Raw genomic sequence first — 144179 nt, 5'->3', positions numbered from 1 at the left:
ATTCTCAAAAGTCTTCATGAACTTGTGATTGAATCAGAGTTTTTTGACTGGCGGATGTGTAAAGCATTATTTTAGCGTTAGAAATAAATTTGATTTCCTTCATTTCAATCATTTTTGAAGATATTAATTTGCCTTCCTACATGGGAACATGACGTAGTGTCTTTCACGTGACACACCAAGTTTGGTGTTGATATTTCAAAGATTTGCTGAGATTTGATCCAACTTCCTGTTTGGTTGCTTTGTTGACGATTTTGATTGGCTGTACCGGACAAACGGTTTTGAAATTCAAAAATCTGTTAAAGAATTCAGTGAGGGTTGCTCTGACGATGATACCTGCCAATTCTGGGGAAGATTGGACAAGAATTGTAGGAGAAGTAGCAAAAAAACGTGTTTCCTAAATCTTTATTGTACAAAAACATCCAATATGGCGGCCGTTATAGGTTAGTGAGGCTTTTTTGTTCCTCATGAGAAATAAGGCATATCTATTGAATTTCAGAATTTTGGGACAAATGGGATGCGAATGGCATCACTTTGTAAATGGAAAATTGGGGCTTGGCCGTAGCGCCACCTATGGATAATGGTGCGTCATTTGTGGTGTGGTAGTTACTCCTGGCCTATACTATCAATGTTTCAGGATTTTGAGAACTTTTTCTAAAATGCATTACCATCAAGATCCACAAGGGCCTTCACTTCAAGCCAAGGAATGAGTGGGGGCTTGGTCAGCCCACAATTGCCTGAAATGTTGTGTATGCGTCTCGCCAAGCCCGCGCGTGTGTCAAGGGAAAGGCTGAGTGTGTGAGAATGTGGAGCACGCGCGCGCTGAAGAGCAGGGGAGACATTTCATTGAAAATTTCGTTAGCAATTAGCCAAGCATGCATGTTTCAAATATTCACATAAAATCGACTTTTCATGTTACAGTCAACTTTTCCTCAGATTTGTGTACTAAACATTCTCAAGAGTCTTCATATGAACTTGTGATTGAATCAAAGTATCAGTTTTTGACCGGCGGATGTGTAAAGCATTATTTTAGCGTTAGCGATAAATTCGATTTGCTTTATATCAATCATCTTTTGAGATATGAAGTTGCCTTTGCACATGGTAACATGTTGTAGTGTCGTCCACCGATATACCAAGTTTAGTGTTGATATCTCAAAGATTTGCTGAGATTTGACCCAAGTTCCTGTTTGGTTACTTTTTTGCTGATTTTGATTGGTTGTGCCGGACAAACGGTTTAGAAAATCAAAACGCCATGGGATAACTTTTGTGAGGCTTGGTCTGAAGATCATCTATGGTCATTTTGAAGAAGATATGACAATAATTGTAGGAGGAGTAGGCTTTCAAAGGTTTTTGATACAACCGGAAATAGCGGAAAATCTATACAACCGGAAATTGACGTCATAGGGTGCGTTGAACTCGTCTTCATCCAGGGAATCCAATGGTACCTCATTTTTGTAAATCAGTCATACGGTTCAAAAGTTGCGTGTGTAAACACAAGTCCAACTTTGACCCATTGGTGGCGCTAGAGTGGTCTGATGGGATACATGAAACTTGGTGTAGGTATAGAAGGAACTGTCCTTAATGAGTGTGCCAAATTTAACAAAAAGTTATCCAAGGGTTCTAGGGGCTGCCATTGACTCCCATGGAACTAGAATAATAATAATAATAATAATAATAATCTAACAATAACAATAGGTTTCCTCCTTACGGAGGAATCCTAATAATAATAATAATAATAATAAAACTAACAATAACAATAGGTTTCCTCCTTACGGAGGAATCCTAAATATAACTGCAAGCAGCAATGGCGGATTCCTCCAAACATTGCAAACCACTGAAAAATTTATATTCTTCACAAATTGTCACTGTAAAAATCCATGCTGCAGACTTACCAATGGGATACCAAATCTGAAATGCAATACCATCAAGATCCACAAGGGCTTTTATTTCAAGCCAAGGAGTGAAGGGAGGGGGCTTGGTGAGCCTACCCATTCCAGAAAGCCTTGTATCTTTGTGTACCAGGGCGTGGCCTGTAGCGTCACTTATGGGTGATATTGGGCCATTTGTGGTGTGGTAGTTACTCTTGGCCTATACTATCAATGTTTCAGGATTTTGAGAACTTTTTACCATTGCATACAAAATCGGAAATGCAATACCATCAAGATCCACATGGTCCTTTGCTAAAGACCAAGCAATGAGTGGGGCTTGGTCAGCCCACAATTGCCTGAAATGTTGTGTATGCGTCTCGCCAAGCTTGTGCGTGTGTCAAGGGAAAGGCTGAGTGTGTGAGAATGTGGAGCGCGCGTGCTGAGGAGCAGGGGAGACATTTCATTGGAAATTTCCTTAACAATTAGCCAAGCATGCATTTTTCAAATATTCACCTAAATTCAACTTTTCATCTTACAGTCAACTTTTTCTGAGATTTGTGTACTAAACATTCTCAAAAGTCTTCATGAACTTGTGATTGAATCAGAGTTTTTTGACTGGCGGATGTGTAAAGCATTATTTTAGCGTTAGAAATAAATTTGATTTCCTTCATTTCAATCATTTTTGAAGATATTAATTTGCCTTCCTACATGGGAACATGACGTAGTGTCTTTCACGTGACACACCAAGTTTGGTGTTGATATTTCAAAGATTTGCTGAGATTTGATCCAACTTCCTGTTTGGTTGCTTTGTTGACGATTTTGATTGGCTGTACCGGACAAACGGTTTTGAAATTCAAAAATCTGTTAAAGAATTCAGTGAGGGTTGCTCTGACGATGATACCTGCCAATTCTGGGGAAGATTGGACAAGAATTGTAGGAGAAGTAGCAAAAAAACGTGTTTCCTAAATCTTTATTGTACAAAAACATCCAATATGGCGGCCGTTATAGGTTATTGAGGCTTTTTTGTTCCTCATGAGAAATAAGGCATATCTAATGAATTTCAGAATTTTGGGACAAATGGGATGCGAATGGCATCACTTTGTAAATGGAAAATTGGGGCTTGGCCGTAGCGCCACCTATGGATAATGGTGCGTCATTTGTGGTGTGGTAGTTACTCCTGGCCTATACTATCAATGTTTCAGGATTTTGAGAACTTTTTCTAAAATGCATTACCATCAAGATCCACAAGGGCCTTCACTTCAAGCCAAGGAATGAGTGGGGGCTTGGTCAGCCCACAATTGCCTGAAATGTTGTGTATGCGTCTCGCCAAGCCCGCGCGTGTGTCAAGGGAAAGGCTGAGTGTGTGAGAATGTGGAGCACGCGCGCGCTGAAGAGCAGGGGAGACATTTCATTGAAAATTTCGTTAGCAATTAGCCAAGCATGCATGTTTCAAATATTCACATAAAATCGACTTTTCATGTTACAGTCAACTTTTCCTCAGATTTGTGTACTAAACATTCTCAAGAGTCTTCATATGAACTTGTGATTGAATCAAAGTATCAGTTTTTGACCGGCGGATGTGTAAAGCATTATTTTAGCGTTAGCGATAAATTCGATTTGCTTTATATCAATCATCTTTTGAGATATGAAGTTGCCTTTGCACATGGTAACATGTTGTAGTGTCGTCCACCGATATACCAAGTTTAGTGTTGATATCTCAAAGATTTGCTGAGATTTGACCCAAGTTCCTGTTTGGTTACTTTTTTGCTGATTTTGATTGGTTGTGCCGGACAAACGGTTTAGAAAATCAAAACGCCATGGGATAACTTTTGTGAGGCTTGGTCTGAAGATCATCTATGGTCATTTTGAAGAAGATATGACAATAATTGTAGGAGGAGTAGGCTTTCAAAGGTTTTTGATACAACCGGAAATAGCGGAAAATCTATACAACCGGAAATTGACGTCATAGGGTGCGTTGAACTCGTCTTCATCCAGGGAATCCAATGGTACCTCATTTTTGTAAATCAGTCATACGGTTCAAAAGTTGCGTGTGTAAACACAAGTCCAACTTTGACCCATTGGTGGCGCTAGAGTGGTCTGATGGGATACATGAAACTTGGTGTAGGTATAGAAGGAACTGTCCTTAATGAGTGTGCCAAATTTAACAAAAAGTTATCCAAGGGTTCTAGGGGCTGCCATTGACTCCCATGGAACTAGAATAATAATAATAATAATAATAATAAAACTAACAATAACAATAGGTTTCCTCCTTACGGAGGAATCCTAATAATAATAATAAAACTAACAATAACAATAGGTTTCCTCCTTACGGAGGAATCCTAATAATAATAAAACTAACAATAACAATAGGTTTCCTCCTTACGGAGGAATCCTAATAATAATAAAACTAACAATAACAATAGGTTTCCTTCTTACGGAGGAATCCTAATAAAACTAACAATAACAATAGGTTTCCTCCTTACGGAGGAATCCTACTAATAATAAAACTAACAATAACAATAGGTTTCCTCCTTACGGAGGAATCCTAATAATAATAATAAAACTAACAATAACAATAGGTTTCCTCCTTACGGAGGAATCCTAACTAGAGAGGGTACAATTTCTGGGGAAATTGTAGGGTGTGCTTGCTTGCGTCGGTTGCACAGGGGTCCGTTTTTTAATGACATTTTTACAACTAATATTTCAGTATATTTTATATAAAAATGCATAGGGCCTACTTATTATTTATAAATATTACATAGATTTAAAAGCATCTTTTTTTTGCAAACATTACCATCTGCTAACTGAAAAATGCCCCCAAAAACGTAAATAAGCTTGACATTAATTTAGTGGAAAATCGCTCATTCATAAAAAGCTCACTGGTAGCGATCATTGTCAGTAAAAACACAAAATGCGATATAGCCCTGTGTGGAGAAGCTGCCCCGGTAAATTCTACTACGGTACAGTTCTAGACTACTGCTGTGTTCGTCTTGGTAGCGATTGCGTTGGTTGAATTCGATTTAACGTTCCGTTGTACGGTTTAGGCTGAAATTAATTATTTTCATGAACAGATTGACAAAGTTTAGGCTGTGGCAATGAAGTTCAGGTTAGTAGTTAGATAGTTTCACCTATTGAAAGACTTTTGATTTAAGTAAGGGGAGTGCGCAACAGCTGTTTGACTTCCTAAACAGCTGTGTAAGTTAAATGTTTTTGTCGTGTGTCTCGCGTAGGCTACAGCGTTGCAGTGAGCAACACTGGTTTGAAACCACAGGTAATGATAATTTCACCAACAAATCGTTTACTTGTAATGTAATGTCATAGTAAATCCTACAAAGAAAACAAATGTTTTTGTGAGGAAGGTTTTTTTTAACGATTGAAAACAGATGCATCATAGACCACTGTAGTATGTGTTGCCCGTGCAACACAGGCTAATGTCATGATAATGCTTCAGTGAAATAGTAGACTACCGTTTCCGAAAGTAGATGTGGGCCTACTTCCTTAATAATATCAGCCAATATTGTACATTACATTTCATAATTGTGTTTCACATCACAAAGTAAAATGAGTAAATAGTTATCACCCTGGCCTCTTTGCTTGTGGCGTTTCTGCAGCTGCCTTGCAGTAAAGCTATAGTTAGCCTAGCTATCCCCCAAGTTAACAGATGCGAAACGAATGTTCTGCCAAAGGTAGTCTCGCGTGTTTTCGTGACGTTAGTGACGTAGTGACGTTAGTAACGTCAGTGACTGTGGCTAGCAAATTAGCCACCGTTAGCTTAACTTTTCACTACAAAAACGCAATTTCTACTTAAACCATGCAACGGAACGTAAATAAAAATACAACCAACGCAATCGCTTAGAAGACGAACCTTTTGACACCGCCGTTGTGTATGTAGTCCAAATATTGACTGATCCTTAGGGGGGCGAAAATAAATAATAAAAATAAATAAATATATATGTGAGAGAACAAAGGTTGTGCCCTTGCCGAAGGCAAAGCACACCCAACTAGAGAGGGTACAATTTCTGGGGAAATTGTAGGGTGTGCTTGCTTGCGTCGGTTGCACAGGGGTCCGTTTTTGAATGACATTTTTACAACTGATTTCTGTATATTTTATATGAAAATGCATACCTATTATTTATAAAGATTAAATAGATTTAAAAGCATTTTTTTTTGCTGCTCATTTACAACTGAAAATACGAGTGAAGTGTAGAATGAAATAGATGTCTTCTCATTTCCCCTGCAAGAGGCAGCCTCATCGTTGAATCAAAACAAATAAATTTGGCAGACCGGTGTAAAAATGGACCTAATCTCTATGACTTAAACGTCATTTTAAGTTTTTCCCTTCTCGTGATATTTTCAGGCATGTAGCCTACTCATTGCATTCATTCATTAATAAAGAACCCCCTTTGAAGATTATTCTACGACGTTACCCGGCAGTAGAAGATGGAATTGCGATTCAGACAGTCCCATCTGCTAACTGAAAATATGCCCCCCAAAACGTAAATAAGCTTGACATTTATTTAGTGGAAAATCGCTAATTCATAAAAAGCTCACTGGTAGCGATCATTGTCAGTAACAACGCAAAATGTGATATAGCCCTGTGTGGAGAAGCTGCCCCGGTAAATTGTACTACTACGGTACAGTACTAGTAGACTACTGCTGTGTTCGTCTTGGTAGCGATTGCATTGGTTGAATTGGATTTAACGTTCCGTTGTACGGTTTAGGCTGAAATTAATTATTTTCATGAACAGATTGACAACGTTTAGGCTGTGGCAATGAAGTTCAGGTTAGTAGTTAGATAGACTTTTGATTTAAGTAAGGGGAGTGCCGAACATGTTCTGTCGCCGTTTGACTTCCTACAGCTGTGTAATGTTTTTGTTGTTGTTTGTCTCACGTAGGCTACAGCGTTTCAGTGAGCAACACTGGTTTGAAACCACAGGTAATGGTAATTTCACCCACAAATCGTTTACTTGTAATGTAATGTCATAATAAATCCTACAACGAAAATGTATTTGTGAGGAATGTTTATTTTAAAGATTGAAAACAGATGCATCATAGACCACTGTAGTATGTGTTGCCCGGGCAACAGAGGCTAAGGTCATGATGCTAATGCTTCAGTGAAATAGTAGACTACCGTTTCCAAAAGTAGATGTGGGCCTACTTCCTTAATAATATCAGCCAATATTGTACATTACATTTCATAATTGTGTTTCACATCACAAAGTAAAATGAGTAAATAGTTATCACCCTGGCCTCTTTGCTTGTGGCGTTCCTGCAGCTGCCTTGCAGTAAAGCTATAGTTAGCCTAGCTATCCCCCAAGTTAACAGATGTGAAACAAATGTTCTGCTACAGGTAGTCACGCGTGTTTTCGTGACGTTAGTGATGTAGTGACGTCAGTAACGTCAGTGACTGTGGCTAGCAAATTAGCCACCGTTAGCTTTACTTTTCACCACAAAGTCGCAATTTCTACTTAAACCATGCAACGGAACGTAAATAAAAATACAACCAACGCAATCGCTACCAAGACAAACCTTTTGACACCACCGTTGTGTATGTAGTCCAAATATTGACTGATCCTTAGGGGGGCGAAAATAAATAATAATAAATAAATATATATGTGAGAGAACAAAGGTTGTGCTCTCGCCGAAGGCTTGAGCACACCCAATAAGAGTGAATGCAATGAGGAGGATGTTGAAATGCAATAATCTGAGTTGGTGCATGTCAGTTTAGGCAGAGGTAGCCTTTTAAACCTCTACAGCCATGCCCCAATTTGCCTATATTCAAAGTGATGCCATTTGCATCCCATTTGTCCCAAAATTCTGAAATTCATTAGATATTCCTTATTTCTCATGAGGAACACAAAAGCCTCAAGAACCTATAACGGGCGCCATATTGGATTTTTCTGTACAATAAAGAGTAAGGAAACACGTTTTTTCGCTACTCCTCCTTCAATTCTGGTGCAATCTTCCCCAGAATTGGCACACATCATCGTCAGAGCAACCCTCACTCATGTGTTCAACAGATTTTTGATTTTCACAACCGTTTGTCTGGTACAGCTCCTCAGCGCGCGCGCGCCCCACATTCTCACACACTCAGCCTTTCCCTTGACACACGCGCAAGCTTGGCGAGACGCATACACAATATTTCAGGCAATTGTGGGCTGATCAAGCCCCCACTCATTGCTTGGTCTTTAGCAAAGGCCCATGTGGATCTTGATGGTATTCCATTTCCAATTTTGTATGCAATGGTAAAAAGTTCTCAAAATCCTGAAACATTGATAGTATAGGCCAAGAGTAACTAACACACCACAAATGGACCAATATCACCCATAGGTGACGCTACAGGCCACGCCCTGATACACAAAGATACAAGGCTTTCTGGAATGGGTAGGCTCACCAAGCCCCCTCCCTTCACTCCTTGGCTTGAAATAAAAGCCCTTGTGGATCTTGATGGTATTGCATTTCAGATTTGGTATCCCATTGGTAAGTCTACAGCATGGATGTTTCTATACAGTGACAATTTGTGAAGAATATACATTTTTCAATGGTTCACAATGTTAGGAGGAATCCGCCATTGCTGCTTGCAGCTATTTTTATTATTTATTTTTGCCCCCCTAAATCTTCGTCAATATTTGGTCTACATAGACAACCTAGGTGTCAAAAGTTTCATCTTGGTAGCGATTAGGTTGCTTGTATTTTTATTTACGTTCCGTTGCATGGTTTAGGCTCAAGTTAAGTTTTTGTGGCGAAAAGTGAAGCTAACGGTGGCTAATTTGCTACCCACAGTCACTGACGTTACTAACGTCACGAAAACACGCGTGACTACCTTTGGCAGAACATTCGTTTCGCATCTGTTAACTTGGGGGATAGCTAGGCTAACTATAGCTTTACTGCAAGGCAGCTGCAGAAACGCCACAAGCAAAGAGGCCAGGGTGATAACTATTTACTCATTTCACTTTTGATGTGAAACACAATTGTGAAATGTAATGTACAATATTAGCTGATATTATTAAGGAAGTAGGCCCACATCTACTTTCGGAAACGGTAGTCTACTATTTCACTGAAGCATTAGCATCATGACATTAGCCTCTGTTGCCCGGGCAACACATACTACAGTGGTCTATGATGCATCTTTTTTCAATCGTTAAAATAAACATTCCTCACAAATACATTTTCGTTGTAGGATTTATTACGACATTACATTACAAGTAAACGATTTGTTGGTGAAATCATCATTACCTGTGGTTTCAAACCAGTGTTGCTCACTGCAACGCTGTAGCCTAGGCGAGGCACACTACAAAAACATCTACACAGCTGTTTAGGAAGTCAAACGGCGACAGAACATGTTCGGCACTCCCTTACTTAAATCAAAAGTCTTTCAATAGGTGAAACTATCTGACTACTAACCTGAAGTTCATTGCCACAGCCTAAACTTTGTCAATCTGTTCATGAAAATAATTAATTTCAGCCTAAACCATACAACGGAACATTGAATCGAATTCAACCAACGCAATCGCTACCAAGACGAACACAGCAGTAGTCTAGTACTGTACTGTAGTAGAATTTACGGGGCAGCTTCTCCACACAGGGCTATATCGCATTTTGCGTTGTTACTGACAATGATCGCTACCAGTGAGCTTTTTATGAATGAGCGATTTTCCACTAAATAAATGTCAAGCTTATTTACGTTTTGGGGGGCATATTTTCAGTTAGCAGATGGTACTGTTTGAATCACGATTCCATCTTCTACTGCTGGTAACGTCGTAGAATAATCTTCAAAGGGGGTTCTTTATTAATGAATGAATGCAATATGAGTAGGCTAAATGCCTGAAAATATCACGAGAAGGCAAACTTAAAAGGACGTTTAAGTCATAGAGATTAGGTCAATTTTTACACCGGTCTGCCAAATTTATTCGTTTTGATTCAGCTATTTTTATTTTATTTATTTAACCTTTATTTAACCAGGAAGTCCCATTGAGATTAAAATGTCTTTTTCGAGGGAGACCTGGCCAAGACAGGTAGAAGCATAAAAAACACAGATTTACAGACAGAAAAACACAGAACAAGACAATTTAAAAGAAACTAAAAGCTAAGAGCTAAGAAACAGTGAAGTAGAGTTAATTTAAGAAACATTTACATATTAGGGAACCTGCCTCTATTTCTTTCATTCGAGATTTAAAAGTAGTCAGTGATATTAGTTCCCTGAGCTTTAAAACATTCTGCAACATATTCCATGATGAGGGGGCAGAGTACCCAAAAGCCCTTTTTCCCATTTCCGTTCTGGCATTTGGAACAGTGAGCATAAAAAAGTCCAGAGATCGCAAGGAATATTGTCCGACACTTCTCTGGTTGATGCAAACACACAGGTAGTTAGGGAGCAGACCAAGGATTGCCTTATAAATAATGGTGTACCAATGAGAGAGCCTACGGGTGGCCAAAGCAGGCCATCCTACCCGAGAGTATAACTCACAATGGTGAGTCAGAGCCTTACAGTTTGTAATGAACCGCAGCGAAGCATGGTAAGCTGCGTCCACCCTACGAAGACAGTTAGCAGAGGCATACATATAAAGAAGATCACCATAGTCCAACACAGGTAAAAAAGTAACAGCAACTAATCGCTTTTTTACATTACTGGAAAAGCACAGCTTATTTCGAAAATAAAAACCCAGTTTTAACCTCAACTTTTTCACCAGGTACTGTACATGTGGCTGAAAGGTGAGGGAGTCATCAATCAGAATACCCAGATATTTATAAGAGTCAACAACCTCTATTTCACTCCCTTCAAGAGTGACCACCGAAGGGATATTCTGCGGCCTACTCAGACTGTTTGAAAACAACATAAGTTTAGTCTTATCTGTATTTAAAACAAGTTTTCCCTGCAAGAGGCAGCTATGAGGCTGCCTCTTGCAGGGGAAATGAGAAGACATCATATTTCATTCTACACTTCACTCGTATTTTGAGTTTAAATGAGCAGCAAAAAAAATATTCTTTTAAATTTATGTAATCTTTATAAATAATAAGTAGGCCCTATGCATTTTTGTATAAAATATACAGACCCCTGTGCAACCGACGCAAGCAAGCACACCCAACAATTTCCCGAGAAATTGTACCCTCTCTAGTTATTTTTATTCTAGTTCAATGGGAGTCAATGGCAGCCCCTAGAACCCTTCGATAACTTTTTGTTAAATTTGGCACACTCATTAAGGACAGTTCCTTCTATACCTACACCAAGTTTCATGTATCCCATTAGACCACTCTAGCGCCACCAATGGGTCAAAGTTGGACCAGAATTGGCATACATCATGGTCAGAGCAACCCTCACTCAGGTATTACTTTTCTATTTGATTTTCAAAACCGTTTGTCCGGTACAGCCAATCAAAACAAAGCATCCAAACAGGAATTTGGATCAAATCTCAGCAAATCTTTGAAATATCAACACCAAACATGGTATGATGACTCGGAATCCTCATCTGAGGATGTCCAAACAATTTGGTGTCATGTGATCACTGGGCGTGGCCGCAGGATGCACAAATGTGTTTTGGCCAATAACTGTTGATTCGTTTGCCTTTATTAAGTGATTCCTTTGTCTCATGATATCTTTAGACATCCCGTGTGTGACACATGATAACTCTCGATAACAGCCGAATTGATGCGGCCGCCATTGTGAATTACTGAAAAAACGTTTTTTCTTTACTCCTCCTACAAATGTTTTCCAATATTTACCAAATTTGGCAGAGATCATCTTCAGACCAAGCCTCAAAAAAGCCATTGTATGTTTTTTGGATTTTCAAAACCGTTTGCCCGGTACGGCCAATCAAAATGTGCCGTTAAGCCAGCAAACAGGAAATTGGGTCGTATCTCAGCAAATCTTTGATGGATTCACACCAAACTTGTTGCGTGTACTCGTAACCCTCTTCTGAGGATGTCTAACATGTTTCATGGGTCATTCGACTGCTTGACCACCTCATTGCTGCTTGAAGCTATATTTATTATTACACTTCTTCTCCCATTGGAGTCTAAGGCAGCCCCTAGAACCGTATGGTAAAAAGTTGTGAAATTTGACACACTCTTTCAGGACAGCCCCCTCTTTATTCTCACCAAGTTTCATGTCTCCCAGAGCCGAATTGATGCGTCCGCCATTTTGAATTTCTGAAAATGTCCTCCTACAAATGTTGTCCAATCTTCACCAAATTTTTCAGAGATTATCTTCAGACCAAGCCTCACAACGCCCATAACATGGTTTTTTGATTTTCGAAACCTTTTTCCCGTTACAGCCAATCAAATTGTGAAGTTAAGCCATCAAACAGGAAGTTGGGTCGTATCTCAGCAAATCTTTGATGGATTCACACCAAACTTGGTATATGGACTCGGAACCCTGTTCTAAGGATGTCTAAAATAATTCTGTGTCATATGACTGCTTGGCCACCTCATTGCTGCTTGCAGCTATATTTATTTATTGTTTTTTTTCCCACCCTAAGCCTTTGTCAATATTTGGACTACATAGACAACGTCAATATCAAAGGTTTCGTCTTGGTAGCAATTGCGTTGGTTGTATTTTTATTTTTATGTTTTTGTGGTGAAAAGTGAAGCTAACGGTGGATAATTTGCTAGCCACAGTCACTGACAAAACTAAAAAACGACCATGAAGAAAACTAACAATGGTTCTCAGTTGCCCCTGCCCGGAAGCGGGTCACCGGGGCCCCCCCCTGGAGCCAGGCCCGGGGGTGGGGCTCGATGGCGAGCGCCTGGTGGCCGGGCCTTTTCCCATGGGGCCCGGTCGGGCACAGCCCGAAGAGACAACGTGGGACCCCCTTCCAGTGGGCTCACCATCCGCAGGAGGGGTCATGGGGGTCGGGTGCAGTGCGAGACGGGCGGCGGCTGAAGGCGGGGGCCTTGGCGGTCCGATCCTCGGCTGCAGAAGCTAGCTCTAGGGACGTGGAACGTCACCTCGCTTGCGGAAAAGGAGCCGGAGCTGGTGCGCGAGGTAGAGAAGTTCCAGCTAGATATAGTCGGCCTCGCCTCGACGCACAGCATCGGCTCCGGAACCAGTTTCCTTGAGAGGGGCTGGACTCTCTTCCACTCTGGAGTTGCCCTCGGTGAGAGGCGTCGAGCTGGGGTGGGAATACTTGTTTCCCCTCGGTTCGGCGCCTGTACGTTGGGGTTCACCCCGGTGGACGAGAGGGTAGCCTCCCTCCGCCTTCGGGTGGGGGAACGGGTCCTCACTGTTGTTTGTGCTTATGCACCAAATGGCAGTGCAGAGTACCCACCCTTTTTGGAGTCTCTGGGAGGGGTGCTGGAAAGCGCTCCTCCTGGAGATTCCCTCGTCCTCCTGGGGGACTTCAATGCTCATGTGGGCAATGACAGTGAGACCTGGAGGGGCGTGATTGGGAGGAACGGCCCCCCCAATCTGAACCCGAGCGGTGTTTTGTTGTTGGACTTCTGTGCTAGACACGGCTTGTCCATAACGAACACCATGTTCAAGCATAAGGGTGTCCATATGTGCACTTGGCACCAGGACACCCGAGGTCTCAGTTCGATGATAGACTTTGTAGTCGTGTCGTCGGATCTGAGGCCGAATGTCTTGGACACTCGGGTGAGGAGAGGGGCGGAGCTGTCAACTGATCACCACCTGGTGGTGAGTTGGCTACGATGGTGGGGGAAGACGCCGGTCAGGCCTGGCAGACCCAAACGTAATGTGAGGGTCTGCTGGCTGACCCTCACACTCTTTCGGGGACTTGCACCGAAAGAGCGCAAGCACCAGATAGCGAAAGATTAACTAAACAACAGATAGACTTTGTACGTTCACTGTGGATAAGTAAGGGTCTTTTGGGACCGAGGCAAACTGACATACGCTGATTAAGATCAATACATCTTCACAGACAGGGTCAAGGTACAAATTATGGGACTGCCTATCGACTGTATATAATGACTGTGAATTCATGTATTAGTTAGATCTTCTCAGGCGAAGAGATCTAACCGAATGTAATCGTTGTTCTTGTGACAATAAAGTCAATCTGCATTTGAACTCAGACTCAGCCTCCCCTCTCGACATTCTTGAGATAGCAACCTGATCAGCTAAAATCTGACCACTACAACCTCAAGTGGGAACTGAACATCAGCTCCTTCACCAAGAACAGAGGATGTACTTCCTGTGGCAGCTGAAGAAGTTCAACCTGCCAAAGACAATGATGGTGCACTTCTACAAAGCCATCATTGAGTCCATCCTCACCTCCTCCATCACCATCTGGTACACTGCTGCCACTGCCAAGGACAGGAGCGGATTGCAGTGTATCATCCGCACTACTGAGAAGGTGATCGGCTGCAATCTGCCATCTCTCAAGGAGCTACTCACCTCAAAGTCCCTGAGGCGAGCAAGTAAGATTGTGGCTGACTCCTCCCACCCTCGACACACACTGTTCCAGACCCTCCCCTCCGGGCAGGAGGCTACGGTCCATTAGGACCAAAACCACACGCCATAAGAACCGTTTCTTTCCGTCTGCAACTGGCCTCATCAACAAGGCCCAGAACTCCCAACTGACACTAACACTATAATAAAGTCCATCTGTCTTATTGTACTTATTGCACAAATTCTCACTGACACATCCAGGCACAAGCTTGGGAACATGCACACACATCCAAGGCTTTCTGGGAAGGGTGGGCTGACTATTAAGACTAGAAGCGCCAAACAGCTTTCCCTACTTATAGCGCGGTTAGAGTCTTTGGACAGGGACGTTGTTACTGACACGTAATGGAGTTAGATTTAACTGAATTTCGGGAGGAATACAGTGCACCAAGACTCCTCCTTCACTCCAATCAACTCATATGCATCAGTCCAGCCAAAGCACGGAGGAATGCGACCTGGAGGAGGAATGCCTGGTAACTATGCATGCACCCTTCACATCATCATTCATTCTAGTGCGTCCCAGTAATCACACTCTTGTCCTCCCAGGACCCCAGGCCCGGCTCTGCTACCGGTCTCCTCCATCCGCACCAGGCTCAGCTCTGCTACCAGCCTCCACCAACCGCATCAGGCTTGGCTCTGCTACCAGCCTTCTCCACTCAATCAGGCTTGGCTTGACTACCAACCCCATCTCAATAAAAAATATATCACTCATTCTATCGCTGGTGCGTTATTGAACTCGTGAAATGATTGCTAGATGGCGCTTAAGTGTTTCTACCTTTTCTTATTATTATTGGTGGCCAGCTGCGGAGCCACTTATGTGTTTCTACCTTTTCTTATTATTATTACGCATCTTCTTCCGCCATTGGAGTCTATGGCAGCCCCTAGAACCGTATGGTAAAAAATTGTGAAATTTGGAACACTTGTTAAGGACAGTCCCCTCTTTATCTTCACCAAGTTTCATTGGAGCACTCTAGGGCCACCAACGGGTCAAAGTTGGACGTGTGTTTACACAAATAACTTATATTAAGTGATTCCTTTGTCTGATAAATGACTAAATGAAATGATATCTAGGGACATCCATAATATGTATGATATACATATATGCATGATAAGCATATGTGACCCATGATAACTTGTGATAACAGCCGATTGCTAACGGACAACATTTTGAGTGATTGAAAAAATATTTTTTTCTCTACTCCTCTTACAAAGTGTGTCCAATCTTGATGGTTTTCAGAATTCCGAAATCGTTTGCCCGGTACATCCACTCAAAATGCGCAGCTAAGCCGCCAAACAGGAAGTTGAGTCGTATCTCAGCAAATCTTTGATGTATTCACACCAAACTTGCTGCGTGCACTCGGAAACCTCTTCTGAGGATGTCTAAAATTGTTTTCGTATATTTGACCTACTCCACCTCCACCTCATTGCTGCTTGCAGCTATATTGTATTAGAGAGTTTGTTGTCTAGCCCTTCAATCATTCAGCAAAATGTAGTTTATTGGCAGGTTGCGGGTTAGACTGCAGTTGGTCTATAGTAGACTGCAGTTGGTCTATGGTAGCCCGACATTATCAACATTTTATAGTCGACTGACAAGATCGTGTTGTCCCGAGTCAAAAGTATAAACACACAGGGACATCATAAACATTCAAGGGTCTAATTAGATCCAGTTATACTGGCAAAACATATAAACCCAATGTTCTTCATTTATTGTCAGGACACGGCCCAAGTATTGCAAAAATGGGTTTGGAAATTCTAGGCAATAGGCTTACTTGATGTTAGCCTACATCAGGGTTGCCAGGTCTGTGTGACAAAAACAGCCCAATGGCCAATCAAAACTAGCCCAAAACCAGCCCAATGGCCAATAAAACCAGCCCAAAAAACAGCTCAATATCAGAACTCAAAATATGCCCCTGCCAAACCATATACATTGCTTTTAAAGTCCAACAGCATTGCTATCATTGCCAAATGTATTGTAATATCTACAAAGTAACACCAAATGTTTAGTATGCCAGCATTAAAAGCAGTTTTCAGGAGGTTTTCTCAGGAGACTGAGAGCATTAGGCACATGTGCACAAGCACAGTGCGTGTGTGTATGAGGGCTTGTCCCATGTCAATGTGTGTACGTGCTGATCTGGAGTCAGTTTGGTAGGATTTGGGTACAAATAATTTCATTTAAAATATCGATTTTCATGATATTCATGTAATTTGCAGGCCAGTGTTGCCGCGGACCTGGCAACACTGGCCTACATGTTGATGCTAACTTTCGTAATGACAAGATAGAGAGTGCAGCCTATAATAGGCAGTGAATAATATCATACTGGTTGAGATAGTGTAATTTTGTTTTAATTAGGCTATTCTTCTCCAGAACTATAAAGACAGACTCTGTATGGTCAAGCATGGATGGAAGGAGCAACCAACTCTGACGTATACATAGTTATAAATAAAACTTAACATAAGTTTCAACACAAAACTCACTGATGGTTAATATAGCCGGAACAGTGTGTAGGTTGTTCTTTGAGGATACATTTCCAATATGCTTTCATCAGATTTGATCCAACATTACTATTTTGCAGATAATGCAGCAAAGTGCTGTCCCATTCTAATTTATAGCATTTTGAGCCCTTGCAGCCTTTTGCACTCAATCACTTACTAGGTGACGTCAAGAAAGTATCTGAGGGTTCATGGCTTAGGGTTTAAGGGGGACATTGGGATTGGGCATTAGTATCATAAGTATCTGCACAAATGTGTCCAAAACTGATACATTCAAGTAAAATATAATAATATTCATAGTTAAATACTTTCGGCAAATATAACAATGAGCCCAACATAATGTTTATACTACATAAATATGAATAGAAAAATTAATGCAAAAATTGCACACCCCGCATGCACGCATGGGAGATCTCTGACCTCATTCTCTCTCATCGCCCCACCTCCTGTCCCCTTGATCCAGTCCCCTCCCCTCTCTTTCAAACCATCTCTCTCTCCATCATAACTCCATCATAACTTTTCTTCTCCATGTCCTTAACTCTTCTCTTACTTGCGGCACTTTCCCCTCTGCCTTCAAACAGGCCAGAGTTAGCCCTCTACTCAAAAAACCCTCCCTTACTCCTCCAGAACTACAGACCGGTATCACTACTACCCTTCGTTTCTAAAACAATTGAACGCGCTGTATCTAACCAACTGTCAAACTTCCTCTCTCAGAACAACCTGCTTGACCCCAACCAATCAGGCTTCAAGACTGGCCACTTCACAGAAACTGCCCTCCTGTCAGTCACCACTGCCCTCCAGTCTGCCAGAGCGGCTTCGAGGTCATCCGTCATCATTCTGCTGGACCTTTCTGCAGCGTTTGATACGGTTAACCATCAAATCCTGCTGGCCAGACTTCCTGAGATGGGCATCACTGGCACTGCACTTCAGTGGATCTCATCCTACCTGTCGGGAAGATCCTACCAGGTCTCCTGGGGAGGCAAAGTGTCAGGCAGCTCTCCACTGGTGTCCCACAGGGCTCCGTCCTTGGACCCCTCCTCTTCTCCCTCTAAACCTTTTACATAATTAGGGCCATTGTCAGCTGCGCCTTTAGCATATTTAGGCGAGTAGCACTGCAGAGGCAGCCTCGTCTGGCAGCCTCGGTGCACGAAGACTCGGTCGAACAAAGACAGGGAGTCTACCTGCGGGAGTCCACCGAGGATGGCCGACGTGGTGGATCACCTCTTCTGATAAGTATCACCCTATTTGTATTCTAATCCACCTACAACATATTCATAGCTAGCATGTGTTTCTTCAGCATTCCCGTTCATTACACTACCCGTAGACGTAGATATATCACAAAGTATATACGGTCAACTTCTAACCTTCGCTACCTATCCAGATCTTCTCCACCTGCCCTCTCTCTTTCTATAGGGCTCTGGAACTGCCAGTCCGCTGTGAACAAGGCAGACTTCATCCCAGCGTTTGCATCTCATGCTTCTCTTCATGCCCTTGCGCTGACAGAGACATGGATCCGCCCTGAGAACACTGCAACTCCAGCTGCTCTCTCCGTCAACCACTCCTTCACTCACTCACCCCGCTCAACCGGGCGGGGTGGTGGGACAGGGTTGCTTCTTTCCCCACATATTAAATACACATCCACACCACTCCCTGTTACTGCCAAATCATTTGAACACCATTATGCGATGCTAACTGATCCTATCAAAGCATGCTTAATTGTTCTTTATCGCCCACCAGGCCCGCTAGCCGACTTTGTGGAGGAGCTGGACATGCTCCTCAGCGTCCTCCCGGATGATGGAACCCCCCTGATAGTCCTTGGGGACTTCAACATCCACCTCCAAGGAACTCAGGCCGTCGATTTCTTGTCTCTCCTGACCTCCTTCGACCTGACGCTGCTGAGCACACCGGCGACCCACAAGGCAGGCAAACAGCTAGACCTCATCCTGACACGTAACTGTATCACTGACTTAACCTCTGTAACCCCACTGCATATTTCTGATCACTACTTTATCCAATTCTCTATCTCTCTCCCTCCAACTCCTTCTACCTCCCCTCCCCTTGTAACTTTCCGGCGCAACCTCCGCTCCCTATCCCCCTCCCATTTCTCCTCTATTGTAACATCCTCCCTCCCCCCCATTGACGAGTTCTCGTCCCACCCCACTAACACTGCCACCGACACCTTGTTAACCACTTTAACTGCATCACTTGACTCTCTCTGTCCCCTGTCAACCAGGCCTGCACGATCTTCTCCCTCCTGCCCGTGGCTTACGGATGTTATTTGTGAAGAACGGTCCACCCTTCGGGCAGCCGAGAGGAGATGGCGCAAGTCCAAAGGCGGTCTGGACCTTGATAAGTATCACTCCCTCCTCAAATCCTTCTCTTCTCACATAACTGGTGCTAAAACCCTCTACTTTCTGAACAAAATTAACTCTGCTTCAAACCCCCACAAACTTTTCTCTACCTTCTCCACCCTTCTTAACCCACCTCCCCCACCCCTTCCCTCCACCCTGACAGCAGACGACTTCTCCTCCTTCTTTGAGAAAAAAGTCGCCGACATTAGCAGTCGGTTCCCTAAACCCACCTTTCCTACCCTCTCACCCTCCATGACTGACCCAACTAAATGTCTAAACTCTTTTTCTCCCCTGTCTGAGGCAGAGATCTCTGACCTCATTCTCTCTCATTGCCCCACCTCCTGTCCCCTTGATCCTATACCCTCCCCTCTCTTTCAAACCATCTCCCCCTCCATCATAACTTTTCTTCTCCATGTCCTAAACTCCTCTCTCACCTCTGGCGCCTTCCCCTCTGCCTTCAAACAGGCTAGAGTTACCCCTCTACTCAAAAAACCCTCCCTTAACCCTGCCGTTCTCCAGAACTACAGACCGGTATCACTGTTACCCTTCCTTTCAAAAACAATTGAACGTGCTGTATCTAACCAACTGTCTAACTTTCTCTCTCAGAACAACCTGCTTGACCCCAACCAATCGGGCTTCAAGACTGGCCACTCCACAGAGACTGCCCTCCTTTCAGTCACCACTGCCCTCCAGTCTGCCAGAGCGGCTTCCAGGTCATCCGTTATCATTCTGCTGGACCTTTCTGCAGCGTTTGATACGGTTAACCACCAGATCCTGCTCGCCAGACTTTCTGAGATGGGCATCACTGGCACTGCACTCCAGTGGATCTCATCCTACCTGTCGGGAAGATCCTACCAGGTTTCCTGGGGAGGCAAACTGTCGGGCCCTCGCCAGCTCTCCACTGGTGTCCCACAGGGCTCCGTCCTTGGACCCCTCCTCTTCTCTCTGTACACCACCTCACTTGGACCAATCATCACCTCCCATGGCTTCTCCTACCACTGCTATGCTGACGACACGCAGCTGTACCTGTCGTTCCTCCCGACTGATCCGGGGATATCAGCTAGAATCGAGGCCTGCCTCACAGACATCTCCGCCTGGATGACCGAGCACCACCTACAGCTGAACCTCGCCAAAACAGAACTCCTCATCATCCCGGCCAAACCCTCCATCTCCCACGATCTCTCAATCACCCTGGGATCGGTGACGGTGACCCCTTCATCCTCTGCCAGGAACCTTGGGGTTACCATGGACGACGAGCTCTCCCTCACGGCCCACATTGCTGCGGTCACCCGGTCGTGTAGATTCACCCTCTACAACATCCGGAAGATCAGGAGATACCTGTCTGAGCACTCCACCCAGCTGCTAGTCCAAGCACTCGTCCTCTCCAAGTTGAACTATTGCAACTCTCTGCTCGCTGGTCTCCCAGCATGTGCAACCCACCCTCTTCAGAGGATTCAGAACGCGGCGGCCCGCCTGGTCTACAATCTACCCAGACGCTCCCATGTTACCCCGCTCCTCATCTCTCTCCACTGGCTACCTATCATGGCCCGTATCAGATTCCCAGACCCTGGTATTGACCTTCCGAGCAGTGAACGGGACTGCACCCGTCTACATCAAGTCTCTCCTGCAGCCTTACACCCCCACCCGCCACCTACGGTCTTCTTCAGACAACCGCCTGGTGGTCCCACCGCTCAAGACCGCCCGGTCCCAACACAAGCTCTTCTCCTGTCTGGCCCCCCAGTGGTGGAATCAACTCCTCACCTCCATCAGAGACACTGACTGTCTCTCCACCTTCATGAAAAGGCTCAAGACGCACTTGTTCCGGGAGTACAACGGTACTTAGGAACGGTTCGCTTGACCCGATGTTAGTTTCCTCAAGGATCACAATGACTCTTGCTTAGAGACTTGTTGCTCTTGTTGGTTAGTGGTAACTGATTTAAATTTTTGGTTCTCGCTGTGATATATTGTTTTATTACTGTTGCTTGCTTTTTCCCACAGGTACACTTGCACTTATAGCTGTTCATGTTGTTTGGTTGTGACTTGTTTAACTACATGCTCTTATGGTTCTTCCCTTTGGCACTTACTTTGGTTGTTCACAATGTGTGCTTCATGTTTTGGCTACTCGCGATGTTTTTTGGCTATCTTGTTGTTATGATCAGTGACCTATGCACTTTGTAAAGCTCTCTCTTGGAAGTCGCTTTGGATAAAAGCGTCTGCTAAATGAATAAATGTAAATGTAAATGTAAACCACCTCGCTTGGACCAATCATCACCTCCCATGGCTTCTCCTACCACTGCTATGCTGACGACACGCAGCTGTACCTGTCGTTTCTCCCGACTGATCCGGGGATATCAGCTAGAATCGAGGCCTGCCTCACAGACATCTCCGCCTGGATGACCGAGCACCACCTACAGCTGAACCTCGCCAAAACAGAACTCCTCATCATCCCGGCCAAACCCTCCATCTCCCACGATCTCTCAATCACCCTGGGATCGGTGACGGTGACCCCTTCATCCTCTGCCAGGAACCTCGGTGTGACCATGGATGACGAGCTCTCCCTCACAGCCCACATTGCTGCGGTCTCCCGGTCGTGTAGATTCACCTTCTACAACATCCTTAAGATCAGGAGATACCTGTCTGAGCATTCCACCCAGCTGCTAGTCCAAGCACTTGTCCTGATCTGTTATTTGTCCAAGTTGGACTACTGCAACTCGCTGCTTGCCGGTCTCCCAGCATGCGCAACCCGCCCTCTCCAGAGGATTCAGAACGTGGCGGCCCGTCTGGTCTTCAATCTACCCAGACGCTCCCATGTTACCCCGCTCCTCATCTCCCTCCACTGGCTTCCCATCACGGCCCGTATCAGATTCAAGACTCTGGTACTGACCTTCCGAGCGGTGAACGGGACTGCACCCGACTACATCAAGTCTCTCCTCCAGCCTTACACCCCCACCCGCCACCTACGGTCTTCTTCTGACAACCGTCTGGTGGTCCCACCGCTCAAGAGCGCCCGGTCCCAACACAAGCTCTTCTCCTGTCTGGCCCCCCAATGGTGGAATCAACTCCCCACCTCCATCAGGGACACTGACTGTCTCCCCACCTTCAAGAAAAGGCTCAAGACGCACTTGTTCTGGGAGTACAACGGCACTTAGGAATGCTTGGCTGGACCTGATGTTAGTTTCCTCCAGGATCACAATGACTCGTATTGAGAGACTTGTTGCTCTTGTTGGTTAGTTGTAACGGTTTCAAATTCTTGTACTCGCTGTGAAATATTTTACTGTTTATTGGTTTTTTTTACAGGTACACTCTTGCACTATTGTGGGGAGTTTCATGTTGTTCAATTGTAACTTGTTTAACTGCATGCTCTTATGGTTCTTCCCTTTGGCACTTATTTGGTTTTCCACCATGTATGTTTCATGTTTTGGCTGCTCGCAATGTTTGGGGCTATCTCGTTGTTATGATCAGTGACCTATGCTCTTTTATAAAGCTCTCTCTTGGAAGTCGCTTTGGATAAAAGCGTCTGCTAAATGCATAAATGTAAATGTAATGTAATTACTTGTTGAGGTCTCTATTTACACTCACATCTAAAGATACTAGGACCTTGGTTTGGGCTAAGCCCTTATTGTTTACAACGTCTGGCTCCGCCCCTGCCTACCACCCCAAATAGAATCTAATTATGTGGGAAACACTGATAACACACATTTAGCTGAACGATCACAACAACAGATATCCCCCACACCACTTGTATCACTACACTATTTCCCACAACTAGGTTGCCTTTTTGGCATGCTGCACTGCATTCTGGGTACTCAAGGGCGCTAACGCTACAATGTCATTATATAGCTAGTTATTGTTTAAGATAATTCTGTTGGTCACCTTGATTGTGCATGTTGTGTAGTTTAATGGCTACTTGTACTGTCCAACATATGTGTGATCACATTCTATTTGCTTTAAACTGGTGTTGAGCAATATTCCTAGTCTGTACATTTAGTTGTTTAGCAGATGCTCTTATCCAGTGTGAGTCCAGTCTGTGACATTTTATAATTAGGCTGACACCACATTACATTGCTAGATAGGTGAATTTCGAATGGGGATTGGACTGTGAGGTTTGTCAGTTACAGCCAATCAAAGTTGGCAACAAAGCCGCCAAAAAGGAACTGATGTCATATCGCAGGGAATCTTTGCTGCATTGACATCAAACTATTTGGTTTCATGTGACCACTGGGAGGGGCCACAGGAAGCAGAAATGCATTTTGGCCAATAACTGTTGATTTCTTTAGTGAAACAGGAAGCCAGGTACACCACAGTAGCTGTCTAGCACTATAATCATAATGATAACGGTAATGTTTCATTCTGAGGGGATTTTTACACCAAAAATCGGAACTTGAAGATAAGATGCTGCTACATCTAGCCAGCGTATCGGATTTATTGCATCATGTGTTTAGAAAACCAAAATTGACATTATTAACGCGTTATTAACGGCGTTAACGCAAACCCATTTTAACGGCGTAAAATTGTTTATCGCAAGATTAACGTTCACCACGCGAGCCGGCTAAAGAGTAGCCTGGGTGCTGTGATGGCATTTTTTGCCATAGTTACTAAGAGTGTATTTTTAATAAACTGAGGTTGTGTTTAAACAAATGGTAAGCTAAGGTATTAGCTTATTAGGTATTAGCTTATTAGGTATTAGAACTACAAACCAGAAGGTTTGTAGTCCGATTCCCGGCTATGCCAACCAAAAGACGTTTGTGTCCTTGGGCAAGGCACTTCACCCTACTTGCCTCGGGGGGAATGTCCCTGTACTTACTGTAAGTCGCTCTGGATAAGAGCATCTGCTAAATGACTAAATTTAATTTAAACTTTTGTTGCCCTGAACCTTTTGGCCAAGGAGATTGTGTCCTGTGTCCTGTTTGTGTTTCATTAAGGGTATCTTTACTATCCTCATTTAGAGAAATAGTTGTGACATCAAAAGACTTTGGTCACTTGACCTGGGGGGTTATATTGTCTTAACTGTCACTGACCAGTGTTAGCCAATCACAGAGACCACTGCATTGATGAATTGATCATTTATTAGGACATCTGTTTTAAGTTTATGATTGTTCTTCATCACTCCTGCGAACGATCTGTGGCTAGCACGTCGTTCGTAATGACTGATAACAAAGTACTTTGTTAAATCTTATGCTATTGTACAAGCTAAATAAATTGTATTTGATAATATAGCTGCAAGCAGCAATGCGGTTTCCTCCACAAAATGGCAAAATATTACAAAAATGTACATTGTAGAAGGTCAAGAGTTCGACCACAAGAGAGCAAAACTACTTCATGTTTGGCCAACAACAATAGGCTGAATGGGGATTTGAACTCATGAACATGAGGTTACAAGTCAGTCTCTCTATCCTCTCTGCTACACACCAACTGTTGAGATTTTATGAATAGAAAGGGCAGAGTATTAGCTTTGGTCAGCTTTGGGACAAGGGTTAAGAAACGGTTGACATTTCAAGGTAAAATTGCATAAAATTGCGCATGGTACATCAGAATGATGTCACCTGAAGCCAATAAGGTTTGAAAAACCATCAGTCAAAATTATATTTGATTTATTGACACAAAGATATTGAGGCAATGTGGACACTTACATAAATACACCCCTTTCAGACATTTTGTATTGCATTTCTCATTCCATTTCACCCTATATAAAGACACATCTGCCCGCACACTATCCCCATCCATGATGTTTCCCTCTCTCCCAGCGCAGGTCAAAATGCCAAAAGCAGAAATGCTGCAGCAGCCGCATGAGGTTTAGATTCGTCCAAAAATTTCCTCCCACAATCAAAACAAATCAACCGTGACATTGTTTTCTAACTTTCTCAAAGATGGCTTGAAAACCATGGATACTAACTTTCTTCTTGAGGAGATCTCAAGAATAGCCTCATAGGCAACTGGCTAGGGTACAGCCCACATCCAGCTCCTTCCAAGTGTAGCCTCTGATAGTAAAGTAACCGACACTCTCTTCCCATTAAACTACACGACATGCACACTCAGGGTGACCAACAAGATTATATTAACTAACAAACAATAACATTACAAACATCTAACTGAACAAAGACAACAACTGAAATCCCTCGCATGGCCGTTGTAACCAAACTATTTTCCGCAAGTCTTTGCGTTTTTTGACATGCCGCACTGCATGCTGGGTACTCAAGAGCACTGACAGCTGATTATTTAGCTGTGCTCCGACTGCGTGATATGACGAGATGCTAGTGACGCGCTAAGGTCTCTGAGTCTCCTGCATTAACAAGTTCTGCTCGATTAGCAAGCTATTTTTATTGATGTTTTGTTAGCTTTTGAATGGTAATGCAAGCTAGCTAAAAACAATGTTAGTTAGCTTGGCTAAACTGGTCATCTAATATTTTCTGCCCATTCTGCACAGTTTTTGGGGACTTTCCACACCAGCACCCTTTGCCCAGTCCCTCTAATATGCTCTACTACATGTGTTTTCCAACACCAGTGACAATCAACCCTGGGCAGGGACGGTGCCAGAGAATTTTTTATACAGGTTCTGAGGAGGTGCTAGATCATTGACAGGGGGAGCTGTGCAATTATATATACATAAATACAATTAATAAAGAAGCAGTACTTCTTTTGAGTGGTTTTTATTCAGATGAATAATCATTGGATTCAGGTCAAAAGTCTATCACTTGAACTGGTTTCATCACTTAAGACACTCAAAGTCAGCAGCTTGGCATACTGGGATATGGAAAGGATTAAACATTTAGACTTTCATCAAAGCAAAAAATGCTGGTTTGTCCTTTTTCATCAATGTCCTCAAAAAAACAGTCTGCAGAGCTACTGTGTCTGTGGGGTGACTGTCTGTGTCTCTGGAGGGCGGGCAGGCAGGCAGGCAGCCAGCCAGGCGGCCAGGCCAGCTGAATGAAGCTCTCCAGCTAGAGAGGGATAGTCCAGCAAGGGGTCTGTGATGCTCTCAGCATTCTCTGTTGTTGCTCTCAGCATCCTCTATTGAACTCTGTTGAGCAGGCCTCTGCATGACCCTCCAGACCTGTAAAAGTGAATAAAGGATCCATTTCAGTTCAGTTACAGCCATCTACACTTGACATAAACTACAGTTTTGACTGTGGAATGCAGTGGCATTACTTGAACTTGAATCCAAATGTGTTGACCTGATGGAGACCCATGCAAAGTCACTCAAAACACAGGTTCGATTCCAGGCTCTGGCAAGAGTATTTAGCTCTAAACTTGTCAATATATACACATCTGACAAAAGACCAGCTCGACCCTGGCCTGTTGTAACGGTAGACTCGTTCAGGGTACCGTCACATAATGAGGGACAAGACACAAGATGTTTCAATTTCAGAACTAGTGTTTATTTGTACCAGTATTGTCGAACGATCATGTGGGGACTCGAGGGCGCTGACCAGGGTGCTGATCCCCCGCAAATATATATATATATATATGCTACGCCTCGCTACGCCACCCAACTCACGCCCGGGGTCTCACGAATTTGCATAGGCTACGTGTGCGGAGAACACACGCTTGGCTATGAGTTAGTCGGAGGCTCCCTCTCGGGAAGGAATCTCCGCACCCAACCAAACCACAATGTCACAGACGTTCACCGGGCCTCCAAACACAACCTCAAGAGATCTTTTATAGCAGCAAATGTTTATAGGCCCTTTTTTGGGCAACACATCATAGTTTATCGATCACTTATTCCTTGGCTACGTTTCCCTCCCGGTTAAACGCCCTTCCCACCCGATAACAAAAAACGTTCAAGGGCTCTCGCCCGCCCTTATTCCCCCCCGTTAGTTTATCTGTGAGACGCAACACCGCACCTATCGAGAGAGTACATGTGTCTGAACAGACAAACACTTCAAGACCCTGTTTCGCGTAAACACCAGCTGGGCAGTATTCGTGCCTAAATGACTGGTCGCGATTCCCGGGGAACTCACCTGAGTCTAGGCGTGGGGCGCTGAGTGGATCTCTTGGTCTCGAGCGAGGGGCGCACAAATGGGCGGTAGGGCAACAACTGTCTTTTCAAATTTTTATTGGCAGATTATAGGAACAGAAACAAAAGTGTAAAAATAAAATAAAAAAGGAAGCTAACCTCCTTTACCAAGGCCAACAAAGAAAATAAGAAAACGCGGACCCTGGGTCACTAGTAAAACAGCAAGTAACAGATGGTCAGTACAACTGACAAAAAGAAACTCAGGCACAGGTGGACACTCAACAAAAAACAGGCTCAGAAAAAAAAAAACTTTGACTGCTCGTCTCAAGAAGTACAGAGAGAGTGTTTCTTTTTTCACCCACAACTTTCATTCTTATATCTTTCAATATGGGATGGCCCTGTCTAGACTTTGGGCCATACATGACGCAGGTATCTGTCTATTACACACGTTTCCTGTATTCTCCAAAAAGTCAAATGTGGTTTTATCTATGCAAGCATTTCCTAACCACATCCTCTGCATCTGTCATACTGAAACATTCTGCCTTAAACTTCTACACATTAGCAATTCTACATATCTATTTTAAGATGCACATCTACAAAGTATTTAAAATTCAAAAAAGGTAAAAAAGGTTCCAAAACATTTGCAAGCTATTTCTTAACATTCTTTAAAACATATGCAAGCACTTTCTTAAAAAACATTTGCCAATGCACATTCTTTCTAATAAAACACATGCGTATGCTAGAGATCAAAACTTCTCTTGAAAACACCAAACTTGGTATATGTATTCACGGAAAAATGCAAAACCTTTATATATGTATGCAAGCATCTACAACTTTTTAATGCACAACTTGGATATACGTATGCACAAAGTCAAACACATTTGCCAAATGTACACTTTTCATTAATAAGCAGTATTCTTTTTTTTTCTTCAAAATTGTTTCTCCAAAGTCCATCAAAACGAAGGCTCCTTTAGGGGCGTTCAACAGTATCAATCAAATAAATAGGGGTATGAAAGAGGAATGTTCAAAGTCGTGCATGGATGCATTCACAGTGGGTGAATGGATGCATCTAGATAAAGTCAAAGCGCATGTCTGCGCTTTTGGGGAGTCAGGTGGCTGAGCGGTGAGGGAGTCGGGCTAGTAATCTGAAGGTTGCCGGTTCGATTCCCCGTCCGTGCACAATGATGTTGTGTCCTTGGGCAAGGCACTTCACCCTACTTGCTTCGGGGGGAATGTCCCTGTATTTACTGTAAGTCGCTCTGGATAAGAGCATCTGCTAAATGACTAAATGCAATGTGCGGGAGAACCTCAAGATATTCCCCCTGAGAGAGAGAGAAAAGCCCCTTTTATACTCCCACCCTGAATACAGGTGCAGACAATAAAGCACTTAGGCTCAGGTTCCGCCCCTGCCCGTGCACTGGCAGGGCGAAGCCTGAAGGGGCACAGGTGGGTGTCACACCTCCCTCCCTAAGAGGTCTGCTGTAGGTAAACCTCAAACAAACAAACAGAATCAAAAAGAAAGACACAAAAACACAAATAGTACACAGAGCATCCGTACCACAATGCATGACAACTAACCACAGCGAAGACAGGAAATAAAAACATTACTAAATCCTGGACAATGCATCTGCCACAATGTTGTCCTTGCCTTTGATATGCTTAATCCTCAAAGGGTACTGCTGAAGAATTAAGATCCAACGCATAATGCGTTGATTTTGGTTTCGCATACGATCAATAAAGACCAATGGGTTGTGGTCAGTGAAAAGGTCTATTGGACACGGAGAGGAGCCCAAGTAGACCTCAAAATGCTGTACTGCCAGGATTAAGGCTAGCGCCTCTCTCTCCACTGTGGAGTAGACTTGCTGATGGCGATTGAATTTCCTTGAAAAGTATGCTACTGGGTACTCTACTCCATCTGATCCTTCCTATAACAGAACCGCTCCAGCACCACTCTCACTGGCATCTACAGCAACACTGAAAGGACGGTCAAAGTCCGGAGCAGATAGCACAGGGGAAGAAGCAAGCAACAGCTTAACATTGTCAAATGCTTCTTGACATCCAGGAGACCATTGGATTTGAACCTTAGGACTTAAGGTTTGTTAAAGGCGTAACCACAGAAGAAAAGTTCTTACAAAAAGCCCTATAGTAACCGGCTATACCAAGAAACCTCCGGAGTTCCCGGCGGTTCTCAGGTGTGGTGAAGTTACATATGGCTTCAATCTTTGCTCTTACAGGCCGAACTTGTCCTCCACCAACTATCTTGCCAAGATAAGCAACACTAGCTTTACCGAACTCACACTTGGCAAGGTTTATAGTTAGGTTAGCGTTAGCCAAAGAGTTCGTAGATCTGCTGTAAGTGATGAGTCCAGTTGGTACTATAAAGAACCACATCATCAAGGTATGCATCACAACCCTTCATACCTGCCAAGACCAGGTTGACGAGCCTCTGAAAGGTCGCGGGAGCATTTCTGACCCCAAACAGCATAACACGGTACTGCAGGAAATTATCAGATGTTACAAATGCAGATAACTCCTTAGCCCTGGCTGTCAAAGGAACCTGCCAGTACCCTTTTAGAAGGTCAAACTTACTCACAAATTTGGCTGAGCCAACACGGTCTATGCAGTCATCACATCGGGGTAAAGGATAACAGTCTGGCTTGGTAACTGAATTCAGTCGACGATAGTCCGTGCAGAAACAAAAGGTCCCATCTGGTTTGTTCACTAGCAAACAGGGGGAACTCCATGCACTAAAACTAGGTTCAGCCACATTATGGACTAACAGATAGTCCACCTCTTTTTGCAGCAATTCCTTCTTCCTAGGATTGACACGATAGGCGTGTTGTTTAATCGGTAAAGCTCCCCCAACGTCAATATCATGTTCAATCACAGATGTACATGTAGGAACATCAGGAAACAGAGCAGGAAAAGACTCAATCAAACCAATGATATGTGTTCTCCATATCACTCAAATGGGAAAGATGTACAGGTAACTCTGCTAGGAACTCAGAATTACGCAGACGACCTTCCACAATCGCCTGTGATGGACCTTCCACGCCCTCACTGGACTCCTCACTGACAAGATCCTGACCTACAGAACCGTTACCCACCCAAGAGACCACACAGTCTGGATCACCAGAGCCCCCTAGAGGTGCAGTGGCGATTAATCCAACAGGGGCAGCTGGTAAAGGTGAAAAATAAGGTTTCAAAAGGTTAATATGACAGACCTGAACCTTTTTCCGACGATCTGGCGTACTGATGACATAATTGTGATCATTGTAGCATTTCACGATTTCGTACGGGCCACTGAATCTAGCCTGGAAGGGACTACTCAGAATAGGCAACAAAGCCAAGACTTTATCCCCAAGTTGAAAACTACGTTGTTTCGCCCTGCGGTTGTAAAGACGTTGCATCTTAGACTGGGCTTTACCCAGCTTACGTCTAGCAGCAGCTCTAGCTTCGTACAAACGGTAGCGAAACCCGCTAACATAATCCAACACGTTAACAGGTGTCTCAGCAGTACACCACTCATCAGCTAAGACAGCGGTTGGCCCTCTCAAAGCATGTCCAAAAACCAGTTAATTAGGGCTAAAGCCCGTGCTCTCCTGAATGACCTCCCTGATTGCTAGGAGAAGCCAAGGGAGACCCTCCTCCCAATCAGACCCAAGTTCTACACAGTAGGACTGTAACAGAGACTTGAGTGTCTGGTGGAAACGTTCAAGGGCACCCTGACTTTGGGGATGGTAAGCACTTGAGATGTTATGTTTGTTTTTAAGCTGACGTAAAGCCCTAGCAAACTGTTTTGACGTGAAATTTGTCCCTTGGTCACTTTGAAGGACTTTCAGAATACCAAAGGTTGACATGACATTGGTAAGAGCCTTCAACACAGACCTAGTTGTAATGGACCTAAGTGGATATGCCACAGGATAGCGCGTAGATTGACACATCACCGTCAATAGATACAGATGTCCAGCCTCAGAGCGAGGCAATGGACCCACACAATCCACTATGAGGTGTTCAAAAGGATTGGACACTGCAGGAATGGGCTGCAATGGCGCGACAGGAATATGTTGGTTAGGTTTGCCGGTTAACTGGCACACATGGCATGATTTCAGATAGGAGGAAACATCCTTCCTTAACTTAGGCCAACAAAACCGACGCGCAATCCTGTCATATGTCTTCCGCACCCCAGTGTGTCCCGCTACTTCGTTGTGAGCTAGGTCTAGCACCGCTTTCCTGAACCTACAAGGAACTACTACCTGTACAAAAGATTTGGTAAAGGTCTCCTTCCGGAACACGTACCTTCTACACAACAAGCCATCTTGTACAAAGTAGGAGGACTCATCCTCAGGTTTCTCCTGAGATGCCAAAACAAATAAGGGTTTAAGAGAAGAGTCAACCAATTGCTCTTTGATCAATTCCTCACGTGAAACTCAATCCTGGTCCGAAGTCGCTGAATTAACTTCTGTCAGGGGCACGCTTCGTGAAGCTTGTCTGTGACGAGTTCAGCGTTATCCAGTCGCCGCAAGGCTGGCACGTCTCAGAAGAGCTAGCTAGGTTAGTTAGCTTCTTTGGGGAGGTTAGGACGCCAGTGGAGTGCATCATTAGATACACCTTGTCAGTGGGACATAGCGCCGGCAATCACAACATTGGTAACAGACGATTCCACCTGGATGCATGGGAGTATTCTGGTTCGTGCTTGCGGTGGTGGTGAGTGTATGTTGCTTGTTTGAACTCTAACGTTCTTGGTGTTTAGCTAGTCCTAAATATTGCTAAACAGTTATTTGTTTGTGTGTACTTGGTTCTGGTTGTTGGTTACCAGTTCATTTGGGTGGTGCACTGCTTTGTGTATCACAGTGTTAGCCATTGAGTGTAGTTTACACGTGTGAAAGAGAACCAGTGGCTTAGTCTGTAATTTTCTTTGTGCCTCGAGTCCCGTTGCTGTGCATGGTAGCAGTGTGTGGACCTCAGCACCTAGCTATACGTTTGTTTGTGGCTTTGAGTGGGTTAAAATGGCAACTCCTGAGGGTTTTATTGCCGAGCCGTCTGAGGAAGTGTTGTCTAGTCTAACCAAGGTGCAACTCTGTGCAGTGGCTGACCATTATCAACTGGCTACAACTACTCCAGAGAAAAGCCTGAAGGAGACGTCGTTTACGTCTATAAAGAGCCAGCTTATACTCAAAGGAGTGTTGGAACCAGAGGCTGCTCCTTCAGACCAGTTTATGGTTCTTAGAGAGAAAGAGATGGACTCTAAAAGGGTCTTAAAGGTTCGCATACTCGAGTACGAGCTCGAGCTGAAGCAGATGGAGATGGACGAGCGTGAGCATGAGCGAGAGCATGCTTTGAAGAGGTTTGAGCTGGAATTGAAACAATTGCCACCTCTGTCCACTTCCCCTGCCCATCCACAACCCGGTTTTTATGTCACAAAGAATATTCGCCTTGTTCCACCCTTCATAGAGAAGGACGTCGAGAAATACTTCTCCCACTTCTCCACACTTGAATGGCCCGAGAATGTGTGGCCTTTGTTGCTTCAATCTGTTTTTACAGGAAAGGCACAGGAAGTGTTTTCTGCTCTAGGCTTGGAACAGGCTATGAGGTATGGGGATTTGAAAACGGCCATCCTTCAAGCTTACGAGCTTGTCCCTGAGGCTTATCGCCAAAAGTTTAGGAAGATCAGGGAGTCAGAACAGCAAACCTTTGTGGAATTCGCACGTGAGAAGGAGCGTCTGTTTGACAGGTCGTGCTGTTCACAGAACACAGATTCCAGGGAAGACCTACGACAACTTGTCCTCGTAGAGGATTTTATGAATTGTCTCCCTGAGGCTGTGGCTGTTCATCTGTCTGAACAGGGGGTGCAGAAGCTGAACGAGGCTGCTGTTCTTGCCGATAAGTTTGTGCTTACGCATAAGCGTGTACCTGGTAGCGGCTGGGTAAGCCATCAGGATGGAACACGACCCCATTTTAGGAGTCAACAACAGTATGGGGGTGGAAATAATGCTCCGCACTCATCTCCCCCTGCTAATGCTAGGCGTACTCCTTCTACCAACGCAGAAGTCACTTGCCACTATTGCAAGAAGGTGGGCCACATGAAATACGACTGTGTAGAACTTCGTAGAAGGAAGGGTGTGGAGAAGGCCAAGGGTTTTGGCCTAGTGGCTTCCTGTGGAAGTGCCCTGTATTCTTTGAATGATACCTTGAGTGTTGAACAAAAAGCCAAGGCCAACAGGACATAATGACTACAGACCCGTCGCCCTGACCTCTGTGGTAATGAAGTCTTTTGAGCGCCTTGTGCTGGCACACCTCAAAGCCATCACAGACCCTTTCCTGGACCCACTGCAATTTGCCTACAGAGCCAACAGATCTGTGGATGACGCTGTTAACATGGCCCTCCACTTCACCCTACAGCACCTGGACTCCCCAGCATCCTGTGCCAGGATCCTGTTTGTGGACTTCAGCTCTGCCTTCAACACCATCATCCCTGCCCTGCTTCAGGACAAGCTCTCCCAGCTGAACGTGCCTGACTCCACCTGCAGATGGATCACAGACTTCCTGTCTGACAGGAAGCAGTGCGTTAAGCTGGGAACACAAGTCTCTGACTCCCGGTCCATCAGCACCGGATCTCCTCAGGGCTGCGTCCTTTCCCCTCGCTCTTCTCCCTGTACACCAACAGCTGCACCTCCAGTCATCCGTCTGTCAAACTTCTGAAGTTTGCGGACGACACCACCCTCATTGGGCTCATCTCTGACGGGGATGAGTCTGACTATAGGTGGGAAGCTGACAACCTCGTGACCTGGTGCAGCCAGAACAACTTAGAGCTCAATGCTCTTAAGACAGTGGAGATGGTTGTGGACTTCAGGAAGAATACAGCCCCACTCACCCCCATCACCCTGTGCGACTCCCCAGTCAACACTGTTGAGTCCTTCCGCTTCCTGGGCACCATCCTCTCCCAGGACCTCAAGTGGGAACTGAACATCAGCTCCCTCACCAAAAAAACACAACAGAGGATGTACTTCCTACGGCAGCTGAAGAAATTCAACCTGCCAAAGACAATGATGGTGCACTTCTACACAGCCATCATTGAGTCCATCCTCACCTCTTCCATCACCATCTGGTACGCTGCTGCCTCTGCCAAGGACAAGAGCAGACTGCAGAGCCTGAGGCGTGCAAGGAAGATTGTGGCCAACCCCTCCCACCCTGGTCACTCCCTGTTCCAGCTACTCCCCTCTGGCAGAAGGCTGCGGTCCATCAGGACCAAAACCTCACACCATAAGAACAGTTTCTTTCCATCTGCTACTGGCCTCTTCAACAAGGCCAAGGACTCCCATTGACATTCATTCACTTATTTAACTATTGCAAGTCCATCTAAATGGCAATTACAGTATGCACAAGCCACCTTACCTCAGTATGTTATTTTTATATATATTTTATTTTATATTTAAATTGTTGTATTCTTAGATTGTTTAGTTCTTAGAAATAGTTAAACTTTTGTACTTTTACTTAATTTAAGATTTGTATATGTTTAGTGTTTTGCACCTCCCTGCCACAGTAAATTCTGTGTTTGTATAACATACATGGCGAATAAACCTCCACTGGAACACATGTTCTGGTCAGGGGTTTTGAAATGACTCCTGTCCAGGTGCCGTTGCATCGAGTTCGTCTCGCCTCGAAACTGGTCAAAGGTGATGTGGTGGTGGGAGTTCGTCAATGTCTCCCTGTGCCAGGTATTTCATTTATCTTGGGCAATGATTTGGCAGGGGGGAAGGTTTGGGGTAACACCAAGGTCGTCTCGCCACCTGTTGTCTCTGAGTCGGTGCCTGAGGTACCTCCAAGGCCTGATCAGTGCGCGCGGCGGCATCCTGATGTGTTTCCTAGCTGTGCTGTCACTCGTGCCATGGTAAAACGTGGCCTTGATTCTGAATTGGTGTCTCTAAACAACACTTTCCTTACTAAACCTGATGTTTCATGTAGTGGTTCTTTGCAATCACCTGTAGGGGAGCCAGAGGCTACCAACGCTACCCTGGATGGGTCCGCTGTAGGTGGTGATGACTCAGATGGTGAGAGTAGGTCTGTGGGGGCAAGCCCCCCTTTGGGGATGTTTAATGGTGATTCGGAAGTCACGAAGGCGGACGTCACGAATGAGCTTGAGCGCTGCTCTTTGCCTGACTTGTTTCGGGTTTCAAACAAACAAAGAGAAAACAATAACCAGTGCTCCGAAGGAAAGGCAAGGCCCAGCTGGAGCACTCTTCCTTAGCCAGAGACTGCACGCGATAATAGCGAATGCCAAGGCAACAACAGACGTTCTCACCAGGACGCACGGAAGTCTATGATCCGGATATTTCGACAGGAGATCCCCAAATTATGTAACGGTAGACTCGTTCAGGGTACCAGCACATAATGAGGGACAAGACACAAGATGTTTCAATTTCTGAAATAGTGTTTATTCGTACCAGTATCAATCAAACAAATAGGGGTATGAAAGAGGAATGTTCAAAGTCGTGCATGAGTGGGTGAATGGATGCATCTAGATAAAGTCAAAGCGCATGTGTGAGGGAGAACCTCAAGATAGTTCCCCTGAGAGAGAGAGAAAAGCCCCTTTTATAGTCCCACCCTGAATACAGGTGCAGACAATAAAGCACTTAGGCTCAGGTTCCGTCCCTGCCCGTGCACTGGCAGGGCGAAGCCTGAAGGGGCACAGGTGGGTGTCACACTGTAAACACTGATTCTGACTGTCAGAGACCTTTAAATAGCCTGACTTACTGAAATTGGCAAAACTAGCCTGGCTAACGTAGGTCGCTTTCTCAGGGCATATGACGAACGAAACAGGCTCGCCTTGAAAAATCAGATATACTGGCTATCTTTAGCAGGCCCTTGTCTACAAAAAGCAGTCCTCCCTGACGTTTTTTGAGTAGAATTGAGTGAAATACAAAATTGTTTACCCACTGACAGTGGGCGAACCAAGCCTGACTCTGAGGCTAACGTCAAAACAATGTACCCCCGGGACGCAGTATCACTCCAATTGCAAGTCCACAAATCACAAAAATAATCGGAGCATCTGGCTAAAGGCACAATTCCCACATCTCCTAAAAGCTGCCCTCCTCGACCTTTTTCGTGTAGACCTAACTGTAAAATGGTGTACTGTAAAACTGTAAAACTTATGAACATGACGCGACCAAAACATGGCTGCCGCCTAAGCCTATGCGGTCTCCCTGCCGCATAGGCTTAATACAAAGACTTTTAGCTTTTTCTCCTAAAGGCTGCCCTCCTCTACCTTTTTGATGAACAATTCGCCGAGATGCAAAATGGCTCACTAATTAAAAACACAGAGGAAAAAAGCTAGAGCTAGCTACTTTTCGAGTTCGGTTTACCGACACTTCAGACTCAAGATCTAAAACTTGATCTAAAACTTGAATCCAAATGTGTTGACCTCATGGAGACCCATGCAAAGTCACTCAAAACACGGGTTCGATTCCAGGCTCTGGCAAGAGTATTTAGCTCTAAACTGGTCAATATATACACATCTGACCAAAGACCAGCTCGACCTTTGCCTGTAATCAGTGATTCTGACTGCCAGAGACCTTTAAATAGGCTGACCGAGTGAAACTAGCCTGGCTAACGTAGGTCGCTTTCTCAGGCAAATGACGAAGGAAACAGGATTGCTTTGAAAAATCCTAGATACTGGCTATCTTCAACAGGCTCTTGTCTACTAAAAGCAGTCCTCCCTGACGTGGAGTAGAATTGAGTGAAATACAGTCACTGCCAGTGAGCGAACCAAGTCTAACTCTGAGGCTAACGTCAGAACAATGCACTCTCACTCAAATTTCAAGTTTTCCACAAATCACAAAAATAATAGGACTATCTGGCTAAAAGCACAATACCCACATCTCTTGAGGCTGCCCTGCCCTTTTCGGGGGTAGAATTTACCGAACTGTAAATAAAATGGTGAACATGATGCAACCAAAACATGGCTGCCGCCAAAGCCTATGCGGTCTCCCTCGCGTCCGAACTCACTCCAATTACAAAGACTTTCACGACCCAAATCAAAATTCTGAGCCTACAGGTCCGTGGGGAATCGCCTTTGCTCCGGAAGGCAACCTTTTGGTGGAAGAATTCGCCAAGATGCAAAATGATTCACTAATTAAAAACACTAAAAAAAGCTAGAGCTTCAGTAGCTACTTTTCGAGTTCGGTTTTCCGTCACTTAAAACTCACGATCTAAAGGTCTAAAAGTGCTCAGACCTTCACCATAATTCAAGGGTACTGTACTTTCACAAACCCAATCATTGATTCTATCTTAGAATGTGTAAAAATAGGACTTACCGAACGTGGCTGCCTCCAACACGGCTATCAGGCGACTCCAGTTGAAAACAACAATGGCCGCCGAAAAATAATTTATATTCGTAATGGCGAGCTGCGATTGGAAGCAAAATGAAACAGGAGCTAAAAACCGAGGGTGGGGGCTTGGTCAGCACACAATTATCAGAAAGCATGTGTGTGTGTGTATCGCCATGCTCGCTCGTGTGTCAAGGGGCAGGATGAGTGTGAGTGTGCGTGTGCTGTGGAGCCATTCAATTGAATTCAATCATATATTGACATATCATGGTGAAATTGCGTATGGTATTTCAGAATTATGTCAACTTGAAGGCACTAACGTTTGAAAAACCAGCAGTCAAAATGATATTTCATTTATTAACACAAAGATATTTTGGCAATGTGGACATTTACATAAATACACTTCTTTCAGCCATTTTGTATTGCATTCCTTATTCAATTTGACCCTATAGAAAGACATGTATTCTACAAATCTGTAACAAATTTCAAGTCGATTGGATCTTCATGAGGAGAAGGGTTTTGAAGGTTGTACCATATTTGGACAGTACAGCAAAATCTATCATGGTGGACCTTATGGGTCCTTGATGCTTTTTTGTTCCCCATGAGAAATAAGGCAAGTATACCAATTTTCAGCCATTTTGGAGTAATGGGGCGCTGGGGAAATCACGTAGACTTTGGGCGTGGCTTATAGCGCCACCTATGGGCGTACATGGGCCACTAGCCGTCTGGGAGTAGTGAGTGACCTGTTGTATCATTGGGCCAAATTTGAAAAAATCGGGTCAAGCTATTGAGCCATTTACATTTAGTCATTTAGCAGACGCTCTTATCCAGAGCGACTTACAGTAAGTACAGGGACATCCCCCCCGAGGCAAGTAGGGTGAATTTTGCACGGCCGGGAATCGAACTGGCAACCTTCAGATTACTAGCCCGATTCCCAAACCGCTCAGCCACCTGACTCCCAGTTAGCGGAGAAGAGGAAAAATAATAATAATAGGAATACTAACAAAAGCAATAGGTTCCCTCCTACCGGAGGAACCCTAATAATAAGAATACTAACAAAAACAATAGGTTTCCTCCTACCGGAGGAACCCTAACTACATCTTTTGACTATTCAAATCTACACAGTGCCACTTGAATTCTTCAATTACAGTGCCAGCCAAACTTAGCCCCACCCACAAAATCTTTTGGTCGAGAAGTTCGGTCTGGAGCCGCTTGATTGGGGAAAAACTAAACCCGAACAAGAGCTGTTCGGACCAATCAAATTGTCAGGGCAGGCTTTATACGATGATGGACAGATGATCAACAGTAACGTAATCAACCAGGTCACCAAAGAGCGCTTGGGTTGAATTTGTTTTCAACAAACATTGCTGCCGCTGGAGAGCTGAGATGTGTAGATTCTGCCATCGAGTCTGTTTTAGAAGACATCGACAGCGCATACATTTTGAAAGGAACAGAGAAACGCGATCAAGGCATTTGTCGATCAAAAATATGTTTTTGCTGTCCTTCCTACGGGATTCGTCACATACTACATTGCTCTCATTGGTTGTAGGTCTATCTAATTGAGCGAAGAGGCATTTTTTGTCCGGGTTTGGTTGAAACATGCCCCATACTCACAGCCCAACGGAGCGGTATCAGACTCATATTCTGACTAGAATTATGAGTATGACAACGTCATGCTAGCTAAAGAGTAGTAGGCCAACGTTACGTTTTGAGTGGATGGTGAGTGCGAGACGCCGAAATGGATGCCAAGAAGATTCTGAATGGAAAGTTTACTTTCAAAAAGTTGCCAAATGGTTCCATTGACAAGACCAAAGTGATCTGTGAGTTTTGTCGTTGTGAACTGAGCTATCATCGCAGCACATCCAGTCTGAAATACAACTTGATGGCCAAGCATACAGCTGATGCGAATTCTCCGCCCCCTCGTCAAAGCCAGGCGATTGCAATGTTTTTTTCAATTAAAAAAAACATTTGCACCAAGACTAAGCAATCCGATCCACTTTTCCATGTTGATAAGAGCATTAAAATGACAAAATAATTATGGGACAAAAATAAATTTTTAGGACATTTAGATTAGATAAAAATGTGCGATTAATTGCAATTAATCGCAAGTTAACTATGACATTAATGCAATTAATCTCAATTAAATATTTTAATCGTTTGACTGCACTAGTTATTAGTGGTGTAATGGATAAGATGCATGTATTCAAGTCAGAAAGTTGTAGGTTTGGTCCCTGGGTCTGCCATGTATTTTGTGTGTTTATACATTTATTAGAAATAAAATGTATACCTTTAAACATGCATACAAGAGCAACTGACAACTGTTTTGACAACAAAATCAATGTAATGTTAACTGTATGTACTTGGTATGTGCAACACTAAAAGAACACTACAGCAACAACACAGTAGCGGAGACACTTGGTTCCCAGTATGCCTTGCTGCAGGACTAAAAGGATACAATTGGGGGATTTATGTAGTTTGAAAAAGCATTCTTTAATTGTGTATTGCTGAGATTGTGTTTATTTAGATTTGTGTGTTGGTGGTAGCTGTTAGCTTGGGTAAAGTTAGTCACTCTAAAGATGTAAGCTAGCGAACTAAATGGATTGCAAAATTGTTTTCTAAAACCTCAAAAGCTGATGCTGTTGGTACATTTATAAGAGCAGCTTTGCTTCTGCTCTGCTGGTTGCACTACAACTTAACATGTAAAAGAGAAATGTCAGGTACACCTAGAGATGGCTTCTGCCTGAACTTCTATGTGCAGAATCATTTTGGTGTATCGAATGATATATTTGGCCAAAACTAAGAAGCTAATAAAGTTACTGCATGTTGTAACTGCAGGACACAAGTAACTCCCACGCCACAAATAGCCCATATTCAACCATAGGTGGCGCTAAAGGTCACAGCTAAATGTTTTTTTTTAATACTTTATTTTTTTATGATGGCATTTCCTGAACACAAATATATATATATTTCAACCAAACTTGGTGTGTTGCAAGAGTACAATAGTGCTGCCAAACAGGAAGTTGGGTTGTATGTCAGCAAATCTTTGATGGATTCACACCAAACTTAAATCTGACATACCCGATCAAATATTCACATATCCCTGTGATCACCCAGATGGTTAAACATTAAGTTGTTGGTAACTTTAAAGTGTACTAATGACTCATAATTGTATGCTAATTTAGTTACTTGGTGTTTGGTAAAGAAGGGCCTACTTTGCATCAGTGACAAAAAAGTAATTCATAAGAAGACAATTGATGGCAACTCGTATCTGGCATCTTATTCCCCGACTGTATAACGGGCACTGTGATTTTTTTACTCATCTTTCCTAGGGGTGACAATAGTTCCGGAGGTGACTGTATACACACATATACATGTGTTTTTGCCTCTTATTTGTGGAGTTAATCGGCCTGAACCTCTGGAGACCAAATATGATAACCTTTAATCCTTGAACTAGCACAGATGCAATGATCACTTACATACGTATTCTGTTTATATTGGACATTAAAGTGGCATGTATTAAAGTTCTACATCTAGCCTGTTAATATCAGATATTTAGGGTACATTGAAGAAGCAGGAACCCCTTTATTAATTACAATATAGACAGAGTACCTATCATGTCTGTTCACATGAGAAAACACAAACACAACTTTAGGAGATGATGTGGGAGTTGCTTTTGAATCCTTTGAATCTATTCATCCGGCTTTTCTTCTTCTCCTCCTTTCCTTGTTCTTCTCCCCTTACTTGCCTTGGCCCTGCAGAGCTCCCAGCAAGCCATTGGCTGTGGTGAAGAGGTTGATGGGGGAGGAGCCATCTGTGATCAGCGTGGACTGGAGTCCCAGTGATTGCAGGAGTTTGACCTTGTGGAAGGAGAGAAGGGAAAGAGGAGAGTGTTCTCTTCAGCCATGACAGTCTAGCAATGTTGTGGTTCAGTTTCATTATTTTGGTATAAGTAATAACATCAAGGTTACCACAATATTGGGGTGTGCTTTGCCTTCGGCAAGGGCACAACCTTTGTTCTCTCACATATATATTATTATTATTTATTTTCCCACCCCTAAATCTTCGTCAATATTTGGACTAAATAGACAACCTAGGTGTCAAAAGTTTCGTCTTGGTAGCGATTGAGTTGCTTGTATTTTTATTTACGTTCCGTTGCATGGTTTAGGCTCAAGTTAAGTTTTTGTGGTGAAAAGTGAAGCTAACAGTGGCTAATTTGCTAGCCACAGTCACTGACATTACTAACGTCACGAAAACACGCGTGACTACCTGTAGCAGAACATTTGTTTCACATCTGTTAACTTTGGGGATAGCTAGGCTATCTATAGCTTTACTGCAAGGCAACTGTAGAAACACTGGTTTCAAACCAGTGTTACTCACTGCAACGCTGTAGCCTACGAAAGAAACACTACAAAAACATCTACGCAGCTGATTAGGAAGTCAAACGGCGACAGAACATGTTCGGCACTCCCCTTACTTAAATCAAAAGTCTTTCAATAGGTGAAACTATCTGACTACTAACCTAATCTTCATTGCCACTGTGGCGAAATTTTTGGGCATTCATTTGAGCGCAAAATAGTTTTTTGAGCTCTATGTAAAATAAACCGCCGCCGTTTTCCAATTGGTAAAAACCTTGTCTATGAAGGTGATGTCTTTATCATTTCTGGCCCCAAATTGTCGACAGGGGAAGCAGAAACATGCATGTAGCTTGGCTGAGTTCTCTAACCAAGTTTGAGAGCGATGCCTAGGACCTTGGCTGAAAATGCGCATGGGGTACGTTTGCAGAACAGGCTGCATTGGATTGCTGTCATTCAAACCATGCTCGCCTTCACACACAGCAGCAGTAATGTTGGTACCGAGAGACAGGGAAGTGCTTCCACTAGGACCAGCACGCTCTGCCTGCTCTGGAGTATGAGTTTAATATCCCTTGTTGCAGGGGAAGTAGATGGTTTGGGGATCAGAAATCGATGCATGATAAAAGGTTTTTCTTTGTAGGTACAAACATGCACGCAAAGAACAATCGATGGCTAACGCTAAAAGACTACTGTTAACGTCTTTAACCCGTGTATCTTCTATGAAAACAAATAAAGATTACAACTGAAACAGAAGTATGAAATTCCAGGGTCTAACATTAAACACCAATGCTACACTTTACTATTCGTCAAAAGCCCTCCACAAAAGACCGATATACAATAACTTCGAGAACAAGTGCGTGAGTGGCAAGAGATTCGAGGTTGATTTCACTTTTATCGGTAAACGTGGATGCCGAGCTCTAACCTACGTTGTAGTGATGTGTCGTTCGTGAACGATTCGTTCATTTTGAACGAATCCTTACAAGGACTCGAGAGTAACGAGTCCTCTCAAAGAGTGATTCGTTCATTTTCTCGTGGCCGCGCATCCGGACTGTTGCATAGGCTCGTCCAAGTAAACATAAATGATTCGTTCATTTCCCGACTCGGTCTTCGGGTACGAGTATTTGGATCATTTTTCACGTGACCTGCATAGGCTCTGTAGTGGTAGCTAGAGGAAACGCTAGAGGGAACGATTCGTGAATTTCCCGACTCGGTCTTTCTACGAGTCTTTGGATCATTTTTCACGTGACCTGCATAGGCTCTGTAGTGGTAGCTAGAGGAAACGAACGATTCGTTAATTTCCCGACTCGGTCTTTCTACGAGTCTTTGGATCATTTTTCACGTGACCTGCATAGGCTCTGTAGTGGTAGCTAGAGGAAACGAACGATTCGTTAATTTCCCGACTCGGTCTTTCTACGAGTCTTTGGATCATTTTTCACATGACCTGCATAGGCTCTGTACTGGAGGAAACGAACGTTTCTTTCATTTCCCGACTCGGTCTTTCTACGAGTCTTTGGATCCTTTTTTCACGTGACCCGCATTGTATTTTTTAGTAGAGGAAACAGTTTCCTCATTCCCAGTGGCGGCTGGGACTTTGCAGAGGCCCCCGCAAAGTCGGAGCTCGAGGCCCCTCCCCTAAATCCACTCAAAATGTATCTCCATCTATTATCTTATACCACTGCCACTGTCAATATATTGATTGCTGTCTACCTTTAACTATAGCCTATATTCAGCAATGTGAGAAATAAAAAAATGAAAAAAGCACAATTGCGTCAGCACAACTGCATATTTGCCATCTGATAGTTCAGCACCAAGGATATTATCACCGCGAAGTAACACACAATCAATGGTGGGAAAGGAAAACATGTATTCTTGACAATAAGTAAGCAATTATATTTATTGTAGACAAAAAGAATAATGCTAGCAACTTATTGGTCCTTCACTCAGTGAACGTTGTAAAGGTTTAACGTGTCTGCTTAAAAGTAAGGGCGAAACGTGCCAAATTATAATAATGATATTAAATAAATAATAAATAAATAACAAAATTGGGTCATCTTGCTTAACAAAGCCCCAGTAATTACATTTGATTTGTTCATATTTGAAATTGGGCTAAAACAAACTAAAACTACTGCATCATTCCGGGAGTGTTATTTTAAAATGTTAAGCAATCGCCGTGCATTTTCTTGTGCAAACTGTTTAACCACACCTTTTAGATCGAGGTTGCGGGCCCGTCTGTTTTCGATGCTGAGTACTGCCAACCCTGACAGTCTTTCTTGAGACATATTGCTTCTTAGATAGTTCTTTATTATTTTCAGCTTAGAAAATGACCTCTCGGCAGAAGCCACCGTCACAGGTACGGTCAAAAAGATCTTTAGTGCTGTAACAACTTCGGGGAAACTAGAGAGAAGAGAGTGGTGTTTCACATAAAGCAACTGAGTGATATCTTTAATTGAGCTGCTCTCCTCAATTGCTGGCCTCAGCACGTTACGGAAAGAGAGTAACTGTAAAGGAAAGTCTGAGGACAGGTCATCTGAATATTGCACTGCCAATAAATTGGCCGATGAGTATAGATCATCATCTTTCACTAACAACAGTTCTTTAGGGCTCAGAAATTGAAAGCGGTTTGCAATTTCTTCCATTCCTCTAAACCGGCGTCCAAGTTGTGTGGTGGCAATGTCAACAGTAGCGTAGAACACAGACACCTTGAAGTATTCCTCTGCATTCTGAAGCCGTTGGTCTTCACTGAGTTCATCGAAGTGCTGGTGCCCCATGATGCTGCTAGGGTTTGCACTGTTGCCTTGATGTCTTCATACTCCCCCCTGAGCTTGGTCAGTGTGTCCATTGCGTTTCTTAACAGGCTTGCTGCATGAAGCAGGTCCATGTCTTGCTTCTGGAGAGCTTTTGAAGCAGCATTAACTGTCTCCAGTAATTTCGACTGTACTACTGTCATAAGCACAAATTCAAACGTCTCCATTGCCTTTTGTATGCCCGATGCCTCAGTGCGTTCTTCTGGTTTCTTAGACAGCATTATAATTTTACTCAGCGCCTGCATTACCTCTTTGTATCGGAAGCGTAATGATTTAATGGCATCGTATCTGGATGCCCAACGCGTAGGGCACAGTCTTTTAAGAGTAGGTTTGGAAAGATGGTTCTCCAATAGCTTCCACCGGTTGATGCTTTCACTAAAAAACACATAGATCCTCTGTACAGTGTCATAATAGGTCCTTATCTCTGGTATATTTTGACAAGCATCGTTTAAAACCAAGTTTAGGTTATGAGCAGTGGACATATACGGCATTTGGCGCTCGGTCTGAAATGCGCTTTTGGACACCGGAGTAAGCGCCACTCATTGTACTTGCGCCATCGTAGCCCTGGCCACGGCACTTGTTCACTGATATTCCAAGACTTTCTATCAGTCCAGTTATTTGTTTTTCAATACCTGAGGCACTTTGATCTTTCACGCTTTGAAATCCCAGAAAACTCTCGTTTATTTTAACCTCAGTCGGTTGTTCCTTTTCATCAGTCTCCACTGTAACATATCTAAACACTTGACTTGGTTGGTCAACCTTTGTGATATCTTGAGTCGTGTCCATGATAACTGAATAGAATTCAGCCTGCTTGATTTCAGTGACAATTTCTTCCTTTACTTTTTGGGACAGTAGTGCAATCAGTTCATTTTGAATTGTGTGGCTCAGATAATTCAATGTACTTTTCCTCTCGAGTAGATCTTTCAGTACAGGGTCATATCGCGCAATAAGCTCAATAACAGACAAGAAATTACCATTATTTATTTCACCTATTTTCTCCCGATGCCCCCTGAATGCCAAATTACAAGATGCCAGAGTCAATGTTACGTCTGTTATTCTCGTCAGTACCTCTGACCAAAAGTTTTCTTGTTTTTTTAGATTGGAGTCTAACTCTTTATCAATGGTGTGGTCCGTTTTCCATGTATCATAAGCGACACATGCAGCCAAATGAGAACGACTGTATTCGTGGTCTTTGATTTTCCTTGAGAGACCCTGCCAGTCATTAATTCCCACAGCCCATGCCACCTGGTGTGATCTGCACTGTCTGTTGCCGAAAAGCCAACACGGCTCGCAGTAAACACGGTCTATCTTTGGTGAATAACATATCCATCTACGCGGAATCTTGTTTCCATGTTTAGTTTTTTTGACGTAGTGTTCGTCTGAAAAGCACATGCCCTTACTGTCTCTAGGATATGGTCCCTTTGGCTGACACGACCCTTTATTTATTACATATCTCTTGATGCTGTCATCATCAATGTCTATAGGGAAAAGAGCCCTGTCAGTAGGGAACTCGGCGCTGGAGCTATCACTTGGAATAGAGGGGTAATCTCGGCTGCTCTGGTTGTCATCTTCTGTATGGGCTGGACAGGGTGGAAGAGAACTGGTGCTAACTGAACTATGTACGTCTCTGTACTCGGGAGAAGAAAGATTAGAAGAAAGGCTATGACTGCTGTTCTCAGGCAGTGCCAGTGATGACGTTGCGTTGGAAAGGCTGGTTACTGGCGAAGACGTGCTGGTGCTGCTGCTAGCTACCTGCTGCTGCTGAAGTGTTTCGTCTGTGGAGATTCCAATAGCTTCCTCTTTGGCTGGTCTAAATAATTGTGTGATTTTTGGGTGTTTAGCTCGAGCTTTTTCTGACAACAATTTACTGCTGCGATTTTGAGCACCGCTTGCATGTTTTCTTTTACTCATTCTTTTCTTATTTGATATCTCGACTCGACCGATATCTAGCAAAATGTAATAATAAGCATTTTTGAAATTCGCGCGTTCAAGACAAGAGGCGTAATGGCGTAGTAGTGCACGTAAGATACGCAAAAGCCGTTTTTGCCATGAAAATCTGTTACGTTGCCTACATTACCGTATTCCTTTACCTGGAAGTTGAAACTTGGGGCTCTCAATGATCGCCCTCAAAGTTTTTTCAATTTTTATAAATATATATATTTTTATACAGGCCTACTTTGTTTGTTTTTTGCTATGCAGGGCGGGGGCGTGGGGCCCCCCCCGCCTTGCGGGGGCTGCGGGGGCTTCCCAGCCGCCACTGCTCATTCCCTTTCGTGTGGCCGCTGTTTTAGTAAGACAAGACACCCCAGCCCCCCCCCCTGGATCCGGCCCTGTTGCCACAGCCTAAACTTTGTCAATCTGTTCATGAAAATAATTAATTTCAGCCTAAACCGTACAACGGAACGTTGAATCGAATTCAACCAACGCAATCTCTACCAAGACGAACACAGCAGTAGTCTTGTACTGTACTGTAGTAGTAGAATTTACCGGGGCAGCTTCTCCACACAGGGCTGTATCGCATTTTGCGTTGTTACTCACAATGATCGCTACCAGTGAGCTTTTTATGAATGGCCGATTTTCCACTAAATAAATGTCAAGCTTATTTATGTTTTTGGGGGCATATTTTCAGTTAGCAGATGGTACAGTTTGAATTGCGATTCCATTTTCTACTGCCGGTAACCTCGTAGAATAATCTTCAAAGGGGGTTCTTGCAGGGGAAATGAGAAGACATCATATTTCATTCTACACTTCACTCGTATTTTGAGTTGTAAATGAGCAGCAAAAAAAAGATGCTTTTAAATCTATGTAATCTTTATAAATAATAAGTAGGCCCTATGCATTTTATATAAAATATACAGACATATCAGTTGTAAAAATGTCATTAAAAAACGGACCCCTGTGCAACCGACGCAAGCAAGCATACCCTACAATTTCCCCAGAAATTGTACCCTCTCTAGTTAGGATTCCTCCATCAGGGAGAAAGCTATTGTTATTATTAATTTTATTAGGATTCCTCAGTCAGGAGGATACCTATTGTTAATGTTAGTTTTATTATTATTATTATTAGGTTCCGCTAACACTTAAATAATGCTTTACATATTCACTCTCAAACACAATTGCCACACTTGCGTGAGCCTGAGGCTGTCTGGCAAGAGTGTCCTGTCTGTCTGTTAAGAAGACATTCTGTTAATGCCACTGCTGAAACAAGTATTCTTCTCCAGAACCATGAAGTTGAATCAACCAAACACAGCTTGGTCTTTTTTTCTTCAGCTTTGGCACACAAATACTAAACGTTAGACTTACACTTATAAGAAAGCATGGGCCTGATAAGAGCATAGGTGGCGCTACAGACCACACCTCAAAGTTGTCATTTTCTAAATGATGGCATTTTGACCCCATAAGGCCAAAAAATAAATCAAGTTGGTATGCATGCCTCATTGCTCATATGAAACAAAAAAGTCTCAAGAACTCAATGTCCGCGTGATGTATTGTTCTGTACAATGATCATTTGTAAAAATAATTTTGAAATGGCCCACAATCTGGAGGAGGAATCTGCCATTGCTGCTATATTTGTAATTGGTATTGTGCTTTACTGATGGTTGTTTAACATGTGTCACCTGTAGCTCTGGGCCTGCTCTGGCCATGTCCTTGAGTGTGTCGCTTCCTATGCTCTCCACCAGCTGTTTGAAACGGAGGCTTTCAATCTCTGCTATCTTCTGCTGGCGTTCTACATCCAGGCGGTCTGTCTCCTTCTTATACTGCAGCTCCTGCTCACGCGCCTTAGCCAGCCGCAGCAGCTCCGCCTCCTACACATACACACATCAGTGGATGTGAAAACGCTACACACCTTTACAACACACAGCACTGTGTTGTAGAGCACACAAACAGAAGCATCCGCACAGATAGCTAAACACACACGCACACACTCAGGAGGGGTATATTACGGACAGCCTCAATACGTTGAGCTTCTGCCTTCAGTTTGGCTTCGCTGACGGCTGCCTCTCCCTGGATACGAGCGGCCTCGGCTCTCGACTGGGCCTCGGCCTTCGCTGCCCCAGTGCTCTCCACCGCCGCACTACATATTAGAGAACCACAAGTCAGTACTCAATGTCAAGTAGTACAAATAGTACAGGAACATCTTGTCAGCCTGGATAGTTTTGGTAGCACTAACATACATAACATACGTATAATATATGATGTTTATACTAACCGAACGCACATACTGTGTTATACTAACCTGACATAGGTACTGTATGACAAGCTGTCATGTCTTGACGCTAATCTATGCTGACAGTCATAGTTCCAGTTGTGCAGTAGCATGTCTATGAGATCATTGCTTGAAGGCCATGACATTAGTAAGCCTATCCTCCTGCTCTTGGTCACCTGAGGGCTTCCAACTCTAGCAACTCCTTCCTGGCTTTCTCAGCCTCGGCCTGGTCCGTGATCTTCTGTCTCTCCAGGCGGCCCCGTGCCTCCTGCTCCAAACGCTCCGCCTCGTGGCTGCAGTCCATGAAAACACCTCCAGTGACTGATTTATTAGTCAAAATTACTTGATTACACAGACTTTTCAGGCCTGATGTTGTAGCTCTTACATTGTAAATCAGAGGAATTATGATTTATAGAGAATATCAAATAACTATTAAGATAGAATGCCAAATGTTTGAAATAATAGGGAGAACTAGTGAGGATACAATTTCCCCAGAAATTACGAGGTTGTGTTTGCGGCCGCTGCAGTGGGACAATTTATTTGACTATCACCTCCAAACCTATTAATTAAACTAATATCAAACATCCAAACATTTGGAGAAGGACAAGAGTTTTCATAAGTTTACTTACATGTCTGTATATATATAAGAATACAAATAAAGTATGCATACTTACTATCGAAGATTGCATAGATTAAAAAGCATACATTTGTTGCTGCTTATTTACTCTTCAAAATACAAAGCGTGAAAGTGTCGAATGAAACAGTTATTTTGGGTACTCTATGTAGAAGCCTCACATAGCCTACTTGCAACAGTTGCAACAAAACTAATCTCTAGTGCACAGTGGAGACAAATACAATAAAATAAAATAATACAGATCCGACAGAGCAAACCACCAAAGCTAAAGATATATGACTCTGACCGTGCAGCTGCCTCCTGAGAGTTGGTAGTGATCTCAATGGCCAGCTGGACACTCTTCTGCAGGGCATCACGGGTACGCTGGTCCACAGGCTCTACTGACTGAATGTCCACACTGCTGATCACTAGACCGTTCTGGCTGAAGCGGAGACTGGAGCGTACAGTCAGTTTGTCATCGAAGCCGAACACCGCCGAGCAGATGATGCGGTTAGAATTCTGTGTACACAGGAGCAGAATGTATTTTTTGGATTGCTGGATTTTTTTATTGACAGACAATAACTGAAAGACTATGGCAGCATATTGCTGCCACACCATCGATATGGTGTGGCGTTATAACGGGATATTGATCCAAGCTGGGTATGTTGTGACCCAAAGTACAGTGAGGCATTTGTTAAAGTTTCTAGAACCCTGTGGTGTTGAGCAAAGACGGAGAAATCCTCGAAGGGGACGCATACAGTGAGGGAAATAATTCTTTGATCCCCTGCTGATTTTGTACATTTGCCCACTGACAAAGAAATTATCAGTCTATAATTTTAATGGTTGGTTTATTTTAACAATGAGAGACAGAACAACAACAATAAAATCCAGAAAAACACGTCAACATTTTAATAAATTGATTTATAACATATAAAATGGATTTTATGATCTGGCAGCTGGGACGCCAGATTAAACCCATTAAATTACAGTAAAAAGAAAATATATATATACATTAATTAACCGTAAAATGATTGTAATTTTCCTGTACCAAATTTACAAGATATATCTGTAATATTACATTACAGGCTGTTCTTTGCCGGTAAATATGACTTTTATTAATTGAACTTCTCTGTAAAAAACAGCATTTCAAATTTTAAATGTGTACTATTATCCTGAATAAACCATATTTGCGGGGGTAAAAACGATTTGTAATTGTACAAACATATGTACATTGTGTACGTTCACATTATAAACCCACAATATGACACTTTTCTTTTTTACTTCAATGTAAAAATACAGTATTTTCAATTAATAAAAATATTCAATAAAGGCAAAACAAGATATAATGATTTAACATGTTCATTCAAAACAAGTCGTTTGCACAATATACATAATCAGTATCCAGATATTTACAACTGTAGCGTCAGCTAGCTGTATGAATGGGAGAGGAATATTGCTCGCCGCACGTTTATCTTATAAGACAGGTTGGATCGCAATCTAACTGGACAACAGTCACACCCAGGGTGAACACTTAATTTATCCAAACTACAGATCACATTACACATATCAAAACAGAACGAACACAACAACAAAACTCCAAACAGTGCTTATCTAACTAAACTTAAACCTTTAACTACACAACTATTTAATAAACTTCCCTTCGTCCTACTCTGGAGTCTTTACAATTATTCATTTAGCAGACACTTTTATCCAAAGCGACTTCCAAGAGAGAGCTTTACTAAAAGTGCATTGGTCAATAATCATAAACAACGAGATAGCCCCAAAAAGGCTTTTGCAGGCTTTTGTAGTCTTTGATATTGACTGGTGCATGCTGGGATTGCATGACGTCAACTACCCGAGCTCAGTTCACAATTCAAGGTTCCTATGTCTAAACCAAAAATTATGTTATTAAGAAGTTATTTGTCCGTGGGATTAAAGTAAATATCTGCAAAATAACTGTTAAAATAGCTAGTTTTGAAAATGTTATTATCATGAAATTATGTGTTTTAACAGAACATTTTCACCAAAATGTTCTGTTAATGTTCCTTGTGTAGGTCTACAATCTTGTCCCTGACATCCTTGGACAGCTCTTTGTTCCTGGCCATGGTGGAGGGATTGGAATCTGATTGCACCCGACTACATCATGTCAGCTTTTTTGGACTCCTTGGGTACATTGAGGGTCCTTGTTCCCCCTCCTCTGCGTTTTCTTAGTTGTTTACCTTAATGAATCCACCCACCTCAACTTTTCTAGTCTTTTTTTCAGCCCATTTATAGTTTTTTGCTTAACTTTTCTTTTTTGAAGCAGAAGCTTCCTCATGATCAGATTTACTATCATCATTCTCATCGATACCCATCTATCTTTTTCTTAAGTTTTTCAAACAGTGAATGTTTTTTTGTGAATTGTTTTGCACTTGGACCTTGTTTTTCCAAACAGAAGCGTCTTGCTGCTATTCGATCGCCATATGCAGTCATCGTCCAAACAGTCAATGATCGTCTCATCAATCTGTGAAGACAGACAATATTATTACAACTCAAGACAAAGCTGGGAACACCTGGGACACCCTCCCCCACCACACTATGCACACGCTCATGCACACACACCGAAAGGAAAGACAGAGGGGTAGGTGGTGTTCTGGCAGGGTTTGGCTGACTGTAATAACTTTATTGGAGCCTTGAGTTTCTGTGCACTTTGTAACTTCTTTTGATGATTATTATTTATCCGCAATGCAAAGCGACTCCCAATAGTCATGTATGGGAACAATAAATACAACTCTGCCTTCAGCGATTTGTGTTTGAAGCACCGGCTTATTTTCACTCTGATGGCAGTACCCTAACCAACACTACGCAGCTGATCCAACTTAATTACATAGCCTATACTATAGGCTATGTAACCTTCTGCGTGACCTTCTCATCGAGCCAGCGCCAAGAAAAGAAAAAAGTGTAAAAAGGTTACACTTTTGGACTGTGCCACTCAGGCTGGCTGGCTAGCTAGCTAACTTATGCTAACCATGCACAACATAACATTGGAATAAAATACAGGTTTTTACAAGAACTGGCCTAAGTAAAAATGTACTTACATGTTCTTGTTCCATGCGTGAGAGGTACTCTTCTGGTACACCGCGATTACGTAGAAATCTCAACAGTGATGTGTCCGTATTTTGGGCCATGGTAATAGTAGTTCATTGCAAAAGGCCAATTAAGTGCCTATAATTAGTGCACAGTTCACAACCGGATACTGGGGGAAGGGATCTACCTCCCAGCACTTCTCATTATAACATTAAACTGTTCATGTTATTTCCAGTTGTTATTTTGTTATAATGTTCACGTTTGCAGCACGTTATAACATGAAAATAACTTGTTATAACGTGATGAACATCTTGTTATAACAAGAAACATGTAAGGGATAATGCCCGACGAGGTGTCCAATATCACCTGATAATGGACGATGCGGAGGCGTGAACGGTTGCTTCCGCGGAGTCCATTATCAGGTGATATTGGACACCTCGAAGGGCATTATCCCGCTTATACCATGGTCACTTGCCAACGTTTTTTTTTTTTACAAACATTAATTTATGTTTTCAGGCGTTTTGCAAAAGAAATCTAACGTTTTTTTACGTTAGCCAACTCTGATATTTTATAGTCCGCTCAGCTCATAGAACCAACACCGGGCTTTCCCTTGGCTGAGCTATTAGCCCGAAAGCTAACGTTATGCTAGCAAGATTCAGAGGCAATAACATTGTGTACGGTTGACAAACAGTAAATATAAGCTTACAGTATGTTTGACAATAAGATTTGCTAGCTAACCAGCCATGTCACTGTCCCAAAATCAATATCAAGATTTTCACGAATAAAGTATCGGCCATACTAGTACTAGGCTACAGTACGGCCGCAGCCTGTGGAGCGAGTTGAATAGCAAATGGATGTGAGATGACCACATCAAAGTTTACATTTTCTCCAAACAGTAATTATAATTTGACAATATGTTTAACAACATGACTAGCCAGCTATCAAGCCATGTCATTGTCCCCAAATAAAAGATAATAAAAGAAAATAATCGGCCATGTGTAGAGTTGCTGCTACTGTCGTGTTGGCCGCAGCCTGTCTGCAGTAGATTGACTAGCGAGGTGAATAGCGAATGGGATGTGAGATGAGCGGTTATGTGACACTGACACTACATTCAGAAAAGTAAAATTTTTCAAATAGGTTAAAATAAATATTGAAGTCACTCTTTGTTGTAAATACAAGTTAGCTTGTTAAAGTCTTTCAAAATTGTAAATGGAGGCTTTGACTCCGTCCCTGTTATGGTTACTTATTTCAGACACTTTGTACAGGCTCATGTACCATGTAGCCAGCGGAATAATTTAGAACGGTGAAAATACAGTTTTGCTGCAATTATGTAGTAGGTGTCCGTTATCACCTGATAATGGACACTCCTGCAGCCAATCATAATAGAGTATTCACCCAGACCATGGTATAAATCACGTTATAACGTGATACTGATCCGATTTTTTCTTTTCTGGTGTGGCAGCAATACGCTGCCGTAAAAGACAGACCTAGAAAACAACCTAAATAAATTGTCAAGAAGGACTCGTTTAAACTGGCAACTATTAACTGTCAGACCTTGTGGAAGTCGTCAAACTGCACGGAGGCAACAGCCCCTCTGACACGGGAGGCGATTGCTTTGGATGCGTCACCAACAAAATCTGGCACAGAGAAAAGAGCAGCAGCCACCACCAGATCCTCTCGAGATTTGATATCAAAATGCCTGAAAGAGATTGAAAGAAGGGACAACATATATTTATAAGATGAACAGTTGTCTAAACAGTTGTCTACTTTCATGGGAAGGAGATTAATTGGGTGAGCTGATGGGTCTAAAGCCTTTATATTGCCTACGGGGATTACAGTAATAGCCTTCCACGGCAGGCCGGCAGATTTTTAAGTACTAAAGCACTAAATATTGTTTGACTGCTACACATGTCATATATCGTTGGAAAGCTACAATTCTTGTGATTCTACTGATGTAAACCACCGACAAGATTGAGTCACAACAGCACAATCAACGTCTTTGTTAGACCACGAACACGTAAACAAAGTGAAAGCAAACAGAGACTACTCACCTAACAAGGAGTTGTCGAATTATGCAAAACATCCCAACAAGAATGGTCTGGTTACATTCCCAAAGGTCAAAACAACCCAACCAAGTAAAGTATTTCCTCCAAAACAATGTATTACATCCATAAACAGCCATGAACTCTTTTTGCAACATTCTAAATTTGCAGACTGAAGCGTCCAGTCACTCACGTACACTTGGTCATAACTTTGATATTCCTGATATCTTGGTGTCAAAATGGCCACTTTACTCTGACCTTTCGATTTGACCCAATAAAAGCTTCCATGTCCTGTCCATAGCCTTCTACAGCCACCCAGGTGGCTCCCAAAATCTGTGCGTTCTGCTCCCCCCTCCTCTAGCTCTTTCTTGGTTAACAAAATATACTGGTGTTGTTCACAGATGTTAAAAGTGTTCATATAAAATATACACATACTGATACAGTATGTACACATTAAAATACACACACACACAAATATAGGCTAAACACACACTTTCCCTCTGTTACCATAGATTAACACTCTTTTACCAGTTATATGAGAGCTGCAGCTGTAGGCGGGCATGGTCTGCTGTCTCAATGGTGATGATGTCCGTGAAGAAGTCAGGCCCCAGGAGCAGACATATGGTCTTGATGACGTTAGCCCTCTTGGGCTTATCCCCCGACAGGGACAGCACTGTAAACTGCTCGTCTGGTCCCAGCATCACCATCTCTGGGCCAAACACCACCCTGACAGGAAATTGTTGGGCACATATTGGGAGGGAGTTTTGCAAGTGGCTTCATGGGTGTTCAGTCAAGCACTAGATCATTAATTAGGTGCATCTGTAGAATAACCCATATATAAGGTGAATCATCATACATGCCTAGTCTTTGACATGGATGGAAATTTTAGCAGTTTCAAGTTACATAACATGTAAGTACTAAGAACATAGACTACATCTTTGATAAGCTAAAATAGAATATAAATAAAATAATAATAAACCTCCTAAATATACAAAATAGTATGCAATATAAAATACAATATACTAGACCTCTAATACACATAATGACCTATACTGACCTTATAGACCTAACTAACCTAAGACAAGACCTATACTAACCTAAGACAAGTGGGGTAAGTTAGTGAAATCATGAACTGAAAGTGACAGTGTGTAAAGTGACTAGTGAGAAATGTATCAACGTAAAGTGAACAGTGAGTTCAATCTTGCACTTGTTTACTGTCTGTACAGCACTGTAATGTGACAAATATGTCCCCTGTCTAGCCATGCTGATCAATTTGATCTAGTAAGGCCAGCATGCCATCTCTGACACCACTTATGTTTTTAATCATCTCTTGAATCCAGATGTCCCCATCTGCCTTCGATCTTGAGCAGCTGCTTTGGTCTGAAGATAACCATGCCCTTCTCGCTTGCATGAAGGATTGGAAATAAATACAGCACAGAAATAAATGTGGTGCTCAGAAATATATGTGGCATTAGGAAATAAAAGTCTCAATAAATAAATGTAGCATTCGGAAATAAAAGTCCCATGAAATAAATGTAATCTTTACAAAAATGTCATTTTGAAATAAGTAAATGTATTTATTTAGGTAAATGGATTGTTATATATTTATATGATGCTATATATATATATATATTGATTGCCATCTTTTTTTTTTTTCAGGGTTTATTTCATAGCCATATTTATTTATGTATTTATCTATTTATTTACCTATTTATTTAATTTTGACTAAAGGGTCTGAGATTCAAATTCAGCCACAACCTTAAATTATTGTGTTTTGGATTCTGACAAAGATCGGTTTCTGGACTTCAGGGCACTGTACTATGAAGCAAGTAAAACAACCAGGGACCAATTCTCGTTATCTTGCTTCACTAAGCCTAACAACCACAGTTCAAATAATTAACACAAGAAGATTTTGACCCAGTGAAGATATATATTTTTTTGCTTTTTTTTCGCTTGCCTTCCCACAGTACACCATGCTTGGGGGCATGTCAGACAGATTAATGCAGAGTGGTAGTTCTCTAAAGTCACTGTTGTAGTTAGTATAACGTCATGGCAAAGTGTGCAGACTTGGGTTTACGTACTCGCAATATTGATCAAAATACAACTTTTACAAACATTAAGCAAAAATCTGATACACTGGCTAAATGTAGCATGATGTTATCTACTATACACACTAGTTATGGCTCTTTTTTGCTTTTTAGTTGGAACTGACAAAATACAGCGAGCTACCGGAAACACGTGAAAAAAAGCTGTAGCTTTTTTTCCTCTGTGGTTCACTGGCAGTGAGTGTTCACAACGTTGTATTTCACTCCATTCTACACCAAAAACGTCAGGGAGGACTGCTTTTTGTAGATACGAGTCTGCTGAATTTCTGATTTCTTTAACCGAGCCTGTTTCATTCGTCATTTGCCTGTCGGCGAGATCAAAGCGTGTCGCAACTCTCTTTTTCTATGGCTCTGGGCAGGCCTATCAGAATGGAATGGTTGGAATGTTGGGTAACTGGAAATTGAGTAAGCTAGAGCTACACCGTTGAAAGGAACTGTAGAGACCAAATTCATTAGGGGGATGGGATCGCATCTTTGAAAGATGCATCCACGGGCTACCAGCTCAACAAAAAAAATAAGTCCTGTGCACAATGCAGTACCCAAGATTAGCCTATTTATTCTATTGTATCCATAGATGTAAAGGGAACAAAACGTAGGCTATTCTAAATCATCTGTCAAGCTAGTTGTAGTATATAGGCCGCCTACTTGATTTATCAAATGCAACTTTTGTTTTACATGCGCTACTACCCTTGCGTAACCCGCCATCTACACTTGAAACTGGAGTCCCATGGTACAGTAATAGTCTACTGTATTTTTTGGAAATAAAGCTGCGGTTTGTACCCCGATTTTAAATTGTTCTTGTGGTGGTGCGGTTTATATTTCTATGTGGCTTATAAAAAGTTTTTATAACAAAACAACAGTAGAAACACTTTTTTCGTGAATGCTATTTAACCCGTTAAGGAGTAGTGTGCACATGTGATTGTTCGAATGCGGGTCTCACAGCGTCACGTCGCATATATGCGATTTTGAACATTCCAACTGAATATTTTCTGATGGACAAAAACTATGCCACAAACGCTTTAGTATAGCTTCGAAATGTACTAATGAGAAGGCTACCAAGTAACACTAGCATGGTAGTAGCATTGCTACGAGTATTATGCTAGCTAACTTAGCCCGGAAGCTAACTAAAGGGTCCGTGTACCTTGTGGCCATTGGTTTTTCTATTTTGCAACCCGTGTTGACAAACGCAAAATAGGGCCGTAATATCGTTTTGTCACTTTAGTAAGTCGAACACACATTTAAGTATAACGGCTTGTTTTTTGTTGTTTTGTTTTATTTTGGAATAATGGAATAACCATATAACACAAATGGTATTACGAGCCATTTACTCGTTTGTTTGATTATTCCATATCCTTTATGCTGGTATCTGCAAAAAATGAAAAATAGCCTCGTAATATCGTTTTGTCCATTTTGGATGTCAGAACCAGATTATGGGGAAAGGCTTGGTTTCCGTTGTTTTGTTTCATTTTGGAATTACGGAATATCCATATAACACAAACGGTATAACGAGCCATTTACTCATTTGTTTGATCGGCCGTATTATGCATACTGGCACAAGTGAAAAAGAGAGAGAGGGGGAGAAATGTGAAACTATTGGGGGTGTTATTACTTGCGAACGCCAGAGGGCAGCAACGACTAGCTTTTAAAAAAATGTTCCTGTGATCTGCAGGCCTACAATCTTGACGACATGGCAGCAGGTTCTTTAGTAGAAGACACACACACCAAACTGAAGGCACATGTTGACCGCATTTGCTAGTTGCTACTTAGTTAATAAATCTTTGATGAACCCAAGTTTCTTTAATATATATTAAGTTTCTTTAATATATATTAGAAACATTACAAGACGGGGCTCCAGTGTGTGTTCAAACAAGGCCAAAAGTGCCAGACGGTATCAATCACACCCGTGCAAGTAACACTCCACGCCCCAACCCTCCCTCCCCCCACCTAAATTACGCTTTCAGTTCTGTTGTACGTCTTAATGAAGTGCATTGAGGCAATCATAGTAAGAAAGTTGAGGTCATGTGGGCTACCTTTGCAGTTTACATAGACGCACAACTGACAGAGGCACTGTTGTGGATACTTTTTTCAAAGTTCTGATCATATCCCAAATTCAACTTCTTCAAAGTCCAAAAACAGTACGGAGCAGCAACGAGAGGGTTCCCAGGAAAATCTGATTACATACTAGAATAGACACAACAAAATTAAAATCCTTCAAATGGTGACCCCAACGTTTAAAAGAAGGATCCCAGAGGGTTCCGGTCCGACCGACAGATCGGGAGAGAGACCCATACACCGGTACGAGGAGGCAGACGTAATCGTCGGGCGCGCCTCAATATAAAAAAGGTAAGCAGACACCTGTTAAAAAAGTACTGCTATTCGGAACTGAGAACCAAATTTAGATGATTACTATGTTTCATCGTACCTAATCAAACAGTGGTGGGAAATCAACCGTTTTTATGTTTCAAAAGGGTTACAGTCCCTGAGGTTAAGTTTTCTCAAAATAATTAAAGTCCCTGAGGTTAAGTGTCCTCAAAAAGGTTACAGTCCCTGAAGTTAAGTGTCCTCAAAAAGGTTAAAGTCCCTGAGGTTAAGTGTCCTCAAAAGGGTTACAGCCCTCTTGCTCTTGACGAAGGCGGTCGCATTTTTCTCTCCTCCCCTCCCTGACCTTCCCTGCTTGGCTGTGTCTGTGTCTTGTCTTGTCTCAAGATACTCTCTCATCATCACTCTCCGAAACTAGAAGCATGGAATTAATTAGCTGGTCTCTCAATGCTATTGACACCATCTTCTCAAAGAGAAGCTCGGGTGCGGGGGAACCCAACTGTCCGGACGGGACGTTCGCAGCTGGCTACACGATGGACGCGTGGGAGAATTGGCGTGTCGTGTGTCTAGCGGCGCTTTCCGTGGAAGACGTTGACGACATCTTCATATTCGGAACCATGATTACAGGCTTTCTGATGTTTGGAATAGGCGCTGGCTTTGTATATCGTAAAATCAAGGAAACGGCTGCAGCCGTCAAAAGCCCCGTTAGGCTGCCCGATATGATTGAAGCGGTGGGCAGAGTTGCTGGAGCTCAGTCTGTGAACTTACAACGCAGCATTGATTACAACAGGGATAAGTTTGCGGCTCTGCAGAGGAAGATGGAGGACTTGGAGACCTTCCTGAAGGGTGGACGCGAAAATTGAGTTGCGGCTACTCGTCAAAACAACTACCCCAATCTTATCCTCTTTCGGCCCCGTAACCAGCACAAGCCCTGGCCAAGGTCGTCGCTGGAAAACAACTCCCCTGGAGAGCGCTGAAGCGAGACTATCTTGCTCCTCCCTTCCCCCCCCCCCACCGACATCTGTGGTTTAGTCTTTTCCCGGGTCATGACCAAGGATGTCTCCTGGCCAACACAATCTGCATAGGGAGAATCGGACTGATTGTGGCCTAGGTCGAGGGCGCCAACCCAGACTTACTCACACATTAACTTTCACCTACTACAGATATCACCACCCCCCCACCCCCATCCAACACCTTCGCCTGCTTGTTTCCCCAGGGTGGCTGGCGGATCTGTATCAAAATTAAGTGAATAGACGGTAAACGCTAACCAGCTGTGTTGGTCAAAGAATGGTTTGAGGAAATGTATGTGAAAAATTATGAGGAAGCAATTGGAAAGTTACATAAAAGATTGGTTTAGAGAGGATCATGGAAGGTTATGAAATGAAACAAGAATTCTTTGTGTATGTGAAGAGATGATTGGTTTAAACACTGATGTTTTGAAGAGGAAACTATGAATATACTTTGAATGTATATGGGATAACATTTCAAAATAGTAAATAGAAAAATAGAAAATAAAATAGAAAATAAAATCTAAAAATAAAATATACGGTTTTTAAGAGTTTTGATAAAGGTATTAGATGTAATTTGGTTAAAAATGAGCAAGAGAAAAAAACTAAATGCATTTTTAGTTGGAGTTTAATTGTAATTTGGTTTTAAGTTTTATTTGAGAGTTTTATCAGAGCCTGGCATACTGTTTGGGATAAACAGTTAGGCTGTGATAATGTTGTATTAATAAATGGTATTAGTGCATGAGGAGGGTTATTATAACATTCAGTTCTGAAATAATTTGGGAAGACTCATCAAGTCTGATAAATTGTGGTTATGATGGTTTGAGCTAATTGGCTCCTTTTGAACTGCAGCAAAACGAGTTATGAAGTTCTAGCTATCTGACCTTTATAGAAAATATAGTTGGGAAAAATGTTTGGTTAATAGCGACATTAAGAACATTATTTGGTCTATATTTAATTTAAGAAGCATACAGATTCTGGTTTGGCATAATGAAAATTGCTTTTATCATATCTTTGATAAAAAGAGGTGTGATTTGGTAAAATAGAGAATCTAAAACAATATAGGTCTTAAACTTAACTGTTTTAAAAGACAGAAAAATTTTTTTTGGAGTGAAAGAAATTAGACTAACAGTTGATTTTCTAAAGAAGGGAACAAAGAAACAGATTGTCATTTCTAGGCATGACTAATAGGAGTTGAATATCAAATTATGATGTATTGTCTTATTAGATGCTGTTACATGTGTTTGCTCAACAATAAGAAAACTGAAGGATCAATACTGCCTGGTAACTATAGATATGTTTACAGTGGATTGAAGTCTTTCCCAGTCCTGTACCAGATGCATTAACAACATTTGAATTGAATTATGGAAGATCATAATTCCACAACTTAAACTTAATGCACACTAGAAAAGAGGTGTCTTCTGCTAAATTCTGTTCCAGGTGAAGCAGTAAACCAAAGAGTGGAGGAGTCAAACGAGGAGATTGGGTATTGATTAAAGTTATCAATGAAAGGAGGGATCTTATGAAAACTTAAAATATCCTGTCTAATTTCTGTTTTTTTCTATTTGTTTCTAATTTATTTTATTTTATTACAATTCTAAAAGTTTGGCTAAAGTTGTATATATGTGGTGAAGGGGGCCTGTGAGTATGTCCAGGTTTGCCGTGGATACATGGATGTCGAATGTCCCCTCTGCGGAGTGACGGTGGGTTTTCCCCTATAACATCATTAGGGTTTTCCCACTGTGTCCAGTGTGTCCTCACCACTAGGCCATAACACTGCATAGTCTCATCATTATTGTTGATTTGTATGTCAACATTGTGTAATCAGTAATGGGATATTTAGGGTTCCTCCAGTAGGAGGAAACCTATTGTTTTTGTTAGTATTCCTATTATTAGGGTTCCTCCGGTAGGAGGGAACCTATTGTTTTTGTTAGTATTCTTATTCTTATTGTATTTCTCCGCTAAATGGCCCAATAGCTCAAAAAGTCCTTGACCCGATTTTTTCAAATTTGGCCCAATGATACACCAGGTCACTCACTACTCCCAGACCGCTAATAGCCCATGTACGCCCATAGGTGGCGCTATAAGCCACGTCCAAAGTCTACGTGATTTCCCCAGTGCCCCATTATTCCAAAATGCCTGAAAATTGGTATACATGCCTTATTTCTCATGGGGAACAAAAAAGCCTCAAGAACCCATAAGGTCCGCCATGATAGATTTTGCTGTACTGTCCAAATTTGGTACAACCTTCAAAACCCTTCTCCTCATGAACCATAGATCCAATCGACTTGAAAATTGTTACAGATTTGTAGACCACATGTCTAGACTAGCCTGCTGTGAGGACATCAAAACAGTGGACCAGTGAAGCTATGGAGGATCTGCGGGCGTGCTAGGACTGCACTGACTGGGACATGTTCACGTCTGCTACCAATAGTCTGGATGAGCTCACAGAGGCTGTGACATCATACATCAGCTTCTGTGAGGACTGCTGTATACCAACACGCACCAGGGCAAGCTACAACAACGACAAACCCTGGTTTACAGCTAAACTCAGAAGGTTGAGGTCAGAGAAAGAGGCCGCGTTTAGGAATGGGGACAAAGACAGTTTCAAGGAGTCGAAGAACAGGTTTAGCAAGGCGGTGAGGGAGGCTAAACGACTGTACTCAGAGAGACTAAAACACCAATTCTCTGCAAACGACTCTGCTTCTGTCTGGAGAGGGCTCAAGCAGATTTCCAACTACAAGCCCAGAGCCCCCCACTCCACTAACGACTCCCGCCTGGCCAACGACCTGAATGAGTTCTACTGCAGATTTGAAAGACAATTGGACAGTCCTGAACTACCCCTTCCCACCCAGGAGGCCCCCACCTCCCCCCCTCTACAGTGACGACTCTCTCCATTCAGGAGGGTGAAGTTAACAGACTTTTCAAGAAGCAGAATCCCCGCAAAGCAGCTGGGCCGGACTCTGTCTCTCCAGCCACCCTCAAGCACTGCGCTGACCAGCTGTCTCCGGTGTTTACCTACACCTCCCTTGAGACATGCCATGTGCCAGCCTGTCTCAAGTCCTCCACCATCATCCCTGTGCCAAAAAGCCAAGGCCAACAGGACATAATGACTACAGACCTGTCGCCCTGACCTCTGTGGTAATGAAGTCTTTCGAGCGCCTGGTGCTGGCACACCTTAAATCCATCACTGACCCTCTACTGGACCCCCTGCAGTTTGCCTACAGAGCCAACAGGTCTGTGGACGATGCAGTTAACATGGCCCTCCACTTCACCCTACAGCACCTGGACTCCCCAGCATCCTATGCCAGGATCCTGTTTGTGGACTTCAGCTCTGCCTTCAATACCATCATCCCCGCCCTGCTTCAGGACAAGCTCTCCCAGCTGAACGTGCCTGATTCCACCTGCAGGTGGATCACAGACTTCCTGTCTGACAGGAAGCAGTGCGTTAAGCTGGGAACACAAGTCTCTGACTCCCAGTCCATCAGCACCGGATCACCTCAGGGCTGCGTCCTTTCTCCTCTGCTCTTCTCCCTTTACACCAACAGTTGCACCTCCAGTCATCCGTCCGTCAAACTCCTGAAGTTTGCGGACAACACCACCCTTATTGGGCTCATCTCTGGTGGAGACGAGTCTGATTATAGGTGGGAAGCTGCCAACCTGGTGTCCTGGTGCAGCCAGAACAACTTAGAGCTCAATGCTCTTAAGACAGTGGAGATGGTTGTGGACTTCAGGAAGAAGCCCCACTCACCCCCATCACCCTGTGTGACTCCCCAGTCAACACTGTGGAGTCCTTCCGCTTCATGGGCACTATCCTCTCCCAGGATCTCAAGTGGGAACTGAACATCAGCTCCCTCATCAAGAAAGCACAACAGAGGATGTACTTCCTTCGGTAGCTGAAGAAGTTCAACCTGCCAAAGACAATGATGGTGCACTTCTACTCAGCCATCATTGAGTCCATCCTCACCTCCTCCATCACCGTCTGGTACACTGCTGCCACTGCCAAGGACAAGAGCAGGGTGCAGCGTATCATCCGCACTGCTGAGAAGGTGATTGGCTGCAATCTGCCTACCCTCGAGGACCTGCACACCTCGAGGACCCTGAGGCGAGCGAGGAAGATTGTGGCCAACTCCTCCCATCCTGGACACTCCCTGTTTCAGTCACTCCCCTCCGGCAGAAGGCTGCGGTCCATCAGGACCAATACCTCACGCCACAAAAACAGTTTCTGCCCTTCCGCTGTTGGCCTCTTCAACAAGGCCAAGGGACCACACTGACTAATGACTTCCTGTTTAAAACATACTGCTTTTTGCACTGCATTACAAAATTGTATCTTGTACATTTGTATTTTTTGTAATATTTGTATTTTTATATTGTAATTTACGGCAACTATATTTTATTTTATATTTAATTCAATTCTAATCCCACTTAGTACTGCTAGTTTATGTACCCTTAGTATAGATAGTCCACATATTTAAATTTTAGGTCCCTATATGTTTATTGTATGCACCTTCCTGCCAAAGCAAATTCCTTGTCTGTGCAAACTTTAATGGCGAATAAATCCCATTCTGATTCTTTCTATAGGGTGAAATTGAATAAGGAATGCAATACAAAATGGCTGAAAGAAGTGTATTTATGTAAATGTCCACATTGCCACAATATCTTTGTGTTAATAAATCAAATATAATTTTGACTGATGGTTTTTCAAACCTTTGTGCCTTCAAGATGACATCATTCTGAAGTACCATACACAATTTCACCTTGATATGTCAATATATGATTAAATTCAATTGAATTGCTCCACAGCGCGCGTGCTCCAAATTCTCAGACTCATCCTGCCCCTTGACACTAGAGTGACCACCTGTCGCGCTTTGCGTTGTGTCGCACAGCATTTTCACCCCTCGTGTCGCACGTCCCATATTGAAAATGCTGTGCGATACAGCGCAAAGCGGGACAGGTGGTCACCCTACTTGACACACGCGCGAGCTTGGTGAGACCCACACACATCCTTTCTGGAAATTGTGTGCTGACCAAGCCCCCACCCTTTCGGCAGCTATTGTTGTTTTCAACTGAAATCGCCTGATAGTGTTGGAGGCAGCCACGTTCGGTAAGTCCTATTTTTACACATTTTAAGCTAGAATCAATGATTGGTTTCGTGAAACTACTATTGAATTATGGTGAAGGTTTTAACACTTTTAGACCTTTAGATCGTGAGTCTGAAGTGACGGAAAACCGAAATTCGAAAAGTAGCTATTGTAGCTCTAGCTTTTTTCCTCTGTGTTTTTAATTGGGTGTGCTTTGCCTTCGGCAAGGGCACAACCTTTGTTCTCTCACATATATATTATTGGGTGTGCTTTGCCTTCGGCAAGGGCACAACCTTTGTTCTCTCACATATATATTATTATTATTTTTATTATTTTTGCCCCCCTAAAACTCAGTCAATATTTGGCCTACATAGACAACGTAGGTGTCAAAAGTTTTGTCTTGGTAGCGATTGAGTTGCTTCTATTGGAATTTACGTTCCGTTGCATGGTTTGGGCTTAAGTTAAGTTTTTGTGGCGAAAAGTGAAGCTAACGGTGGCTAATTTGCTAGCCACAGTCACTGACGTTACTAACGTCACTACGTCACTAACGTCACGAAAACACGCGTGACTACCTGTAGCAGAACATTCGTTTCGCATCTGTTAACTTGGGGGATAGCTAGGCTAACTATAGCTTTACTGCAAGGCAGCTGCAGAAACGCCACAAGCAAGAGGCCAGGGTGATAACTATTTACTCATTTTACTTTGTGATATGACACACAATTGTAATGTGTAATGTAAAATATAAGTTGATATTATTAAGGAAGTACATCTACTTTCGGAAACAGTAGTCTACTATTTCACTGAAGTATTAGCATCATGACATTAGCCTGTGTTGCCCGGGCAACAAATACTACAGTGGTCTATGATGTATCTGTTCAATCGTTAAAATAAACATTCCTCACATATACATTTTCGTTGTAGGATTTATTCTGACATTAGTAAACGATTTGTTGGTGAAATTACCATTACCTGCGGTTTCAAACCAGTGTAGATCACTGCAAAGCTGTAGCTTACGCGAGACACTACAAAAACATCTACAGTACACAGCTGTTTAGGAAGTCAAACGGCGACAGAACATGTTCGGCACTCCCCTTACTTAAATCAAAAGTCTATCTAACTACTAACCTGAACTTCATTGCCACAGCCTAAACGTTGTCAATCTGTTCATGAAAATAATTAATTTCAGCCTAAACCGTACAACGGAACGTTAAATCCAATTCAACCAACGCAATCGCTACCAAGACGAACACAGCAGTAGTCTAGTACTGTACCGTAGTAGTACAATTTACCGGGGCAGCTTCTCCACACAGGGCTATATCGCATTTTGTGTTGTTACTGACAATGATCGCTACCAGTGAGCTTTTTATGAATGAGCGATTTTCCACTAAATAAATGTCAAGCTTATTTACGTTTTGGGGGGCATATTTTCAGTTAGCAGATGGTACTGTTTGAATCGCGATTCCCTCTTCTACTGCCGGGTAACATTGTAGAATAATCTTCAAAGGGGGTTCTTTATTAATGAATGAATGCAATGAGTAGGCTAAATGCCTGAAAATATCACGAGAAGGGAAAAACTTAAAATGACGTTTAAGTCATAGAGATTAGGTCAATTTTTACACCGGTCTGACAAATGTATTCGTTTTGATACAACGATGAGGCTGCCTCTTGCAGGGGAAATGAGAAGACATCTATTTCATTCTACACTTCACTCGTATTTTCAGTTGTAAATGAGCAGCAAAAAAAATGCTTTTAAATCTATGTAATCTTTATAAATAATAAGTATGCATTTTTATATAAAATATACAGAAATATCAGTTGTAAAAATTTCATTCAAAAACTGACCCCTGTGCAACCGACGCAAGCAAGCACACCCTACAATTTCCCCAGAAATTGTACCCTCTCTAGTTAGTGAGTCATTTTGCATCTCGGCGAATTGTTCATCAAAAAGGTTGAGGAGGGCAGCCTATAGGAGAAAAAACAATTCCCCACTGACCTGTCGGCTCAGAATTTTTTTTGGGGGCGTGAAATTCTTTGTAATAAGCCTATGTGCCAGGGAGACCGCAATAGGCTTAGGCGGCAGCCATGTTTTGGTCGCGTCATGTTCATAAGTTCACCATTTTACAGTTAGGTCTACACGAAAAAGGTTGAGGAGGGCAGCCTTTAGGAGATGTGGGAATTGTGCTTTTAGCCAGATGCTCCGATTATTTTTGTGATTTGTGGACTTGCAATTGGAGTGATACTGCGTCCCGGGGGTACATTGTTTTGACGTTAGCCTCAGAGTCAGGCTCGGCTCGCCGACTGGCAGTGTGTAAACAATTTAGTATTTCACTCAATTCACTCTACTCCAAAAACGTCAGGGAGGACTGCTTTTTGTAGACAAGGGCTTGCTAAAGATAGCCAGTATATCTGATTTTTCAAGGCGAGCCTGTTTCATTCGTCATATGCCCTGAGAAAGCGACCTACGTTAGCCAGGCTAGTTTTGCCAATTTCAGCAAGTCAGGCTATTTAAAGGTCTCTGCCAGTCAGAATCACTGTTTACAGGCAAGGGTCGACCAGGGCCCCGTTCGTCGTAAGGGTTGAAGCAAAGTTAATCAATTGTCCCTTTAGCCCGTTAACATTAGCGAGATGAGTGAGAATAGCAAATATCGGTTCGTCAACGGCTGATCCGCATCCAAATCATGTGGTTAATTTCAATCAGGCTAAACTTATCAGGGAAATTGCACGTGTACGTCCTACTTCAAAAGGCAGGAAAGGTCGATCACCAAAACCGTGATTTTCTAACGGTATGATGGCGGAAAATACGAAAGAGAGAGCGGTGATAGGCTATTCTCGCCATCCGAGCAAACTATTATAATGAGTCTCTATAAGACAATAAGCATATATTATCATGGCTAAGTCAAACACCGCCACCACTGCCAGAGCAAGACAAGCAGCTTGGCAAAAAATTGCCAATAAGCTAAATGCGAAAGTTTTGGGGAAATGTATAGGCTCATTTTAAGTGCCTCATTACCCCAATCAATCAGATCACATTTCTTTAAATGTGCCTGCTGGTATAGGCTTAATGGAAATTAATAATCGAATGAGATCTTGCTAGCGAAAATAATGATCTCAACTCTTTCAGAATAGGTAGGCTAGATAAAAACAAGGCCAAAGAGTATCTAATTGATACGAATTCATAGACAATTATGAGGATATACTGCGCTTATATCATGTAGGCCTACTATATACAGTTAGGTCCATAAATATTTGGACATTGACACAATTTTCATCATTTTGGCTCTGTATACCACCACAATGGATTTGAAATGAAACAATCAAGATGTGCTTTAAGTGCAGACTTTCAGCTTTAATTTCAGGGTATTTACATCCAAATCAGGTGAACGGTGTAGGAATTACAACACATTTTATATGTGGCCCCCCCCTTTTTAAAGGACCAAAAATAATTGGACAAACTAACATAATCATAAATCTAATTGTCACTTTTAATACTTGGTTGCAAATCCTTTGCAGTCAATGACAGTCTGAAGTCTGGAACCCATAGACATCACCAGACGCTGGGTTTCGTCCCTGGTGATGCTCTGCCAGGCCTCTACTGCAACTCTTCAGTTCCTGCTTGTTCTTGGGGCATTTTCCCTTCAGTTTTGTCTTTAGCAAGTGAAATGCATGCTCAGTTGGATTTAGGTCAGGTGATTGACTTGGCCATTGCAGAACATTCCACTTCTTTGCCTTAAAAAACTCTTTGGTTGCTTTCGCAGTATGCTTCGGGTCATTGTCCATCTGCACTGTGAAGCGCCGTCCTATGAGTTCTGAAGCATTTGGCTGAATCTGAGCAGATAATATTGCCCGAAACACTTCAGAATTCATCTTACTGCTTTTGTCAGCAGTCACATCATCGATAAATACAAGGGAACCAGTTCCATTGGCAGCCATACATGCCCACGCCATAACACTACCTCCACCATGCTTCACTGATGAGGTGGTATGCTTTGGATCATGAGCAGTTCCTTCCCTTCTACATACTCTTCTCTTCCCATCATTCTGGTACAAGTTGATCTTGGTCTCATCTGTCCATAGGATGTTGTTCCAGAACTGTACAGGCTCTTTTAGATGTTTTTTGGCAAACTCTAATCTGGTCTTTCTGTTTTTGAGACTCACCAATGGTTTACATCTTGTGGTGAACCCTCTTTATTTACTCTGGTGAAGTCTTCTCTTAATTGTTGACTTTGACACAGATACGCCTACCTCCTGGAGAGTGTTCTTGATCTGGCCAACTGTTGTGAAGGGGTTTTTCTTCACCAGGGAAAGAATTCTTCTGTCATCCACCACAGTTGTTTTCCGTGGTCTTCCGGGTCTTTTGGTGTTGCTGAGCTCACCAGTGCGTTCTTTCTTTTTAAGAATGTACCAAACAGTTGATTTGGCCACACCTAATGTTTTTGCTATCTCTCTGATAGGTTTGTTTTGATTTTACAGCCTAACGATGGCTTGCTTCACTGATGGTGACAGCTCTTTGGACTTCATATTGAGAGTTGACAGCAACAGATTCCAAACACAAATACCATACTTGAAATGAACTCTAGACCTTTTATCTGCTCCTTGTCAATGAGATAACGAACTTCCATGAGGGAATAACATACACCTGGCCATGGAACAGCTGAGCAGCCAATTGTCCAATTACTTTTGGGCCCTTAAAAAGGGGGGGGCCACATATAAAATGTATAGTAATTCCTACACCGTTCACCTGATTTGGATGTAAATACCCTGAAATTAAAGCTGAAAGTCTGCACTTAAAGCACATCTGGATTGTTTCATTTCAAATCCATTGTGGTGGTATACAGAGCCAAAATGATGAAAATTGTGTCAATGTCCAAATATTTATGGACCTAACTGTATGTGCATGTAGGCCTATGTGTAAATACCTCTTTGATTTAATTGACTGGGACATGGCCAGGGAATATGATGAATTGATTCATCAGCTGGTTAAGCGCCAAGTACACTTTTCTTACAGCAACGCATGCTGTGGCTTTGCCAATGTTTTCTGCATCGCCTATACTGTATAAAAATGTAGCCTAAAGCCTACCTGACGCAAAAAACCTCAAGGCTATGCAGTCTGAAGAACAGTTAAAGTTTCAAGTAGCTTTATTGTCAATTTCTTCACATGTCAAGACATAAAAAGGAATCGATATGACGTTTCCCACTCTCCCACAGTGAAACATATAAAAAGCACAGGCACAACAGATAAGACAAGACATTTCGTAAAACATAGCGTTACATATTCACATACAGCAGCATAACCTCATAATAAAGCATAAAGCTTGCTGCGGCGTGTGATATTTGCAATGTACGGCCCGAGAAGGTCTTGCAAATAAATGAGTCCTTGTCGGCTGAATCGATATCGCTCAAACAAGAAATCATCCGTGTGAAATAAAGGATCTTGGCAATCGCGAAGAACTCTATTGGTATGGAAAGCTAATCAAACTAAAATATAGCTCCTTGGTCAACTGGGTCTCTCAAAAAGGGAGCTGCCATGTTATTTTCCGGGGGTGTGGCAAGCTTATCCAGCTACACTTACGTTAGCCTGCTCTGGAGCAGGTTAGTGCTAATTGATATGTTACTATGGTGATTTATCGAAAGTTGCTTCCACGAACCAAAAAGAGGGGCGTTTTTTATCTTAGCCTGAAAATTAGCTCGCTAAACTGCTTAGCGAGCTACGACGAATACCCCCCTGGTCTTTTGTCAGATGTGTATATATTGACCAGTTTAGAGCTAAATACTCTTGCCAGAGTATCCATCGGGTCAACACATTTGGAATCAAGCTCAAGTAATGCCACTGCATTTCACAGTTTAAACTGTAGTTTATGTCAAGTGTAAATGGAAAAAGATTAGTTTTTCACAACTGAACTGACATGGATCCTTTCACTTTTACAGGTCTGGAGGGTCATGCAGAGGCCTGCTCAACAGAGTTCAATAGAGGATGCTGAGATTAACAACAGAGAATGCTGAGAGCATCACAGACCCCTTGCTGGACTATCCCTCTCTAGCTGGACAGCTTCATTCAGCTGGCCTGCCCTGCCTGTCTGCCTGCAGGCCCTACTTGCCCCTGCCTGCCAGCCCGTTATCAGGCTTGGATAACGACCATTCATTTGAATCAGGTGTGTAACGACCATTCATTTGAATCAGGTGTGTTGGAGCAGTGAAACATCTAAAACATGCAGGGCAGGGGGTCCCGAGGACCAGGATTGAGAACCACTGCTTTAGAGCCCTGCATGGTGTTTAAGTTTGTTAATATGTCCAGCCTTACCTGGCCCTCTTCTCCCGGTAATCGTAGACTTGTACGGCTGCGTTGTGGGGTACCCTGTAGGAGACCACCATGGTCTTGTCCCTGACCTTCCTGTCTTCCACCTCATGGCGGTCCGATCGGTTGGCCAGGGGGTCCTTGCTGGAGCACAGCAGGGCCTCCACGTTTTGAGGCAGCTCCTTGGGCCACAGCTCCTCGTCCTGCGTCAGCATGTAGGTGTGGCCAATAACGGCACGAACCTGGGATCAAAGAAGCTTGATGTACGTGCTGGAGGAGTGATGACACACTCTTATTGCTACTGTGAACCACTGTCAAACTATCAGTGGATGGTCTACATACGCATAGGTACTTTATCAGTGTGAATAAATACATTCCCAATGAACAATGATCATGGAAATAGGGATTTGAAACACCAGTCATTCACCTTTCCAGTCTTAATGTCCCTGACATAGATTCCCTCGTTTTCATCCAATGGAATGGCCTGTCGCCGTAGGAACACTTCCACAGTTGCTGGAGGCACATACTCAACTGGGCCACGCAGCATCCAGCGGTCGCCCGGGCGACGGATGATCCCGGTCTTTCTTACCGGCATGGCCCTCTGCTCTCCCAGTCCATCTTCATCCTCTTCTTCCTCTTCCTCAAGCTGGCAGAGAGAATCAAGGATAAATAAAGAGGGAAAGCGGAAGGTGATACATTGAACTAAGGGGTGGGCTAAGCATGGATGCAAATGGGCAATGCACTGACAGAGGAAGAAAGAAAAAAGGGGATAAACAAGGCAGAATTGAACGGAAAACAGAAAGAAAGAAAGAGCGCACGCTGCAGATCTGGTTCAGTGAGTATGTAAGGGGAGTATGATGTAGAGTAGTGCTTCTCAATCTTTTTTCAATAATGTACCCCCTATCACATTTTCTCAGCCATACCCCCTGACCCAGTGGTGTAGTGGTAAAAATAGAGGTGGGTAAACTATGAATGTTATTATTTATTTATTTACCCCCCCCCACATGCATTGACCGGACCGTGAGACACACGCATTTCAGCCCCTTCACAGAGGCTTGACAACCCTGTTTATTTATTCATTTTTACGTTTCATTAGGCCTATTTGGATGGAACCGGTAAGGTTGGCTTGTATCTGCATCCTCGTAATTAAAAGAACGTTAATAATAGTAGGCTAGCCGTTTGTCCCTGTCTTAATGCGATGTTGTGCAAACCAAAACAATGTTTACAAACGTGAATTGATCACTCTGTACTTGAGGCCTTTTGCGGGCATCTGTGGGAGTAGGAGCACTCGATGGTCTCTTCAAAAATCGCCTGATATCCATGGCTAATTAATCCATTCCGAACAGGTAAACTAATCCACAACGTGTGTGTACATACTTTGTGGATCCTGATTGGTGTCGCCGCCGCAGCTGCAACGCATTGATTGGAGGGTCACAGACCCTACAGCGCAGATGAAATGATTCAGACTACAGCGTTTATATGTTAAACAATATGAAATTTAGTCTGGTGTTTTAAAATTACACGCAATTTATTTTCGGATTATTCCAAAAGCAGAATACGAGGCGCAGGGAACTTAGATGTGCGTAAACGTGCATAAACGCTATTTAGAGGTGGATAAAGGCTATTTCCGAATTTCGGGAGGTGCGTAAACAGCGTTTACGTGCGTTCAGCCCCCACTACATCCCTGCCCTGACCGGCTCCTAACATTTGAGCCTATGACTAGTGATGTGCCATCAGTATGAGATTTATTAAACATTGTAAATGAAAAACATTTGCAAAAAATAAACAATGTAATAACCGATCATGCAGTTCAAGTACCCCTCGACTGGCCCCGAACATGTTTGGTAAAAAAAAAAAACAATATAAATGATATATAGTGATGCTTTTTTGCTTTAGACATTATTTAAATGTATGTTTGTTTCCAGTAAAGCAACTGGCTGCTTCCCGCTCTGCATGATTCATCATAAATCAAATTCTTCTTCTCTGATTTAGGTAGTTTACAATCACATTTTAAATAGAAACATTTTATATAAAATGTAGTTCATATAAACATTTTATTAAACTTTATTAAACTGATTTTGTATGTATTTTTAAATATATATATATATATATATATATATGTTATCAATCTCACTTACCCCCTACAGTACCGCAACGTACCCCTAGGGCATATGTGTCAAATTCAAGGCCCGCGGGACACATCTGGCCAGGCGTACAATTATATCTGGCCTGCGAGATCATTTTATCTATATTTTTTAATGGCCCAGCGATATGAAGAACCAATAACACACAAACTACAAATCCCACAATGCAGCGCAACAGCTGCCTTATGATGCGCGCTGTGTGCGCTCGCATTAAAGATCCTGTAAAGCAAATTCCATGATTTGCTTCTCAGTACAGTATAAACATGTGAAATGAGTTCCTGAAAGCATGTGCAAAGCGCCAAAACTTTGTCGCACTGAAGTTACCGTAGAACAGTTTCTCTTCTGTTTTCAGATCAGGTTTTAATGGGCGGAGCCAAAAAAATTACCTATCTACGTAATTTTGACCCATCTACGTCAGATCACTGAATGGCTCCTCCTGCTGTACTGTCATTGTAGACTACATCAGCTAGCTAGCTAGCTTCAGGATGTCTCCCTCCACCCGCAACTGCATCTTCCCTGGATGCAAGAACTTCAGCTGCGGTGCAACACTATTTAATTTCTCTATTGCTGAGGAAAGGAAAAATAGGAGGATTGATTTGGTGAAGAGCCACGCTGATGGAAAGCTTCGGATAAACTCCAACAGCCGCCTCTGCAGTGACCATTTCACGGCGGATAATTTTAACATGGACCAGAGACAGACGGGGTTCAGGGATGCACGGCTTCTCTTGCAGCGCGAAGCCGTACCGAGCATTGCCCTCCTGGCCGTTCCTCCTCCGGTCGCACCTGGACCATCCACCGCCGCCAGCAGTTCATCACTCAGTTCTGTGTGCTTGTTATAATTGTACTAGATAACTTTTCCAGAGGTATCTCTGCTATAATTATTGCAAACCGCTAACTTGATATTAGGCTACTCGATGTAGAATTATGTTATTTTGGTGAAATGGTAGCTAATGTGCTAGAAGTAGTTGGAGAGCTGTCTGCTGTCTCTGCTGTAAATGTTTACTCCTGTTTTACAGCTCAGGGGAACATTTCATTTATATGCATCTGTATGTTTCACTTATTGAACAAATAAATTCTAATTCTATACTGTTTTGTTCGGCTTGACGTGGCGTCCATTATCTGGGTCGTAGGTAGGCAGTGAGGGGCGGAGCTTCAGCTCCTTCAGGCGACACGCCCCCCCCCCCCAGTCTCAAGCAGAGAAGAGTGCTGATTTTCTCACGATTTCAAAGCTTAATTTAACATGTCTGTGTTTTTTTCTCATTCGAATTTGGATGGGTAGTGTGGTTAACTGTGGAAGTCACTATCTAGCATCACATCAAACCCAGAATACGTCCTAAATTTGGGCTAATCCCCGAATGTTTACAACGTCTGGCTCCACGCCTGATTAACACTTGGATCGATAAGCAGTCTCGAAAATTGTATCAATATAAAAAATTATACGATCCCTTTCCGTAATCATGATACCCCCAAAACATGTTCACTGCACCCCCATTCAAAGCAGGCTGCAATCTGGCCCTGGACAGGCTCGCCCATAAGGGGGAAAGGGGGGAAAACTTTCTGGGGCCCAGCCGCGGTGCCAGCAATAATCATGTTCATCCTAAATATTTCGCGAGCGCAGAATTCCGACAAAAACCCGCTGAATTTCAAATAGAATGCATTGGTCTGAGGCAAAATGTAAATAATCTTGTCAACTCATATTACGTCTCTAATCTTTCTAAATATTTTACCTGTAAACAGAGCCCATTGCCATCAGTGTAGGTAGGTCTGTGATAGCAATCGAAGGAAGTCTGTCAAGCCATAAACTGATACAGTAACGTTCACGTTAGACTAGCTACTGTAGCCAATATTAAAATGTTAGTCAAAACCCGAAGATTCAGCCCTGAAGATAATTGACACGGAAACACTTATCAACCAAAATTACGGCAATAGACAGGGCCAGGGAGTTTTCAGGCGATCTTTATGAGGATAGATCAATACTTTTTTGCAAAGTCTGTCAACATTCAATCGACAATATTCTGTGTCAAACTGTTGTGGAACATCTTAGGTCGCTCCGACATAAGAACAGGAAGGCTAGTGGAATTCCGCAGATGATGTGAAAACAATCTGCAGATTTTGTTTGGGCTTGCTCACTGCATCACTGAGTAAGTCTCTCTCGGTTAACATGATTTTTTATGTAGGAGAGAGAGAGCACACACGCACATGCGTCAATATAAGTAAAGCCCTATTTGGGGTGGGCCCATTCACTGGACCTTTTCAGGGTCCCAACAATTTCTATGGGCGGGCCCTGGATGGAAGTCAGTTTCAAGAAAGATGGGAAAGCGAATACATGTTTTCAAGGAGAAAAAACGGTATGTATTTTGTGTTATGAGGCGATGCCGGTCGTTAAAGAGTACAATCTCCGTCTGCATTTTGACACCAAACACAGAGATATGTAACCAACTTTAGCCTCCAAAAAAACAGCAGATGGTCCAAGAATTAAAAGGCGGACTGCAATCGCAGAATATGTTAACAAAAGCTACAGCTAAAAACAATGTTTTTACATCGGAGTTACAACTGGCCCTTTGAGGGCAACCATAATGCTGATGTGGCCCTCTGTGAAAATGAGTTTGACACCCCTGCCCTAGGGTACCCCCATTTGAGAATCACTGATAGAGTATACATGTCCTTCTCTAATAGTTCCAGTAAAACTGGCCATACCAAACAAAACTGTAAGTTGTAACTTTTGAGTTTCTATCCTTCCTTACTATGCATTCATTCTGCTCCGTATCCCCTCCTCCTCCTCTACCTCTCTGCCCTCTTTCTCTCCATCCTCACCCCTTCCCTCACACTGAGTGAAAACATTTAAACCACCACCATGTGACGAAGTTGAGTGGAAGGAGCAGTTTCCACCTGCTTCGTCACAGGGAAATGGTTGTTAACTTTGCATTGCCTCACTTAATTTTAAACACACCACAAAACTCACAACACATCTATCATCAGTTGATTTATTAAGCGTAGCAGGACGCCTCTGAGTGTGCAGTTAGCTATTTCAAGCAGTGTTTCTGTGTAGTGGAGCTTACCAACAAATATCGTCAGTTAAAGAGTGATCGTGCATTTCCGGGTTACCTAGGCTATATCCAAGGGTGGCCAGGTTCACTGACAATTTCCGATATATGTATTTTTTTTATCTGTGTATGCTTTTATGGCATGAAGTGTTTACTGTTACCTACTGTTTTTTTATGGCAGCAAGAGTTGTGCATAAATGTTAAATTATGTGTAGTACTATAGTTCATTCAGTAGGAGTGGTTTATCTGGGGTAGAGCCTATAAAAGCAGGGGCATGTCTAGAACATTTTGAACAGGGTGGCCAGGCAGGGGCACAGCCTCAGAGCAGGTTGGCCATCAACCACTTATCGAGACTCAAGGTCACATTTTTTATCTACCCTTTTTGTTGTTGGTAACACTGCGTGTTATCTCAATAAACTAATCATTTTCTATTAAAGATCCTGTAAAGTGGAATTGAAAACGAGTTTCAAGTTCACCACACCACCGAATAATGTGTTATTAACTACCCATCCAAATTAGAATGAAAAAAAAACAGACAAGTATGTTAAATTAGGCTTTGAAATTGTAAGAAAATTAGCAGTCTTCTCTGTTCGAGACTGGGGGGGCCTGTCGCCTGAAGGAGCTGAAGCTCGGCCACCTCGCTGGAAGGCGCCGCCTCTCTCACGTAAGCTACCTACGACCCAGATAATGGACGCTACGTCAAGACGAACAAAACAGTATATAATTAGAATGTAGCCTATTTCTTCAATGAGTGAAACATACAGATGCATATAAATGAAATATTCCCCTGAGCTGTAACACAGGAGTACACATTTACATTTATTCATTTAGCAGACGCTTTTATCCAAAGCGACTTCCAAGAGAGAGCTTTACAAAGTGCATAGGTCACTGATCATAACAACAAGATAGCCACAAAAACATTGCGAGTAGCCAAAACATGAAGCACACATTGTGAACAACCAAAGTAAGTGCCAAAGGGAAGAACCATAAGAGCATGTAGTTAAACAAGTTACAATTAAACAACATGAACCGCTATAAGTGCAAGTGTACCTGTGGAAAAAACAAGCAACAATAATAAAAACAATATATCACAGCGAGTACAAACATTTTAAATCAGTTACCACTAACCACAAGAGCAACAAGTGGCCACTCCCTGGACACTCGGTCGGCCAACGCTGGACCTGGTCGCGAGTCTCCCGGTCCTGTCCTACAGCTATAAAGTTGAACAATGGATTTTGGTGTTTCAAAACCCATTGACACTGTATGACTATGTTTAGCCTGTGTTCTGCTCATCTCTCTCACCAACCGTCTCTGGAGGAGGGGATCCCTCTCTGAATTGCTCCTCCCAAGGTTTCTTCCATTTTTTCTCCTGTTGGGAGTTTTTCCTTGTCTTCCTTGAGGGTTTAGGTTAGTTGAGGGGCAGTTCTATGGGCGTATGTGAAGCCCTCTGTGACATGCTTGCATGTAAAAAGGGCTATACAAATACATTTGATTTGATTTGGACACGCCCCTGTATAAAAGGAGGGCACACTTCAGTTGGGGAACTGCATGAGCGTGAGCCATCCAGATTATGTCTGTCATCGATGCAGACTCATGTCAGTTCAATGTGTCTATGCATGTAATGTGTTTTGTCTCCATGTCCACGGGCTGCAGCCTACATTAAAGAGCACCTTTTGCATTTTTTATACTCTTTCATTCTAAGTCTCATCTCTACTGGACCCTATGGTACATTACCCTACGACCATGCAAGGTGGTGTGGAGAGGCTCCGTCAAAAAGTCTAACTTTTATTTTTATAAATTACCGAACTTCCAATGGTGTGCTTTTATTTTGAAAGGTGTGTAGGCTCACACCATGCTGCTCGCATTCTAGAACACAAATGTCAAAGTATCAATCAAAACTGCAGCGCTGTTTGTTTCATGTTTTGAACATTACATATAGACATTGTGCAAATTGTTTTGTGAAATAAATTATGTTTCAGAAATGAAATCATGTTTGGGTCGTGAGTTAATGAACAAGGACAAATGTGGGTCCTGAAGTTAGACCAGTTGAGAACCACCGCCCTACAACACACCAAAAAAAGACCCCTCCGGTTTTCACCTTCTCAGTGTCGTTGAAGGCCTCCACAGCCCTTAACACCAGCCCCTCCTCCTCTGAGAGCACATAGATGTCCTGGATGCCTGTCTCCAGATGCTCCCCTGGCTGTAGGAAGAAGGACCGTTCACCCTGAGAGAGAAAGGAAGAGACAATGCAAAAAAGATGAGAAGATAGGTGTCGCACAATAAATGGCTGTATTTATAGTCAGTTTGGTCCTTTCTTGTCTTGAGAAGAGGGGCACGAGGTCTCACCTTGACAACCCTCTTCTGCCCCAGTTGGGGCTTGCCATCTGGTCCGACAGGGTCAAGGATTACACAGTACTGTCTACTGCTCAGAGTGGTCACGCCAACCACACCTACTACCTCCTCAGCCACGGAGGGAATATGTGCCTCCCGGTCTGCCATGGTCACCAGCCACTCCTCCCCTGTGCGTCGGTCTCGACCACCTGCATCCCGGAAGGCGCGAAGTGCACGCACATGCAGCGCTTTCTGAGAGAGGCATGGAAAAGAGAGCGTGTGATGGTTATTAACTTTCAGTATCATATTAAATAACATCCCATATCCAGTGCACTAGACATGACCAACGTTACAGTAATAAATAAGGAACAATTATTAAATCATTGACTAAATCATGTTTACATTATTAAATTAAATTTTAAATCAAGTTGAAAAAAGGGTATAGAAGTTTTAATGAACAACAGTGATAGAGTTTTACGATGACAAGCTCATTTAAACACTCCTCCAGTCCAAGCATTTTTGTGCCATAAATTAATCATACGTAAAAATATATATTTGGTTTTGGCAGACTAGCTGGCCTACACAAAATAAAAACTTTTATAATGCTAATTTTATCTATGGTAAGAATAACACATGATCTTAATCCAAAAATAATTTGAGCCATAACCATATCATGTATTGTAATTCTGCCACAACAGAGGCAGAAAGATGGATTACCTTGTCAGTGAGGATGAAAGCATTGACAATGTCCAGGACCTCCTCATGAACCCCAGGTAGATAAGCTCCCACCTTGCTCACCTGCCACTCCTCACCTAGGGAAAACAACACACAAACACACCCACTCATCCCTCATGTTTGTGTATGGCGTGTGTTTGTACTGTATGTGTGGAGCATACCCTGTAGCAAACATTTGGAAGATCAAATCAGTATAATAACTCCTTCAGGACAAACTAAATACAAAATAAATGTCTCCTGTCTCCATTTATATTGTCCTAGATCTGGATTATTTATCAAACCTGGCATATATTTCATACTTTATAGTGGCATACATTGAAATAATGTATATACATGGCGAATGCTGCATGTTTGGGATTATTAATACAAAGTGTGATGGAACAATTTCATATATGACATTAGGTTTAATGTTAAACTTTGTGAAATGTCAAATGTATTCTGTGAAAAGGGTGTTAGCTAATGAGGGGGTTGTAAGTGAGGACTGTTAAGATAAAAGAATGTTTAGAACAGATGTGACCTTTGACTTGGAGATTGTGGAGAAGGTGTTTAGATTAGGAGAATCTTGTCTTTTCAGTGAAGAGTTCATTTGGAGGTTTCTGTTGGTCACACGCTGTCTAATTTGATCGATAATGCCTGAGACCAGGGGTCAAATGTATCAAAGTCATTGGTGGCCAAGCAACGAAGCTGCGGAGCCACTGAAGTGTTTCTATCTTTTCTTATTATTGGGTGTGCTTTGCCTTCGGCAAGGGCACAACCTTTGTTCTCTCACATATATATTTATTGGGTGTGCTCAAGCCTTCGGCGAGAGCACAACCTTGGTTCTCTCACATATATATATATATATTTTATATAACGTCGGTGTCAAAAGTTTCGTCTTGTTAGCGATTGAGTTGCTTGTATTGTCATTCATGTTCCGTTGCACGGTTTAGGAAGTTACAACGTTTTTGTGGCAAAAAGTGCTTTTTGTCAACAAAGGGAACTCAGTGCTAGCCTACGTCACAACGTTAGCAACAACGCATGGATACAACGTGCATAGATGTGCTGTTGCACAGCGAGTATCGTATTGTGCCGTGGTGAACTAGCAGCAAATGTACATTTAAGCAAATCAAGACTTGCATGTACAGTAAGTAATGTCACATTTAATAATGTATTTAAACTCAAGCTTATGTGGTGTGTCGCTGTCTTCAATGCCACAGCCTGAACTTTATGTCAAAAGAAACATTCTAATTTCCGGCGCTTTAGCCATTTCCCCCTCAATAAATGTCAAGCTTATTTAAGTTTTTGCGGGCATATTTTCAGTTAGCAGATGGTACTGTTTGAATCGCGATTCCATCTGAAATACTGCCGGTGAAAACATTGTTACAGTAGCTTGTTTCAAAGGGGGTTCTTAATTATGCACTATGAGTAGGCTAAATGCTTGAAAAATGTCACTAGAAGGGAAAAACGTAAGGGGACGGACCCACCTGCAACCGACGCAAGCACACCCTACAATTTCCCCAGAAATTGTACCCTCTCTAGTTATTCTTAATGTTTCTTTTCCCAACCCTAAGCATCCGTCAATATTTGGACTACATAGAAAGCGTCGATGTCAAAAGTTTTGTCTTGGTAGCGATTGCGTTGCTTGTATTTTTATTTACGTTCCGTTGCATGGTTTAAGTTTAAATTACGTTTTTGTGGCGAAAAGTGAAGCTAACGGTGGCTAACTTGCGGCGGTCTATGATCCATCTGATCCATTCCTCACAAATACATTTTCGTTGTAGGATTTATTATGACATTAGATTACAAGTAAACGATTTATTGGTGAAATTATCATTGTGGTTTCAAACCAGTGTAGCTCACTGCAACTCTGTAGCCTACGCAAGACACACTAGTACAGTAGCTAACAAAAACATCTCCACGGCTGTTTAAGAAGTCAAACGGCGACAGAACAGGGCACTCCCCTTCCTTAGCTTAAATAAAAAAGTATTTCAATAGGTGAAACTATCTGACTACTAACCTGAACTTCATTGCCATAGCAATAACTTTGTCAATCTGTCATGAAAATAATTAATATCAGCCTAAACCGTACAACGGAACGTTAAATCAAATTCAACCAACGCAATCGCTACCAAGACGAACACAGCAGTAGTCTACTAGTACTGTACCGTAGTAGTACAATTTACTGGGGCAGCTTCTCCACACAGGACTACATCGCATTTTGCGTTGTCACTGACAATGATCGCTACCAGTGAGCTTTTTATGAATGAACGATTTTACACTAAATAAATGGCAAGCTTATTTACATTTACGTTTTAGGCATATTTTCAGTTAGCAGATGGTACTGTAAGTCGCTCTGGATAAGAGCGTCTGCTAAATGACTAAATGTAAATGTAAGTAATTCAAGACTTGCAAGTACAGTACAGTAAGTAATTTCACATTAAATAATGTATTTAAACTCAAGCTTGTGTGGTGTGTCGCTGTCTTCAATGCCACAGCCTAAACTTGATGTCAAAAGAAACGTTTTTAATTTCCAGCACATTCAAACAATCCCCTTACTGTACTTTGGCTAGCAACAGCAGCTAGGCTAGCTTGCTTGTAGCACAATTTACAGAGGTCAGCTTCTCCACCGTGCAGGGCTCTCGTCTAAGATCAAATGGTCGTATTTGGCATTGTTACTGACAATGATCGCTTCCAGCAAACTTCTTTTGAATGAGCCATTTCCCCCTTAATAAATGTCAAGCTTATTTACTTTTTTTGTGGGCATATTTTCTGTTAGCAGATGGTACTGTTTCAATCGTGATTCCAGTGCGTGTCCACTGCAGCGACGCAAATCGCTTGCCATCGCTTGCCTTCCCACAGTGCACCACGCTCGGGGGCGTGTCAGATAGATGAATATAGAGTTGTAGTTCTCTAGAGTCACTGTTGTAGTTCGTATAACGTCATGGCAAAGTGTGCAGACTTGGGTTTACGACGTACTCGCAATATCGATCAAAATACAACTTTTACACACGTTAAGCAAAAATCAGATACACTGGCTAGCTGTTGCACGATTTTGTCTACTGCACACAATACCGATATAATTTTTTCCCAGTAAGATTGTAAATAATTGTATGCATAGGCCTAGCTGGATTTTGATAACCACACCCTGTATTCAGAACCAACAAATTACATTCCCTCCCGCTCTTTTATATATTTTTGGAGGGAATACATTGGTATAAATATAGATGCAGTCCGATACTCTATCATTCATCATGAATAACATTCAGAGGATTGCTTTCATCGCCCTGCTCTACTGCCGGAGAGCTTATCACCGGCTGCTTCAGGAGCTGCGACTGGACGATGACATGTTTCAGCGGTATTTCAGGCTGAACCGGGCCGAGTTCGATGACCTGCTGACCAGAGTGGGACCCCGGATAGCGAGGCTAAACACCTCGTTCCGCGAGGCGATCAGCCCAGCTGAACGCCTCGCTATTTGTCTACGGTAAGCCTTAAGAGCATTTATAGTAAACAGTTAATATATCAGTGTTCTCGGACATAAATTTACATTTACATTTAGTCATTTAGCAGACGCTCTTATCCAGAGCGACTTACAGTAAGTACATTGACATTCCCCCGAGGCAAGTAGGGTGAAGTGCCTTGCCCAAGGACACAACGTCAGTTTGCATGACCGGGACATTGCTGAAGGCTTCCTTCAGAGGTGGAACTTCCCAATGAGGCCTTTCCTCTGCAGAGCGACCTCATTGCGCCCCTTCCCTGGGACAAACCTCGCCAGGGAGAAGAGGATGTTCAACTACCGCCTCAGCCGTGCCAGGTTGACAGTAGAGTGTGCCTTTGGCATACTCTCCACCCAGTGGAGAATGTATCGGCGCGTCATTGGTGTCAACCCGGCATGTGTGAAGGCCACCTGCATCCTCCACAACTACATCCGGAGGTCCAGGAGAGGTGCCAGGGGATGTCCAGCAGCCAGTCCTGGCCAGGAGGGGTCAGCAGGTCTCCAGGAGGCTCCACGAGCGGGCAGCAACAACGCTGCACGTGCAGCAATTCGTGTGAGGGACGCATTCACTGCATATTTCAATGCAGAAGGTGCAGTGCCCTGGCAGAAATCTGTTGTATAGCCCGTCTCATTAAGAAACAAAGGCTCTTTTAAGACCCACCCACATTAATCACAAAAAAAGCATACAGTTCCAGAATGTTCTTTTCATAAAATATGAGCTTAAATCATTGTTTTTCTTATCATTATTAATTTTCACAACCAACAATTTATAGTAAATACCCAGCCCATTCAATAAAAGAAACACAAAGTTTTGTCAGTGACATTTTTTATATTACATGTCACTCTGTGTGGCCTGCCTCTCTGCCTCAAAAAACATGCGGTGAATGTTGAACTTTAATTCGGACCGCGTAGCTGGTGGCAGTCTTTTCAGTGCAGGGAGAAGGCTTTAAAAAAAAAGCTCATCCTCTGCTTGAGGTGGTGGAAGAGGAGCAGGTGTCTGGGCCTGCTCCATAGCACCAAGCATCCTCTCCTCGAATTCGGTCAGCCTCTGTTTGCGCACCCTCTTTCGGCCAGAGGATGCTGGGGGCTGGCTAGTGGTTGCAGCTGGGGAAGCTCTCGCCTCATTGGCAGGGGTTTCTGGCTCGCTGTCTGGCTGTGTGGCACTGGCTGCTGTCTGCTCTGCATCTTCACTGGCCTGGCTGACTGGGGATGTGGTGGCAGGCCTCTGGAAGTTGCTGCTGGAGTCCCTGTACTCCATAAATGGAGCCAGGTACCCCATCACAGCAGCATACTTCCAACTTTCACAAGTTTTGTGATTGGAAAGACCTGCTCCACTCCTGCTCAACTCTTTCTCCCTGTTCTTCTCCCTCTTGTAGCTGTCCCTCAAATTCTTCCCCTTTTTTTTGCAAACCTCAGCTAGAAATAAATTATTTGAAAACTGTTTAATAGACCTACACGTTGACGTGTAAAAACGTTGTATTATTACTCGAAGTCTCTGCAAGTCTGTCGATACAACTAGGGAGTCCCAGCCGGGCTAACTAGGCTAGCTAGCTCTAGTTACCACAGAACAAAGTTACGTAATTTGAAAGTACAAAATACCCACCAGGAGCACCAACACCTTCGGCAACCTTGCGCCAAGCATCGTTTTTTTTATTTACATCTCTGTACGAATACAGAGATGTGTCATACAACACCGGGTAAGCAGCTACACAAGCAATTATTTTCTCCTCCATTCTGAAACTGAGAGCTAGAAATGTTTACCATGGTTGCTACGTTACGAGAAACAGGAAAACATCGCTATAACATGGCCATCGCTAGCGAAAATCGCTCTTCATTTGCATAAAGTTGAGAAAATCTCAACTCGAATCGCTTGAATTGCGTGGCGTCGCTACCCACAATGCACCACGCAAGCGATTCGCCCTGCTCCATTGAAAATGAATGGAAAACATGTTGTCGCTCGCATCGCGTCGCTGCAGTGGACACGCACTGTTATACTGACGGTGACAACGTTTTTACTTAGAATAGCTTGTTTCAAGGGGGTTCAGCTTGTTTCAAAGGGGGTTCTTAATGAATGAATGCAATATTATGAGTGGGCTAAATGCTTGAAAATATCACTACTGTAGAAGGGAAAAACTTAAGGTGACGTTTAAGTCATATAGGTTAGGTTCATTCTACATTTACATTGTCATTTAGAAGACGCCCGTATCCAGAGCGACTTACAGTAAGTACAGGGACATGCTACACTTCACTTTTTGTATTTTGAATTGTAGCTACATGAGAAGCAACAAATGTAGGCTATGCTTTTAAATCCATGCAATCTTCATAAATAATAAGTAGGTATTTTTATATAAAATATACAGAAATTACAGTTAATAAACGGACCCATCTGCAACCAACGCAAGCAAGCACACCCACAATTTCCTCAGAAATTGTACCCTCTCTAGTTTAATTTGTAATTAATACATTTTGTTTGTCAATTAGGCATTAAATTATAAAATTTGTCATTTATTTAAGCTTTGTATTATATAATTATTGATTTATTCAAGTATTTAACCATTCAATTATTTATTTATTTAGTTTTGGCCCCTATAATCCTCCATAAATATGTATAGTTTATATATATATAGCCAGTGTTGTGCACGTTCATACCTCTCATGAACTAGTTCAAAGTTCAGTTCATACAAGTGAATATGAATCGTTCACGTTCATCATTTAAATTCTGAACTAGTTCATAGTTCAGTTCATTTCATAGTTTTAAGGTGTGTGTTTACTGTGTGTAAAAATCCCGCAAAAAATAAGGTGCATCAGATCAGATGTATTCGCTGAGTCTGCGTCTCTGCTTTCACTTGGTGCAATTTGGACATGGTGCAAGCATTCGATTTAAACAGCGTCTCTCCTCAGGAGAAGGAAAACATTCCGTAACATTTTAGCTAGACCTCAAATAATATGAACGTGTTCACCGTTCAAATTCATTATTTTTCATTAAGTTGTCTTATAAAAATGAACGGGTTCTTTTGAACTCGTTCATGCACAACACTGTACATAGCCTATATATAATTATGTGCAAAAGGATTAATTATAGTAAGTGCATTTGTTTCACATGCATTTGTGTGCAGACAATGGCATAAGCACAATTCGTATGTCCCATTATTTTAGAGCGACAACAATAATTTATGATTGCAAATAAGATATGTTTTGTAAAGCAGATAAAAATAACTAATATTTTTTTTGCATGTACTCAAACATGGGTCAAATGAATCATTAGCCGATAAAATCTAGGTATTTAAGGCGAATTACCGTATTTTTCGGAAATAAAACCGAGGTTTATAACCCGATTTAAAAATTCTCTTGTGGTGGTGCGGTTTATATTTCGAAGCGGCTTATAGAACGTTTTTATAACAAAACAACAGTATAAACACTTTTTTCGTGAAAGCTATTTAACCCGTTAAGGAGTAGCGTTGCACATATGTGATGGTTCGAATGCGGGTCTCACAGAGTAACGTCGCATATATGCGTAGCCGGTGAAGCCATCTCCTTCAAATTAGTTTTTGCAGGTTGGGATGTCTGCTAGCATGGGAGTACCCTTGCTACGAGTATTATGCTAGCTAACTTAGCCCGGAAGCTAACTAAAGCTAGCTAGCTACTGTTTCGGAAAAATAACTTAGCTACACATTGGGGACCGTCGGATATATTTAGAACTCACGCTTCTCAAGCTAAATATTAGTTAATTCCCGGGCAGTAGAACACATACATTACGCAGTGTTTCCTCTGGGATTTTCTTTTAGCACCCGGACCCCTCGAAGAATACAAACAACAAAAATCACCAGTTAACTTAATTAAAATTTGCAAGAACTATAGACTAATACAAAAACAGGCTTAAAGGTCACATGACATGAAAACTTTACTTTAGGAAGTTATTTAACATTAATATGAGTTCCCCTAGCCTGCCTTTGGTCCGCCAGTGGCTAGAATTTTCGATAGGTGTAAACCAAGCCCTGGGTGTTCTTCTCCGCCTTTGAGAAAATGAAGGCTCAATTGCTCTGTTTGAAAATCTCCTTGTGATATCACAAGGAGGAAGGTTACCTCCCCTCTCTCTGCTTTGCCCACCCAGATAATCTGGCCCGCCCATAAGAAACTGAGCTACGACCGTGCAAAGGCGAGTGCGCTTTTTCGGTTTTTCCTGGAGAGACATCAAGGCGAGCAAACGAACAAAGCATAACAGTTGCTCAGTGCTTGGATGTACAAATGAAGAAAACAAATATTTTGTTAGTTCCTTCATCCGAGCCTCTGCACAACCAGTATCTGAATTTTATTTTCGCTGGAAATGCGCCGACACAACTTCCCAAAGTTTTGCATGTCTGCGCCAAACATTTCAGCTACAACTTTTTCCACAACTCGGGACAATACAAAGCTGGCCTTGCTGAAATTAAATTCTGGATCAGTACTAACTCTCCTTGGTCCAGCTACAAACCTCGGTAGTTAACTAAAAAAAGTAGTAAACTAACGCTATATCATTTTGTTTTTTTACTGTATATGGTTACCTAGCTTGCTACCCTTAGAATGTGGCTGTAACATTAGCTCTGCAGCTAATAGCTGAGTTACTGTCGCTAATGTAAAGGTAGATAGCATCAAGTATGTGTGTGAATACACATGCTGTAACGCGAGTGTTGTACACTTCTTTGTTATTTGGATAACCGTTCTGCTTTTGGTGTTATGGCGCGCGCGATATCCGCCTTTCCCCTCATTGAAATGACTATGAGTGTGCACCTCTGCAAACCAGGGTGATCAGATGAGAATGGGCAAATTCGAGGCATCTTACAGCAAAGGGGCTATGATACATCCATTGTAAACATTAGCGCATGGTGCCGCCCCTCTCCTCCTCATTAGCATTTAAAGCTACAGACACAGAAACGGCACGTCTTGAGGAAAGCTCATTGTGGGACTGCTCGTAGTGGCAGTAATTATGCACCAAGGCTTAATTTCGGGAAAGAGACTTCAGATACAGTATTAGGGGACCACTAAGGCCTATATAAAAGCATCCAAAAACAGCATGTCATGTGACCTTTAAATGAACTGACAACATAAGTTATACGACTTACAGTTCTCAAGGACGCACACACGCAATCTCAACTGCGGTGTGAAGCGCGTGCCCGTGCTATTCTCCGACATGCACTCTAACAATCACTGCTGATAGACGGCCAATTTTTTTTTACAGCCCTATTCCTGATACCGTGGCGGCAGAAATGTAGCCGTGGCGGGCCGCTGTTACGCACACAACGGTGTGACACAACGGCATGCTGTACTGCCTATACTCGTCCATTGCTTGGGATCATTGTTCCCGTATAAAGTGCGGGATATATTCCAGTGCGGTTTATACTCAGATTTACGAACACAAAGCTCCCTTCTGGTGAGGTGCGGTTTCTAGAAAATGTGGCTTATTTTCCAAAAATTCAGTAGTCAATACTCAAACTATAGTTTGCGATCAGTAGGTCTATAGAAGGAGCTATTGAAATAGTCTCATAAACATTCAAGGGTCTGATAGATCCAGTTGTCCTGGCAAAACAGTTATTGTTCTTTATTTATTGTCAGGGCACGGTCCAAGTATTGCAAAAATGAGAGAAGTGTATGTTTGGAACTTCTAAGCTAGAAGCTACGATCTCTGCTTTCTCTCCCGTTTATCCTGCTCTCAAATGTTTGCTTCTGAACAATACATTATAATGTGGCTTGTGTGTTTATATCAACACAAAATGGTGCAAAAATTATATGCTAGTTTCTAATTAGGCTACTGCTTATTGCTGGTGGAGTTTAGTAGGTTGTAGTAACTGGATTTGAGTAGACCATTGAATGTTTATGATGTCCCTGTGTTTGTTTATATTTTTGACTGGGAAAAACAACGCAATCTTGTCAGCCAACTATAAAATGTTGATATGTCTGGTTACTATAGACCAACCGCAGTCTAGCCTAACCCGCAACGTGTTTGACATTCTTTAGCCAATAAATTACATTTTGCTAATTGATTGATAATCACCGACTAACAACACGGAAATGAATGACAGATTGATGAAGGCACATTCATTTTAAGACCGTGCCTTTGCTCCGTGCAACAAGCGCCATCTAGCGATCATTACATGTCAGTAAAAACACCCGTCTGTAGACTCGTGGGTCAATTTGACCCCTAGCGGAGCTATAAGTAGGGGGAAATGGCTTGGCGCTCTATAATAATAATAACTAGAGAGGGTACAATTTCTGGGGAAATTGTGGAGTGTGCTCCTGTATTTTTGTACGCCCTTCGACTGGTTAGCACCTGCGATTCTCACGCATCAGAAGTCTAGTAGACTGGTTAGCTCCTGTGATTCCCACACAGCTGAAGTCTAGTAGTTAGCTAGGTCTGAATCTAGGAGCAAAACGGAGCACATCTGCCAGCTGTAGGTATATGCAGATAGCAACGCTAGTGCTAAATAACTATTGATATGGTTGGCTCCATGACGCCGGGTAAGTAGGGTTCACGAGACTGCTCACCAAAAGAACTAAGAGAAACCTACTTTTCTAGCAGATTAAAATATTAAGTAGGTACCTAGCGAAAAGTAGCCTCAACTTTCCAAGACTTTTAGCAACGGTACTAATGCTGAGGGCTTGCTGATATCGCTGTCTGTCTTACTAGAACGTCGTATCTATGCGTCCTTGCTAACATCTGATGACGTTGTGACGTTAGGCTAGCACTATTTGCCGCAAAATGTTGTAAGCTCCTAAACCGTGCAACGGAACGTAAATAAAAATACAAGCAATGCAATCGCTAACAAGACAAACCTTTTGACACCAATGTAGTCCAAATATTGAGGGATTCTTAGGGATGGGAAAATGAATAATAAATAAAGAAATATATATGAGAGAGAACAATGGTTGTGCTCGCCGAAGGCTTGAGCACACCCAATAATAAGAAGACTTTATTTATATAGCACATTTCATACAAGAATTGCAGCTCAAGGTGCTTTACATAAAATCAATAAAAACAATATTAAGTAATAAAACCGTTCTTAATACAGGCCGCAGTCTTTGCGGTAATCCAGATATCCCAATATAAAATTTTGATAAAATGTAACAAAAACACAGGCCGCTTCTAGTGTTAAATATCAAAACTGAAGATAGGTTTCTCATCAGAATTTGGTGAGGTTCTTCTTTTAGGTGCATCATGATCATCATCTGATTCATGGCCAGATGGTTTTGTGTTATTGTCTGATGTATCAAGTGCGGGAGACAGGCGTAGACACTCTCCATGTAAGATACAATCTGCAGTTTGTCATGTGCTTATTGTCCAATGTTTGTGTTAAAGATGGATGTTTCTGTGTTAAATTGTTGTTAATAAATAAGTATTTGATAGAGATTTAACCGTTTTATTAAGATTGATTCTCAAAATTTCCACCACAGAACTGATTCCAAAATATTGCTTTTGGAAAGAGGATTAGTGATCTTGTCCGTTAAATACTGAAGAGGTCTATCATCAACAACTGATAAATGTATAATAATTAAAGATTACAACTAAATGATTACTTTACTCTTATACAGTTTTGAATGTTCTGAATATAATAAACAATGTTTGATCTATACCCTGCTATATTAGCTAATGAGAACATGACCTTTGGTCATCTCCAGGAGAGAAATGTGGGATCTATGAATTAAGTTGCTTGTATCCTTGATAAACTGTCATTATGCTGTTTGCTAATGCCTGCATAGTCATAAGTTAGTTATTTATAAGATGCAACTAGGGAATGTTTGAGACACTAGGTCACAATGTTACCATTTCTATGAACCATCTAAAGACTAAACAAACGCTATCTAGCACCATGAATGCAGCACCTTCTGTCTGTGCTGTAACTTTATTCTGTATAAAATTATACTGTGTTTAGCATTCCTTGTGTGCAGAGAGGCCTACCCCCAAATCTGAACTCTGGGTAAACATACAAGCCCCTTATCTTGGGGCTAAGGACTAAGAAGAGGGCGGTTTGTTTGTTTATTTAAAGGAGATACTGTTTGACAGAGCTAGAAGGAAGACAGGTCCGGTGACCATTAGCTTGTCACCTAGTGGGGGTAGGGTTGATGTTGTAAATGTCCATTGCAAGGGACGCACACACGTAAACATGCACGCACACACGCGTGCCAGGTCTATGCAAGGGAGCCAATGAAGGAAGAGCCATGGGACATTTGCATGCATTGTTTTAACCAATGACTGTCATGAGCGGGTCTGTTTAAATAGGTAGCTAGCACAACATGCTAGCGAACAACTTTGTAGCACAATGGCGTGTGATGTTTTGTCTCCTTGCGGCCGCAAGCAATAAAGCTGTCTTAACTTGTTCACTGATAGACTGTGCAATGCTTGATAGATTAATATTTCTGACAGCTTGCGAAGGCTATGTTGATGTCACCCCCTAATGTTTCTTGAGAGTAAAACTTCCCACATTGTGATACTATTTAATTGCCCTTCATTCCTGTATTCATTGTCCAGTCCTCTGAGATCCTCAACTTGAGCGTATCAGACAACTGCACCTTACAAATCTGTAATAAATACAGGGTTCGTATAGATACTGTACAAAGGACTTTTCAAGGACTACAATCAGAGATCTCATTTATCAAACATATACTTTATTTACTTTAAATTAATTCTTATTAAAGCTACAAAGGTTATTCAATCAAGAGCAGCGAGAAATTTTCTTTTCTTTTGTTCTTTGATTAACATTAATGAGACGGACAGCAGTGGGTTTGTTAGACGGCTGTCTCTTTAAGACCTGACGCACATGTCGTGGATCTGATAGATTTCTTCCAGCTCTTCACCTTCATTTAAGACTTTTGAAACTCATTTAAGACTGTGTTTACAAGGATACTCGCCAAAAAAAAAATATTTTGACAATTTTCTGTTTCGTCCTCAAGTAGGCCTAATCAATACGGTACTGGCGCGCACTGTCTGAGAAGAAGCAGATTTTCTCTCGGTGTGTGTGTGAGTCGGGTGTGTGTGCAAAGAATACTGCTTCAGACCGCGCTTCTTCAGAACCTAATTGGGTATGCTCAAGCCTTCGGCTGTTCTCTCACATATATATTTATTTATTATTATTTATTTTCACCCCCCTAAGGATCAGTCAATATTTGGACTACATACACAACGGCGGTGTCAAAAGGTTCGTCTTGGTAGCGATTGCGTTGGTTGTATTTTTATTTACGTTCCGTCGCATGGTTTAAGTAGAAATTGCATTTTTGTGGGGAAAAGTGAAGCTAACGGTGGCTAATTTGCTAGCCACAGTCACTGACGTTACTAACGTCACTACGTCACGAAAACACGCGTGACTACCTGTAGCAGAACATTCGTTTCACATCTGTTAACTTGGGGGATAGCTAGGCTAACTATAGCTTTACTGCAAGGCAGCTGCAGGAACGCCACAAGCAAAGAGGCCAGGGTGATAACTATTTACTCATTTTACTTTGTGATGTGAAACACAATTATGAAATGTAATGTACAATATTAGCTGATATTATTAAGGAAGTAGGCCCACATCTACTTTTGGAAACGGTAGTCTACTATTTCACTGAAGCATTAGCATCATGACATTAGCCTCTGTTGCCCGGGCAACACATACCACAGTGGTCTATGATGCATCTGTTTTCAATCTTTAAAATAAACATTCCTCACAAATACATTTTCGTTGTAGGATTTATTATGACATTACATTACAAGTAAACGATTTGTGGGTGAAATTACCATTACCTGTGGTTTCAAACCAGTGTTGCTCACTGAAACGCTGTAGCCTACGTGAGACAAACGACAACAAAAACATTACACAGCTGTAGGAAGTCAAACGGCGACAGAACATGTTCGGCACTCCCCTTACTTAAATCAAAAGTCTATCTAACTACTAACCTGAACTTCATTGCCACAGCCTAAACATTGTCAATCTGTTCATGAAAATGATTAATATCGCTACCAAGACGAACACAGCAGTAGTCTACTAGTACTGTACCGTAGTAGTACAATTTACCGGGGCAGCTTCTCCACACAGGGCTATATCGCATTTTGCGTTGTTACTGACAATGATCGCTACCAGTGAGCTTTTTATGAATGAGCGATTTTCCACTAAATAAATGTCAAGCTTATTTACGTTTTGGGGGGCATATTTTCAGTTAGCAGATGGGATTGTCTGAATCGCGATTCCATCTTCTACTGCCGGGTAACGTCGTAGAATAATCTTCAAAGGGGGTTCCTTATTAATGAATGCAATGAGTAGGCTGAAAATATCACGAGAAGGGAAAAACTTAAAATGACGTTTAAGTCATAGAGATTAGGTCCATTTTTACACCGGTCTGCCAAATGTATTCGTTTTGATTCAACGATGAGGCTGCCTCTTGCAGGGGAAATGAGAAGACATCTATTTCATTCTACACTTCACTCGTATTTTCAGTTGTAAATGAGCAGCAAAAAAAATGCTTTTAAATCTATTTAATCTTTATAAATAATAAGTATGCATTTTCATATAAAATATACTGAAATCAGTTGTAAAAATGTCATTCAAAAACGGACCCCTGTGCAACCGACGCAAGCAAGCACACCCTACAATTTCCCCAGAAATTGTACCCTCTCTAGTTGATTTCTACTTTGGCTCTTATCGCGCTTGAAAAATACTTAAAGGAATTGAGAGTATGATCATATGCCATAATGCAAACCAAAGAGGCTGAGGCATTCATTTTGAGCGAAAAGACTGTTTTTATGTTTTATAATAAAAAGATTATCACTTCTAAATTACTTTGTAAATTCATATATATCGTCTTTAAATAATTCAAGCACTTTTCAAGTACCTCGTCATAATATGACTGTTTTAAAAGGTTTTCCAGGACTCAAATGTCAAAAAGTCAAATTTAAGTACTTCAAGAACCTTGTACGAACCCTGTAAATACTTAGATTTTGTCTTAAACTTGTACTTGGCAACTAACTTCATTGACTTGGTACTTGGAAATCTGGTTTCCACAAATGCCAGCTTGTGCATGGAAAGTTTACGGTTTATAAATGATGTCCCTGGTGTGCAGTAAATGTCTCTCACCAGTAACCCTGCGCACTCCTCCTCTGTCCACGCCTTCCTTGCGGGCGCGCAGGCGGATGGCTTGGTTCTCCCGAATGACTGTGGCCTTGATGGTCTCTAACACTGCCACCTCCTTCCTGGGAATGTAGGTCCCTGATAGAAGGGGTGGGGGGTTCAGACAAGCTTCATTTTGGCAGATGTTTCCAATTAACATTTAACTTATTTTAGAATATAAACTGTGACAAGGGTAATAATTAAGATGTGTTATGTCCTTATCAAGTTAGCTTTTGACAGAGTGTGAAAAGTTGTGGCTTACCAGGCCCTTCAAAGAGCCATTCATCTCCAGCCACCCTCTTCTCTCCTTCCTCAAAGTCCAGCAGTGCCTGCAGACGCAGCGCGGTGTCTGGATACACAATCTGCAATGCTGTCACGTCCTATGAAAGAGAGAGGCAGAGGTAGAAAGGAAGAAGGAGGTTGAGGTAGAGGCAGTGGGAGAGGTGGAGGTAAAATGAGAGATAGAGATAGGAGGTAGAGGTGTAGGTAGAGGGAGTGCGAACGATAGCGAGAGGAAAAAAGCAATGTAGTGTTCTGTATACTGTATTGTATGTATTAGGGAGGGGCAATTCAATATTCAAAAACTCTGAGATACAGTATGAGGAAATGTGGACAATCATTGAAAGATGCTATTAGATTAGCCTAATTTGAATGTAAACTGTAAAATCTATACTATAGTAGAACGTTTAAATTGAATAACTGGCCCACATAAACCTATTTGCTACCACAGCTAAAAAGGGCCAACTGAGTGCCAAGAGTTTCAAGGTAACTTAGTTTAAGTCAAATAGCACAACAAGCATTAAATGTAATTCAGTAGATTGCAAACTGTTGAGCTCAGTAAGCAACATGTTAACTGCTGTTAGTGTATTTAATTCAACTTTGAATAGGTATTCAAAAAACTGAATGTGAATCAATATTTGAACAATGAAATGTTTAATATTCCTCATCTATTTATTTCCTTCATTGAAACTAGCATACCCTATCCACAACACCTATCCACTGCGTAGTGACGTATTGAACATTTATACTTGAACACCATAGGCCAGAAACCCCTTGACTGTGAGTGTACTGTGGCACCTGTTGAATCTCTTCCCCTGGATAGAGAGGGAAAGGGTCCTGAGTAAGGCGGATCTCCAGATCGGCATGGCGAAGTTTGGCCTGCCCAGATTGGTCAAAGAGCACCTGACCATTGTCGTCGCGGGCAACAGGGTTGATGACCACGCAGTAGTGCCGTGGAGGGACCATTGTCATGCGCACAGGAGAAAACAGTACCCTGCAGAGTCATGTAGATCAACATAACAGAAATGTGTGTTTGTGTTCTTTTTCTTTTCTTTTTTTAAATTCAGACAGGATGAAAGAGGAGTATGTTCAGGAACCCTGTCATAAAGGGAATGTGGATAAATACTGTATGTATTCAATTCCAAAATAAATGTCAGGACCTTATACTGAGTGATAGTCTTGCACAAACCTCATTAATAAATTACACACAGATACAATTCTTTATTAATTGAATGTTACAATAATCACTTTGAAAAAATAAGTATCTACACCATAATAAAGTTGAAAGTAACGATATTACCATGCCCTCAACCACTAACCTCTCATTGTCCTGGCGGATGTAGGTGAGCGGTCCAATCTCCACTCGAGCAATATTTGTGTTCTGATCCAACACATGGATGTAGTGATGGGGTGGGATACGGATGATTGATGCATCCGACAAACTCTGAACTTCTACCCCTCTGCTTCCAAACGTCTTGGATGCCATCTGGGGGGCCGAGAGAGGATTAACCATGACCAGTGAATTTATAATGATTATACCAGTGTTTTCCCACAGATTAGAAAGCAATTTGTGGCGGGGGGGGAGGGTTCGTTACACAGAACTTAAAAAAAAAAAATTAAATATGTATTATGTTGAATGCTATCCTCTCCTACTCTTTCTTCAATGCCTAACGAATCTATCTCTTTCTTTCTCTCCCTGACCCTGTCTTTCTGCTTGAGCAGCACTGGTTGAAGCCTGAAAATATTGTAAACAATTTCTGCATATATGCAGGTAGCAACGCTAGTGCTAAATAACTATTTAGCTGGTTGGCTCCATGACGCCGGGTAAGTAGGGCTCGTGAGACAGCTCACTAAAAGAACGATGGGGAACCCACTTGTCTAGCAGATTAAGACATGTTCGTTGGTACCTAGGGAAAAGTAACCTCAACTTTCCTAGGTCTTTAGCTACGGTACTAATGCTGAAGCCTCGCTGATATCGCATAGTGTCGTTGCTAACGTGTGCTGACGTTGTGACTGTGTGTGTATGTGAGAGACGCGTGAGTGACAGAGAGACGGAGGGAGAGCAGGGAAAGGAAATGCAGCTGAACGAATATGCTGCGTGTTTTAAATATCATTAAAAAAAATAATAACGAAACACAATATGTAGCGGGCGGTGATGATTCTGTGGCACTCTGCCACAAATTAGTCTGTGTGGGAAACACTGTATACAGTAGGGCTGCATAAAACGATTATTTTGATAATCGACAAATCTAACAATTAGTAGAACGATTAATCGATTGTCAAGAGACATTTTCCCATGTCATTCACTATTTAATTAACAACATCCTCTGCCAGGAACCTTGGGGTGACCATGGATGACGAGCTCTCCCTCACAGCCCATATTGCTGTGGTCTTCCGGTCGTGTAGATTCACCCTCTACAACATCCGGAAGTTCAGGAGATACCTGTCTGAGCATTCCACCCAGCTGCTAGTCCAAGCACTTGTCCTCTTAAAGTTGGACTACTGCAAATCGCTGCTCGCCGATCTCCCAGCATGCGCAACCCGCCCTCTCCAGAGGATTCAGAACGCGGCAGCCCGTCTGGTCTTCAATCTACCCAGACGCTCCCATATTACCCCGCTCCTCGTCTCCATCCACTGGCTTCCCATCACGCCCCGTATCAGATTCAAGACCCTGGGAGTACAGGGTACCAGATTCCCTGATCGGGGCTGTCCGGTCCCTGTACGACCGGTGCCAGAGTTTGGTCCGCATTGCCGGCAGTAAGTCGAACTTGTTCCCGGTGAGGGTTGGACTCCGCCAGGGCTGCCCTTTGTCACCGATTCTGTTCATAACTTATATGGACAGAATTTCTAGGCGCAGCCAGGGCGTTGAGGGGTTCCGGTTTGGTGACCTCAGGATCGGGTCTTTGCTTTTTGCGGATGATGTGGTCTGTGGGGTCTGTAACCCCACTGCATATTTCTGATTACTACTTTATCCAATTCTCTGTCTCTCTCCCTCCAACTCCTCCTACCTCCCCTCCCCTTGTAACTTTCCGGCGCAACCTCCGCTCCCTATCCCCCTCCCATTTCTCCTCTATTGTAACATCCTCCCTCCCCCCCATTGACGAGTTCTCGTCCCACCCCACTAACACTGCCACCGACACCTTGTTAACCACTTTAACTGCATCACTTGACTATCTGTCCCCTGTCAACCAGGCCTGCACGATCTTCTCCCTCCTGCCCATGGCTTACGGATGTTATTCGTGAAGAACGGTCCACCCTTCGGGCAGCTGAGAGGAGATGGCGCAAGTCCAAAGGCGGTCTGGACCTTGATAAGTATCACTCCCTCCTCAAATCCTTCTCTTCTCACATAACTGGTGCATAACTGGGAGTCAGGTGGCTGAGCGGTTAGGGAAGCGGGCTAGTAATCAGAAGGTTGCCAGTTCGATTCCCGTCCGTGCCAAATGACGTTGTGTCCTTGGTCAAGGCACTTCACCCTACTTGCCTCGGGGGGAATGTCCCGGTACTTACTGTAAGTCGCACTGGATAAGAGCGTCTGCTAAATGACTAAATGTAAATGTATGTAAATGTAAAACCCTCTACTTTCTGAACAAAATTAACTCCGCTTCAAACCCCCACAAACTTTTTTCTACCTTCTCCACCCTTCTTAACCCACCTCCCCCACCCCCTCCCTCCACCCTGACAGCAGACGACTTCTCTTACTTCTTTGAGAAAAAAGTCGCCGACATTAGCAGTCAGTTCCCTAAACCCACCTTTCCTACCCTCTCACCCTCCATGACTGACCCAACTAAATGTCTAGACTTTTTCTCCCCTGTCTGAGGCAGAGATCTCTGACCTCATTCTCTCTCATCGCCCCACCTCCTGTCCCCTTGATCCTATCCCCTCCCCTCTCTTTCAAACCATCTCCCCCTCCATCATAACTTTTCTTCTCCATGTCCTAAACTCCTCTCTTACCTCCGGCACCTTCCCCTCTGCCTTCAAACAGGCTAGAGTTACCCCTCTACTCAAAAAACCCTCCCTTAACCCTGCCGTCCTCCAGAACTACAGACCGGTATCACTGTTACCCTTCTTTTCAAAAACAATTGAATGTGCTGTATCTAACCAACTGTCAAACTTTCTCTCTCAGAACAACCTGCTTGACCCCAACCAATCAGGCTTCAAGACTGGCCACTCCACAGAGACTGCCCTCCTTTCAGTCACCACTGCCCTCCAGTCTGCCAGAGCGGCTTCCAGGTCATCCGTCATCATTCTGCTGGACCTTTCTGCAGCATTTGATACGGTTAACCACCAGATCCTGCTCTCCAGACTTGAGATGGGCATCACTGGAACTGCACTCCAGTGGATCTCATCCTACCTGTCGGGAAGATCCTACCAGGTCTCCTGGGGAGGCAAACTGTCAGGCCCTCGCCAGCTCTCCACTGGTGTCCCACAGGGCTCCGTCCTTGGACCCCTCCTCTTCTCTCTGTACACCACCTCACTTGGACCAATCATCACCTCCCATGGCTTCTCCTACCACTGCTACGCTGACAACACGCAGCTGTACCTGTCGTTCCCCCCGTCCGATCCGGGGATCTCAGCTAGGATTGAGGCCTGCCTCACAGACATCTCCGCCTGGATGACCGAGCACCACCTACAGCTGAACCTCTCCAAAACAGAACTTCTCATCATCCCGGCTAAACCCTCCATCTCCCACGATCTCTCAATCACCCTGGGATCTGCGACGGTGACCCCTTCATCCTCTGCCAGGAACCTTGGGGTTACCATGGACGATGAGCTCTCCCTCACGGCCCACATTGCTGCAGTCTCCCGGTCGTGTAGATTCACCCTCTACAACATCCGGAAGATCAGGAGATACTTGTCTGAGCACTCCACCCAGCTGCTAGTCCAAGCACTGTCCTCTCCAAGTTGGACTATTGCAACTCGCTGGTCTCCCAGCATGTGCAACCCGCCCTCTTCAGAGGATTCAGAACGCAGCGGCCCGCCTGGTCTACAATCTACCCAGACGCTCCCATGTTACCCCGCTCCTCGTCTCTCTCCACTGGCTACCTATCATGGCCCGTATCAGATTCAAGACCCTGGTATTGACCTTCCGAGCAGTGAACGGGACTGCACCCGTCTACATCAAGTCTCTCCTGCAGCCTTACACCCCCACCCGTCACCTACGGTCTTCTTCAGACAACCGCCTGGTGGTCCCACCGATCAAGACCGCCCGGTCCCAACACAAGCTCTTCTCCTGTCTGGCCCCCCAGTGGTGGAATCAACTCCCCACCTCCATCAGAGATACTGACTGTCTCTCCACCTTCAAGAAAAGGCTCAAGACGCACTTGTTCCGGGAGTACAACGGTACTTAGGAATGGTTCGCTTGACCCGATGTTAGTTTCCTCAAGGATCACAATGACTCTTGCTTAGAGACTTGTTGCTCTTGTGGTTAGTGGTAACTGTTTTACATTTTTGTTCTCGCTGTGATATATTGTTTTTATTACTATTGCTTGCTTTTTTCCACAGGTACACTTGCACTTATAGCGGTTCATGTTGTTTAATTGTAACTTGTTTAACTACATGCTCTTATGGTTCTTCCCTTTGGCACTTACTTTGGTTGTTCACAATGTGTGCTTCATGTTTTGGCTACACGCGATGTTTTTTGGCTATCTTGTTGTTATGATCAGTGACCTATGCACTTTGTAAAGCTCTCTCTTGGAAGTCGCTTTGGATAAAAGCGTCTGCTAAATGAATAAATGTAAATGTAACTTGTTTAACTACATGCTCTTATGGTTCTTCCTTTTGGCACTTACTTTGGTTGTTCACAATGTGTGCTTCATGTTTTGGCTACTCGCAATGTTTTTGTGGCTATATTGTTGTTATGATCAGTGACCTATGCACTTTGTAAAGCTCTCTCTTGGAAGTCGCTTTGGATAAAAGCGTCTGCTAAATGAATAAATGTCAATGTAAATAACTGATATCATACCTTTACTGTATTACGTACTTATTCAATCTTACTGATGTTCAGAGGACATACCTTGATGAGCAGACACTGCATCAGGCACTGTTGGGGGCTCATTGTTGCCTGTGTGACATTTCTTTATCAAAACAAGAACACTCATGAATCAACAAGCAACATTTTAAAGTGAGGCTTAATCGGTGAACCCTAAGCAAAAACAACATGAAGGCCTACACATCCAACTACCCACATTTGAGTCCAATCTCAATCTTAAACATATCCCCATTATTATCTTCAATCAACTACCAGCCTTTAAGTTACAGTCCTTGCACCACGGCAAGACCTCAGAGCAGCTCCCTCCCCGAGGCTACAGGCACCAGGTCAGAGCATACTAGGCAGACAGTCACATGCCAAGTTTAGCTTGTGTTTGTAGGCCACACATATAAGCCTACACAAAAAAAAAAATCCGATTAAGCCTCACTTTAAAAGGTTGCTTGTTGATTCATGAGTGTTCTTGTTTTGATGACTGTGGCATTTATTGTGTGAGTATACAGTAATAGTTTTGTTTTCATGTAAAAGATTCATCAAAGGAATTAACCTGGTTAGACCCAGATTATATATTCATGAAAACCGAGTGACCAATGTCTCTCCAGTTTTCGGAGTACAGTATAGTGTGTGTAAGAAAGAAATGAGTTGCAATTCAGATGTAGAGATACAGTCTATTCATAGTAAATGTAGAATTTGATTAAAGTAACCCTAGTGGACCATACTAGGCCACACTGAAGAACTCAGGCTTAAGTGAATTTTAATTTCTATTTCTCATCAGCAATCATATGAATAATTTACACTGCTTAGATGCCAGGCTAAGGTTACACACACATTTTCAGTCTTGGTCTGTGGACCCCCTGAAGTGTCCCTGGCCACCCCATATATACAAGTCTGGTTCCGCCACTGAATGTGAGATGAATGTCAAATATTAAACTAACTTCACCTCGGTCATCTTATGACTGAAGTAAGCCGGGATCATGATTTCCACTTAATATAGTAAGCTTGGCAGAATAACAATACAATGCATTGCGTTACTTATGTTAACTACTCTACAAACCAATTAACATGTGAAACACTTACAGACAAATGGCATGGGTATTTTACATCTTATAAATAAAATGTCAGATATCGTGAATGCTTGCTAGCTAGCATGCTATTTAGCAAAGCAAGCTACAGTCTGTAGAAACTTTACATCAGGCTATTTTTGGAATACGAACTGTATTTCATACACCGAAAGTAAAGGGGCTGCATGGTGTTGAATAACGTCATACAAATTTCTAGCTCATGTTTAGTTTCTGAATGTTTATATCCTTACGAATATCTCCCAGCACACATATGGAAAAATCGATGTTAGTATCATCAGCGTCTTCTCTCATGCTTCTCCAGTGTAGTTGTTGAACATGCCGCTCAGCCTGAACTCCCGCCGAAGCATGGTAGGGGTGGCACCAGTGGTGGCCAATCACTTTTCAGGGGTGGCCAGTGCCACCCCTGGCCACTCCCTGGACAAACCCCTGGATCAGGGAGCTGTCATAGTACACGGCTTGAAGGGAACGTTCTTTCTGGAAGAAGTCACATGGCCGTGTGCATTGCTTTTTGCCGTGGTGGATTGTATGATCCATGTTTTACCACTCGGGCTGCTTAAGAATAGGGTGCACGCGCAATTAGCTTGACTACTTAAATCTGACTTGAATTAGTAGGAGTGCATGAGGTGAAATTGGCCTTTATGGAACCGCTTTAACCCCGCTTGACTAATTAAACTAATTCTAGTCAGGTTTTGGACTTTAAGTCCAGCTGTTTTGAGCTGCCTTTATGGAACAGGCCTCAGGAATTTCCAAAAGGGACTGAATTTGTGTGTGTGTGCGTGTATGTGTGGGCGTGAGAGAGTGAGGAAGGGATGGGTTGATGTTCATGTGTGCCCTTGTGTATGATGTGGCTCTTTGCAGTAACACGGTAAAATGATTTGATATTACACCTGGGACACACCAGGGTCTCTGCAGGTTTCAGTAAGTCAAATTTAAGACCTTTTTAAGACCATAAAGATAGAAATTTAAGACCTACACAACGCATTACCAAAATTTAAATCAAATCAAAGAAATTCTGAAAAAATCATTTTAGTCATTGAAAAAGCATACATTTTACACATTGGTTAATCACATTAGTATCCTTCCACACCCAACAAAGTGCCAAATCCCCAAAATTAAAATAGGGTAAAATAAACTTGCCCTCAAATAGAGAGAGAAAGTGTGTGAGTGAGTGTGTGACTAGGGATGCGTATTGATAAGATTTTAACGATTCCGACTCCTTATCAATTCCTGCTTATCGATTGGATTCCTTATCGATTCTCTTATCGATGTTCCCCTCTACAGCCAACTAGGTCTGTGCGTCCTGCACCCCCCCACACACACACACTCGTTCTAAACTAATTTCTCAAACTGGCTTTGACTGGCTCTGAAATGAGCTAATACCGACCACCTCTAGGCCTCTTCAGGCCTCTGTTTTCAAAACAAAATCTAGTCGGAGATAGCAACTTTCAGTTTCCTTGTGTTCAAGCTTCTATTACACAACACCAGCAGGACTTACAGGGGTCCTAACAACAGGGGAAATAACTTCAGTGTCACCTTTCAAAAGAGACCATTTACATGTATGTACTCCAAATGGTTCAACAACAGCTTTCAATGTACTTTGGGTATGTTGTTTAGGAGTTTTCAGGCACATTTAACAGGACTATTAAAAGGTTAAACAATTAAAATGCTAAGTTTAATAATGGATTAAAAATCGATATGCTCACTTTAATAATGCGACACGCTTACGTTTGCTGATAACACACGCCGCCCCGATAACGTGAAATGATCAATAAGATCAATACTAATGGGAGACGAATGCCGGAGCTAAAATGTATGCTTCAAACGACGGGACAGAAGAGAACTAGATCGACTACACACAATAAAGGCAAATTGCTTCACACAGTAACAAGTGGTTGTGATCACTTTTGAGCAGTTTAGCTCTACCTTAGATAGTTAGAGATGAAGCGCGAACGTTAGCTGCGCTGCTGCATGCATCGAACACATGACGTTCCAGTAACTTCATTCCATGCTATATATAGACAATTCATCAAATGCCCTACCAGAGAAGGAAACACCTTGGATCACTGCTACTCTACAATCAGCAAAGCATACCATGCGGTCCCCCAAGCAGCACTGGGTCACTCTGACCATGCCATGGTCCACCTGATTCCTGCATACAGGCAGAAGCTAAAGCGCTGTAAGCCTGCTGTGAGGACATCAAAACAGTGGACCAGTGAAGCTATGGAGGATCTGCGGGCGTGCTTGGACTGCACTGACTGGGACATGTTCACGACTGCTACCAATAGTCTGGATGAGCTCACAGAGGCTGTGACATCATACATCAGCTTCTGTGAGGACTGCTGTATACCAACACGCACCAGGGTAAACTACAACAACGACAAACCCTGGTTTACAGCTAAACTCAGAAGGTTGAGGTCAGAGAAAGAGGCCGCGTTTAGGAGTGGGGACAAAGACAGTTTCAAGGAGTCGAAGAACAGGTTTAGCAAGGCGGTGAGGGAGGCTAAACGACTGTAATCAGAGAGACTAAAACACCAATTCTCTGCAAACGACTCTGCTTCTGTCTGGAGAGGGCTCAGGCAGATTACCAACTACAAGCCCAGAGCCCCCCACTCCACTAACGACTCCCGCCTGGCCAACGACCTGAATGAGTTCTACTGCAGATTTGAAAGACAATTGGACAGTCCTGAACTACCCCTTCCCACCCAGGAGGCCTCCCACCTCCCCCCCTCTACAGTGACGACTCTCCATTCAGGAGGGTGAAGTTAACAGACTTTTCAAGAGGCAGAATCCCCGCAAAGCAGCTGGGCCGGACTCTGTCTCTCCAGCCACCCTCAAGCACTGCGCTGACCAGCTGTCTCCGGTGTTTACCTACATCTTTAACACCTCCCTTGAGACATGCCATGTGCCAGCCTGTCTCAAGTCCTCCACCATCATCCCTGTGCCCAAAAAGCCAAGGCCAACAGGACATATTGACTACAGACCCGTCGCCCTGACCTCTGTGGTAATGGAGTCTTTCGAGCGCCTGGTGCTGGCACACCTTAAATCCATCACTGACCCCCTGCAGTTTGCCTACAGAGCCAACAGGTCTGTGGACGATGCAGTTAACATGGCCCTCCACTTAACCCTACAGCACCTGAACTCCCCAGCATCCTATGCCAGGATCCTGTTTGTGGACTTCAGCTCTGCCTTCAATACCATCATCCCCGCCCTGCTTCAGGACAAGCTCTCCCAGCTGAACGTGCCTGATTCCACCTGCAGGTGGATCACAGACTTCCTGTCTGACAGGAAGCAGTGCGTTAAGCTGGGAACACAAGTCTCTGACTCCCGGTCCATCAGCACCGGATCACCTCAGGGCTGCGTCCTTTCTCCTCTGCTCTTTTCCCTGTACACCAACAGTTGCACCTCCAGTCATCCGTCCGTCAAACTCCTGAAGTTTGCGGACGACACCACCCTTATTGGGCTCATCTCTGGTGGAGACAAGTCTGATTATAGGTGGGAAGCGGCCAACCTGGTGACCTGTTGCAGCCAGAACAACTTAGAGCTCAATGCTCTTAAGACAGTGGAGATGGTTGTGGACTTCAGGAGGAACACAGCCCCACTCACCCCCATCACCCTATGTGACTCCCCAGTCAGTACTGTGGAGTCCTTCCGCTTCCTGGGCACTATCCTCTCCCAGGACCTCAAGTGGGAACTGAACATCAGCTCCCTCATCAAGAAAGCACAACAGAGGTGGTACTTCCTTCGGCAGCTGAAGAAGTTCAACCTGCCAAAGACAATGATGGTGCACTTCTACTCAGCCATCATTGAGTCCATCCTCACCTCCTCCATCACCGTCTGGTACGCTGCTGCCACTGCCAAGGACAAGAGCAGACTGCAGCGTATCATCCGCACTGCTGAGAAGGTGATTGGCTGCAATCTGCCTACCCTCGAGGACCTGCACACCTCGAGGACCCTGAGGCGAGCGAGGAAGATTGTGGCCGACGCCTCCCACCCTGGACACTCCCTGTTTCAGTCACTCCCCTCCGGCAGAAGGCTGCGGTCCATCAGGACCAATACCTCACGCCACAAAAACAGTTTCTTCCCTTCCGCTGTTGGCCTCTTCAACAAGGCCAAGGGACCACACTGACTCTAATGACTTCTTGCTTAAAACACACTGCTTTTTGCACTGCATTACAATAATGGTATCTTGTACATTTGTATTTTTTGTAATTGTATTTTTGTATTTTTATATTGTAATTTACGGCAACTTATATTTTATTTTATTGTATATTTAATTATATTCTAATCCCACTTAGTACTGCTAGTTTATGTACCCTTAGTATAGATAGTCCACATATTTAAATTGTAGGTATATGTTTATTGTATGCACCTTCCTGCCAAAGCAAATTCCTTGTCTGTGCAAACTTTCATGGCGAATAAATCCCATTCTGATTCTGATTCTGTGTGTTCAAATGCTTCTTCATATTTGTAGTATTTCCTCCCTTTGACGAAATAGACTTTTTACACGCGTTACAAGTGGCGTTGTTGTCATTTTGTCGTGTGAAATACAACCAAACTTTAGAACGCTTCTTCCTAGTTGCCATGTTTGCTGCAGTCTGTCTTCGCGCATGCGTGCGCGAACTTTTATAGTTTATTCAGACAGACGTTCGCATGTCCCATTATTAAACTGAGCATATCGATTTTTAATCCATTATTAAACTGAGCATATCGATTTTTAATCCATTATTAAACTTAGCATTTTAATTGTTTAACGGCACAGAGAATCGTTAACAGAATCGTTAAGGAATTTTGCTAACGATTCCAAGGAATCGATTCACTGGGAACCGGTTCTAAACAAGAACCGGTTCTCGATACCCATCCCTATGTGTGACTCCAGCGCCTTCACACCCAATTGAATATTTTTTGGGCAAAGTTTGCAGCGAGCCTCGTACCTGGAGCTGGGTACCGCTTGTACCCAACAGAGGAAATCGCTGTACACTTTCCCATTTTCCACACGTAGACGAACTTTAACAAACTGTGAGGAGACGCAGACGTTTTTCGCGGGCAGGTATTGCATTAATCACAGGACTTGTAGTTTTATCACCGCATACGTACCAACACCAAGATCCAACAGAAAGAACTACAACACACCAAACCAACGTTCTGAGGGCAGCGTTCTGCTGGTTTTGTAGCAAAGACTCTCGAGCTCCGCTCTGTAGGCTACGACTCAATGTTTTGCTACTTTATAATAACTTTCTGCAGCCAGCGTTTCTGGAAATGAACGAGGGTAAAACTTTTTTTAGACCTGACTAGATTAAATTTAAGACCTCGGATGAAAATCTAGCAGTTTTAAGACTTTTTAAGGCCTTAAATTTTAAGTTCAGAATTTAAGACTTTTCAAAGATCCTGTAAAGTGGAATTGAAAACGAGTTTAAGTTCACCACACCACAGAAAAATTTGTTATTAACTACCCATCCAAATTCGAATGAAAAAAAACACAGACAAGTCTGTTAAATTAGGCTTTGAAATCGTGAGAAAATCAGCACTCTTCTCTGCTTGAGACTGGGGGGGCGTGTCGCCTGAAGGAGCTGAAGCTCCACCCCTCGCTGCCTACCTACGACCCAGATAATGGATGCTACGTCAAGCCGAACAAAACAGTATAGAATTAGAATTTATTTGTTCAATGAGTGAAACATACAGATGCATATAAATGAAATGTTCCCCTGAGCTGTAACACAGGAGTAAAAATGGACACCAGAGACGGCAGACAGTGAGCTCTCCAACTACTTCTAGCACATTAACTACCATTTCACCAAAATACCATCTTTCTACACCGAGTAGCCTAATATCAAGTTAGCGGTTTGCAATAGCAAACTCATAGCAGAGATACCTCTGGAAAGGTTATCTAGTACAATTATAACAAGCACACAGAACTGAGTGATGAACTGCTGGCGGCGGTGGATGGTCCAGGTGCGACCGGAGGAGGAACGGCCAGGAGGGCGATGCTCCTGAACCCCGTCTGTCTCTGGTCCATGTTAAAACTATCCACCATGTAATGGTCAATGCAGAGGCGGCTGTTGAAGTTTATCCGAAGCTCTCCATCAGCAAGGCTCTTCACAAAATCAATCCACCTATTTTTCCTTTCCTCATCAATATGGAAATTAAATAGCGTTGCAGCGCAGCCGAGGTTCTTTCATCCAGGGAAGATGCAGTTGCGGGTGGAGGGAGACATCCTGAAGCTAGCTAGCTAGCTGATGTAGGCTATAATAACAGTACAGTAAAGAATATATTGTGCTTATTAAAGTTATGCATTGTACTTATTAAAGTTCTGTCTTATGAACTTAGAAGTGTGCTCAGGCTTAAATATTGTGTCTCACACAGGGCGGGGGGAGTCAGGGGTGCGGGCGGAGAAGAGGAACAATCCAGATGAGTTTCGACCACAGTGTGGGAAAAAGCTGTATTTTGTGTCTCTATCTCTTCATTTTCAGAAACAACCTTGAAACCGGGTGGAGACGGCACCCGAGCAGTTGGGACGCGTAGGCAAGAACAACTCCCTGATGCACGAGAGAACAAGCTCAACCCTATTTTTAGGGTTCCTCCGGTAGGTGGAAACCTATTGTTTTTGTTAGTATTCTTATTAGGGTTCTTCCGGTAGGAGGGATTGTTTTTATTAGTATTCCTATTATTATTATTTTTCCTCTTCTCCGCTAAATGGCTCAATAGTTCAAAAAGTCCTTGACCCGATTTTTTCAAATTTGTCCCAATGATACACCAGGTCACTCACTACTCCCAGACCGCTAATGGCCCATTTAAGCCCATAGGTGGCGCTATAAGCCACGCCCAAAGTCTACGTGATTTCCCCAGCGCCCCATTATTCCAAAATGCCTGAAAATTGGTATACATGCCTTATTTCTCATGGGGAACAAAAAAGCCTCAAGAACCCATAAGGTCCGCCATGATAGATTTTGCTGTACTGTCCAAATTTGGTACAACCTTCAAAACCCTTCTCCTCATGAACCTTGAAAATTGTTACAGATTTGTAGAATACATGTCTTTTTATAGGGTGAAATTGAATAAGGAATGCAATACAAAATGGCTGAAAGAAGTGTATTTATGTAAATGTACACATTGCCACAATATCTTTGTGTTAATAAAACAAATATAATTTTGACTGATGGTTTTTCAAACCTTTGTGCCTTCAAGATGACATCATTCTGAAGTACCATACGCAATTTACCCTTGATATGTCAATATATGATTGAATTCAATTGAATTGCTCCACAGCGCGCGTGCTCCAAATTCTCACTCATCCTGCCCCTTGACACTAGGGTGACCACCTGTCGCACTTTGCGTTGTGTCGCACAGCATTTTCACCCCTTGTCCCGCACGTCCCATATTGAAAATGCTGTGCGATACAGCGCAAAGCGGGACAGGTGGTCACCCTACTTGACACACACGCGAGCTTGGCAAGACGCACACACATCCTTTCTGGAAATTGTGTGCTGACCAAGCCCCCACCCTCTGTTTTTAGCTCCTGTTTCATTTTGCTTCCAATCGCAGCTCGCCGTTACGAATATAAATTATTTTTCGGCGGCCATTGTTGTTTTCAACTGGAATTGCCTGATAGTGTTGGAGGCAGCCATGTTCGGTAAGTCCTATTTACACATTTTAAGCTAGAATCAATAATTGGGTTCGTGAAAGTACACTACTCTTGAATTATGGTGAAGGTTTTAGCACTTTTAGACCTTTAGATCGTGAGTCTGAAGTGACGGAAAACTGAACTCGAAAAGTAGCTACTGTAGCTCTAGCTTTTTTCCTCTGTGTATTTAATTAGTGAGTCATTTTGCATCTCTGCGAATTGTTCATCAAAAAGGTCGAGGCAGGCAGCCTTTAGGAGAAAAAGCAATTCCCCACAGACCTGTCGGCTCAGAATTTTGATTTGGGGCGTGAAAGTCTTTGTAATAAGCCTATGTGCCAGGGAGACCGCATAGGCTTAGGCGGCAGCCATGTTTTGGTCGCGTCGTGTTCATAAGTTCACCATTTTACAGTTAGGTCTACACGAAAAAGGTCGAGGAGGGCAGCCTTTAGGAGATGTGGGAATTGTGCTTTTAGCCAGATGCTCCGATTATTTTTGTGATTTGTGGACTTGCAATTGGAGTGATACTGCGTCCCGGGGGTACATTGTTTTGACGTTAGCCTCAGAGTCAGGTTCGGCTCGCCCACTGGCAGTGTGACAATTTAGTATTTCACTCAATTCTACTCCAAAAACGTCAGTGAGGACTGCTTTTTGTAGACAAGGGCCTGCTAAAGATAGCCAGTATATCTGATTTTTCAAGGCAAGCCTGTTTCATTCCTCATATGCCCTGAGAAAGCGACCTACGTTAGCCAGGCTAGTTTTGCCAATTTCAGTAAGTCCATCCATCCATCATCTTCCGCTTGTCCGGGGGTCGGGTCGCGGGGGCAGCAACCTAAGCAGGGAGGCCCAGACTTTCCTCTCCCCGGCCACTTCCACCAGCTCTTCCTGGGGGACCCCAAGGCGTTCCCAGGCCAGCCGAGAGACATAGTCCCTCCAGCGTGTCCTGGGTCTTCCCCTGGGCCTCTTCCCAGTGGGAATTTCAGTAAGTCAGGCTATTTAAATGTCTCTGACAGTCAGAATCACTGTTTACAGGCAAGGGTCGACCTGGTCTTTTGTCAGATGTGTATATATTGACCAGTTTAGAGCTAAATACTCTTGCCAGAGCCTGGAATCGAACCCGTGTTTTGAGTGACTTTGCATGGGTCTGCATCGGGTCAACACATTTGGATTCAAGTTAAAAACTGTAGTGCATGTCAAGTGTAGATGGAAAAAGCTTTGTTTTTCACAACTGAACTGACATGGATCCTTTCTTCACCTTTACAGGTCTGGAGGGTCATGCAGAGGCCTGCTCAACAGATTTCAATAGAGGATGCTGAGAGCAACAACAAAGAACGCTGAGAGCATCACAGACCCCTTGCTGGACTATCCCTCTCTAGCTGGACAGCTTCATTCAGCTGGCCTGCCCTGCCTGCCTGCAGGCCCTGCTTGCCCCTGCCTCCCAGCCCTCCAGAGACCCCACAGACACAGTAGCTCTGCAGACTGCTTTTTTGAGGACATTAATGAAAAAGGAGAAACCAGCTTTTTTTACTTTGATGAAGTCTAAATGTTTAATCCTTTCCATGTCCCAGTATGCCAAGCTGCTGACTTTGAGTGTCTTAAGTGATGAAACCAGTTCAAGTGATAAACTTTTGACCTGAATCCAATGATTATTCATCTGAATAAAAACAACTCAAGAGAAGTACTGCTTCTTTATGAATAGTATTTATGTATATATAATTGCGCAGCTCCCCCTGTCAATGATCTAGCACCTCCTCAGCACCTGTATTACACAAATTCTCTGGCGCCGTCCCTGCCCAGGGTTGATTGTAACTGGTGTTGGAAAACACATGTATTAGGGCAGAGTAGAGGGACTGGGCAAAGGGTGGGGTTGTGGAAAGTCCCCAACTGTGCAGAATGGGCAGAAAATATTAGATGACATTGTATCGAGGCCCAATTGGAGAAGAAGCCATAGTATATTTACAATTGTAGTAGGCCATTAGATCTGTTTTAAAAGTTCAGGGTGTAATTTGTTGGATATGAAGCCCCCACCCTCCACTCCAGACAGTCGGTGACAGAGAGGTGCAGACATTAAGTTAAACATAGTTATGCGTTGAGAGTTGAGTAAAAAACAGACATCCCCCCTTTCTGAATAAAGTTCGACTGATCTGATTTGTTGATTTCTGTTGCTATGAAAACCAGTTTAGCCAAGCTAACTAACATTGTTTTTAGCTAGCTTGCATTACCATTCAATAGCTAACAAAACAGTAAAAATAGCTTGCTAATCGAGCAGAACTTGTTAATGCAGGAGACTCAGAGACCTTAGCGCGTCACTAGCATCTCGTCATATCACGCAGTCGGAGCACAGCTAGATAATCAGCTGTCAGCGCTCTTGAGTACCCAGCATGCAGTGCGGCATGTCAAAAACGCAAAGACTTGTGGAAAATAGTTTGGTTACAACGGCCATGCGAGGGATTTCAGTTGTTGTGTTCGTTCAGTTAGTTGTTTGTAATGTTATTGTTTGTTAGTTAATATAATCTTGTTGGTCACCCTGAGTGTGCATGTCGTGTAGTTTAATGGGAACAGAGTCGGCTACTTTACTAAATGTCAAAAAGGGGTGTATACATGTAAGTGTCCACATTGCCTCAATATCTTTGTGTCAATAAATCAAATATAATTTTGACTGATGGTTTTACAAACCTTATTGGCTTCAAGGTGACATCATTCTGATGTACCATGCTAAATTTCATGCAAATTTACCTTGAAATGTCAACCGTTTCTTAACCTTTGTCCCAAAGCTGACCAAAGCTCATACTCTGCCCTTTCTACTCATACAAGTTCAACAGTTGGTGTGTAGCAGAGAGGATAGACAGACTGACTTGTGACCTTATGCTCATGAGTTCAAATTCCCATTCAGCCTATTGTTGTTGGCCAAACATGAAGTAGCTTTGCTCTCTTGTTGTCAAACTCTCCATCTTCAACAGTGTACATGTTTATAATATTTTGCCATTTTGCGGAGGAACCAGCATCGCTGCTTGCAGCTATATTCATCGTTGTGTTTTAATTGCAATGTATAATATATGCTGGGGAGGGAAAGATAGCCAGTTGGACTTCGTGAACCAACCCAAACTCTGTTGCGGGTAGGGAAACGTAGACAACCCCAGAGCTCTGGACATGTTGATTTCTAACTGCTGCATTAAAGCTGATATTATGGGACCCCTGCGACTCCAGACCACTCTTTCTCGAACACAGACTTGTGTTCGAGAATACCATCATTACATATTGGAACAACCACAAAGAATTTCAGTCCTTCGACAGCAGGAGGAACCATTCAGTGATCTGACGTAGATGGGTCAAAATTACGTAGATAGGTCATTTTTTGGTTCCTCCCATTAAAACCTGATCTGAAAACGGAAGAGAAACTGTTCTACGGTCTAACTCCACATTTCAGTGCGACAAAGATTTCGCGCTTTGCACATGCTTTCAGGAACTCATTTCACACGTATATAATGTACTGAGAAGCAAATCATGGAATTTGTTATACAGGATCTTTAAGACTTTTTAAGACCCCGCGGAAACCCTGACACAATGGCGGCGAAGCGCCTGGAAGCGCCGCGCAGTGCCACGATCGGCTACGACTGAGCAAAAGCTGTTCACACCAAGCATTTCTCTGCGCCGGTCACCAAGCCTTTTAGCTACTCTGAGCTTTCCTTTACGCTGACATGGTACATAAACATGGCATTGGCTATAGGCCTATCCCAGCATTGATCCTTATCTACGTTGTCCTTGTCAAATTGGTGCTGGGGGTCATACAACTCCCTGTGCTTTTCAACTTAGAGAATGTGATCTCATCCATCTCCTTGAATTTCTCGCTGATTTTAGAAATCGACTTGGGGGTTCTCTCTCGGTAGGCTATGTCTGTGTAACAGTGAAGATTTGGTTTTGTTCTACTTGCAAACTTTTTGTGCTATTAAACCACACTGAGCATGCGCATAAGCCATAATGTATTTGAACTGAGTTGCTCTCCTCAGAGTTCGGAGGATGAGTCACGGTGAGTTGTGTGCAAAGAGAGCTCCTACACTATTGTCTTAAGATGCAAATATTGAACGTCCTAAATTCATATTGATTACGAAAAGGTGTTCCACATTCTGTCCTTATGTAAATAGTGTTTGTTTTAGTAATTATGCACATCGTAATGTATATATCATCGAAGTTCAAACTAACACGTGTGGATAGCTAACATTTCATCTCCCTCTTACATTAGCATAGAATGCTGTGATCCACGCTGTTGCATTACGAAGTCCCAACTTGTTGTCATTTGTGCCAGGTACATGTTTTGTATTGTCTTTGAATATTTCTATTGTATTTTATAAGTTCCATTTGATGTTGTACTTTGTAATTCAACTTGAATTGACACTCAGAGTTCAGAGGATGAGTCACGCATAGAATGCTGTGATCCACGCTGCTGCATTACGAAGTCCCAACTTGTTGTCATTTGTGCCAGATGAATAAAATTGCCGGACTGGAAGCACATCTCCTGACTTCTTGAGAAATAAACCATACACAACGCAGATGAAATAGAGGGGGTTACATCTGCACGCATGTGTGTTGTGTGCAACGCGTTACAACTTGTTTCTCTCAAACAAACAAAACAACTACGGGCATGCTGGCTCAACAGATCAATCCGTTTATTTTCATTCATTTTTATAAGGGTAAACATGGAACGGACGTTCGTTACCAACATTAGTTACGTTTTATATAGGGTGAATATTGGTAAAGTAGGCCTCCAAAGTAATATAAAAAAATAATTATAAAGTCTACAACTTTACAAATGTTCACCGTAGTCTACAATTAATGTAGTAAAATCTTAATAACATGTTTTTTTATTCAAATATATCAACTAATATGGTGTCTTTTATAATAAAACCCATTCTGATTTATCGTCCTGCAGCCGATTTCGCAAGCGTCTCTCAAAAGAATTCGACCAACTGCCGAAACGATTGCTGTAGATCGCAGACAATTGCGGCGCTTCGCAGCCAGTCTGGTCGGTTCCATTTTGTAACATGGGCACCGTAAGAAAAAAGGCGGCGCTTCCAGGCGCGTCGCAGGAGATCGCAGCAGATCGGAGGCAGTGTGTCCCAGGCGTTAGTCTCTGACTGGTTGGCCACCCCTGTGCTAGGCCATAGCTTTCATGAGACAAAGCTGACACCCGGACTTCACAATATATAATGAAAGAACGAACGTGTATCATTCATTCTTTCATTATGCAATTGAGAAACCAAAATTGAAAAACTATTGATTTAGATTATTTTTTTTATTGAGAATCCAAAAACTGTTTTTTTAATTTTTCAACTGAGAATCCAAAAAAATCGAAAAACAGGTACACTGATACACAGAGTAAACTGCCTCCTCGTCAGTTGTTGGTGTCTTATGTCAATGTGATACAGAACATGCAAGACTATTTTACAGCAATGCATAGCACAAAGGAAAAAATGCAAATATTAATGTAAACATAGCAAACACCCCTTACGCAGAACTGTTTGGTAAATTAGGCATACAATTATGACAGCTGGCTCAACCATTGTGCATGAACTAAATGTCTAGATGTTTGTGGGGGTCAGACAATTTAACAGAGAACATATTATACATTTTGATCAACATGACATTAGCTATTAATAATGTAGGAAACAGCAGTTGGCTACATAATCATCTACAGTCGAATAGTTGAACGAAACGGAATTTCGAACGTGAAAATTAGTATTGGAATGTAAAAAACAAACAGCTCTAGCAGTGTCGCGACTCTCTGCTTTGCGGGTGGGCATTACTAGTGCAGTGTAGTCGCTACTGTACTGACTGTATATTGCATGAGTAAAATAGAGTAAATAGGGTACAACAGATTCATGCACTGGTTTGATTATTTGCCGTTTCATGCCAAGGAAAAGTTCCATGTTTACCACAGCACATCTAGCTCGGAGCGTTCAATGTCGGTTCTACAACTGTAAAACTTCAATTAATGTTAATAATATTTGTTTCAATCACTGAATGAAGCCTGCCATATTTGGGACAAGAATCGCGACCTTAAATTGCTTGCACAAAACTCTTGATCAGCACTCAGCATTTTTTTTATTGTTGTCGTTCATTTAAACCGCTATGCGCAGAGAGCGCGACGGTGCGGGACAGTGTGTGAGAGAGAGAGAGAGAGAGAGAGAGAGAGAGAGAGAGAGAGAGAGAGAGAGAGAGAGAGAGAGAGAGAGAGAGAGAGAGAGAGAGAGCGCGTGTGTGCGAGAGGCCAAGGTCTGCGGTCTTGGCCATTAGTTCATTTACTTATTTTTGTGTAGGTCATATGTTGTTAAATATGTTTAAACTTAAATAAATTACAAGTAGTTATGTCTTGTTGTATTAATTTGTCCTGTTATTGACGTGCCTAATGCGCAACCAGAACTTCGAATATATTCTAATATACGTGTTTTTTTAAAGGGAACATTCGAACGTCATTTTTGAGCAATTTTGACAGCCCTAATTGGCAATATGTTTCAATGAATGACAAACTGCTTTTAAGATGTGCATAAGTGACTAGAGGATGTGGAGGTTAAAAAGGTACTTTTGAGAATTTCAATTGTGATTAGTACCAAAGCCACTGAGAAAAACTGTAATCTCCCGCTGCATCACAGGCATTGCACTATATCTATCACTCATTCAAGAAAACTGTGCATGTCACTGACATCTTACTCATTGACTGCATCACGGGTACTGTGCACTATCAATCTATAGTTCCTGGAATATGTGTGTACGTGTGTCTCACCAACATCCCTGACTGCATTATGGGCATTTTGCACTTGTGAGAGACAAAAGTATGGAAAATATCCTTGTTGTGAAATTCCAGGCTGTATGAGCGTATAGTCTGGGTGTGGCTCCATACATGAGGAAATGATCTTCTGAGGCCATAAATTGCTGCCTACTCTAGCTTGAAGAACAGCGATGTTTTTCAAAGTTGCTTTCAACTACCTATCTACATATTTGTGTAAATGTTTCACAAAACCATTTATTTCTAAAGAATGTTTATGCTGGAGATCACAGAAGCATAACTCAAGTGTAATCACATCCCTTGGCCTATAGAATAAGTTCATTCGAAATGCAAATAAGTTTGAAGGGTGCGTCATGGGCTGTTCTTGCACACTTTTTTGAACACACATGCACTCCTACCACAAACAGAGCCTTGACTATAAATAGATTCCAATATGTTTGTGTCGATTAGTTTAATTTTAGAATTGTGCTATTGCAGTGGTTTGATCTGACATGAGAGCAGAACAATGTAGGTATTGAACCTTTTACTTGAAGTAGGCTAAAGTCATCTTACCTTGAATTAGATGTCTTGATCCTTGCCTCCTGGATTTCACTGCTGCCTGCGATACATGTAGGCTTACAATACATAACCACAAACCCAATAGTTTTGTTTGTTTGGGGGCGTGCCTGCCTGTAAAAATGCTAGGCAGTTTTCCGGAAGACGGGTAGTACATCACGTGCTTTACAGAACAGTAGGTGCATTCGACATGGACTAACTTCATGCAGCGCCGCAGCCGGCTGCAGGCGGCTGACTTGAAACACTGAATTCTGGTTTGACTTTTTGTCCGACTTTGATGGCTAGGTCACTGTGACCTAGCCATCAAAGTACCGTGAAATCGATTCGTGAACTGCCGGCTGTGTAGCCCATAGACATATGGTGTAGCCCAGAGCCATAGAAAAAGAGAGTTGCGACACTTCCATAGACTCCCATTGTTATCGAGGAATGCGGAAGTAAAGCGTGTCACATGCGACCTGTAGTTCCAAACATTGCATTTTCCACCGTTCAACCCCATTCATTTTCAGTGTCTCCGAAGCAAGTTAGCTGGTAAATTGATGAAAATCCTTCATTTTTTTCATATTTTTACCACCACATATCAATTGTTATTAGTAGTATTTCATATAGCTAGCTTTAGATAAAGTTTATCGTAAGATTATAGCTTGTTTGATTCGAAACGCAGTTAGAGCTAGACTGTAGGTCTAGCTAGTAACATAAGCAACACTTTTACTGAAGCTACCTAGAGAGCACGTGTATCATAACCAGAAGTTAGTTGGCTTATAAAGAATGTATAATACATTACAACACATATTCTAGAACTGTAATCACCAGCTGCATATCAGGCACGGCACTAACTATGATCCCAGTTATTAATATGTGTGGCATTTTAATCACTGAATGCATCACGGGCACTGTGCACGAGTGAATATAACAACAGGATTTATGAAGGAGGCATGTCTTAAAGTTATGTATTGTGCTTATTAAAGTTATGAAACTTAGAAGTGTGCTCAGGCTTAAACATTGGGTCTCACACTGAGTGTGGGAAGCAGGCTGTTCTTTGTGTCTCTATCTTTTCATTTTCAGAAACAACCTTGAATCTGGGTGGAGATGGCACCCGAGCAGGTGGGACGCGGAGGCAAGAACAACTCCCTGATGCACGAGAGAACAAGCTCAACCCTCTTTTCATCTTTCTGTTTTAATTGCACTGTATATTATATGCTGGGGCAGGGAAAGATAGCCAGTTGGACTTCGTGAACCAGCCCAAACTCTGTTGCGGGTAGGGAAACTTAGACAACTCCAGAGCTCTGTACTTGTTGATTTCCAACTGCTGCATTAAAGCTGATATTATCGGACCTCTGCGACTCCAGACCACTCTTTCTAGAACACAGATTTGTGTCATAGAATACCATCATTACTTATTGGAATAGACACATAGAAAAATGAATCCTTCACTTATAGTCTGTCAAATTAGTTCTAATTATTGGTGTTCGTTGGCATACAAAGTAAGTCTTCTATATATAGCTCTTATTAGCCTGGTTAGTAGAGCTAGCAACAATGAATTATTGTACAATACAATGTTTTATTTACATTTACATTTAGTCATTTAGCAGACGCTCTTATCCAGAGCGACTTACAGTAGGTACAGGGACATTCCCCCGAGGCAAGTAGGGTGAAGTGCCTTGCCCAAGGACACAACGTCAGTTGGCATGACCGGGAATCGAACTGGCAACCTTCGGATTACTAGCCCGACTCCCTCACCGCTCAGCCAACTGACTCCCTTATTATTGAATGCAGTTGGTTGCCTTGTTTATTCTGTTCTATTTACCAAACTCCTTTCTTGTCTTAAATTGAGCAGTTGCTGGTGATAATGGTTAGATTCAACTTGCATCAAGTACTACAAATATAAGTGTTGTTAATGTGGTAGGCTAAATTGTAAGTGGGCTGATGAATAAAAAAACGTTTAACAAGTGAAGGATTCTAATTCTTTATGTGTCTATTCCAATATGTAATGATGGTATTCTATGACACAAATCTGTGTTCTAGAAAGAGTGGTCTGGAGTCGCAGAGGTCCGATAATATCAGCTTTAATGCAGCAGTTGGAAATCAACAAGTACAGAGCTCTGGGGTTGTCTACGTTTCCCTACCCGCAACAGAGTTTGGGATGGTTCACGAAGTCCAACTGGCTATCTTTCCCTCCCCAGCATATAATATACAGTGCAATTAAAACAGAAAGATGAAAAAAGGGTTGAGCTTGTTCTCTCGTGCATCAGGGAGTTGTTCTTGCCTCCGCGTCCCACCTGCTCGGGTGCCATCTCCACCCAGATTCAAGGTTGTTTCTGAAAATGAAAAGATAGAGACACAAAGAACAGCCTGCTTCCCACACTCAGTGTGAGACCCAATGTTTAAGCCTGAGCACACTTCTAAGTTCATAACTTTAATAAGCACAATATATTCTTTAATCCCTCTTTTGATCTCTGAAAACACCAGAGATCAATCAATATAGCCCGGACCAACCACCGCCTCCTCGTCCTGGTCAGCCAGCCCCAGCAACGGCATTTGGAACCCCTTCGTCGGGTTATCCTCAGCCGAGACAATGATCCTGTTACACAGAGACCTGATACATGGGATACAGCAACAGTCATGTTGATATTGATATAGCACACTCTTAAGTAAAATAGCGGAAACCTTCTTAGTCCAGTACAATTCTAGTGTGGTCAAGCAGTATCACTCTTGGCCTAGTCGTAACCCTCTTTTCCGGACTCTCACATTCGTAGCAATAGCAAAAGGTTCACTGGCCCTTCTCCACCAACTCCTGCAACGTACAACTGGATTCTGGAGCAGCACAACACATGCTCCACTGGTACCACGTACTTCCTTTCCCCAGCACCCTTAGGGCGTGCAAGGTTCTCTCGATGACCTTGAATGGTCCTGTCCATAAACGTACAACAGGCTTTCCCGAACATCTGATGATGTATTGGGGCAGGTGGGACAGGGTCTTCAAGGGGAAGGGGTAGATCATCCAGTGAGAAAGGGGGGGGGGACATGGTCTCCAGGGGAATGGGGCCTTAGAACAGGGGTTAGGTAGTCAGACCCGCCGGTCTGACTCGTCCTGAAGCAGAAAAGAGTTACAGTCCCAGCATCACCTTATCTCCCATGATCAAGCAGTAACTGAGTAAAATGAGATGCGAACAGTAAGGTGTGACAACAAACCCAAATTAAAAAAATATCCTATTACCGATTACACAATGTTGACATACAAATCAACAATAATGATGAGACTATGCAGCATTATGGCCAAGTGGTGAGGACACACTGGACACAGTGGGAAAACCCTAATGATGTTATAGGGGAAAACCCACCGTCACTCCACAGTGTGGACATTCGACATCCATGTATCCACGGCAGACCTGGACATGCTCACAGGCCCCCTTCACCACATACATACAACTTCAGCCAAGCTTTTAGAATTGTAATAAAATAAAATAAATTCGAAACAAATAGAAAAACCAGAAATTAGACAGGATATTTTAAAAATTTCATAAGATCCCTCCTTTCATTGATAACTTTAATCAATACCCAATCTCCTCGTTCGACTCCTCCACTCTTTGGTTTACTGCTTCACCTGGAACAGAATTTAGCAGAAGACATCTCTTTTCTAGTTAGCATTTTTTTATAAAATTGGTTAACCATTTGATTCGCCTCTTCATCATGCTTATGTGAAAGGCTTAAGTTGTGGTATTACATATGATCTCCAATAAATCAATTCAAATGGTGTTATGCATCTGGTATAGGACTGGGAAAGACTTCAATTCACATAGTAAACATACTGTATCTATAATTACCAGGCAGTATTGACCCTTCAGTTTTCTTATTGTTGAGCAAACACATGTAACAGCATCTAATAAGACCATACATCATCATTTGATAGTCAACTCCTATTAGTCATGCCTAGAAATGACAATCTGTTTCTTTGTTCCCTTCTTTAGAAAATCAACTGTTAGTCTAATTTCTTTCATTCCAAAAAACCTTTTCTGTCTTTTAAAACAGTTAAGTTTAAGACCAATATTGTTTTAGATTCTCTATTTTACCAAATCACAGCTCTTTTTATCAAAGATATGATCAAAGCAATTTTCATTATGCCAAACCAGAATCCGTATGCTTCTTAAATGAAATATAAACCAAATCATGTTCTTAATGTAGCTATTAACCAAACATTTTTCCCAACTATATTTTCTATAAAGGTCAGATAGGTAGAACTTCATAACTCGTTTTGCTGCAGTTCAAAACGAGCCAATTAGCTCAAACCATCATAACCACAATTTATCAGACTTGATGAGTCTTCCCAAATTATTTCAGAACTGAATGTTATAATAACCCTCTTCATAATACAACATTATCACAGCCTAACTGTTTATCTCAAACAGTATGCCAGGCTCTGATAAAACTCTCAAATAAAACTTAAAACCAAATTACAATTAAACTCCAAATAAAAGTACATTTAGTTATTTTCTCTTTCTCATTTTTAACCAAATTATATCTAATACCTTTATCAAAAGTCTTAAAAACCCTAGATTTTACTATTTTGACTTAAAATGTTATCCCATATACCTTCAAAGTATATTCATAGTTTCCTCTTCAAAACATCAGTGTTTAAACCAATCATCTCTTCACATCCACAAAACGTTCTTGTTTTATTTCATAACCTTCCATGATCCTCTCTAAACCAATCCTTTATGTAACTTTCCAATTGCTTCCTCATAATTTTTCACATACATTTCCTCAAACCATTCTTTGACCAACACAGCTGTTTAGCGTTTACCGTCTATTCACTTAATTTTGCTCTAGTATAACTCTTCCAATTGTATTAGAACCAATTTATAAACCAGGGGTATACCCTCTGGGATAACCTTTGTAACATCTCAACGTAACTCAACTGACTCTTTTAGCCCCCACCTTTCTCCAACTCTCCTCGGGATTTCTTTAACTTCTTGGTCAAAGGAAAAAACACACCACACTCCTCTCTATTTTTATTAAACTCAATCTGACTCCACACAAATAGACAATGTTCAGGGATTCTAACCCTTGGAGAGGACTCTAACCTCCCTCTGGACAAAGACAACGAGTTCAGGGACTCTAACCCTTGGAGAGGACTCTAACCTCCCCTTGGACAAAGACAACGAGTTTAGGGACTCTAACCCCTGGAGAGGACTCTAACCTCCCCTTGGACAAGACAACGAGTTTAGGGACTCTAACCCCTGGAGAGGACTCTAACCTCCCCTTGGACAAGGACAACGAGTTTAGGGACTCTAACCCCTGGAGAGGACTCGAACCTCCCCTTGGACAAGGACAACGAGTTTAGGGACTCTAACCCCTGGAGAGGACTCTAACCTCCCCTTGGACAAGGACAACGAATTTAGGGACTCTAACCCCTGGAGAGGACTCTAACCTCCCCTTGGACAAGACAACGAATTTAGGGACTCTAACCCCTGGAGAGGACTCTAACCTCCCCTTGGACAAGGACAACGAATTTAGGGACTCTAACCCCTGGAGAGGACTCTAACCTCCCCTTGGACAAGGACAACGAGTTTAGGGACTCTAACCCCTGGAGAGGACTCTAACCTCCCCTTGGACAAGGACAACGAGTTTAGGGACTCAAACCCCTGGAGAAGACTCTAACCTCCCCTTGGACAAGACAACGAATTTAGGGACTCTAACCCCTGGAGAGGACTCTAACCTCCCCTTGGACAAGACAACGAGTTTAGGGACTCTAACCCCTGGAGAGGACTCTAACCTCCCCTTGGACAAGGACAACGAATTTAGGGACTCTAACCCCTGGAGAGGACTCTAACCTCCCCTTGGACAAGGACAACGAATTTAGGGACTCTAACCCCTGGAGAGGACTCTAACCTCCCCTTGGACAAGACAACGAGTTTAGGGACTCTAACCCCTGGAGAGGACTCTAACCTCCCCTTGGACAAGACAACGAGTTTAGGGACTCTAACCCCTGGAGAGGACTCTAACCTCCCCTTGGACAAGGACACCGAATTTAGGGACTCTAACCCCTGGAGAGGACTCTAACCTCCCCTTGGACAAGACAACGAATTTAGGGACTCTAACCCCTGGAGAGGACTCTAACCTCCCCTTGGACAAGGACAAAACACAAAAACGGTTGATTTCCCACCACTGTTGGTTTGACTAGGTACGATGAAACATAGTAATCGTCTAAATTTGGTTCTCAGTTCCGAATAGCAGTACTTTGAATTAACAGGTGTCTGCTTACCTTTTTTTTATGTTGAGGCCTCTGACGATTACGTCTGTCTCCTCGCACCGGTGTATGGGTCTCTCCCCCGATCCGTCGGTCGGGCCGGAACCCTCTGGACTCCCTCTTTTCAGCGTCGGGGTCACCAGTTGAAGGATTCTAAATCTATATGTGTCTATTCCAATATGTAATGATGGTATTCTATGACACAAATCTGTGTTCTAGAAAGAGTGGTCTGGAGTCGCAGAGGTCCGATAATATCAGCTTTAATGCAGCAGTTGGAAATCAACAAGTACAGAGCTCTGGGGTTGTCTACGTTTCCCTACCCGCAACAGAGTTTGGGTTGGTTCACGAAGTCCAACTGGCTATCTTTCCCTCCCCAGCATATAATATACAGTGCAATTAAAACAGAAAGATGAAAAAAGGGTTGAGCTTGTTCTCTCGTGCATCAGGGAGTTGTTCTTGCCTCCGCGTCCCACCTGCTCGGGTGCCATCTCCACCCAGATTCAAGGTTGTTTCTGAAAATGAAAAGATAGAGACACAAAGAACAGCCTGCTTCCCACACTCAGTGTGAGACCCAATGTTTAAGCCTGAGCACACTTCTAAGTTCATAACTTTAATAAGCACAATGCTTAACTTTAATAAGCACAATATATTCTTTACAAGACCCATTTACTTCAACCGTCTAAGGTTAAACGTTAAGTGGAACAATATAGTCCTCATTAGGCTACTGTTTGGTATGTACAGTATGGTACAGTACCGTTTGTACAGTATGGTAGCTAGCATAGCCATTTCTAGCTCTGCTTCACAATATTGCGTTATGTATAAGTTCATGTAATACATACATGTTAATAAAGTATCAGACATACATGATACAACACACCAGTAACCAATTGACATTATGTGTTAATATACCGAAAATGTCCGTGAATCGAGATGGTGCTGCTGTCTGTCCCGCCGAAAACCATTCAAACAGGTTGACAGCAGTGGGGGTTTTGTTTAACTACACGGAGCTACCGGAACCACGTGACAAAAAAGCTCTAGCTTTTTTCCTGTGTTTCACTGGCAGTGAGTGTTCACAATGTTGTATTTCACTCCATTCTACACCAAACACGTCAGGGAGGACTGCCTTTTGTAGATACGAGTCTGCTGAAGATAGCCAGAATATCGGATTTCTTTAACCGAGCCTGTTTCATTCATCATTTGCCTGAGAAAGCGACTTCCGTTGGCCAGCTTCATTGAAAACCATTCAAACCGGTTGACAGCAGTGTTTTTTTTTGGAACTACAGCGAGCTACATGAACCACGTGATCACGTGTCGGCGAGATCAAAGCGTGTCGCAACTCTCTTTTTCTATGGCTCTGGTGTAGCCCATAGATATATCTAAAGGGTAGATGTCTCGTCCGCGTTGCCGGACAACGGAGTCGAACGTCCGCACATGGCGGCCATCTTGCTACAGTCAACTCGCTCACCCATAACATTGTGTTGATGCTACATGTACTTTTTTAATGACCATAACTTGCCCAATTTTCAACCGATTTTGAAACGGTTTGGTTTGTTATCAACGTCAGAGATGTCGTTATGCCACTGCATACTTCTATTCTATAAAAAACAAAGACATAATTATTCATAAGTATGAGTCACAGAGCCGTGTTTAACTCCTCCCCGACTGCAAGCGGCTACTCTCGCTGGTCGTTTCATGCAGCCGCAGTCCATGTCGAACGCACCTAGTGCGGACGGGGGGACGAGCACAAAAGGGAACATTAGGCGATTGCTGATTTACGTAATTATAGCCAAATATAATTACTGATACCGTATCAGTTTACGGCGTTATTGTTAACATGTTTTAATAGTAATAGTAAGCAACACTCGTCATTATAATATTAACAGTATAGGCTTATTTAACTTAGCTTGCTTTGCCGAGCTAGAACAACGACGGAGCCAGATATTCAAGTTTACAGTTTCTTTAATCCGACACAAAAGCAGCATGGGCGGCGCTAGGTAGGGGCTATAGGCGAGGTGAGAATTTGCGGTGGGCCGCTCTGCCCGCTCATAAATTGGGCCAGCAGATCGCCTGCTTTCTCTTTGTTTTTTCACACACCGAATAAAACGATATGTGTTAAGTTTAAGTTACTGTGTGACTGATAAGTAAGCTAATAGGCTACACTAGGTTTTAATCTAAATAAGCGCATGATCAGACCGTGCATTAAAAAGTGCAGTTTTCAGCTGTCGCGCATGCTCTCTTTCTCAAACACAAGTGCGTGTACTAAAGGTTGTTTTCATGGAGACAAACCTAAACCATAATTTATTGTTGTGGAGGGAGTTAGCAAGATTAAGCTGATGCGAAAATAATCAAATGGATGGGAAAAAGATGCCAGGAGGAACTGAAATCCTGAATCTTTCAGGTAAAAATGTGGGTTGTAATTTCCGGAAAATATAACAATATGAGTCCAACGTAATGTTTATATTACATAAAGCTCAAAAAACTATTTTGCACTGAAATTAATGCAAAAAATCTCGATCGATTTCAGCTGACACAAAAACATTGACTAGGTCCAAGGTTCGGGTTAAGCCCCGAATGTTCAACATGGCCCGGCCCCTGGTGGGGATGGGCTGGTTTTGCCCATTACACTCCCAGGCTGAAAATGGGTCCCACTCTGGCCCTGACAGTAGATAATATATATATATAAGCCGTTTACACATACATCCAAATCCTGGTCGGCAATCTGCAACTCGCCCATTTGGTTAGGATTTATTAACAAATGTTTGCCATGCATTTGTCTACCACCAGACTTAAAATTAATCATAACACACACATCTCAGTAGCAATAAACTCATGCAGAACTCGTAACCCCTAATGGGACTCAAAGTAGGCTACTAATAGGAGTGGTGGGCCGTCAGGGCCAGCAAGGCCTTCGCTCTGCTGGCCTAAACATACTCAGAAAAGTAAAAAAATAAAATAAACGATTATTATTCATAATGTCCCCCCATCTTAATGTCATTCAATAAATACACTGACATAAAAAAAAAAAAAAAAGATATATTCTCCATAGTCTGTTCTCTTCATGTCATATTATATCCACTTGGTTGAGCTGCTGACAGTGTTGTATATTATGGTAGAGTTTTTATCCAATCATATTTCAGCTAGCTTGTGTTGTCAGGTTCTATGAAATCTGCCTGAGGCCTTCAGAATCAACAGAGTAGGCTCCCATGCGCTGTAATTTATAGTTTTCAGTCAAGTGACATCCGCGGTGACCTGCAGGGCAGAAAGCTGCTGGCGATGGCGGCTCACACTATTGAGACGCAGCAAAAGCCGGCCAATTTACCTTCCCACGTTTCTTTGGATCACCTCTTAGCTAAAGAAAAGGAATGATATGGACACAAACTGCAAGTGTTGGGCACTTGCGATCCATATACAGCACCCGCTGCCGTATTTCTGCCCCTAAAAACCTTGCAGTTTTTATATATGTAATGACTGTGATATCATTACTGTAAACTAGGTAACCCCTCTCTCTCTTAATCCTTGTGTTATCTTCGGGTCATTCTGACCCATCAGTCATTGTGACCCACCGTCGTTTTGCGGCAACTTTAACGCATATAAAAACAAAGTGAAGCATTTTCTTTTAACCGTTGGGCTGTCTCAGACCCCCCACATTGCGAAGGTTAAAAGAAAGATATTTGTATTTGTTTTTGTATTGGGTAAAATTGGGTAAACACAACGATGGTTCGTTATGAACCTTTGGGTCATGTGACCCGAAGGCAGCACAAGGGTTAAACAACTGCTAACTATTCAAACGGAAAGTCAACCTTTCCTTTAACCCTCGTGCTGCCTTCGGGTCACATGACCCAAAGGTTCATAACGAACCATCGTTGTGTTTACCCAATACAAAAACAAATAAAAATAATTTTCTTTTAACCATTCCAATGTGGGGGGTCTGAGACAGCCCGACAGTTAAAAGAAAATGCTTCACTTTATTTTTGTATGAGGTAAATTTGTCGCAATACGAAGGTGGGTCACAATGACTGATGGGTCAGAATGACCCGAAGATAACACAAGGGTTAATGTGGGATGCTGTGAAAAATTTAAATAAAAACAAAGGACCAAATGAGTATAAAAAACCAATCAGTCTTAACACAATTAGCCTCACACATTGTCTTTGTATTACATTCAGTTGAATATCGGTGTAAAGTGATTTCCAAATAATTTAATTCCAAATGCATTGTGTGCATGTGTCTAACACAACAACACAACTATTTATCTAACTATCTAACTTTAAATCACTACGACTACTGCAGTTGGTCGCCTTGATACACAACAAACTGTGTCAAACCCATTACATAAAGATGTGTTTTATTGCAAAAAATACCATAATTAATATACCTGTATATTCTTGTGTTTAACTTTACTTGAGCTTGATGAAGTGTTAGCTGCAAATACGTGTATATTTGGACGGCTGGCATTGTTTGCCCTCCAGACAGAGGTAACGTTAGGTTTAATGGCACAAATCCACAATCTCCTCCTTTCTGGGGTTTCTTTATCGGACGAAATTCAAAAGAAACACAGCCCAGGCTTGTCTCCTCTTCAATTACTGCATCCGATAGAACAACAACTATCCGGCATTTTGGCAACACAAAAGCAACAGACTCAAAGAAAAAGTATGACTTTATAATGGTTTGCCCTCCATGGGGGCGTGTCCCTTGGAACGTGACGTCACGTGAAAACTATGAATTGAACGGAGACAGTCAGTTGTGGTAGCCAATCAGATCTTGAGTGTGCGACACCAAGGCCAGCTAGGCCTTACCAGAGCCTGTCTACGGAGAGCCTGTCCTGCAAAACCGAGTGTACCTTGTCATAGTTGAATAACGACAGTTCGGTGGGTAAAATGGACATACAGTGAATCTCAAAGTCCATTGACACCTCTTTCCTATCTAAATCTCACAATTTGAAAGTGCTGCTGTAAAATGAGCAGTTTCAAAAAAATCCAAAAAGCTTTTAAGTGCTCTGGAAATTAAGTATTGCTCGACTAGCCTAAGGTGATGTAATATGTAAGTGTGATTCTGTATGGATTCTCGAGCCGTAGTGTCATATTGATGGTATTATGAGGTGTATTCATTTAGGTAGGACTAAGTATGACGTAACTGAAGGCCTAGGCGTGAAATGCACGGCCCTCATTGATTTTAGTAAAGTTCACATGTATCTGCTTCTTGATCGGACTTGTACCACATTCTGCCAGTTTTCTAATTCCACTGCAATGCCTTAGCTCACGCTCGCGACTGGCTGTCGCAAAGTATTACGTGTACAGCTAGTTGCAAGCGTGCACGAGTTTCGGAGCTGGGAACAATGCCAGAGTTACGATTTGTTTTAATAGGAACCTTGGAAAAGTGGTTACTGACAAAGCTGATAAAGACGGTCATTGGTTGGTAGTTATCATCAATACAGAAGGCTCTTTCTTTATTTTGTTAAACATTTATGGTTATAACAATAATACTGAAAATATAATTGTATTGGCAGAGATTACTGATGTTGTCACTCTCTATAAGGATCTGTATCACACAGATTTGGTTTTGATGGGTGGAGATTTTAATATGGCGCCAGATGACTGGTTTGACAGATTTACCAATAATCATTATAATCTGACATTTCAAAGGTTTGTTAATACCCATTCACTACGTACCCGAAGACCCAGTCAAAATGAACAAATCATTTTGGTTTCCTCTAGCTACCAGTACTGAGCCTATGCAGGTCACGTGAAAAATTATCCAAAGACTCATACCCGGCAGATGAACGAATCATTGACCCGAAGACTCGGTTGGCAGAAGAACAAAACATGGGTCCGAAGACACGGTTGGTGGTGAACGATTCGTTCATCTGACGGGTACGAGTCTTTGGATCATTTTTCACGTGACCTGCATAGGCTCAGTACTGGTGGCTAGAGGAAACAGAAATGATTTGTTCATTTTGACTGGGTCTTCGGGTACGGGTCTTTGGATCATTTTTCACATGACCTGCATAGGCTCAGAAGAGGAAACAGAAAGGATTTGTTTACCTTGATCACTTTCGCGTGACTAGGTTTAGTAAGACGTGAATGATATTCGTTCACAAGCAACAATTACAGGTTTTGTTATTTTAACTTTTTTGTACTTTACTTACAGTTCAGTGCAGTGTAAATGTTTGCCGCGATAATTAAATGCTAGTGAGAAATGACCATTTCGAATCATACAAACTGTCATGATGCATTATTTTTATTCAGGAATTTCTTTTAAAATAGTATCTGCTGGTTTACATGCACTAACATATAAGCCTACGTAAGAATATTATAAATGTTTGCAGTGGATGTATAAAGGCCAGGGAATTGGCCTAGATACCCCCCCCCCCCCCCCACCGTTGAACTGAACGAATGACTCGAAAAAAGATTCGTTCATTTTACTGAACGAGATTCAAAGAACCGAGTCAGTAAAATGATCCGAACTTCCCATCACTCATTTCTGAGTACGGCAAACCAGTCGCTCTCCCGTAGTAGACAGTTGGGCTACAACGGCAGGAAATGTCGAGTTAGAATCGCGCGTGCTCAAAGTGGATTTTAGTTTTCTCGAACGCCGAGCCGTCCCTTCAACGTCGCTGCTTAAAGTCCCTAATCACTGCCTCCGCTACGCTAAGCGTCTGCAATCACTGCCTCCGCTACGCCAAGCGTCTGCAATCACTGCCTCCACTATGGGGATTTGATTTGTATGGGGGGTGATTAGTGCCATGCAATGTTAACAAAGCTAGCAACCGTCGCCACGCCTCACAATCACTACCGCTACGCCAAGCGTGTGCAATCTCTGCCACTGCTACGCCAAGCGTCTGCAATCTATGCCACCGCTACGCCAAGCGTGTGCAATCACTGCCACCTCTACGCCAAACGTCTGCAATCACTGCCTCCGCTACGCCAAGTGTCTGCAATCGCTGCCACCGCTACGCCAAGCGTCTGCCATTATGTGGATAGCTAGGTAGATAAGGCAGCTAGCTCACCATTATGCCATGCCGTATTATCATCTATTGAGTCAAGTGAACCGGAAGTGACCATTCGAGATTACCCACAGCATTGGATTTACTGCTTCAAATTGAAAAGTGAGGCGATCTTTCGATTAAAGTCAAGAAAACATCTGTTGTCAATTTTGTCAATTAAAAGTTGTAACTAACCAAGAAGTTTCACCCATTCGTTTTTACTTTGTAACTATAATTTTTAAAGCCTTCAGCAAACTGCAACAGGCTGGTTAGGCAGGCTAGCTGTCATTGGTTTTTGCCTTTCCTCACAGCCAAGTCCCCAATCGAAGTTGTCAGTTTGCCTGTTATCGTTATGTTGAGTAAGAATATGATAGTTTGGAGAGAAAAAAGTACAAATGTGTATCGATATCCTTCTTAATTACACTAAATTGTTTGTTTACTTGCTGTGCCAACTAGCACTAAATCCCATATTTGTATGTCACTTTGTATAAAAGCGTCTGCTAATCTCAATGAATACAATGTTTAAGAGTCTTATGACTCATGAATCTTCCGTTAAAATATGACAATTCTATGAATGTACATCTATACCCCCTGGGGACCCAGACCAGATCAAGACCCATCTAACACGGCACACAATACCCAAACCCAAAATATTGTAATTCATGTAATTCTTCAATATTGAATCAAACCACTGTAACCACTCCTGACTTGTTTAAGTGTTTTTTATTCAAATTATGATGCCTACACATTTAAGTAATTGTAGGCCTATAAATGCTATTATTGTATGTTCTAAAAGAAACAACAAATAAATCAACTATAACAATTGTTAATAACAATAATAGTCTGATTTTAACCTTTTATATTTAGCTGAGACATCTTTAACCTCTCCCTAAGCCTGTACTGTCAGCCTTGTACTCCCCACCTGCTTCAAGAGGACCACCATCGTCCCTGTGCCCAAGAACGCCAAGGTCACCTGCATGAACGACTATTGCGGATAGCACTGACCTCTGTCATCATGAAGTGCTTCGAGCAGCTAGTCAAATCATTAATTTGCTCCTCGCTGCTTCCCATCCTGGACCCTATGCAGTTTGCATACTGGTAAACAGGTCTACAGACGATGCTATCACCCTAACTATGCACACTACTCTCTCCCACCTGGACAAAGGAATACGTATGTGAGGATGCTGTTCATTGACTACAGCTCAGCATTCAATACCATCATCCCCTCCATACTCGTCTCCAAGCTTGTGGACCTGAGACTAAGCACCTCCCTATGCAAGTGGATCTTCAACTTCCTGACGGGGAGGCCACAGGTGGTGAGAATCCGTGACCGCACCTCATCCACATAACACTGATGACCAACACAGGCATCCCCCCAGGGCTGTGTGCTCAGCCCTCTCCTGCTGTCCTTGCAACGCACAGTTCCAACCTCCTTGTTAAGTTTGCTGACGACACAACCATTGTGGGCCTCTTCTCTGACAGTGACGAGTCAGCCTACAGAGAGGAGGTTGATACCCTGACATCATGGTGCCAGGACAATAACCTCTCAATGTCAGCAAGACAAAGGAGATTATTGTGGACTATAGGAGGCGGCAGGAGGAAGAGCATGCTGCTTCAGGTCAGCTGCAAGCTTGTCAGCTGCTTCAGGTTCCTCCGGGTGAACGTCAGAAATGATCTCACCTGGTCTGCTCACACGGACACGGTGGTTAAAGCTGCCTGGAAATGCCTCTTTAGGCGCCTCTCTAAGAAGTTTAGCATGGACTCAGTCATCCTCACTAACTTCTATAGATGCACAATAGCGAGCATACTGACTGGTTGCATTACAGTGTGGTATGGGAGCTGCACAGACAGGGACCGCAAGATCCTACGTAATGTGGTCAGGTTTGCTGAGTTCATCCTCGGCAGGAAGCTCTCAACCCTACAGGACACCTACCACACACGATGCCTCAGGAAAGCTGGCAGGATTCAAAGAGACTGTTACCACCCATCCTTCAGTCTTTTTACCCCATTGCCTTCTGGCGGGCATTACTGAAGCATTCGGTCTCGCTCACGTAGACTGGAGAATAGTTTCTTTCCAAGGGCCATCAGGCTTCTGAATGGACACTGATACATTCTCACCACTTTCTCACCAGCCACTTTACACACTGTCACTTTCAGCTACTGGTTGTACTATCAGCAATATTGCACTAATTGTTACCCCACTTGTCTTTAGGTTAGTATAGGTTTATACGGTTAGTATAGGTTATTATGTGTATTAGAGGTTTAATATACTGTACTGTACAGTACCAGTCAAAAGTGTAAGGCTGGGTGTCAAACCTGCCCCCACCTCTCGTATGCTAAAATCTGGAGTTTCTGGACGGTCTCAACTTGATGGCCCTCACACCCCATTCAAGATTTGGTTTGATTGGTTGGTCTTGTGTATAAAGGGAATTGTAATGCATTGTTTTGTGGATCTTCATCTCCTGAGACCTTCTCCTCAGTTCTGGCTTGTCCTACTCCTTGCTCACCTTTTTCTTTCTCTCTGATTTACAATGATCATGGTAGAGTAGGTACGATTTAAAGCTTTCATATTGTAACATGTTTGCCTTGTAATTGATTTCATTCATTTGCAATGTTATTAAATGCATATTTCATTTAACCATACTTTGACCATTCTTGCTCTGATTTAACCCATAGAGTCAAATACCTGGAATTCTATTTGTATTGGCATTATTTGGTTCATGCTAATACACTGTTCAGTTTCCCATCTTCCTTTAAACCATTGGGGAATTTGTTTTGGTTGTTTGGACAATATTTAACCCCCTACAAAAGTTTGGACACATGGGAAAATATGTCCAAACTTTTGACTGGTACTGTATATTATTTTGTATATTTAGGAGTTTTTCTTTTCTTATCATAGATGTAATCTATGTTCAGAGTACTTATATGTTATGTTATTCCAGGTTGCTTTGCGTTGTCTTGTCCTAAGAATTTCAGTGGCCAGTCTGACCTTGTGTTGTTCTGTGTCACACCCTGATTGGAGTCTGTTACGCATACAGGTTTCCCCTATATGCGTTTGTGGTTTCTCCCTCCTGTAGTTTCCCCAGGTGTTCCCTATGTTCCTGATTGTGCTCCTTGGTGTTTCCCGCCTTACCTGACTGCGGAGAGACCAATCAGCGGACACCCATCCTAATTGCATCACACCTCCCTAGTATAAGAACCCAGTCAGTTGGTTCTCCAATAGAGGACCTTTGTTTTCCACTACATTGACACACATACAGACACTTCATGCATGCATCCCCAACTAAGTTTAGCATACATCTAATTTTGTCATACCTGTTTCATGTAAGTACGTATTGCTGTGGGGTTTTGTTTGGTGTTGTGTAGTCGGTTGTTTTCTGTTAGCTGTTTAGTCCCTGTCAAACCTTTGTGTTTTGTTTATCCCTGTGTCCCTGGGAAAAGGGGGTTCTTAGCAAGTCGCACTTGGGCATACAGAACCTGTAGGTAAAACTTTGTTTAAAAACACTAATTAGAACTGAGCGGACCACCCACTGTATTTTTGTATGAGTTAGTAGTCAGTCTAGTGGAACTTGAGGCAGGCAAGTTCAGTTTAGGGGTGTTTTGGATATATTCTTTCATTTCTTGGGTCCAGCTCAGCCCCTTTTCCCTAACCCCTTTACCATGTGTTTATATTAAACGTTTGTTTGACTAGCTTTGGTTGTCTGTGTCGATTGTTCTCATTGTGCCCTACACTACACTAATTTGCATGAGTTTAATGTTACGGGTCTCTGTACCATCTAACCTAGACTGCTAGAGCCACAGGGTTCATAACAGTCACATGTGCTACCAGTCCCTTCCCCGCCCCCCACTCCAGATGCTCCCCATTATCCAATTGTTTTCCTTGTGTATTTAACCTCTGTCTCTCCCTGTTCTGGTTGCCAGTTCGTCTTGAGTATTCCCGAGTCGTCCCAGCCTGGTTTCTCAGCACTCAGAGTATCTGTATCCAGCTTACCCGTGTAGCGAACCTTGCTTGCTAAATACCTGATTCTGCATGCCATTTATCTGTGCCTCTACAAGACTTCACTGTGTACCAAACCTTGCCTGTCCATCACCTGAGTCAGCCTGCCGATTTTGACTAAACGACTGTTACCAGCTATACCCGCCTCTGCTGTCTGCATTTGGGTCTTGGCCTGAGTCACGACAGTTTTGTGCATCTGACAATAAAATACTTTAACTTGGCTAACAGACTAAATGGTAGAACAGTGGTGGTGAAAAAGCAGTGATTCAAGTTCACAACCCAATCCTCCTGTGGACACAACATAACTTAAAATACATTAACTGGTATTGCATTTTAAAACCAGCACATACAACTCCTATTCACTCTGTCAGGGACACATAAAAAGGCTTTCTCTTGATAGTGACTTAGGCCTGCAGCCACTTTTCCAACAATTGAAAACAGGCAAAAGGACGAGTAACTTTGAATGCAAAAACATTGTTTATTATCGAAATAGTAACTGATATGCAGCTTTCCTATGTACATGAAGCTCAGGTCTTTGTGAGGTCATGCAGGGAGGCCGCTACTGAGCGCGAATATAGACATGGAACGCACTCTGGCCCAGACTTTGAGGAGACAGCAGGGGGAAAAACATGCACAAATAGGGGCTTACATGAGTAACGACGAGTTCACCTGTTGTCCGTTCTACTGTATCAGTGTACTGATCTCTGAGACCCAGTAAGGAGCAATTCTGTGCATTCTATGTTTGAACATGTCCAGCTACTGTATTTAAGCACGTCGTGAGAGACAGTCTTCACTCATGCTAATCATTTTGTCATGAGCTGATGGTGTGATCCGAGCAGCTCAACCTAATAAACCAAGTCAACTCTTTTACATTGTCGTGCCTCCTTCTGGCCTGCTTTCTGACAGAGAATTCATCTAACAGTTGGTGTCACGGAACAGCAAATTATTCAGCAAAAAGGGGAGCCAGCAGGTAAGCAGACCTTGATTGTCATTTTTGAATGGTTATATTAACTTCTGTTTACCTGTGGTCCCACAACTGTTAGGACACGAACCTGTTCAATCTATTTATAAAGGGGGAATGGATGATTTTTGTACGGAGAGAAGGCAAGAGGCACAACTTTTGTTATAGTTTGTTAAATTAATAGTGAATTGGCAAGACTATATCTTATCTCACTTGATGACTGTTCATGTTATACAATTACGAGAAGGCCTAACAGTTACTTGGGAGACGGGTGACGCGCGCAGGTCTAGGTTACACACCGTATAATGCGAGGGCAGGACCGCTTGTGATTCCGGGACGTGATTGGTTATTGTATCTGTGTAACGGATATAAATTTAAATCATATAAATAAATCATCAATATAAATAAATTTATAAATATTTTTCACATAAAATCCTTCTCCATTTTATTTCATTACTGTACTGTTGTCTGTTTTATTTATTTATACCTTTTTTGTATAATTTTAAGAGCTTTCAAAATTATTATGTTGGTGTTCTGTCCATGACGTCATCTGCGTGCGTAGCGCGATCTTGCCTCAGTCTGTGCGGAGACTTGTTGAGTTAGCTGTGTTGAAGGAGAAGCCTGCTCATTGTGCCGCATTTTCTATTTCTGTCCAGGGTACAAATAAACTCCCACACAGCCAGAGAAGTTGTCCATATGGAAATTCACAACGCAAGTTACATAGCCTGGAAGTGTCAGACAAGGCAGGCTACAATGGTGCCGTGACCCGGATCCTAGCCATTTCAGATCAGTCCACATGGATCTCAGCGGCGTGGATCAGCATCAGTTTGGTCACCGGAGGTTGCTGCAAGTTAAACTAAGGTTCTTTTTTTATGTTGAGGGGAACGTGATTTATCATCACAGTAAAACTTTGTTATAGTTTAAGAGACTGTCACAGTAGAAATACTAACATTTCTTTTGTCAGGTTTACTTTCAGTCTGGCTTAAATATATTTTTTTTTACTCAACTGAAGTGTGTTGTTATATGCTAAATGACTTTTTTTATGAGGGAAGAGGAATGTGTTCCTACGGATGATTATGTGTCTGATTTTGGGCACGGAAGGGGAAGATATTTAGATCAGAGACTGTCCACCCCAGCTAGAGGTGCTAATAATTTTAGCTCACCTGCTTTTTGTTCTACCTGGATACTTGGTCCTTCCTCTCCCACACATGCCCCAGGTGGTGCAGCTTCGGCCCTTCCCTCTACAGTTATTTCAGATTGAAATGACCCAGCCTTGAACAATCTAATTACACATATCGCTCAGCAGGTAGGCCAGACTATGATGTCAACTCAGTTGAAGGGGGTGGGTGAAGAGAAGAAGAGCAGTGGCACACACAATGAGAGTACAGGTGCAGGTCAGTCGTTTTCAGGCACTGATCCACTTAACCTTACTGGTGTCAGGTTAGTTATGCAGTCTGATGTGAGAGAGCCCCCCATTTTTTGAGGCGATGAATCAGATAAACACTCCCATGACTGGAAAGAGTTTATGAACACTTACCTGAGAAAGAGAGGTATACCACTGGAAGACCATTACCAAGAGATAATGACTAAATTGATGGGCAAAGCTACAGACATTGTAAAGATTGCACTTCGCAGTAGCCACACACTAAAGCCTCATGAGAACCCAAAAGTAATCATGGACGTACTGAAGCATCATTTCAGTGAGATGACGTATTCATGTATGCCGCTTACCAATTTCTATGGTACAGTGCCCGTACCAGGAGAAAGCCCTGTGGATTACTGGGTCCGCCTTAACAAGGCCGTTGACGCTGCTGAGGAGGGCTTGAGGAGACTCAGTTGTAACATCAAGGACCCCTGCAGAGAGGTAACACTGATGTTTGTCAAACATTGCCCAGACCCCTCTCTTGCTGCAGTTTTGAAGTTTAAAGCACCAGAGAAATGGACGGCAGGTGAAATACAGGAACATGTTGACCGGTACCAGATTGAGCCAAGAGGGCAGACGCTGACTAAACTAAGACGTCGTAATCCAGTGAAGGATATGACAGTTCATGGCCAGTCAACAGCGTCAGGTGACCTGATGACACTGAGCCATCCATTAAGTCCTACTGTTCAGCAGGCTGAGGTGAACGTCACTTCAGCTCCTCAACTTGATGGTAACTGTATGAAGACCCTTATCAGCTTGCTCGACCGTGCACTTGCTCAAAACAACCAAGCAGCAGTCAGACAGCACCCACCTGACCAGTCACAGAAGAAACCCTGTAAGGTATGCAAGTCAGCTGAGCACTCCACCCTTGCTCATTGTATGCAGGAGCGTTTGTGCTTAACGTGCTTTGAGCCAGGCCATATTAAGAGACGTTGTCCAAACTCCCAATCCAGGCAATTGCAACTGCCCACACAATCACATCAAGGGCCACAGTCGTTAAACTAGCTGGCCCACACGGGGAGAGGGTACGTGTGGGCGAAGACAAGAAAAACCTCATATGTGACAACGTTCTTGAGCAGTGTTATCGGGGATGCCAAAGGGAACAGTAAAGAATTATGGAATAGCATTGATAAATTACTTGGGAAGGAAAAACACACACATGAGAGCATTCCGCTCAAGGTAAATGGCTCTATCCTAAATGATAGCCATGCTATTTCTATTCATTTTAATGATTATTTTTTAAATTCTGTGCAGCAACTTAGTCAGACATTTCCGGCAATAGACCCTCCGCAACCATTTACTTGTGAAGGGCCTGTATTTGACCTGAACACAATAAATGAGGCTAAAGTGGATACAATTTTATCAAACTTGTCAAACAGCAGGGCCAAGGATATACACTGCCTGGACACAGCATTTTAAAGCTACATAAAGTGTCTCTTCATCACTTACTACAATAATAAACAAATCTATAAATGAGGGCATCTTTCCCAATACTTTTAAAACAGCTATAGTAACTCCCTGATCGTCACATAAATCTGGTGACGATCAGGAGGTCAGTAACTACCGCCCCATTAGTATACTCCCAGCAGCCTCAAAGGTCTTGGAAAAGGTAGTGGCAGAACAACTCATTGCCCACCTTGAATCCAAGGCACTTTTACACCCTCTGCAGTTTGGATTCAAGAAAAAACACTCCACTGACACAGCCTGCTGCTACTTCCTTGAGGAAATTAAAACCAACTTAGACCAAGGAGGAGTGTCTAGAAAGCCTGCACACTGGGTGTAACCGCAAGGATCAATCTTGGGGCCATTACTTTTTAGCATCTATATAAATGACCTGCCTTCCACGTGTGATGTCAGTGTAATAATGTATGCAGACGACACTGTCATATACACTCATGGTAAGACACTTATAGAGGTTGCCAAGACATTAACAAAGGCAATGCAAAAGGTTGCTTTCTGGCTACACAACTCTTGCCTTACCCTAAACTTAGAAAAAACTGTAACCATGTTTTTCACCAACAGGCTCACACTGAAAGAATGCCCCGACGTCTCAGTAAATGGGCAAACACTCAACAATGTGGATAAATTCAAGTACTTGAGCGTTACCCTTGACCGAACTCTTAGCTTTAAATACCATGTTAAAAACTGAGAAACACACTGAAATTTAACTTGAAATTTAACAGTTGAGGCTTCCAGTATGTATCTGAATGCTATGATTATACCACATTTTTTATATTGTATTACAAGCTGGTCCCAGTCAAACAAAACAGTTCTAAAACCACTTGAATCATTATACAAAAGTGCCCTCAAAATCCATGATAAAAGGTCACGGAGCTACCATCATTGTCATATACTCAATAAATATGAAAATGTAAACTTTGAGAATCTGATAAAGCACCCAAATGTCTGCTTACTGTTAAAAATTATTTACAATGCTGCAGCACCCCCCTTGAAAAAAATATGTTGTACTCTGCTCTGAGAAGTCATCAGGAACAACAAGATCTGTTACAAGGGGTGAATGTAGTATACCCCGACGCAAAACTGCATTTGGGAAGTCATCATTTTCTTGCACTGCCATGACTCAATGGAATACTCTGCCAACAGACATTATTTCATGTAGAACTCCCCATGCCTTCTCACATCTTGCAAAGTATTGGCTACTGTCAAGACAAGAGTGTACACATTTATGAATTTTGAATTTGTGACAGTGTTTGTGTGTGTGTGTTGGGGGCAGCTTGACCTGTCTTGTTGAATCTGCTTCCATGTTTTTATTTATCTATTGTATACATTGTCTCTTTATCATTATTGGCCTTGTTCTGTTATTTTACTTAACCCTTGTGTTATCTTCGGGTCATTCTGACCCATCAGTCATTGTGACCCACCGTCGTATTGCGACAAATTTACCTCATACAAAAACAAAGTGAAGCATTTTCTTTTAACTGTCGGGCTGTCTCAGACCCCCCACATTGGAATGGTTAACCCTTGTGTTATCTTCGGGTCATTCTGACCCATCAGTCATTGTGACCCACCGTCGTATTGCGACAACTTTACCGCATACAAAAACAAAGCGAAGCATTTTCTTTTAACCGTCGGGCTGTCTCAGACCCCCCACATTGCGAAGGTTAAAAGAAAATGCTATTTATTTGTTTTTGTATTGGGTAAAATTTGGTAAACACAACGATGGTTCGTTGTGAACCTTTGGGTCATGTGACCCGAAGGCAGCACAAAGGTTAAAAGAAAATTATTTTTATTTGTTTTTGTATTGGGTAAAATTGGGTAAACACAACGATGGTTCGTTATGAACCTTTGGGTCATGTGACCCGAAGGCAGCACAAGGGTTAATAATGTATTTTCTTTAAAAAAAAATTTTTTAACCTGCCCAGGGACTACAGGTGGAAAATAGCAATCTGCTAGAACCTGGCACAATGCATATTCTCTACACTACAAGATTAATGTTTTATTGTGCGCTGTCCCTGTCTTTAAATAAATAAATACAAAATACAAATAAGCATGTGCAGTAGCATCAGCTGGTGCAAAAGTGATAGTGCAGAATACACAGAGAGTTGGACCATATGATGAGCTGTTTTACGCTCCGGTCAATGTAAAAAATGATTTCCAAACACAGGGTATGTTGGACTCAGCAGAAGATGCTAGAAGAAAACGTACTTTCAGAACCAAAACCCATGACTCAGGAAATTGTGCTTGTAGGATGTGGAGGAAAACTGACAAGACCAATGTGCATGTATGAAGTTGAGTTGAAAGTGTATGGGGAGAAATGTATTGTTCCCATTCTTGTAGTGCCTGGTCAAAGAGATGACCTTATCATCGGCACAAATGTGATGAAGTTCCTCATGCATCAGTTAAAAAACTGTGATGATTACTGGCGTCTCATTTCCAATGTCAGTGCGCAGTCGTCCCCAGAATGTGAACAGTTCTTAGATCTCATGGCAAATACATCCTGTTGGGAGGGGCGAGGAGTTGCCAGAGAGGATTGGCTCAGTAAAGCTCAGGCAGTCAGTCACACTGCTAGCGAGACATGAACACCTTGTTTGGGGTAAGCTCCCAAGTGATGCCCATGTGTCCTCAGGAAGTACAGTGATAGTTTAACCTACCTCATCTAAGTGTATGCCATGTAACATCATGGTTGGCCGGGTCGTTACGCCTATGTGGGGTGATAGATGGGTACCAATGAAGGTGACCAACCTGTCTGACAAGCCTATCACTCTGAAGAGGAACTGTAAACTGGCAGATGTGTCCCCATGTCTGGCTGTGGAGGATTTTGAGATCTTCCAAGGTGCTAATTATGTAAAAGAGGCCACCCCAGACAAGCAGCCTACAGCTGACAGTCCGACAGATCTGAAGCAGAGGTTGCAAGTTGTTGGTCTCGGCGACATAGATCTTGACTCCTGCCATACTGACTATGGAGGAAAGGAGAAGTTAGTCCAGTTACTTGAAAACTACAATGATGTATTTTCCAAGCATGCTTTAGATTGTGGTGAAGCCAAAGGATTTGTTCATCACATTCGGCTTACCGACGATCGCCCTTTCCGGCTGCCCTATCGCAAACTCTTACAGACATGGAGGAACAGGGGATTATCAGGAAGTCTGTGAGTGAGTATGCCTAACTACTGGTGTTGGTGTGGAAGAAGGACGGGAGTTTAAGGATTTGCACCGATTTTCGGTGGCTGAATGCAAGAACGCAAAAGGATGCTCATCCACTTCCCCATCAGTCTGACTGCTTGGCAGCCTTGGGTGGAAACATGTATTTCAGTACGATGGACTTGACTTCCGGTTTCTACAACATCCCCATGCCTGAATAGCACAAGAAGTACACTGCATTTACAACCCCGCTGGGCTTGCACGAGTACAACATGATGCCACAGGGGCTGTGTAATAGCCCAGCCTTATTCATGCGGATGATGCTTAGCATTTTTGGGGACCTCAACTTCAGCAGTCTACTGTGTTATCTGGATGACTTGCTTGTGTTCGCATCTACGGAGACGGAGGCCATGGAGAGGCTGGAGGTTGTTTTTTAGAGACTGAGGCTCCACAATCTCAAACTGCGACCAAAGAAATGCCACCTAATGCGAGCATCTGTCAAGTTCTTGGGCCATATCATAGATGGCGATGGTGTTGGCATGGATCCAGAAAAAGTGGAGGTCATATCAAAGATGTCAAAAGCTGATCTCATGGAAGATGACGAATGCACCCCCTCGGTGCGAAGAATCAGGTCCTTTCTAGGAATGGTTTTCTACTACCAACATTTCATCCCAAACTGCTCTGCTATTGCCAGGCCACTTTTTGGCCTCACAGCTGGCCAGAAGAGGAGAGGAAAATGTCGACTTAAGGGGAATGCAGGAGCTTACAGGAGACTTAAACCTACTGATTGGACCCCAGAATGTGACCACGCTCTCCTCAGTCTGAAAATGAATTTGTTAAATTGTGTAGTCCTTGCCCATCCTGACTTCACACTTCCTCTGATCTTGTCAATTGATGCTTCTCTAGACGGACTTGGTGCCGTACTATCACATATACCAGAAGGCAAGGCCCATTGCTTTTGCAAGCAAGACCCTGAGCAAAGTAATTGGACAATTGGCTGCTCAGCTGTTCCATGGCCAGGTGTATGTTATTCCCTCATAAAGGTAGTTCGTTATTTCATTGACAAGGAGCAGATAAAAGGTCTAGAGTTCATTTCAAATATGGTATTTGTGTTTGGAATCTGTTGCTGTCAACTCTCAATATGAAGTCCAAAGAGCTGTCACCATCAGTGAAGCAAGCCATCGTTAGGCTGAAAAATCTAAACAAACCTATCAGAGAGATAGCAAAAACATTAGGTGTGGCCAAATCAACTGTTTGGTACATACTTAAAAAGAAAGAACGCACTGGTGAGCTCAGCAACACCAAAAGACCCGGAAGACCACGGAAAACAACTGTGGTGGATGACAGAAGAATTCTTTCCCTGGTGAAGAAAAACCCCTTCACAACAGTTGGCCAGATCAAGAACACTCTCCAGGAGGTAGGCGTATCTGTGTCAAAGTCAACAATTAAGAGAAGACTTCACCAGAGTAAATACAGAGGGTTCACCACAAGATGTAAACCAGGTGTCAGGTGGCTGAGTGGTGAGGGAATCGGGCTAGTAATCCGAAGGTTGCCAGTTCGATTCCCGGTCATTCAAACTGACGTTGTGTCCTTGGGCAAGGCACTTCACCCTACTTGCCTCGGGGGAATGTCCCTGTACTTACTGTAAGTCGCTCTGGATAAGAGCGTCTGCTAAATGACTAAATGTAATGTAAATGTAAACCATTGGTGAGTCTCAAAAACAGGAAGACCAGATTAGAGTTTGCCAAAAAACATCTAAAAGAGCCTGTACAGTTCTGGAACAACATCCTTTGGACAGATGAGACCAAGATCAACTTGTACCAGAATGATGGGAAGAGAAGAGTATGGAGAAGGGAAGAAACTGCTCATGATCCAAAGCATACCACCTCATCAGTGAAGCATGGTGAAGGTAGTGTTATGGCGTGGGCATGTATGGCTGCCAATGGAACTGGTTCTCTTGTATTTATCGATGATGTGACTGCTGACAAAAGCAGTAGGATGAATTCTGAAGTGTTTTGGGCAATATTATCTGCTCAGATTCAGCCAAATGCTTCAGAACTCATAGGACGGCGCTTCACAGTGCAGATGGACAATGACCCGAAGCATACTGCGAAAGCAACCAAAGAGTTTTTTAAGGCAAAGAAGTGGAATGTTCTGCAATGGCCAAGTCAATCACCTGACCTAAATCCAATTGAGCATGCATTTTACTTGCCAAAGACAAAACTGAAGGGAAAATGCCCCAAGAACAAGCAGGAACTGAAGAGTTGCAGTAGAGGCCTGGCAGAGCATCACCAGGGACGAAACCCAGCGTCTGGTGATGGCTATGGGTTCCAGACTTCAGGCTGTCATTGACTGCAAAGGATTTGCAACCAAGTATTAAAAGTGACAATTAGATTTATGATTATGTTAGTTTGTCCAATGATTTTTGGTCCCTTAACCCTTGTGTTATCTTCGGGTCATTCTGACCCATCAGTCATTGTGACCCACCGTCGTATTGCGACAGATTTACCGCATACAAAGACAAAGTGAAGCATTTTCTTTTAACAGCTAGGCTGTCTCAGACCCCCCACATTGCAAAGGTTAAAATAAAATTATTTTAATTTGTTTTTGTATTGGGTAAAATTGGGTAAACACAACGATGGTTCGTTATGAACCTTTGGGTCATGTGACCCGAAGGCAGCACGAGGGTTAAAAAGGGGGGGGCCACATATAAAATGTATTTGTAATTCCTACACCGTTCACCTGATTTGGATGTAAATACCCTGAAATTAAAGCTGAAAGTCTGCACTTAAAGCACATCTTGATTGTTTCATTTCAAATCCATTGTGGTGGTATACAGAGCCAAAATGATGAAAATGGTGTCAATGTCCTAATACTTATGGACCTATCTATACATTATGACGAAGCCCAAACTTGACACATGTGAGCAGCGTTGTGTTTTGAAGCTTGCCCCTTACACACTTGACCTGAAGCATATTGCGGGGAGGAAGAACATAGTAGCTGATGCACTCAGCCGAGACCCGTTTCCCAGAACCGTTGGCCACAGACTCATCCCTGAGCGCTACGACAAGTTGCTCACTGAAGCTGAGGGCGTGGGCGAGGAGTTCAGGATACTTTCCGTCTGAAGGTTCAGTGTCATGTGGCGGAGAAACCAACTCTTATGACTCAACCTGATCCCCTCTCTATGTCAAGCAACAGTACTACTGTGAAGGCACTCTTGGATGCCCATGCTTCATGGGATGAAGCTGCTGAGTCCAGAGCTACGCAATTTGTACAGTCTGTTAGGTGATAGGGGTTGCCAGGCAAAGACCCATTGCCTGTGCTCACCATGAAGGAGCTCGAGCAGAGTCAGGAATCTGATCATGCCATATCAAAGATCATTCAGTTTGTAAATTGGAAGAGGAGGCCCTCAAGACGTGCAAGGGATGGTCTCGATTCAAGAGCGCTGGTGCTCATCAAGCAATGGGAAAGACTAAAAGTCGAAGATGGAGTGTTGTTTCGGGTTGTCAAGGATGTTTGTAGCAAAAAGAGAAGACACCAGTTTGTACTGACTGAGAACCTGAGGG

The 144179-nt window shown here is 42.8% G+C and overlaps 1 protein-coding gene across 2 annotated transcripts; it reads right to left on the bottom strand.

The window, feature by feature from the left end:
• Nucleotides 1–39623: 39623 nt before the first annotated feature.
• On the bottom strand, nucleotides 39624–116529 carry mvp (major vault protein). 2 transcript variants are annotated; one of them, XM_067230558.1, is made up of 17 exons: nucleotides 116406–116528; nucleotides 95709–95875; nucleotides 95188–95383; nucleotides 94373–94490; nucleotides 94078–94209; nucleotides 79510–79604; nucleotides 78808–79044; nucleotides 78560–78685; nucleotides 71701–71919; nucleotides 71280–71515; nucleotides 54998–55195; nucleotides 53982–54126; nucleotides 49669–49880; nucleotides 48925–49041; nucleotides 48490–48616; nucleotides 48159–48347; nucleotides 39624–41242 (listed from the first exon to the last, which is right to left on the bottom strand). In XM_067230558.1, exons 2-17 carry the CDS (start codon nucleotides 95873–95875, stop codon nucleotides 41123–41125), a joined length of 2634 nt encoding a protein of 877 aa, XP_067086659.1. In that variant the 5' UTR covers nucleotides 116406–116528; the 3' UTR covers nucleotides 39624–41122. The 2 variants fall into 2 exon arrangements, 1 of the variants encoding a protein (XP_067086659.1); XR_010875198.1 differs by having other exon boundaries at nucleotides 41103–41242; nucleotides 48464–48616; nucleotides 116406–116529.
• Nucleotides 116530–144179: the final 27650 nt, after the last annotated feature.

This window comes from Osmerus mordax, chromosome 3 (genome assembly GCF_038355195.1).
Source record: "Osmerus mordax isolate fOsmMor3 chromosome 3, fOsmMor3.pri, whole genome shotgun sequence".
Taxonomy (NCBI): Eukaryota; Metazoa; Chordata; class Actinopteri; order Osmeriformes; family Osmeridae; genus Osmerus; species Osmerus mordax.
Note: the sequence above shows the minus strand (reverse complement) of the source record. Positions and strands in the feature narration are given on the sequence as shown.

Coding starts and splice junctions, on each gene's coding strand:
- mvp (XM_067230558.1), bottom strand. CDS start 95,875: ATGGCATCCAAGACGTTTGGAAGCAGAGGGGTAGAAGTTCAGAGTTTG. Junction 95,384..95,708: donor ATCCGCCAGGACAATGAGAG/GTTAGTGGTTGA, acceptor ATGACTCTGCAG/GGTACTGTTTTCTCCTGTGC. Junction 48,348..48,489: donor AAGCTCAACGTATTGAGGCT/GTCCGTAATATA, acceptor GTGTATGTGTAG/GAGGCGGAGCTGCTGCGGCT.